Source organism: Ischnura elegans, chromosome 8, assembly GCF_921293095.1.
Source record: "Ischnura elegans chromosome 8, ioIscEleg1.1, whole genome shotgun sequence".
Taxonomy (NCBI): Eukaryota; Metazoa; Arthropoda; class Insecta; order Odonata; family Coenagrionidae; genus Ischnura; species Ischnura elegans.
Window position 1 is genome coordinate 97,940,633 of NC_060253.1, and position 144,179 is coordinate 98,084,811.

General features: G+C 37.4%; 3 protein-coding genes across 4 annotated transcripts; all 3 read left to right on the forward strand.

Moving 5' to 3' along the window:
• Positions 1-34,589: 34,589 nt before the first annotated feature.
• Positions 34,590-68,722, forward strand: LOC124163911 (serine/threonine-protein kinase dyf-5-like). Of its 2 annotated transcripts, XR_006865875.1 has the most exons (11): positions 34,590-34,992; positions 35,078-35,132; positions 35,206-35,327; positions 36,997-37,209; positions 42,098-42,269; positions 46,374-46,549; positions 50,995-51,192; positions 61,901-62,071; positions 64,036-64,368; positions 64,473-64,643; positions 68,639-68,722. XR_006865875.1 is itself a non-coding variant. In XM_046541018.1 (10 exons), exons 1-10 carry the CDS (start codon positions 34,892-34,894, stop codon positions 64,483-64,485), a joined length of 1,554 nt encoding a protein of 517 aa, XP_046396974.1. In that variant the 5' UTR covers positions 34,590-34,891; the 3' UTR covers positions 64,486-65,456. The 2 variants fall into 2 exon arrangements, 1 of the variants encoding a protein (XP_046396974.1); XM_046541018.1 differs by lacking the exon at positions 68,639-68,722 and having other exon boundaries at positions 64,473-65,456.
• An 11,046-nt stretch (positions 68,723-79,768) lies between these two features.
• LOC124163912 lies at positions 79,769-87,726 on the forward strand. The gene is made up of 6 exons (XM_046541020.1): positions 79,769-80,064; positions 80,152-80,413; positions 83,612-83,733; positions 84,142-84,471; positions 86,566-86,855; positions 86,962-87,726. Exons 1-6 carry the CDS (start codon positions 79,969-79,971, stop codon positions 87,047-87,049), a joined length of 1,188 nt encoding a protein of 395 aa, XP_046396976.1. The 5' UTR covers positions 79,769-79,968; the 3' UTR covers positions 87,050-87,726.
• A 6,580-nt stretch (positions 87,727-94,306) lies between these two features.
• On the forward strand, positions 94,307-122,347 carry LOC124164465 (zygotic gap protein knirps-like). The gene is made up of 3 exons (XM_046541792.1): positions 94,307-95,084; positions 119,129-119,206; positions 121,106-122,347. The coding sequence occupies exons 1-3, from the start codon at positions 94,632-94,634 to the stop codon at positions 122,345-122,347; spliced, it is 1,773 nt and encodes a 590-aa protein (XP_046397748.1). The 5' UTR covers positions 94,307-94,631.
• The last annotated feature ends 21,832 nt before the right edge of the window (positions 122,348-144,179 follow it).

A 144,179-nucleotide genomic window follows, 5' to 3' on the forward strand; every position in this document is an offset into this window, starting at 1 on the left:
ACATGAATGTATTAGTTTTTTACCGTGATTAAAATTCAAACCGTTCATTTCACGGGCCAAGAAAATTTATTTTACGTTTAAAAATTATAGAATTTCCTTCAAACGCCTTATTAGGATATCCTTTAGTCTGCGTATTTCTTTGTGTTATGATGATAATGAATACACATTTTGATAGCTTATGAGATTAATTGTTGACGAATTCACCTTGAGGAAATTCATCGATAGTAATCATATAAACAGCTGTAGTAATTTTTCACACTTTTTAATTTGCTCGGCCAGTTTCAATGTTTACACATCATTATCAAGAAATGTCTGAGTGAAGAGCAGTTAGCCTGGTATACATATTGGAGGTGTAGGTTGGATAAAATTTCGAAGAGGTAAAGGGGGAGGTTGAGGTGGGGTACTCATTTGCGTGACAAAGGTCTAGTCAGGGCCATCGGGCATTGTTTGTGAGGGGGGAGGAGGGACTGTCACTTTAAGAAAAGGTGAGTTCATCGTCGGCACCAGACCAGACTCCATTAACCATTCCATTCTTCGGACCATTAACCAGAATCTCTCCATACAACTTTAAATACACTCCTATATGAAAAATTTCTACAAAATCCAGTTTTTTACTTTCGCCAATTGCCTTGCTTATGATCCTTACTGCGATTTATAACATCTGGGCATTTAAATATACGACTTATGGGAAGTGCTGGTTCATGAGTCCTTTCGGTCCAGGCATAGTGGAAGGGATAGCTTCATAGAGATTTTTCTTTCACGAGATAATGCATTGTTTTTCTTAATTTTTATGAAAACCTTTGTTTTAATGAAACGATGACACGTGTTTAATTTTAGCTAAGTAACATAAAAGGAATTTTTTTACATCGTATTGAAAACAAATTACCCACGATATACGATTATGGAGGAAGCTCAGGGGAATGTTTACGTTTAGCCGCAAGTCAATAATGCGAAGAACATTATTATTTTACAGCTCATTACAGCTCTTTTGCGCTCTACAATAATAATGTATTCTTGTTGACGTCGTGCTCATGTCACGAGTTATTTCTATAACTTATTGCTCTTCTTGGTCACCGTCATCCGGATTGGAAAGCTAATTGTCGTCAGTTAACGTTTTTCAGAACTTATGTATGTGTATCGCTATAGTGATAACTTTTTCCTCTTTCAACATATAACTTAAAGCATGATAATGATTACCATCGTATCGTCAACAAATTTTCAAGTTCTATGCTGACTCACATACATTGTATGCTTACATCGAATTCCATCTACCTCAAATATTCTGTCTATCCTGATAGTAAAACAATCCTTTTCGTTTTGATGACATATTAATTTGTTGTTCTCATTAGCTTTTATGAATAATATTTTTATCCGTACATATTATAAATATTAATTTTGAATTATATAATTTAAACATAATTTTCCACTCTTTAATAATTATCTAATCATCAAATGCTAACATCCACATGTTCTCCATGATGTTAAATGAATGCCCACAATGAATCTCTCATTATTTGAATTGTTGCAGCTCAGGTCTCTAATCTGTGGGATTGAGTTGAAGATCAGCCACCTGAGGAAATAGTTTAAAAGAAAGTGAGAAAAAACTGCTACTTTAATCAGCTTTGGCTGAAGAGGACACATTTCTCCCGCTACACTTGAACCGGATACATATAGTATTTTTAGAGCATATTACTTTTTAAAAGCTTAAGCCATCACCATGGAAATATCAGAGGAAATATTGGAGAGAATACTAAGAAATGAGCGGTACCTCAATTATACACATTTGGCACCTTTTGATAAAATATTAAGGTACAATATTTATAGTTGGAATACAGACAAATGTAGAAAATATTCTACTCTGTGGAACGTGGTATTTTTCATGACGATAGCATAAGTTGTTCACATATTATGCGATAGGAAAAAAGACCAGTCGAGCTGAAGTGATATGTCCTCGTAATGGTGAGTGATATAGTCTTTAGAATCCCAGTTTGTATTCTTTACTAATTGTAATCCGTTTTAACCTTCATGATGGTGCGTCAACCATGGGAATAGCTGGAAAAGGTATCCAATTAATTCTTCTAACATCCTGACTATTAAGGAGGTTGGTGCGGGAAATGGAGTATTTTGTAAATCCTAACTATATACTTGCTGTGGAAAATCACGGTCCGCTCAGATATAGCTATATATCTGAGCGCACTTTGATTTTTCTCTCACTTAAAACCATATCATGGATTTTGTCGATCATTTCGGGGGTAGACACTTTCACAGGGAGCCCGGAACGATGTTTATATTTTGCATCTAAGGACACGTTTAAATTCATTTACCCAATAGTAAATAGTTTCAAACACAAGAGATGATGTGACATAAACTTTATAAAGCTTAGATTTGGTTTCTTACGGCGTTATTCTTTTTGAAAACTAGTGTTTCATCACTTTTATCCTTTTTTTATAAACAAATGAAAGATATTCACTGCAATCGGCAACAATAATGAAACTGGCATGAATACAGCTGAAACTTAAACAGCTGCCTAGCCAAGAGTGTTGCTAACTGAGAAATATTAATTTTAGGTCTTAAGAGTGCAATCTCTCGGAAATTCTAAGGACTTATTAAACGAGCCTCGTATGCTCTCATAAATAGTTTCTTTGGGCACCATCTTGTAGAATGTATGCGTCATTCGCGTTACGTTATCAAATTTCATGGGAAAGCTTATGCTCCAAAGGATTGGACTTCATTGCATCATCCGGGGAAAATTCTGTCGTCTAATTTCCCGTTTAGTGAATGCCATGAATGAACTTCATGACGTTGCTGGGGCGTTCAAATTTCCTTTCGTTACGTCAGGAAAAATGTTTACCCACGCTTTCAATCTTCCCGCTCGAGTTGCTAAGTTTCTCTCATTTTTTCACGCTCAGAGCAATGTATTAATAGCGATGACTTTTTTTACTCTCGGGCGTTTTAGCAAGCCTTTACGACTTCCGAAGAAGTCCGAATGTCGCATCTTCCTCGCCTTAATTACCTGCTAAGCCAACAAAATGAATTCCTCTTTTATCTATCCATGCGGATGACGGAGATGACGTCGAGCGATGGAGATTTAGTCTCGGTTGTTGACGTACGAGGTAGACAGCTTCTGCGGCCACCAGCATCAAAAGTTTGGCCAAATTCGATCTTGTCGCATTAACTTCATCCGGGAGATATCGCTGTCAGTCGAGGATTTCGGTCGCGGACTTTGAGATTTTCATCGTGAGAGTAGAGGAGCGGATTTGTTCTGCGTCCTCTGTACGAAGAGGACGTGCGTCACTGGCCTCACTTATATGTGTAAGCTAACCGGGATTAATTCGGTGGAACCTACGACATTGATGTCAAAAAAGATGAGTACCCCTCGCTTTTGCAAAATAATATATAAATAATGATACCGACCATTATTTCAGTACATAGTGCATTTAAAGACACAGTGTCCGGCGTGATACGGCGGAAATATTTTATATTCAGCTTATTAAAACAACTTGTCTGTTTCCACACTCTTTTATTTTCACCGACCATAGTTTCAGCAACTTTGGCCTTGATAATGGCACAAGTTGCCGAAACCATGGTCGGTGAAAATAAAAGAGTGTGGAAACAGACAAGTTGTTTTAATAAGCTGAACATAGTGCGCTTATTATGGCACTACACACAGTGGTGTTATAGCAAAGGTAACAGTGCCGGAAAGCACTTTTCTATACATTTTTTACAAGTGAAAAATTAATGTGCGTGTTTTTTAAATGCAAGTTACGTCTACATACTTTCAAATAAATTTTTGTTTTGGTTACGAATGGATATATTAGAAATTTCGAGGCCCCAAAATTGATTAAAGTGTTTCGGCATGATGCGGTGGAAATCTTTGATATTCAGCCTATTAAAACAACTTGTCTTCCGGCACTGGTAATGGGTCACGCAGACACAAATGACGCAGATGATAGATGACGCAGGTTACCGGGTAAAAGTGAGCGGCGTTATGGCATTGGCACTGAAACAGTGATCGATTGAGTGTTTTAAATATGTGAGTGGAACTGTTACCGATGTTTTTACTATCCGGTATAGGCTAGCTATACTGCTTTTTCATATTCAATGGAAAATATGAGCCTTTTTTATTTAATCCTTCTTTACCTTTCCGTCCGCTTTTTTCCCCAACCCAAGTTACTTATCTCCTTTACCTGATATTTATGCTCATGATTTGACTAGAAGGGTGAGCTACCACGCCGCTGACACCGAAACGTTGGTGCACCCGGCATTACTGACACCAAGTCTGCTGAAAGTAAGATCGTGAATCACGAAAAACATACTCAGTCCTAGGAAATATTCAATATTAAGTAGTAAGTGATCGATTCGTGCCGTAAAGACCATCAGCGGCGCGCGCCACTTACGACAAAATGCGCCTGGGTGCCACAACTTTCGAGTTTTTACCAAGGAATATAGAATACACGTACAAGCAGAGCTGGGAAAAATAAAGGTCGTGGAGTATTTAAAATACACAATACCGCTCCTAACTTATTTGAAATGCAAAACACAAAATACTTTTGGGATGGGTATTTGGAAAACAAACTACAAATAATGTAAAAAATATCTCTCAAAAAACAAAATATAATTGAATGGAAAATATGAGATCTTAATGAAATATAACCTACCGTTATGAATAGTTACATACACGAAGAAAACAATTCTAACGAAAACGGAGTAAGTAATCTCTGAAGCATAATACTACAGAAGTATTATCAGAGCTACTTCAAAAGTATTTTACAAATGTATTTTTTATTTTAGAATGGGAAAATACCATAAATCGGTATTTGAAATACAAGGTACACTCAATTCGTGTATTTAACATACCAAATACAAATTAAAAATGCATTTAAAATGCGTATTTTAAAATACTTGTATTCAAAATTATGCCCTGTCTATAAGAGAATGAAAAAGATAGAAAATGTAGGTATATGTAATACAAGGATATTTTGTACTCATAATTTTTACTGCCGCATGTATTTGGAGGAGGATCAGAGATCATTTGAACGGTTGAAGAAGCGAAGGGAACGACGGATTGGAGAAACTCATTCATTGCAGTCTGTTCCTTACGAATGTCGCAGAAGCGGCAGCGTCGAAGTGCCTTTTTATACGAACGGATATCTATACGCAAAAGCTTATGGCATATCACTTAGGTCATATCGGGATTCCGCCTAAGGAGTCCTTTTTTTTCTATTCCATTTTCCTCTTGACCCTTCTATACCGTCTGCTCCCAAAAATTGCTAGAGAAACTCTACGGTATAGCATTTTTGTTTGTCTTAAAAAGTAGATAAATACATATACTAATTTATTGCTGAAGTATTTTTTTGTTTTCACAGAGAAAAAGGAGCATCATTTATGTTAATTTTCCATATTGACACTTGCCTCTAGAGTGAGACATTTTTGAAGCTTAAATTATTTATATTCAGTATAAATGTTGCTTCTTGAAACGCTGACCTAATTTGCTCTAATAAGGGCAAGTTATATTTTTATATTACTCGCTATTGCATTTATCTTCAGATAAGTGCATCGTTATGCAACATTTTTATCAATATGATAATTTTTATTGTTAATTCATGACTTATTGTCTGATTTTGTCTGATGTTCTCTTTTGTAATTCATCTGATAGTCTCCACTAAATTTGCATTAGAAACTTTTAGTCAAAAATGCATGAAATAGCATTTAGCATAAAATTAAAGAATAAAACTGACTGATGTAATTATTCCAATGATTGATGCTTTATAATGAAATAATATTTATTTTGCGTTTTTTTTTAAACCAAATTTGCCTTTTCGGAGGAAAAATAGGCAATAATCAATGATTAATTCTCGTATTTTTCATAAGATAATATAGTTGTGTACCGGCGTGACGATAGGAGCTTAACTATTACCCATATATTGGAACCTAGAAGATTTCATCAGTTCTATTCGATGAGAAAACAAACAAATATTCCGAAATAGATATTTGTTCCCGTCGTGATTTTCTGCGTCATTTCTGAACACACCCTACTTTGTGTTTGAATTGGGATTCTAATTTTATTTCATTCCGTATCCCACGCGGTGCTATCTAATGTAATCTAATCAGGATAATGATATGAATGATCGCGGATCTTGAATCCCATACTTGCACTGGATAAACACACATGACGTTTTGTTCCGTGGAGTCAAGGGGTGGGGGAAGGAGGTGGGGTGAGATATCGGGAAGGCGGATGTAATAATTGGATTGGGAAATAATACGTTTCGCTATCTCTGTGCTGAATTTAGTGTGTACACAACAAAACTGATTCGCGGTTATTGAATGTACCTGCACATTTGGTATTCTTAATCCCGCAGGTACTATTGGGCGGCTCAACTGTGGCTATTGTGGGAAGCTTCGTGAAGAAAAATAATAAAAGTTGTGAGCCATTTCTAATTTCTGCGTAAATAATCTTTAAAAAATTCTAGCGTGTTTTAATTCTCCCCAGAAATATCAAGGTGTGGATCAGCTACTTTTAGGCATGCAAAATACTTTCTTAATGACTTCTCTTCCAAGACCACTTCATAAATTTGATAGGAAATTAGTGTCGCGATCAATACTTTCTTGAAATTGAAATATTAGCGTGCACCCCATGAAACTAAATAATTTACCGAAGCTGGTAGTACTTTTTGGTGGGTCTGTTTACTGTACCATTATCAGGACTAATATGATTTTGCACGCTTTCATCACTGTTTTGCTAGCTTTTCTGATATCATAGGTTCTATCTACGTTAATGAATTATAAAAAAGTAGAAGAGGTGATGTCATATTTATTTACTAGGTGTTGGCATAAAAACTGTGGAATGTATGAAAGTATCTTCCTCCTCTAACCAAGATGCAATGATAAGTCGAATTATAGAAATTATGAAAATTACAGAAGTAGATATATTAGACGACCTCTGGTAAAACCGAGTTGTTTATCAGCTTTTAAGTTAAAAAGCCTTACGACAATTCAGTCACTTATTGCCATGTTACTCTACTAAGTAACCAGAATTCTGGTTTAGAATACGATCGCATATGGGCGCCTTATTACAAAATTGGAAAGTCGTCACAAAAGTTAGCGGATGAGAAGACCAATTAGCCGAACGGTGGTTGGTAACGTATGACGTTGAAGATTGATGGATCAAAGCCATTGATCTGAGCGCGTCATACAATTGAAGCGTTCGAAGCACCTTAAAATTTAAGTCAACGCACACTGCAGTTCGCTCACGATAAGCCGAAACTGACGACAAATATGATTGTTGCTTGGTTGTGCGAATCAAAAGATTTCTCAGTGAACCTGAAAAGTGAGATAAGGTCAGTATACGTCATTTTCCATACCTCTCGATGACTCCATTAAACCAGGTTATGACTCGAAAAGGTCAACTGCTGGACCTATAAATATTCGAACCGTGATTTACGATGGAAAGATTGCTGCAGAACCTTCACGATGCAGCCGTCAGCCTACTGGCTTGCTTCCATCCACATGCTCATCCTGTTATCCTGGGCACATCCTAGATCGCCAGAAGCAAGCTCTGTAGTCGTCGAACGCTACCCACGGCTTCTTAGGGCCTTCAGACCTCAGGATAGTTTTCTCACGGAGCAGCTGAGGAATCTGGAGTATAACCCAGGTTACTCCCAGAGGGCCGGTCTCGCCAAGAGGCGTAACGAGGAGCTGACCACTGTGTTTACGTGCCCTAGTCCAGTAGAGTATCCACTGAGTGTTCACCAGGGTAACATGTTTCACATTAGGGACATCCTGGTGCTGTGTCCTTTCAAAGTTCAGCGGGACTGCGACTCCGATAGGATACCCAAGGTCATCAGGAACGTTCGCTGTCTGACAAAAGGTTGCAAGTGCCACTTAAAGGGAGACTACAACTGTGCTGAACTTTCCTCTATAGTAGAAGTGGAATATATAAATTCTGGAAACAAAAGGCTAGAGAATGTTACGGTTTCGGACGCTTGCGTTTGTGTGGCTCAAAAGACAATGCACATATATAATAAGCCCCAAATTTATTGATTAATGTGAGTCCCAATGGAAATATTCCAACGCAGTGAAATGAAATGGGAGAAATGTAATATCGTGTCCTTCAATTTACCCATCTTCTCTGCGAGTTCGTTGAAAAAAATCTCTTTTATTTTGAATGTATGAATTCTATCTGTCAATATGTTGCATTGTTTTCAGCTTGGTTTAAGCCCTAATATTTAGAATTATAATCAAAAGGATAAAAGTGAAGCATGTGTTGAAAAAATATCTATGCCTTTGTAATTTGTAAACTTGGCATAATCTTTTTCATGTAATGGAATATCATTTTATGTGGACGAATTTTACGAGATATAAATAAATGGAAAGATATTTATAATGTTTGTGGCTCTAATGAATTTATTGGCGCCTTATTCTTGTAGGCTTATGATTAATGCCTATCTTTTGCATTTACGAGGGCGGTTTTTTTCAATCCCCGCTTGCTCATCAAAAATACCATACAAGCGACAGGCGGGTACGGCGCAAGGTAGGACAATTGTGCATTCCCCACACCTCTCGCTCAAGGCATTTCTAACCGTAATTTGTTAGTTTAAGGTTAGTAGAAATCTCATTAACTACACTGCCTCAAATGATTCTCCCGCCAAGTGTTCACTGCGGAGTGACAGCCAGAAAACTTGCCGAATGGCTTCAGCATTGACATGTCTTGTCCTTTATGCCGCTAAAAGAGCATTTTCTTTAATTCACCGTGGCTAGAGTGTGAAACATTACGTCCATTTCCATCCAAAAGTAAAGAAGAGACATGCTGACTTCTGGAAGTGTTCTGATCCGTGACAACGCCCGTCATCTTAGCGCTTATGCAGCCCAACTACTCCTTGAGCAATTTCAATGGGACATTTTCGATCACCCGCTGTGCAATTCCGACCTAGGGCCGAGGACATTCATCTTTACGCTGGATTGAAGATGTGGCTAGGAGGGAAGCAATTTCGGTTTGTGGTAGTTTCGTGGGGCCAAGAAATAGTCAGGTATAGTGGAGCGAAGCAACACTCGAGAGAAACCCTTTTCTGAACCTTTTCTCGAGCTCCCAGAGATAAGCCGGGTCTTCGGGAGACGGTCGTCACAGCATGAGGTTACCCTTGCCGATATGACCAGTAGTAGTACATTTTTTACTTTACTAATGCCAATACTTAGAGGTAAACAAATACACTTCTCATACTCATTGCCGTTGAGCGATTAAATGCGTCTTTTGATCGAGGTTCTACGATGAGAAATGAGGATTTTACGAAAAGTGATCAAATTTACGCCGATTGCCTCCACTGAATTGGCAACGCCTAAATTTTGTGAGTGGAGGGGGGAACGCAAAAAGCTCCTTTCTATCCCCCACTCGAATTTTTAGCTTGTCCACGTGTTTCAGGAATTCTGGTGACAGAGCAAAGGCAAAGGAAAGGCAAAATTCATTGGAAGTCATAGGCGGCAACAAGCAATGATGAAGGTAAAGTAAAGCTTGTCCACATGCACGATCAATTCGTCAAACGCGGAGGCCATTTTGTCGAAAGGGCACCACGAGTGTGCTCAATATTTATCAATGAAATAATTTTTAATCAATCAGTTCGTCTTCTGTTCATGACCCATCGGAGGTTGAAAAAAATGGCCATCGTATTTTGTTGAATTAATAGCTTATAGAAGTTGTCATATTGATTTTGAAATTGTTATTGGATCGATTGATTTTTTTCGTGCAATAAGTGATTCTTTAGATATTTTCAAGGTGTATTTTTTTATATTTACGTTAATTGGTTGCTAATATAATTTCGCATCATTAGTAACTCCATTGATTTCATCTTCTGAATAATTAACTAGTCATGGTGAGCAGTCAGCATCCTGGTGCTGAAATTTTATCCTCTCAGATGATTCTGGGTAATGTTCATTAGCTAGATTATTTCTAGTGATGCAAGCTCTCAAATACAACCACGGAAGTGTGAAAATATCCGTTTCACTGAAGGTGAATATGCATTCATACTTTTTGAGAGATTTAGTGAGCAGGCAATTCTTAGAATCCATCTCACATTTTCCAGAAATTGATTAGCCCTCTTTAAACTTAAAGAAATTTTTTTGCGGTATTTCCTTAGTCATTGCTTCGCGGAAATTCAGATTTACATAATACGCAACTCGACGACCTAAAACTTTGGAGAATGCGGAGACCCTTGATTCGAAACCGAGATCTCAAATTCTTCAGAAATTAATCAGCCGTCTTTAAAATTAAAGAAAATGTTCTACGGTGTTTCCTTAGCCATTGCCTCGCGGTTAATTTAGATTTACATACCACAGAATTCAATGACCAAAAAGTTGGAGAATACGGAGAACCTTGGTTCGAAACTGAGGCAGGAAGTACGGTTTTTCTAATCGGAATTTTAATGCAATACCTATGATATCGTAAAGATGAATTGTTGGGTTGTCCATGCGTGTAGCAATCTTATTGTTAGTTTTAAATGCGGCGTCGAACACTGCCGTCCGGCTTCAAATATCCAGTTTTATCAGGTTATAGTTTGATATAAGATACCAAAAATTTTTTCGGGGATTCCTTGTCTTTTTATCTCCATAACTCGCTGGGGGACACTGGAGGATTAATTTTATGTGGACGAATTTTACGAGATATAAATAAATGAAAAGATATGTGCCCTTATAATGTGGAGGATCAGATTAATGTACGAGAATTTTTGTGAGAGGAATTTTCATAAAATTTCTTTCTTTTTTCTTCTCGTATGATATATTCTAAATCTAAGGTGAGGTAAAAGCTACATAGAAGTTAGAACCTAAATATTACCTATCCTATCCCTAAATAGAACCTATATAATATCCTATACCTAAATAGAACCTAAATAAATTAAAGACGGCGGATGTTTGGAGAAGAAAATGTTTTTCTCCAGAGTGAACAAAGAAATAATTAACGGATATATTCATTTTTCCCATCCGTAAAAAATGTGTACCATCCATACCTTTCTTTCCAGGATGGTTAATTTTTTACCATCTGTCTCGTTCTCGATTTAGATGAATATCATTTCGCATATCGGGACACATCCTTAGAGTTTAAAAGGGATTTACTTGTAGGTTTGGAAACTCTAAATTTATGGGATTAGGTGCATGCAAATCGTGAAAGTATTCGATCGTGAAATTAGGTGTAAGAGTGCTCAAAAATCAATAATGGGGCTTTGCAAGGTAATATTAGGAAACGTCAAACCACTTCTATTTATCTTTATATAAGCATTCTGATTTTATTTTTTTCATTAAAGTACTTACCAAATTGGAGGAAAAATTTTAAATATACTACTTCAGCATGTCTGCGAAGAATTTAAATATATTAGTTCCCACTAATGATAAACAAAAGGGAAATCAGAAAACAACTACATAACAATTCCCATGCGATGAAGTACATTTGAAAAACAAAGGGAAGTACTTCCACTAGTAAAATCGAAATTTATGGACCTATAAAGGGGTTTAGGTTTTGTGTAAAATGCGAGTTAAATCTAAAAACTAGTAATACATTGTGGGAAACAGAATATTATGCCATCTTCATTACCCTTTATAGTTACCCATGCTTTGGCTTGCGGGGTAGTGTCTAAAGTTTCAACAAATGGAACATGAAAAATGAAAATGTGACTATTGAAATAAATTGTAAATGATAAGGATTGCCTAATTTAAGATTTTGCCTCATAAACACATTGAAAATGAAATGATTGAAGAATAGAAAGACTAGGATTATGGATCTGGATTTGTTCTGCTGTGGTATATGTATGGTCATGTAAATAATTATAATACAGTTAGTGAAATTAGGATCAGTTTTAGCGCGAAAATTATTAGTCTGAACTTTCGGAAAAGAGTGCTAAGTAGAGAGTTGGAATAGGAAGGTCGAAATTTACATAAGATGAAGGCAACGACGAAAATTTGAAACTTGGTAGTAAGAAATGGAAATACAGGTATATTAATTTAGTTAGTAGGTTTTAGACAATCTCTGGTAAAGCACAAGGTTCCATTTCGTGATGAATAAAAAATTTGGGGTGGGAGAACTTAAAAAATTACTTTCCCGTCATCGTTTTCATTGCCGAATTCCTGTTTCTGCCTCACTTCCTTTAACAGCTCATATCTCGACTACTCATACTAATTGTTCAAGGAGTGACTTGTGCGTCAGCTTCTAATTGCATAAATAATTCGCGGCAAGAGAAAAGACTTCAACTGAAAATACTACGTACTCCGCAGTATAGGATCGTGACCGACCGCTGCAATCATTTCATCGTATTGGATTGGCCTTATTCGAAGGGTTTTCGGCCACCAATTCTCCTTGGCTGACGGCAAATGATTCTTGCATAGTTCTCGTCTTCTTCCTCTCCCAGTTACCGGTGAAAGTGGAGGCGGCTATGATCCAAGAAGTGGAGATACCATGCAACACGGCTTTACTTTTAGTGCAAGAGAATCGCCTGTGAATGGCACTCATTTCTTTCGGTACACGAGGTGTGTAAGGAAAATAAAGGGAATTTCAGTTTTTTTTTAATTAAAATTATTTATTCGTTTTCATTATTTTGTTTCCGCCTTCAAAATAGTTCCCATTAGTTATCATGTACCTGTTCCTGTGCTTCTACCAATCTTCGAAGCATTTCTCAAAATCAATCTTTGGAATAGCCTTTAGCTCTATGAGCGATTTCTTTCGATGTCACATATGCTTGTAAAACGACGCACAGTGGGCTGAAATCGAAAAAAGCTGGACAAAACCTCGAAAATGGTTTTTTTGAGTATGGAAGTTGAAACTTCGCACAGTTGTTGACAACACATTAGTGCATTTTTTGACGCAAAATATTTTTCATCGGCTAATTTTTTATATAAAATACATAGCCTCAAAGTTGAACAAATTTGGCGCAAATTGCCCGCTTTGAATTTTTTTCGAAATTCAGCATGTTTAAACTAATGCCACACCTTTAGTGGTAATTCAATAGAAACAAAAATTTATAAATTTGTTAAACGGTTTGTTATCATCGATTACCATCAACTTTCACGACTTAGTTGTTGTATTTGTGACCAATACGATACAAAATGGCGGACCCTGTTTTTCGTCGAATTTTTGTGTTTATGTAGGATTTTAAAAAAAGGATCACCGAGTTACCTCGAGATATTTACACCACATATACAACAAAGTATATAGATTATGATAATCGGAAGTACAGCTGCGACCACCTGCGACGCCGAAATTAAGATCGATTTTTCGAACGTGCGGCACCGCCCGGAGCTGGCTGCTGGCCACGGGAATTGCCGTACTCGACGGATGTTGGATAGTGAATCATTATAAGCAAATTTATTGTATAAAAGCTATGATATATTATTACTACATTTATTTTCCTTTTGTTGTAACCCGATTTCTTTACTGTCTTGTAATATTTATCGTCGATGCAGTACAAAATGGCGGACGCTAATTTCAGTAACATTTTTGCCCGTGTGTGGCTGTATAAAAAGGAGGACACCGAGTTGCTCTCAGATATTTACATCGTAATTGCATCAAGCCTTTTAGAGTCTTCATCCACGGAAATAATCTGCGACCGTTGGCAACAAACTAAATAAAATCGATGTTTTTACCATGACGCGCAGTCCGCGGCTGCTCCTTGGGCTCATGGATTGTCGTGACGCAGCGTACATTATAAAGCGCTATGAATGCAAAGCCTTTGCTGAGAATGTATTTAATGTTTTTATTAACTCAATAGGCTTTTAGGCTTCTTTCTCAGTCCTTCCGTTTTTGATAAAAGGTTATCAATGAATATTTAAATGAACCCTATGTACATGTAATAGCATTACTCCGAGTCGGTTGATGAACTGTCGCTATCACTTCGAGGCTGCAGGATTTCTGGGTCATCGTCATTTAGTAACAGTAAATTCCTCACTTCTATCGGCATTCTTCGGGATTTCTTTGTAATTAGGGGTGCGGCTTTGGATATTACTGAATCTGAGGTCAGGAGGATCCGACGAAATGAATCATCGTTGGTAGATATATTCTAGAGTGCTTCCTACTAAAGCTTTCTCGATATTTTCTGCTATCTTTATTGCGTGCTTCAATTGCTTCTTCACATAATTGCCCTAGAGGAAGAATCATCTCTGAAGCTATACCTGCTCCGTGTATTAGGACCTTATGAACAGTTTGGGGCACCATAGAACTCATATACAAATATTCCTCCGACCTAGGCTCTTGTTGCCAAACTTGCTTATACTGCGAATGCCCATAACTTCCGTCGAAACAATATTTACAAATCAGAGTGCACTTCAATTCACTTCTGGCATCAGGAACAGTTGCCACGCGAGCTAGAATCCGTGAGGCAGTGTGCGAGAGGAGAGTTTGTTGATTGACTTCGCACGATATTTCTATAATCTCTATGCCATCCGGGTACGCAGTATTTTTAGCAAACCTCACTATTTCATAGTTCAGGTATAATTTATGACCATGGCTTTCAGCTATTTTCCGAAGACACTTGTAGTGGTTTTTTGTTATGTGCATCGATATGATAACAGAAAGAGTCTCGTCTTCTGACACCATGGAGGAACCTGAGTTGGGTGTCTTCCATTTAGCTAGGACTCTCCTTGCTCTGCTTGGAATGATCGTTGTAATGTCCTTCACTAATTTGGAGGCCGCCTCATCTCCTTCCTCTCTTAATGTCATCGATGCTGCGAATGATAAAGTTGCCGCCGAGTGAGAAGATCTAAGACTTTCAATCTTCCTCCTCTTAGTTCTTTCGCTAACTTAGTCATTTTTTTCCGGGCGTCCACCAGATTATAATGGGATCAAAGTGAGTAAAAAATCGCCCTTAAATCCATTGATTTAATGCAACAACTCAGGTCACTTATTAATCGCATATACTTACCCGAAGAATTAGAAGCTCTGGTCAATTCTAGAACGTTTTCTGGTACATATATAGGTGCTTTCATCCTCTTATTATTTATCCTCAAAAATCTTTCATTGTTTCTACTGCAGGCTTCCCGTTTCCTTTGGTAGCGAATCAAAAAATATCGTGTAAGAAAGTCACTAAGGCCCTTCGTAATTACCTTGCGCGTGAAATTTTTTCGTCAGATATTAGGTACATTGAAAATTCATATCTCTATGCAAAGGATTTACATCCGGATTTGACAACCTTTTTATGAAGCAATAGACGAATTACCTCGATACCAGACATTTTTTAAATGCTCCAAATTTGTTGTTCAATTCAACACTGGTTCTATTTAAGGCGAACGAGTTTCCAATAACAAGTAACATACATGAAAATTAAAGAAAGGGTCAATTCTAGAGGCGTTAATGGTAAATAAAAAAAGGGAAATTGCTTATAGCACGAGGCAAATATAAAGAGCTACAAATGAAAATCACTTACCAGTTTGGATGATAGATGCCTGGTGAATGAGTGATTGACACCGCCAATGCAGTTAAAGCAGAAAACCGATGAGATTCCGCGGAGTTCTCAATATCTAAAGCGCGTGTATCCAAGTGCATCCAAAATCACCACAGCAAAACTAACCTCTTTCACTGTATATTCAAAACTAAATTCTTTCTGGAAACGGAATTACCGAAAAAAGGTAAAAGGGACCGCACACGAGCAACGTGGGGTCATAAAAAGACCCTTTTCGCGACTACCGCATGGGGTGGACGGGCAAATACCAACCAGCTGCAGGCTGGTCGCCTGGTTGTAAAATCTATTTCGTCTTTGAGGTTAGAAGCAGGCTAACAGAGCCGTTTAACCCATCCAAGGGGTAAAATGCACGAGCGGAATTGTCAGAGTTTTAAGTCAGCTAGTTTGCATTCGGGAATTTGCTAAATAGTCACTAGTCAATAAAAATGGATAGAGGAATGAATCCATTTACCTAAAGTGACAACAAACCAACTTGAAATGAAATGGTAATAATTATGTTGGAATAAAACATACCCACATCAAAGAATTCATAGCGCTTTATGATGTACGCTGCGTCACGACAATACATGAGCCCAAGGAGCAGCCGCGGACTGCGCGTCACGGTAAAAACATCGATTTTATTTAGTTTGTTGCCAACGGTCGCAGATTATTTCCGTGGATGAAGACTCTAAAAGGCTTGATGCAATTACGATGTAAATATCTGAGAGCAACTCGGTGTCCTCCTTTTTATACAGCCACACACGGGCAAAAATGTTACTGAAATTAGCGTCCGCCATTTTGTACTGCATCGACGATAAATATTACAAGACAGTAAAGAAATCGGGTTACAACAAAAGGAAAATAAATGTAGTAATAATATATCATAGCTTTTATACAATAAATTTGCTTATAATGATTCACTATCCAACATCCGTCGAGTACGGCAATTCCCGTGGCCAGCAGCCAGCTCCGGGCGGTGCCGCACGTTCGAAAAATCGATCTTAATTTCGGCGTCGCAGGTGGTCGCAGCTGTACTTCCGATTATCATAATCTATATACTTTGTTGTATATGTGGTGTAAATATCTCGAGGTAACTCGGTGATCCTTTTTTTAAAATCCTACATAAACACAAAAATTCGACGAAAAACAGGGTCCGCCATTTTGTATCGTATTGGTCACAAATACAACAACTAAGTCGTGAAAGTTGATGGTAATCGATGATAACAAACCGTTTAACAAATTTATAAATTTTTGTTTCTATTGAATTACCACTAAAGGTGTGGCATTAGTTTAAACATGCTGAATTTCGAAAAAAATTCAAAGCGGGCAATTTGCGCCAAATTTGTTCAACTTTGAGGCTATGTATTTTATATAAAAAATTAGCCGATGAAAAATATTTTGCGTCAAAAAATGCACTAATGTGTTGTCAACAACTGTGCGAAGTTTCAACTTCCATACTCAAAAAAACCATTTTCGAGGTTTTGTCCAGCTTTTTTCGATTTCAGCCCACTGTGCGACGGTCCATTAAGGTTCTCTTTATATTTGGCAAGAGGAAATGTCACTCAAAGCCATGTCTGGCGAATATGAAGGCTAGGGCATCGTTACACCATTGTTTTTGGCCAAACACTGAAGCAATGAAGTGAGAGCATAAAAACGCCGAGCTAATAAAAACACATCTAAACTTAGCGGCTACAACAGACATAGTAAACAATGAATACAGCTGAAAATAAAACATATTTCAGGGACACGTAAACCGACATAATAAAAAAAATTGGCTCTTGGAATCTCCAAACTCGCGAGAATTTTTTAAATTTAGTTGCCGTTATTTTCTGAACTCACCTCGTAATTTCCTGTGATGTCAAGCAAATGCTTTCACCGGCTATGCGGTAAAATACATATTAGAAACGGTTTAAATCTTCGGATTATAACGCTATCGAAAACATAATTCTGCGACGCCCTAATCTGACACGCTTGTATTTCTCGAAATCAGTAATAATAATTTTTCTGCAAAAGATTCGTGAGTGAAACTTCGTACAGGTATTGTTAAATGTGTATGTAAAAATTGTTTATTAGCTTTGATAGCAATAAAGTGAATTATGGCTTACCAAAGTCGGTGTATTCCTTGAAAACCCTCAAAAAAGATTTAAATATTCGTTAATACGGAGATAAATACTACGAAAATGCCATATCAAAATTCAAGTTGAGTCTTAAACAATGAAATTAGCAGGAAAAATTTGTTTTAATTAGTGCTCTCTGTCAGTTTCAGTTCTATTTAAATCCGTATTGTGGATCACGTCTACGTATAGTTTATACGCCATTCGTAAAAATTATAAATACCTCTATACGAACCCCTTCTCTTGACTAAAAACTGTTCCTCAAGAGGGAAACTTTGTTTCGAAAATAAAAATGACCATGTCGATTAAAAAGTTATGACACCCGTATCACGGTGGGTGGAGTGGGAGAGGTGTTAAACTGGCCTAATTACAGTTTGAAAGGGATGGGGAAGCCCTGAGAAGGCAGGTAAGTCGGAGAAATTTCCTTTACCGCGACGTGCCGTGCCCCTCGGCGGACGCCCACGACTTCTCCAGCTCTTCCGTAGCGCGTCTGGTAGTTCCCCTCACCTGGGGGAAGAGGATGAACACAAAAGCGTTTTATGATCTCCGCGCGGCCTTCCAATCAGAGCCCACCGCTGAGGTGTCCGCGGCTATGGAAGGGAGGGAATCCCTGCCCATCGCATCAGCTTCCCAAACGAGAGGAAAAGTGATAATATATTTGGGATGTGTGTATCGGAAGAAATTGCGATCGGCACGTGATACGGACGCATATAAGAGTGAGGGACACCTCAGGCTTTAACTGCAGACGGCACAGTCGAATCTAAACCCAGGAGCTCCGCAGAGCAACCGGAATTCATCCTCTCTGATGACCATCACTGTATCGCGTGGTGTTTTCGCTGAGATGTCGAACCAACGAAGCTGTTGCCTCGTGTCTCTCCCGGTCGCTGTCCTGATCCTGAGCGAGTTGCTGAGGTTGTCCATGGTGGACTCTGCCGGTCACCCCGGACGTCTTCAGCACCGGAGGATTGGCGGCTCCGAGGAACAGTCATCGGAAGGCTTTGACTGGGATGAGGCGGAACTAAGCGAGATTGATCTCAACCGGGGTCGCCACCCTGGAGTGCTGCATCAACGTAGGGTTCCGGAAGTGGATAGAGCCAACCACGTCAGTCCCGGAGGTTCAAGTCCCCGAGAGTTTCCCTTGAAGCCGTTGCCGGCCAAGCGGCGAAATTATTTCATGGAGCAGGGACATATGGGCTCCTGTCTGGCAGAGTACAAGTATGGGATCAAGGACAAAATCATTCCAATATGCTCCCAACGAGTCGACGAAGAAGACGTGGACCTGGAAAGGATTCCTTCGGTCATCAGACATGTCCGATGCAACCATGGAGGCTGCGCTTGCACTAGACTGGGCGATTATCGGTGCTTGGAATTGACGACTGAGATGGAGGTGAACTACAAGCCGGCCTCTGGGAGAATCTTCATTCCTTACAACGTGACGGTTTCGTATGCGTGCGCGTGTGTGATGATCGAATCTATGACGATTTACAGTAAACTTCCTTTAACTGTATGAGGGAATTCTAGTTGAAATAATTATTTATTGACTTGCGTGAATGATAGAAGTAATTTGAGTGAACTGTTTCACTTTGTTCACAAAAAAATATTCTTGGCATATCTCTCAGTGTAAAATGAATGTTGTTCATATTTATCGGTTCTTTCTTTTTTAATAATTTACATTTTATGCTGCTTGGTGGAGTCCCGGAAAACATTGTCCAATATGGTATTTAATGTTTATTGTTATTTTGATGCATTTAGTTATAACGAAGGTTAATCATATCTTCAGTTAGTGCGAGCAATCGTAGGCAAAGAATGTTCTGTGATTATTATTTTCGGTATTTTGTTTCTCCATACTTCTTGATTCAGCCTGAACTATATGTATTTCATCGTAATAATGATGAATGACTGCCGCATTTGTTACTTTCATCATATCACTACTGTCAAAGGAAGTGGAGGGTAAACTAAATACTTGAATTTTGTTAATTAGATCTTTATGTCAAGCTTAATTTATTGCAAATTTAACTTATATATGATAATCAGTAAATGTTCCAATTTATATATATTTTGTAATGATTTTCTTTTGCTATTATTTTCAGCTTTATGTTATTTATTGACGTATGTATCATGGAGTTGTTGACTTTTTTTAGAATGGAATTTTCCATCTGTAAAAATTATTTTTTAGCCTATTTTGCATGTGATTATACTTCTTTATTTATTTTTAAAGATGTTCTGATTGAAAACTTCTAGTCTTTTGTAATAAAACTATTATTTATAAAAAGTTTTTACTCTTTTTATGGCATTTTGGTGCATCTTGTTTTCTCTCCTAACCTTTAGTTATTGTTTAGAAATAACATATGTACATCAGGTTACAACCACTGCATATTTTTTTTGATATATCGTTCGTATTTTTTGTGTTTGAGCAGTAACTACCGGTATTTGAACTGTAATATAGTTTCTACGTTGCCGGTATTTCCATCAGCTTCATAAAATTGTACTGTTTTCATTCAGTATTGATTATCTATCAACTGTAACTTTTTCAACGAAATGGGTGTAAGTGGATTGACGTTGAAACTAACATAATTTAAGACCGATGACTTTATGTAGAAGGGAGCAAAACTAATGTATGAGAAACCACGTCATCATAAGTCTCCTGAAATCTGGTAAAACATATTGTGAATAGGACATTAAATTAATATATACGTATAGAAGATATCATTATAATTTGGATTTTTTTACTGCAACCAGTTTTAAAATTTGCGTTTCTAAAACGTACCTGCCTGTAACATTATATATTACTTACATAATGTTGATCTGTCACAAACCTCAGAATGTAACAAAACAGTGAGTAAAAAAATAAAAATTTTGGACATTAGACCAAGTATTCAATAATGAATGTGAACTTGAAACATTTTTCTGACTACTCGAAAATAAATGAAATTAAAGGATAAATTGTCATTTGTAATTTTACGAGTTCTATGTCTATATTTTTGGGATAGACTATTACCTATAATCAATAAATACTACCTTTAATGGCTAATAAAATATCCACATATTAGTTTTACGATGAGGGCATTCTAAGAAAAGGTAGTATAAACATGTTAACTTTTCTTTGGCTGCAATCGAATGATTGGTTCGCCATACCATACTCACTATACCTCATTTTCTGTCCCATGTATTTCAGCCCATAGTAGTACCAAATTATGTCCTGATAGGTAAAGGTTTTTATCGCTTCTATTGCGGGTTGCGGTTTCAAAATTAAATTTCATGATTTATGTTAGCCATAGATTTTGATAATCGTTCATTGTGTGATAGAAACATTCCATATTTTATTGCAATGATCCCGTGGTAAATACACGGTTGAACTTATATACATATATTCCATATCTCTCTCGTGCAATCGTCGTCCCCTTGACTAATAAGAATTTATAATGATAATATTTCCTGTCTATAAAGTAAGTTATCGATGGAATGAATAATTATAATTCCTCATTTATCAATTATAATTACAATTCCTCATTGCACTGTCAAAGTACTCATATTTCCTTATCTCAAGATTATTCCTTATAATTATTTGGATTTGAAATGGGCTGCGTCTTTCTTCTATTCTCCTTTGATTTTCCTAATTTGTGACTTCCTCTACCCATATCGTCGGTGAAACAAAGGTGTTTTGGTGTGTGTTAATTGATGTTAAATGTTTTTAATAATTTGTTAAAAAGTTACAATACTTACGACGGAATTTTTAAGGCTCAGAAAACTGGAAATCATCTTTATAAGATGAATATTCTTTCGCTTTCGTTTCTAGATATCTAAGACTCCGATTACTATTTAACAACGTACAGTACTTAAAACCATTTTTAAATGGCTATTATTTCTTCTTTTCTCTCCTCCCAAGTGTCCTCATGTAGATCCGAATGCTCCTCGTAAGCTTTCTACATTTTCATTACCCATATAATGACAATGACATCAGCTCACAGAATGACATAGCTTTGATGGGCAATCTCAAGATAAAAAATATTGAAAACATAAAAATTGGGGCTGGGAAGAAAAGCAATAAAATGGCTAAGCAAGAGATTAACTTAAACGATTGCCGATGGATACAGACAGGGGTGCCGACTTACTAAAAGTATTGGGGGGGGCCTAAGCCGGGGATCTTGCCCCGGGAAATTTTATAAGAAGTGAGTTTTGAGTTTTTTAAGCATTTTAGAAGAGAGCATTTTAGAGTCATATGATCAAAATTAGAACCCTGATTACTCGAATCTCGATATCTTGACACTCCGGGGAAAATCGACAAGCCTGACACATTTTTTCCTCACACCCATAACGAATTTTTGAGGGGGCTCGGACCCCCTCAGGCCCTACGGAGTCGGCGCCCCTGGATACCGAGAATTGAATAATGTGAATAAATTAGCTTTGCCCGTTACTGTAAAACAGCTTTTAATGCAACAGAAGAAGGAATATCAAAGATCGTTACGTATTCGTAATATATCAAGTGAAAAAACGATTTTTTGGAAGGAAAGGGCAACCCGGGATAATGATAGAGAGATATATGAATGTATTTTTTTACTTCTTTTATCGTAGTTAAAGGATGAAAGATAGCAATGCGTAATCTGCGTGACCCTCACTAAGAATGGGGAGGATACATGACATTTTTTTATCATGCTAAAAATGATAAAAAATATATTCCTCCCTCCTAATTGAATCCTCACGCCTTTTATTTTTTGTTTTTCATGTAGTTTTGGTAACTATTTTTGGTATCTGTCATGCTTTAGTATACCCGTAAGTTTTGGGAGCAAATAAAAAAAATGGTTTCTCAAAATGCATATTAGGCTTTATGTAAATTTTTAAGCGCAAACCCACAAATTCGCCAAAAAAAAGCCTGGCATTCTTCAGCATACCTGGAAAAATCGGCTGGCACTAAAAGGGTTAACCACTTTATTCTCTTATTTTTGTCCTTTGGGACGCAAGCAAAAGCTTTTGCGGCGTGGAAATAGAGGTATTCAAGAGATGGGGCACTAAACACGAATTATATAGTTTTCAAACGTTTTTCTATCTAAGATCCATGCTGCAATACACTTATTCACTTATTCCATTAAGCAAATGATGTGTAGGTGTGTAACGTACATCACAATCTGTAATAAACTTATTTTAATTTAACATTTCTAAATCTCCCCAAGCAATCCCCTTTATTTATTTCAACAACACCTTGGCAATCCAACATATTGAAAAGCTGCAATTTGACGTTAAAACAACAATTATTTTCGCCATCTTTGCCCATATACCGTGCCGTGACGTCCCACGCGCGTGCGCACCGATGATGTCGTGTTTTCAAGCAGCCGATGAAGATTAATTTTTAAAGACGCATTCCTTTAGTCCAAAAGACGCATAGTACTTATAAAAAATTGTGCATGTTCCCTATTATGGTTAAATCCTTATACTGTCCTTTCCTCTCCAGTCAACATCCTTTCGTTAACATAAGAGTAGTACTTACGATGATTACTCACATCATTTAATAAAATCCAGCAATAAGAAGTATCGTCCTTCATAATTGAAAAGTATGAATAATATTAGGTATTTCTAGCATTGGGGTCGTAAATTCAGCCGTATAGGTGCAAGCTAATTAAAAATTTCCGAGGTGAAACCAATTATTCATTTTTTTCAGGTATTATACGTTTTTTATTTTATTACAGTATCTCGCTGAAAACTCCCATTACTTCACCAACACTTTGAAAACATAAGGCGAAAGCATTGCAAAGTTAAAAAATATTTTATGAATAATTAATCTTTTTTCATTTCATTTAAGCGCATTAAAGGCATTTAGTAACTTAGGTTGGAGGATATTTTTAGGAAAATTGAAGGCGCCGTGTGTTTTAAATTGATGTCATTGTACGAGTTGTATTGTTCAGGTTTCAAGATTGTATTTGAGTGCTCACTTCTTAGGCTCAGATTCATATCCCGGTGGTGGTGGAGATTTTTCCGAGGTTGCTTAAGTGCAGTGCGGAGGCTTAAGTGCAGTGCACTCCGAACAAAAGAGGAAAATACAAAAGAAAAGAAAAAATTAAAAATATTGGAAATTAAAGCAAAACTCTGCAAAGTATAAAAAACTAAAAAATCGTTCAAAACTCAAGAACTACAAAAATAAAAGATAATTTCTTGAATAAACTATTTGTTGCCCATTCGGACTCTGCCCGACAGTCAGTTAGGGTTAGTTCATCACAGATTTAATGCTCAACGCACTCGTTCTCTGGTAGCCCATCTTCCATCTTCTCCTGCACATACTCTGGAAAAGTAACAATGGTTTCTTAACACTCATTTGAGTCATTTGTTCCCCTAGGTGTATTCCGTTGAACAATCGCTTCTGCCGAAGAGGTGGATAATTCTCACCGGCATGGATAGCTGGTACGCTACCACCTATATAAGCGAGGCGAATTGGAGATAAAATTCCAAAGATTCAAGCGTGAAGAAGATAAAATTCATGCAATTTTCCACGATTATTACTCATTATAAATCCCGTGACAAATTGGCATAAATAGGTTATGTGGGGTCTATAAACCCTATATGAAAGTGCGGGGTTGGAAGGAAATAGGTCAAAAGCATGGACTCACCCGGCAACATACGAAGGAACGATCATAAATTCAATATTCAATTCAAGTTCAGGAAGCAGAACAAAGAAAGTTTGAAAAAATCGTTACTGCATCGAGGAATTAAGGAGTGGAACGACCTGACTGAAGATATTTTTAAGATCTTCCCCGCAAATGCTAAAAGTTTTTGAGTAGGTGTTCATCAGGTGATTCTTGGATAATGCCATTGTGTTTTATTATTGAAAGTTAGAAAGAGGAATGTTTTGTTCAAACTTAATTTGTCACTTGTATGATATTCGAATAAACTTTTCATTCATTTATTTAAATCTCATGCTCCCTCCAGGCAATAGCCTACTTGAGGCAATATATATTAAATAAATTTATTTCAATATAGAATTGGAGATCGTCGTTGTCTTCGACATAAGTCACTCCGTCCATTGGGTGGTACGCTGCCGTGGCCTCCTTGGCTTGGGTTTTTCTCCACCCTTCCTGCCCGGCCCTTCCCTATGACGCAAAGACCTGAGCTGTCGGTCGTTTCCTCCAATATCCTTAATTTCTGCTCCGGCGTTAGTTAGTTTTGGTACTTCCTCGTCTTTCTCTCTTAGTTTTATCTTCTCTTATTAATGTAGAGTTCCTTTCCTCACAAAAATGCCACTCTTTCCGGGAAGCTACTTGAATGGCCTGAGGATTGCCAAACATTGCCCTACCCACCGTGGGTTTGCCATCCCAGCATTCGGCATCCCAGTTTAGTGTCGTTGCTTTGCTTCTAGGTGGGAGGAAACGCTGTCGAAAGTTTTTAATGGCTTACGTGGAAGGAAAGCGTTGGAGAGGTACTTTTGATTAGCACGTTTTAATCAGATGTTTACTCTTTGTCAGGGAAATCCTACCGCAAAGCACATTTATTTCCCCTTAAGCAGAATCCGATGACGACTTGTCTCAAATGTGTGACGTTCGCGCACGTGCTATTTTCCTCAGACTTTAACCACTTAAGCGTTGAGTGAACCTCTTTGCCATTTGAGTATGCTCTCTGGTGTTCCTTTTTTAGGATGATTCTTCATTCTCGGTCATCGGTTGGTATATTTTATAAACCTTTAAGAGAATTTTTTGCGCTACAGCATTTCCTAATTTAATTTATATTTTTGAATAAATTATTGATAGTTGAAAAAATTCGTAGGTATTTGTTTACCTCCATTCAAATATCTTTAACACATATGATTAAAATATTGTAAATTTGTTTCCTTCAGTTTATTTTAGAATGGTCATTTTTTTCCAAGTGCTTTCTGGTAGTAATATTTTCCCAATTATCATAAAAATTCATCCTTTAACGTTATTTGTGACCTCGCTTAAGGCATACATTGTTCCATGTTTCTGAAAAGGTATATACTTGAACGCTAGTTTTACTTAATAAAAACGACAACTTCCCGCGAGGTATATGGACGCAATGTAAAGAAATATACATAAAATAAAATGAATATAAATAAATTCCTTTGAATAAAAATAATCGCGGCTTGTAGCCATACCAGGAAAAAAATTACAACTTCATGTTAGAAGAGCGAATTCGGTTTTAAGCCAGTGCTGTTCTTTGCTTCTCCTTTGTCGCTGAAGAAGATTTGGATAATCTTGTTTGCGGTGAAATTTGGAATCGTAAATAGAAGAAGATCATAAAAGCTGCAGTGAGGATCAACATCCACAAAAATAGCCAGATAAGATTAGAAATGTCCAAATATAGAGAACTGTTATGCCTGTGAGAATTTTAGTCTTACTGAACGTGTTTTGACTTATTTGAACAGTTCGGGAATTATTTCGACTTTGGAAGGTTTATCGCCAGAACTTTCTTATCGACCTAAAAATGTTTTGCTCCTTTCTTTGATGCTGTAATTACCTTGAGGTTTTCCTTGAGTGTAAAGAAGAAAGTTTTTGGGGTCTCTCAGGGTACTTCCTGTTAATGAGAATACTTTAAAAACGCAACTTTTGAAATACAAGGAATTGAACTTAATGGGATTTCAGTTCATAAAAACGTCTTCCAAGACACCGAAGTTATTTTAATGGTCATGTCTTCCAGAACACACAAATTAGCATAGAATTTTCTTTTCGCATTCATAAATACGTTTCTAGAAATAGAAAAATACTTTTTTCGTAATTTTCTGTAGGGTATGCGCTATTTTGAGAAGTAAAAGTTCATAGAAACCTGATAAAAAGTTTTAATACGAATTGAAGTGAATATGCTTGAATGTTACAAAAAAATAAAATTTAACACAAATAAAGAAGGGTCTAACAACAAATTGATTCTATGAATATCGTTACGGTAGATAATAAATATCATTTGAAGAGCTCATCTAAGGCGCGTTTGCAAATGACATCCCGGTGAGTCTAGTGACTCATTACAACCAGCCAGTTTGCATTGAAAATGATTTTTTGGCGCATTTGAAAGAGTTGTCGGTGGTAATGTGGTCAAGGTGAAAAAGGATACGTAAATCTAATTAAGTAGTAATCTTAACTTGAAAATTGAACAACAATACATTTGTATAAGTTGAAGAAAAATTATTAGGCTGCAGTTTAAATATTTTTTATTAAATGATATTTGATTTTCATTATTATTTCAATTGTTCATTTTCAATTTCATTTTTTAATTTTTTAAATACCAAACTGGTATTTTTTATTGTAAGAATTGTTTTAGTGGAATTTACAAGGGCAGAATAAATATACATATGTATTATTATAGAAATTGCAATGATCACTAATTATTCACATGCCTAAGATTCGAAGGTTAAGCATAGGATAGACTCTCATAGGAGTTATTTGTTTAGGCAGTGTACATATAGTTGAGATACTTGGTTCGTAATACCAAATGTCTTTTAGGAGTGTGTTATCAGGTGCCACTCATCCTGGATTTGAAATCATTAAATAGATGTTCAACTCTGTATATTTACTCTTATCTCTTCTATCCTTCCTAGTATTCGCATCCCATCTTATTCCCTTTTTATAGTAAAATATGGTACTTTTTTCAAGATAATACCGACTCCCATTATTTTTCGGAGACAGTTTTAAGAAACACTTCACTTAATTAACTAGCGTTGGTGATATTCACCAAAAGATCACAAAAAAGGCTATTGGATACTCACCTCCCTCGATTTCAAAAGAAAAGCCGTCTGGTATGCACTTCAAGTTCAAAACAATTTTCCGCGTTACTCGGGCTTTGCTGTATCTTCATTTCAACTCACTCTGCATACCCAGAGTTTTAAGTATTTAGAGATATAATGTTAAATTTTGTTTTTTACTGCGCTTTTTATTTTTGTTAACTGGTGGTGGGACACCGCTTGAAGATATCTGTGAAGCCACTGCATCAGATTTGCAATGTGGTATAAGATTAATTTCGATCGATTGGCTACCAATACACTTAATTCCAAATCGTGTATTTCTGCGTCTTCATCACTGATCAACATTTCTTAGATTAATTTGACGTAGCTCTCAGCTGAATATTCCCATCAGCATCTTTTGACATCTACGTACTTCTTCAGATATATAGAGAATCCTTTATTTTTCAGTCCATCTTGTCTCAAGGTATGGCCTAGTATGCTGTTCTGTCTTCTTCTAAAAGTTTTCACGAGACAACTCTTCTCTCCTAGTCATCTTATGACTTCCCGATAATTATTTACTCGGTCGATCCATCAGATCCTTTTCACTTTCAGGTGGCATCACATTACGAAAGCTTCCACCCTTGATATTTCCACTGCTGTCATTGTCCATGACACACTTCCACTGAGAGGCATACTCTTATTGCAAATTCTGATAAATCGTTTCTTTAAGTATATCCTTAAATTTCCCTCTGTAAGTAGATGTTTCATTTTGACGAATGCTCTCTTCGCCTGAGCTATTCTACTAATAATTTCTTCCTTGCTTCCTCTATCGCTTGTCATTCTACATCCCTCGTAACATAATTTATTTATATCTTCCAGTTATTGTTTCCCTATTTTAATGTAATCTTCACTTCTCCTAGTCTGCTGTCTACTAACTGCGTGGACGTGAATTTATGAGAAAATGCGAACAGCGATACATGGAATGGGTACCTAGACTATCAAGCCAGGAAGTTCATTAATATCTCAAAGCTATAATTTCCACGTCCTGTTGAGGGTAAAAAAATGTATCTTCGTGCTTAAGGATTCATGGTTTGGAGACGCTTTCCGGGAATAAAAGAATTTAATTTTCCATTTATTTACATATAATTGGGATGCATTTCCTGAATTTCATCATCGTATTAACCATTACACTTAGTGGTGAACACATTCCTTTTTTATTAACTTTGAGACTTTGGGTTCGTTTCGAATGTGGTTGTGATTAAGTTTTAGTTCGAAATCTTACGGCAAATTATTATCTTGTGCCCCTTCAATCTCTGTGGATGACTCGCTATTGCTAAAAGTTGAATACTATCAAATTTTATAGTTTCCCGAAAGAAAGTGAAGAATTAAAAAAAGTGTTGAATTTTTTCTGATATTAACTCAACCTTAGCGTGCTGAAAATTTGCCATTTCATGTCGAGATTCCGTCACCGTTCATTGCTTGGTATTTTTATTGGGAAGATGGATGGAACGTCGATGGGAATGGAAAGGAATATTGATGGAATATTTATGGAAAAGATGGGAGATATGTGACCATAACGGTTGCATAAATCGTGGATGAGCCCGAAAACGGCCTCGGAATTCTCAGAAAAACGACAGCTTGATGTGTCTCCGCATCGATCCGCCAGTTGTGAGTCCTGAACAAAAGTTGGAGGACGCGTGGGAATAATCAGAATCTAGGACGATTTTCCAAAGCCTTTGTCCACTTGACTGTAATGCCGACTCACTAGTAGTGGCATACGTGATACCACTAATATGACCTCGAGAAAAAAATATTTCATTGCAGAGGATGTAATTTATCCCATTTGGAAAGAATGGAATCGTTGCTGTGTGTGCATTGTGAATATTGCGTCAAATGCTGCCTCCAACTGGTCCCCAATCTTCGCTTTCACGTCATAAGGATTATTCCAAAGTATCTGCATACAAGCCATGTTTGCTCCCGACAATTGTGTGGGCTAGTGCAGGAACAGATTCGTGATTTCATTTGCGAGCTGGATAATTGAGGTCTGCGAGTAGGCGGCGACAAAATCGACGAGCTGTATGGCTGTAATCCCTTCGTATATTACACTTTTCTGTGCTATTTTCGGCCGGCCTCCAAAAAAATAAAACTACACTCACATATAGTCGCTTGTCTCCTCTTCATTCTATTTCTTTTTTTTATCTCATACTGCTTGCTGATATTATCAGCTGTATTGCAATAATGCTGGTAATTTGTGGGCTATAGTAAGAAATGCCTCACTTGGTGTAGATATGGTAGAAAATATTTTTACAATAAATATTTATGAATTACTTGCGTTAACCATTCCGAAAATTAATATAATACACACATGTGAACCAGCCTGAGGTTTAACTCTCCTTGCAAATTCTGCCTTGCATTCACCTTTGATCTTCACTTATTTTTTATCACATAATTTTTACATATTTCCTTTGATTGGCATGTTTTTTATCAAAATTTGTGGCGCAATTGGAACAAGCAAATAATTATTTAAATGCCATAACGGATGATATCTGTGGAATATTTAGGTGGACGTAAATTTCCATTCCCTAAAATCTATTTTCTACCTATGACGTTAGCATTTACCTAAGCCATGGCGATAATTTTGCAGAAATTTTATGCTCAGTACTTCTCAGATTTTAGCCCTAGCAGTTTTATCAATCAATATTCACTCAAAATTTCCCCGTGCATATGTTTAATCATTTTTAAAATCGTTTTCTTAATGAAGTTGTTTCCTAAAATTGACTTTTCTGATAAAACTTTTACCTAGCGGTTATCTCTACTGTGTGTTTGGCTTCTTATAGATCTGAAATTTCAATGCAAGATACCTAATGATTTTATTATTTTACTCGTTGTTTATTCTACTACCACAACAAATCATTAAACATTGTTTTAACGTATACATTACGTTTCTACGGTCGAAAGAGTGAAGAAGAACACGCGAAAAAATATGAGAACGGCGAAACGGTCGTCTCCTTCATCTCGTCACGGGCAAAATATTTGACTGATGATTTTCAGTGCAATACGCGTATAATACGTGTATGATAATAAATACGTCATACATTAATAAAACTTCATATGGTTAAGTTCGTAATGGTATTTAAAATATTCTTTGATGTTTACTGGCAGTATTTCTCTCAAAAACTGTGCAGAGAAATGATTAAGCGAGCTAGGACCAGTGTTTTATTGGACCACAAAATTGTTTTTCCGCAGAGTGATTTCCGTGATTACGCCAAAAAGCAATCTCAATAGTACGAACGAAAAGAATATAAATAAAAACTAAATACATAAAGAAGCATTCAACAACTATGATTCCGATTGATGCTGAAAATTATACCAATAATTTAAAATCTAAAAAACTACATATTAATGCGTGGGAATTGATATGAAGAGGCGACAAACAAAATTCATTTCGGCATTCATTTTTTTATTCATAATTATTTATTATTATTACACGTATTTATTAACATACGACGTATTTGCGTCCAAATAGCTTTTTAAAATTAAATTTTACCCATTCTTTCATTTTTTAAATGGCCGAAAGGTAGATTTCAATTTCCGAGCTGTAGAAAAGTACATGAACATCGAAGTTACGTATGCTTTATGTAAAAAATCGTCGTTTTCGTAGAGGGCATTGCCGCGGGGCGATTTTCGTATTTTTTATTTATTTCAAGTAATAAGAACAATAAAAACATTTAATTCCATCAAAAGTTTAGAAATATTTTTTACATATAGCATACGTAACTGCGATATTTATGTTTTTACTACACCTTGGAAATTGAAATCTACCTTTTGGTCATTTAAAAAATCAAAGAATGGGTAAAATTTAATTTTATAAAGCTAATTGTAATGCAAAGACATTGTTCTCTGTAAAATTGCAAACATTTATAACATTTATGTGTAACCAAATTGCATATTTTACCTTGTTATATTGTAAAATGCACAAAATATTGCTATTTGGTCAATGAATATCTAGTGAGAAGAGTTTTTAAATATAATGAATTTTAATAGGCTACATGTGTGGATATTAACATTGATGCATCAGAATCTTGTTTGTATTGTTTATAATGATCGTTTTACCTATAAATAACTTCAATTATTAAAAAAGAATTTTATTCTCTATAATTTTTCCATTTCTTATAGCAAAACGAAAGTTTGGGATTCCATGTTGGCCTCCATTATCTGTTATCTCGTAGCCATCATTTGCGCTCTTGTACAATTTTACTCCGACGATAAATATTCACTCTAATGAACAAAGTGGTTGCATAATAACCAAAAGCTGAGGTCACCATAGAAACCCTAACTGAAATGTTATAATGGGAAATGGAGAAAAAAAATGGAAGAATACAACCTGATTCGCTCATGCGCGCTCTAACTGGTCATAAATCTCAGCACAATTCCTTTTCCTTACGTTTCCGTTTAACTAGCTTGAATATTTTGTAAAAAATGTGAAATTTTACTGTCAATATTTGTCAATATATTTTTCCGCCTGATTTCCATTTGAATATCAATGAAGTACTCTTAAGAGTTATTCGAGTAGAATTGAAGGTATGTAAGGAGGAAGAATAACAAAGAAAGACCTGGAATTCATTACGAAGGAATTGGTAGCGAGTCCTTTAGGATTTATTGGAGGGCAAGTACCTACGTAATTATGCGAAGATTGGTTTATATCTATAGATCATTTGAGAGTTGTGTCAAAGCAGTTTTGGAATATTATTTAGGTTGGAAAGTTTATTTCTATTAAAATTAAAATTAATTTCAAAAAAGTGAAGTATCAGGTTTTTAATAAACCTATTTATAAGTATTTTAACCAATAAATGTTTCCATTTCTTATTGCATAACAGAAGTCCAACTGACCGGTCTTTCTTGTATTGTACCGACCAACAAAAATCAAACATTTGTTGCGTGCTAACTTTTTACTAATTCTACGCGTAAAAATAATGGTTTCAAACTATTATTTCATTCGTTTATGAATCAGTGTTAATTAAATTCATATAATATGTTGAGTAGGAATCATTTTAATAAACAGATAAAATATCCACTGGGAAGAATCAATGAGGCGGAGATAATGGTAAAAGTGAGAGGATAATTAGAATAAAGGAGAGAGGAAGTATTGAACTTGAAATTGTTTTACAAAATGCTTCTTTTCAATTCATTTATACTAGGCGATATTGGATCCGGATCGTTGCTTGACCCCCGGTAAATGAAGAAAACGTTCAAAAACCGAGAGTCACTGCACTTCCTCTCTCTTTTTGGACGATTTTACTTTCTTTTTTTGATTTTCTCTCATAAGCCACCGTTGTAGATGACTCACGTGGTTAACTCAAATCTTTTACGGTGATTTACCATGGTGTACACCTGTCCACCGACAGTAGGTAAAATTCGATGGCGGCGTCCCTGATTATTTTTTTGCGGCGTGCGGGGGTGCTGCGGCTTTCCCACCATCTCTCCGGCGTAAATAGGGTAGTTTCCTTCATCAAAGAAAACGAAAGGCATTGATTGCGATTCGTTACCTACCATTAGTGTATTCATAATATAAAAATTATTTGGTTTTATAAATACCGGTTTAGACGAAAGGCAATGGTCAATTTTTATCCTCATTTGAAAAAGGCCAGATTGGCGCCAATGCGATGTCACTCCACGTGACGCCACAGGGACCTAGTTTCTATACGACTAGATAGGAGTTTTACATCGTCTGAGATTACCAATGCATGCATGAGGCACAGAGCTCAGGGAGGCACAGAGCTCAAACATCTCTTAATAATCACACATTAAAAATACTTAAGTTCGGAAGGTTTCCTTCGTTTGATAAGGTATTAATAATCCTGATTTAAGCCAAGCGCTACCAGCTAGCAGGGTACCTTGCAACCTGCTAACAACCTGCGTCGTATCAGCGCTCAAAGCCTCGCCCCAAGGTCACCTCACTTGCGGCAGCGGGAACCAGAACGACGTCACACGGAGTTTTCCCAGCATTCATACTTAGCCGTCGCGTTTTCGAGCGTTTGAAAATTTTCACTTTTCATTTTATCGCGAAAAATAGATATCGTCCTTTAAAAATCTAAATGCGTGAAATACGTACTACTGGAGTAGTAATCTTTCGATTTAGGCAATAAAAAAGTACTAGGAAACCACCCTATTAGTTGCTCAATACTAGAAATTTCGTTCCAATCGTTATGACTTATGAAAAAGGTCAAATAATGAATGTGCATCCTTGATTGACTATACAGGTTGGAGAAAAATTGTGTCGCGAAATTTCAATGCTGGATAGCTGATGCCAGATGGAACGAGGGCCCAGGACGGTCTCGCGGGGTTACTCTCCCGAGGGCCGGGACTGTAAGCCTTCGCTTTTCACCCGCACTCCTCGGAAGGGAAGGTAAAAAGATAGGGGGCGCCGCACTGTCGTCCCAAATCGAAAATGGCTGGCCAAAATTAATAACGTCGTAACCTTACCCAAATTAGGAATAAAACTGGGTGCTTCCATACGATTTTGATCGCCTGGATCTGATTTTGACATTATTTTTACGCTATCTCTTCACTTTAGTATTTTTTGAAAATTGAAGACGGGCGTTTTTTATGGAAATTTGCTCACGCTTGAGGCTCTGTATCTCAGTAACGGGTAAGATCTATGTCAAATGAAGTACATATCCACTAATTTCAATAAGTTTTAAGTATACCTGCGGAGTTTCAAGTTCATAACTAACAAAAGCCATTTTATAATTTTGTCCGGATTTTTCCGCTTTCCGCCCAATGTGAAATGTTTAGTGTTGCGATAAAAATTGCTCAGACCCAAGTTGTAGATCAGAAAAATTTCTACAAAATTGTCATGTGCTTTTTTCACTAATATTTACCATTTCTGAGAAAAAGCCATCAAAAGTTAGCTGGAGCTATCCATTAATGTTCGGAGAGGGCAAAAATATAGTCACGCATATTACGGAGAATCCAACTCCAGCTAAATTTCGAATGGCTTTTTCTCATAAATGGTAAATCTTAGAGAAAAAAGTATGTGACCAATTTGTAGAAAATTTCATGATCTACAATTTTGGTTTGAGTTATTTTAATCGTAAAACTAACCGTTTGGCCAAAAAACCTATTTTTTGACCTTAGACCTTGGATAAAATTTTGAGCACTCATGGGATAGATGGGGACTTAATATAAATCTGGTTTAATACGCCTCGTTCGTAATTATTAATATTAGTATTGGATCCTGTTTTAAGGATTAAGGAATGTATGATATGCTAAGGTTAATATTTTATTTGAAAGTAGCCGCCTTTCACTTCATGGCATTAGTTCTTAGAAAAGCCGCTAGAGTGCAGATACTTAGTTCTTCCAAAAGCCTGTAGAGGCGCTGCTTATGCTGTTTGGTTGCCATGGAAACAGTCGGTTTGAATTCATGACAATCAGCAACTTGAAATCGCTCCACTCTCGAAGGCTGCCCTCGGGACCTACTTTCCTAAGATCAATATCCTCAGTTTTACTCTAATGGTGATTCGGTTTTTATCCTCCATAACCTACATTGTATCAATCAGTTTTCGATGTCCAGAACTGACCATGATGAAGTTCCACGTGTATTTTATTCCTTTTGTATAGTGTTCATTATGTTTACGTTCGTCGTGAAAGAGTAACTTTTTGGAGTATCTATTATGTATTTCGTGTTGTTAGCTTTAGATTTTATTCAACTCTTGTAAATAATGAACCGTTATGTCACGCTTAGTCAGTTAGGGGATGGAACCTATGGTTCTGTAGTTTTGTGTAAAAAGGTTGATACGGGAGAAATGGTTGCAATTAAAAGGTATGTGTGACAGTGGCAGGGCTTAAATACTTTCCATTGAAGTACTGCGAATATTATTTAACATTCTTCCGTTGTTTTTCTCTAGAATGAAGAGGAAGTATTATTCATGGGAAGAGGCAATGAATTTAAGGGAAGTGAAAGTAAGTGATTTAAAGTTCTTCTGGTGTTTTTTTATAATGGAACTTGTTTACATATGAGTTTTTATTCTTCTAGTCCCTGAAAAAGTTAAGCCATGCAAATGTGGTGAAGTTGAAAGAAGTCATTCGGGAAAATGATACTTTATATTTTGTTTTTGAATACATGAAAGAGAATTTGTACCAGTTGATGAAAGAAAGGTATGTGTTTACAATATTATTAATTTATATTTTGCCCGTATGCATGATAAATCTGTTGGTTTTGGTTTGATAGCGTGAAATCATTTTTATATCTCTGCTGCTATTTTCTATATATTTGTCGATACTATGAATTTGTGATGCCAAAAATCTCCTAAATTTTGCTCATGAAATATTTCCTGAAGGATTCATGTCGCTGTGGGTATCTGTAAATGTGAGGGCTCTAAAATCTCCTGGTTGCATACTTTTTTGTGATAGAAAAGAAGGGTTTGATACATAGAAACACACAGAAAATAGACATCTAGTAGATATCTTCAGATAGATAAATAGTTATCTAATAGACATCTATCATAGATATCTAATAGATATATTATTGTCAAAATAGCAGCAGTTATAATAGATATCTACGGTAGATGTCTATTAGACATCTACTGTAGATGTCTATCAGATGTCTACTGTAGTTGTCTATTAGATATTTAATTATCTGTTTTATACTTATCTATATCTATAAAAAAATTTCTCATGCCTATGCTTGATGCAATTAACATTAGTGAAAAAATTGTCGCCCTATGATCAAAATGAAAACTACAAAAATATTACCATGGCATGGCATTGAACTTGTGTTCCCCATTCAATAGCCAAAGGCAAATAACCAACTGATCTTGTTGTAGAGATAGAGCTTTTTTGAAATTATATAATGATTGTTAAAAATACCACTCTGAAATTAATTACAGCCAAACTAAGGCCCATTCAATGGAATCATAATCTATTCATAGATGAAAATAGACAATATATAGATACAGTTGGCATAGTCGCCACGCATCGTTCTACGCGTTGCAAAATTTTTCATGTCCGCCATCACTCCAGTAAGGAACCAAAAAAATTGTCCCTAAATCAAATGTTATATTGCTTCCATAGCTCATGAATCGCGTTTTAAAACACATTTTCGGAGATGTATCCAAAATCGCCCCTTGTCACCTGCACATCTAATAGATGTCTAATAGACATCTATTAAATATACATCTATTCATAGATGAAAATAGACAATATATAGATATCTATAGATATCTATTTTCCGTGTGGGATATGGTAGGGACCCTGTTCTAACATTGATGCAGTAGTGAAGTACTACTTCTGGGAACTTACATTTGTTGGCTAGGGCAGCTTGGAAGACTTTCATTGAGACTGCATTACGGTTAAAGATGACTGAAACTGTTCCCTTGAAACTTATTTTGTACTCTCATAGTTTGAATCTTCAGTCTCACTCTGAGAAAGGTGATAGGGGTCACTAAAAATTTATCATGATATAGTTTTTTATGGTGATCTTTCCTTACAAGTGTGATCTAGCATGTATCCACGAGTATATCTACCCTCATCAAAGCTAGTTATCGATGGATGCAACTTATATGTATATTTTACTGTCTTTTTATTGCATTAATTTATCATATTGGCTTATATAATTTTTGTACTCATTGCTCCATTATTAAGACAAATTAACAAAAATATTAATTATATCTAAAAAATCATTCACAAATAACATGAATTAGCCAATAGATTGGTATATCAATTATCTTCTTAACATGTTTACAAGAGGGGTTTGGGTAATAGTATAATCTTCTTTTGATTTAATAGCCAGAAATAATACTCACTAACTCATTATTGCATTTTGCAGGAAAAAACCTTTTCCTGAGTCAGCTGTAAGAAATATTGTTTATCAGGTTTTGCAAGGGTTGTCATTCATGCACAGACATGGCTTCTTTCATCGAGATTTAAAACCAGAAAATCTGTTATGCTGTGGTCCAGAATTGGTGAAGATAGCAGACTTTGGTTTAGCCAGAGAAATACGATCCAGTCCGCCGTACACTGATTATGTGTCAACAAGATGGTAATAAGATAATTCATGTTGAGTGCCTTACTTTATTATATGACTCTTATATAATGTTATTTTTCAAGGTCTTGCTACATGCTACACATGTAAGAGGTAAAGATGAATATGCGGAGCCCTAATTCTGCATCATTGTGACTGTCACTTATTCCAGTATTTTATGGAACCTATTTTTCAATTTGCTTTAAGGAAGAATGGGGTTTGATTTTATGCTTCAGGCACATGTCTTGTCTTCATGCATGATATGCTTAGCTTGTAGCAAGTATGATGATGAAAGCATCATGCTCTAGATGGTTATGGATCCGTTTTTAATCTAATCCTGACTAAATCTATGGCTAATCTTCTATATTATTTCTGCTGTATAGATACCTTTTTCTCAACTTGTATACGCAACCAAACTCTACAAATGAAGTACCAAAATGCACCAGATTTATCAGAGAACATGCAATGGCATACCTTACTTCCCAAATATTGCTATTGTTACCTAAAATTGGTTTTTAAATAATTAAAAAAAAAACCGGTAAATATTCCTGACGTTAACGGCGCACAAACTGATACATTTGTTCATTTGCAACAATATCTCACATTCTTTAAATAACTTTTATCAAAATGCGGCTGATTCCACATTCAAGTCTCCTGTTGATACGTAAGTATGAGTAGTCATCATTAGAGCGCGGAAAAAAAGTCTCTTTAAAAGTCTGAGTTATTTCCATGAGAAAGTGGCTGAATTTAACTGAATTGATGGAGAAAAGAGGGTAGAGATGCGGATTCGTGGGTTTACGTTTTATTTTATGGACTTTTAAGACAGCAGATCACCATAATTTACAAAATATTTTTTTTGATTCTGAATAACACTTTCTTTGATGATCAGCAATTGTTCAAGAATACAGTTGACCCCTGTAATTTTTTTTAGCTGATCAATAACTATCTTTATTTTGAAATAGGGCAATTAAAGTCAAATTACAGGTTATGGATAAATAATTTAATTATTAATTGCATGATATAAAATAAAGGAAAAAAATGTATTTTCATTCACTTTGAGCTGCATTGCCAAAAGATTATTTAATGAAGTAGTGGCAGATAAGGTATTTTTCTATGTTTTCCATGGTAAATTTTGTGCGACATTCGGTCATAATAAGTTTATACGGCAAAAACGATCGCTCAACTTCACATGTTGTAATAGGAGCATATCGTAGTGTAGCCACTTCACTTAAGGTGAGTTTTTGTAAAACATTAGATGCCTGCCTCTTGACCTCTCTGTTGAGAATCTGAGCTATATCAGTCATTAACTTGAAGCCTTCGTTTGTATCCAAAACTTTGCACAATTTGCCATAAACACTTACGGCTTGTTCACCCTTTACACATTCAACTTCTTCACATCCATCATTGTCACACCGAATCACTGAGGCTCAGGATGGAAGATTTAAGATATTTGATTTTTTCTGCCAAAAACCCAAAGGATGCTGAAATACATATCATTTCCAGTTGAGTGTGCTATCTTCTAAGAGTTCTCGAGCGATTTGTATACATTCTGCATCGTCTTCAGGGTCAACATTCTGTATAACCTGAAGTAAAAGATTAAAATACAGTTTTCCTCTTTAATTTAGAACGTGCAGTTGCAGTTATTTTTAACTGAGCAAAATTGCAGGAATTCTATTTCATATAATGAAATTGATTCATCAGTCACAATCATAACTACAAACAATTACTTACATTCTTAATTTTCTCGAAGTGTTGTGCATTGAACATGCAAGCTTCCAGCCATGTTCCAAATTTCGTGAGGACTGGATCCGGAGGCAATGGCAGATTACAGCAAAATAATTTGTATATTTCCACGCGATGGTGCTTTCAAAAATACCTACGAAAATATTAAATATTATTTCTGCAGTAATATATAAGAAAATTTATTTTTAGTTTTATTAACGGCAAGTACCTACCTTCTTAATGGTAGAGATCCACTTATTTGCAGTGGGAAATCTTATGCGAATTTCTTCGCATACTCTGTGAAGAGCATGCACTGTCCTCCTTAAACATTTTTCCATAAACGATGTGAATAGAGGGTGTTTTGATTTGTGAGTGAGAATGTTCAATGCCACAAATAGCTCGCACAAGTCCAAAGCAAACTCATCGCCGGTGGCTGCAAACGATAGTTGGCTCTGTCGTAAACTCTGCAAGCTCACGGTCTCCTATAATTTCACTTGATAGATAGATGCGATGAGCTGTCAATGTGCTGTTTCACATGTGACTTTTTGTCCGATGATATCTTGAAAAATAATGAGAAAGATAAATTATTATGGGCATTACTTTTAAAGTTAATTATTCAGCAAAGCTCAAAATAGGTCTTCGTATTTTTATAAATAATTATAATTAAAAAAACACACAATGTACAGTTAAAGATTTATCTAACAATTATGACTTATTCGGGAATGCCAAAAAATTCTTAAGATAATAATTATAATTATTAAAGTCGTCAGATTCAAAAGTTGTATTGATACGGTTTTTCACAAGCATTACAGTAAATACTATTGCTCAGTACTTGCATAGTGAAGCATACGCAGTCAGCTTGGCTTCTGAAGATGCCTGTCCTTTCACCTAGTACATTTTCTTGGGCTGGGCTGCACAAATGAGCGGACAATGGTCTTGCGACGCTTGGGGACCTCAGCAAATGACTGAAATTTTATGCGGCTTAATCGAATATATAGAATTGTGTTCATACAATGTGTAAACATTCACCAGTCCTTGTTGAGCCTTCATTTTTCCTCTTCGACCGAGTGCCAAGAGTGCATTGTTTGCCTGTCTACAATGTAGGCTCATTTCGTAACCATCTACACTCAATGTGAGACATTCACTTAGTCGGAAATAGGGTAGTTTCTTTCATCAAGGAAAACGAAATGCATTATTACGGAGGCTTCCGCGGTTATTTATTTGGTGATGGTTTTCCGGGTTTACACCGCGTTGATACATGTTTTGCGGACGACAGTTTCGGGCGCGTTCCAGCTCCCGTCTTCGGGTCCAAATGAAATGACAGATCTGCAAATCATTTGGACCCGAAGACGGGAGCTGGAACGCGCCCGAAACTGTCGTCCGCAAAACATGTATCAACGCGGTGTAAACCCGGAAAACCATCACCAACGAAATGCATTGATTGCGATTCCTTACCCACCATTAGTGTATTCATAATATACAAATTATTCGGTTTTAGAAATCCCAGTTTAGACGAATGGCAATGGTGAATTTTAACCTCATTTGAAAAAGGCCAGATTAGCGCCAATGTGATTCCACTCAACGTGACGAAACAGGGACCTAGTTTCTATACGAGTAGATAGGAGTTTTACACTGTCTGAGATTACTAATGTATGCATGAGGCACAGAGCTCAGGGAAACATCTCTTAATAATCAAGCATTAAAAATACCTAAGCTCGGAAAGTTTCCTTTGTTTGATAGGGGAATAGTAATCCTTATTTAAGACAAGCGCTACCTGCTAGCACAGTACTCAGCTACCTGCTAGCTGCCTGCGTCATATCAGCGCTCAAGCCTCGCCCCAAGGTCACCTCACCGCAAGGGAACCAGAAATATGTCACAAGGACTTTTCCCATCATTCCTACTTAGCCGTCGCGTTTTCGCACGCTTGAAAATTTTCACCTTTCATTTAATCGCGAAAAATAGATATCGTCATTCTAAATTCTAAGAGCGTGAAAAGCGCACTCCAGGAGTATAATCTTTCGATTTAGGCAATAAAAAAATATGTAATAGGAAACCACCCTATTCTTGATAACCTTTCATATATTTGTATCATTTTTCACTAATCTCCTGCAAAAAAGCAGAGTGCAAGCATAGAGTGTAGCGCTGTCCCCTTGTCAGCAGACCACCCGGGTTCAAATAAGTTGGTTCATAATGTTCCTTTGTGAAGTCTTCGGACACCCCTAGCAAAAAAGGGTGAGGTGGCCCAAGGAAAGAAACAATATGCGAATTTAACATGTAATTGGATAATTACGTGGTGAGCTCTTCCCTCACATATCCAAACCACCTTCGAGTTGAAGCACTGCATGGGTTTACTTCATGAACGGTGGAGTAATCGAAAGAATTCTTTGCAGTTTCAGGAGCTATTAATAAAATTCCGCATTAGCAATTGTTAGTAGCTTGCATTTTACGGTAAATATCTGCTCCGTGTAGTATGTACCGCATTAAAAAAACAAGATTTGTCCGACACAAAGTTGAACAAATGTGGTCACAACAGCCAAATATTAACTTTGGCAGGTATTTTCAATAAAAAGTCCCAGAAAAGTCTCTTTTTAAAGAAAAAGTCCCGCCACAGCAAAAAAAGTCTCTAAGAAAGTCATTAAAAACGGTTTTATTTGATGAGATTGGTGAAGAATTGTATTTAAAACCACGAAAGTCCCACTTTTACAAAAAGTCAAAAGACTTTTTTTCCGCGCTCTAGTCATCATATGCGTTTAACAGAGGATAGTGTAATTACTTCCAATGTTGTGTTTAAAGAGGTCCTCTGACCTCAATTTGTACATGGACATTCCAATTAAATTTGTACATAAGACCCTGCCTTTTTTTCTACATTTTAATATTAGAAACGTGCCTATCCCTCTGTAGACCTGCATTGCAAAGAGCGGGGGAAGCCCGCTGGGAGCGGGCGCAGCACGCTCGTCAATGGTTATTTTCATTTGTCTATAGACACTGATGTTTGCATTGACGAATGAAAAAAAAGGAAATATGTATGAATGTAATTTGCTCTCAGCCTCAAAAATGTTTTCTTTTTCTGTTGGAAAAATCTTATAATTAATAATGAGGGAACAATAATTATGCACCTATTTTATTTGCCTACAGTTCAAAGCTTTGAATAATTAGCTTACTTAACTTTCTTGTGCTTACTTAGGTATCGAGCGCCTGAGGTTCTGCTGCACTCCACTACTTATGGAAGCCCAATAGATCTTTGGGCAGTTGGCTGTATTTTGGCTGAGCTGTATACATTTCGGGCCTTATTTCCTGGTAGTAGTGAAATTGATCAGCTTTTTAAAGTTACATCCATTCTTGGGACACCAGATAAGGTATTTATTTTTTGGACCATGATAACTTATTCTTATAGCCTGTAGCGAATCCAGGATATTTTTTTTCCAGGGGTGGGGGGAGGAACAAGGGTCTGACAGGCAAACAATCTTCTCATACTTGAGATTAAAAATAAGATACAACAATTGCTAAACAAAATATTCTCTTTCTTTTAATATGAAATTGAACGATTGAGGCTACAAAAATACACAAAAAACAAACAAAAAGTCTAAAAGTTTATAAGTCAGCTTGATAATGTTAACCCATCTCTCATTGAGTTACCAAATCTTGCCAAAATCTTTTGCAAACTTTCTAAATTTTTTGTTCATGAAAAGAAAATTACCTATCTTGTAAAGTGCTTAAGCACAGAAACATCTCAAATTTTGTTTTTACCTGTTTTGGAGAATCTTTTTTTCTTTAAATAATTTAATGAATTGCATGTAAATATTTAACTATTAGGTGTAAAAATAATGCTCCATTGATAAATTTTTAAAACATAAGTTGTGTGTTGGGTTTTTTAAAGGTAAGGCAGTCAATATCTTTCCTACAGCCCCTTTAACAAAATAGCTCAACACCGAGCCAACCTTCTTACTAATACTTTCCTAAATACAGTAGATTCCGTTTAATGGGTCCACCGGTTACTTGGGGCAGCCGCTTGATTGGGGCAGATCTTGAAGAGCAGAACCCAACAGAGGAATATTCCAGAGTATTCTCCGCTTAATTTGGACAGCATGCCGCTTTATTGGGCCATGAGTCGGCGACATAAACTACATACTCGCGACGAAATTAAAATTTTTTGTTTTCAGAATACTATTTGTTTATATTTTCCTCCTTCGATTTACTCTTATTTTTCGAAAATGTTCCTTTTACTGCCCTATTTTGAAAGCTCTTGTTATTATTATAATACCCGCAAGAGGATAGGACTTATCTTTAATTGGACTTAGAAAAAAGACATTCATTCGGCGTCGCCCGAGGCTGTGAGAAATATTTTTAACTTACTTGATATAATTCTTAAAAATGATAATAAATTAACTAAACACGCTGATTTATTAATCAAATGAAGAGTTCAATATACTTATGTTGCATTATAAACATTCTTTAGTCTTCTTTCTACCATTTCAAAGTTTTTTATGCCCATATACGAGGGAGTTCGCCTAATTGGGGCAGCCGCTTAATTGGGGCAAAGTGCACAAGTCCTGATATGTCCCAATTAACCGTAATCTACTGTACTATTTTCATTACATGATGCTCTCTATGTTTGGCCTCTTGTGCTGACTAGGTATTTCCTTATTATTTGTCTTTCGTTGGTCACTTAGCTTCAGAAAAGATGGAGCTCCTTCAAATCCTCAAGTTTATTGTTTCGTAGATTTTGGTTGGTCTTTGCCGCATATCTTGTACTGCAGGTCATAAAATTCATTTTCTTTGCATGATTTGTAGTTCATATTTAGTGGAATCACTGTATTACTCTGAATATAGACCCCCCCCCCTAATTTTGAGGCCTCAGTCTCGAGAAAATTTTTTGAAAATACACTTGAATATATTCCCCCCTTTACTTTTATCACGGACATTTTTGGAAAAAAAGGGGGGGACTACATTCAGATAAATACGGTACATACTTAAAATTAAAAAGAAATTTGTGCTTTCACATGATTCTGTTCACAAAGCACAAAGTTCTTTTTAATTTTAATAATGAATCGCTTTCACCAAGTTACGCCTCAAACAATCAATTTTACGGTACATACCTTCAAGTCTCTTTGCTCTGCTATGACAATTTTGGACAGTGGATTTTCTTATCTGGTGCTATCTCTGTGATTTTATTGATAGATTTCTCAATGAACACATTGAAATTTACGTTAAACAGACAGCACCCTTGTCTCCCTCCTCACCTCATTCTTGCTTCTTTGCAGCCAGGTCCAGATTTAATCTTGGTTTTTTGTTTTCACATGTGTAAATTGCATTGATTTCCAATCAACATTATCAAATAGCAGCAATATTGCTACCCTAGTGCCCTTATATTACTCAAATCCATAATTGTCTTCATAAAGAAATTCCTGTTCACATGTCATGCCTCTCATCTTTTAGGGGATAGGAATGTTGATGTCTGTCTTGAATTCCCTTGGCTTGTTTCTTGTTGTTTAAATGCCACAGATAGTCTTGTGGAACCGACTCAATGTCTCATATTCTACATTTTTCAATAATTTCCAAGAATATCATCAATTCCAAATGCTTTATTCATCCGTGAGTCCTTCTTTGCAGCTTCAAATGTGTATCTTAAAATGGAAGCTCTCATATCATCCAATCCAAATTAATATCCTCTTCAGTTACTATTTTTGGTTATTATTTCTGTTGATTTTGGTTTGGTTAAGAATATTTCCATTGCGTAACTCTTCCTGGTATTCCTTCCTTCTGTTCAATTTGTCTTCATTTTCAATCAGGAGATCTCCATTCTTGATATTGAGGGTTCCCACTCAACCATGAAAACCTTAAAACCGTGGATAAGCCATGAATTTCATATATGGTGAAAAAACCTGAAAAAAGCCATGAATTTCATCATTAAACAAATCAAAAGAAAAATCAAAATGTCCATCATATTTCAACGTCAGTCACATGCAGACACTGTCCACGAATTTATCTGCACACCTATATTTGAAGTGCAATTATTGGTCAGTGTGCCATGATGACACATTGACCTTAAGCCTATACCAAAGAAGAATGGTAACCAAGGTATTCATTAACCCTGGCAAAAATTCAGATGCTTCTTAATTTCCCTGGCACCCTGGTCCCTCCATTTTCCCACTCACAAGCTTAAGCCAGGGCTGAATTTTGCTATCGATAGGTGACGTCATGAGAGGTAAACACTTTTATTGCTGCGTTTGCGTTCACGGTTCCTGTCGCGTTTGTTAAAGTTTTAGTTAACGTGCAGCCGATGTTCATTATGCGATCAATACTTCTGCCTAAAATGGTTAATCAAAAAATCGTGAATTTGACGTGTTAATAGCCTGGAAAATAGCATGAATTTTGTATTTTAGTTTGAGTGGGAACCGTGATTTCATTGCCTCTTGCAAAGGTCCTATGGGCAGCTTTCATCTTTCCACATGAGAGGTTTTCGTCCACATCATCGGAAAAATTCTTCATCCATATTTTTTAGATTTGCTCGCTTTTTGACAGGCTATACCATTCCTCATTATCTTTTAGTTATGTTTGCCTTCTTTGGATTTTGGATTTGTTTACTCTGCTTTTACTCTATTAGTTGTGAGACTTCATCTGTGATCCTTTGATTTTTCTAGGCAACTTTTATTCTCTCAAAAACTTCTGTTGTAGCCTCCTGTGGTTTTCTTTTGGTTTATTCTCTACTGCTTCTTGAAATGCTCACTTATTTTTATTCGCCTCAATTTTTCTACTTGCCTCAGGTTCTTCAGTTTTCTTCACTTGAATTATAAGTTAGATTTCATCAACACTCAGTTAATGTCACCATGGTGCTTCACCAAAATATAGTCAATTTGAATAAAATTATCTGTAAATAATTGGCTAATTTTATACTCATTGCATAATTACATCCCTTTCATTCAATCACAATTGGTCACAATCCACGTAACATACTGATAAATGGTATAAAAGCTGTTTATTTTATAATGATGATGTACCTGCATTGACCAAGATATCAATTTAAAATATTCACATGTTATCATTAAAAACAAAATAAATCTGAGAAAATTTTGATGCAATTTGGTTTCATGTGCAGTCGCTGATGATTCAATTGAATTGAGGTGGAAACTAGAGAGCACATTATTTCATGTCTGTTTCTTGTGGTTAGCGCACATCTGTCTCGGTAGCCTTTACATGTATGGATGAACTGTAGCTTGGTGGGGCCAGGCTCTACCACTTGCAGATAATCTGCACTCATAAGATGGATTCCATTTACACCAATCAACTTGTAAATTTCCATTGAACTGAATTTCAGAGAAGACCATCCAGATTAAGAGATTGCAAATGGGTCTTGCCTTAAACATAATAACACTATGCATATTTTTCTAATGTGTATTTGTGGTCAAAATTAACCACAGTTGCAGAATTTAACAACTCGATATATGTTTATTTCATTTCAGCGGGACTGGCCAGAAGGTCATTATTTGGCTAGTGCAATGAAGTTTAAATTTCCTCAGTTTCCTAGCATCCCTCTCCACTCAGTCATAAAAAATGCTAGTTCAGAAGCTATAAATCTGATGAATGATATGCTGAACTGGAATCCTACTCGAAGGCCTTTGGCCCAGCAATCACTCAGGTAAAAACATACTAACTACATTCTATGCTGCCTCAAGTATTTTTATCTTCATCACAATTAATACTTATTATGTAATTCATGTACTCAGATCTATAATTTTTCTTCCTTGCACAATTCTTTCTTGAATGTTTGATATTTCCATGCTTTATTTCATATTTGGATCTAAAAATTGTGTTGGAGGATGCTCAGAGCAACCACCAACAATCTGTTGAAATACATGCATGTGCTTGGAAAGAAGGGCATTCAATCAACAGTACAGTTACCAGAATTGATATTTTTGGAGACTAATTGCAATTAATTTAATCCATGATTTGAAAGAAAGTAGAAAATCATGTTTGAGCTGGATATACAAAATATTACATGGTATTGTTCTTCGTTGTTATTTGTTCTGGAAAATTCATCGGATACACTGTGAGGGATTTTGGGGAATAGCTAATTAGGCTATTCATTGAGTCTTAAGCATTTTAACATCAGACAATTTTTCCTTACAAAAGCTTTTTATTTCTTTTCAAGTACAATTTCTTTCCTCATCTCCTTCCTTCAAGATCTTTTCTTCATGGCTTCTCTCACAACAATCCCCCTCTCATTCCACAGCAACCCCTTGGCAGCCTTCCATCCCTCTTCATTACACATAAATGTAAAAATCAACATAAAACCCAAATAAATAACAGTATTAATTAAACATAAAAATAAATACAAAAAATTACAGCATATGTTAAATAAAGTCAAAATAAATGGAGGTACCACGTTGTACATGTATTAACAAATTTACCTAAAATTGCAAATAAAAGTACAAAGTAGTTTAGAATAGGATCTTGTATTCATTGATGATAATAATGATTTCTGTAATGCTAATGGGCTCCCCTATTACTAGCATTTTAATATATAAATGAACACACATTCAAAACGACCCATGCTTTGGATACTCAGGCTGGATTCAAACCCGGGACCTTTGTTAGCAGATTAAAACTTTTTAAAACCATGTCACATGGTAAGAATCTGCTAAGCTAAGAATCGTAAGAATGGATCTTGGGTGGTTCCACGTTCTCTGGGTTCTTTTACCAACATCTCCTCTCTGTTGCTGGAGGCCATCTCAGGTCTCCATTCCACCTTGAAGAGTAGAAAGGTTAGCTGAAGAACCAAGAGAATGCAGAATCACCCAAGATCCCATTAACCTTACCCACAACCTTTGGTTTGGTGGGCAAGGCCCCACTGCTGCTGAGTGGCATTGATTGGAATACCCTGATCATTAAAGCTATAAACTTTTTTTTTAGCCATAGCCTAGCCTTTCTGACTGATCTGATTCCTTGGAGCTGGTGTTTGAGTCAAACTTTTGGAGTCAGGTTTTGATTGCATAATGAAGGAGATCATAGCAGTTATGATCAAAAGCCCTTTAAAACTGGAATCATGATGAGGAAAATGCTTTCCCTGTTAAGGGCACCATTCTAGCTATTTTGACTTCTCTGTGCAGGGGCTCTTGTGGGGGTTCTCTTGAGGCATTGAATCCCACATATAAGCTCATTGCCAGTCTCAGGATCCAAAGTAAAGGAATGACACTCCCATCCTGTAGTCTTGACCCTTCAATGGATGAGCAGCCTTTTTCACATCATGATTAGGTGGTGTTTTTCCTATTTATTGTAAGATTTTTTTACATAAAAATTGGGGTATATTCCAATACTTTCAGTTTAAATATGATGTCCTCATATTTTGTTGGGCTATCAAGTTTTTAAAACTAAATTTTAGTGTCAGTGATATGTAACTACTACCTTGTGAATTATTTTCCTCTATTAAGATGCGAAACCGTATTTCACATCCTTCATTTTTGTCTGGGTTTGGACATGCATTGTTGAACTAGTAATTATTAGTTTCTAATTTTGGCCTAATGTGTTTTTTGTTATTCTTAATCTTTATTAAATTTATGAGTTCACATGATGCAATCCTGTTCAAAGTTTATTTATTGCCTGGTGAATTATAAAAATATGGATATTTACGTAATCCTGTGTCACACTCCAGCCATACAAAAGATGACTCGTTGATGCAAGTGTTAGTGTCAATATTGGTGGACATGAATTTAATTAAATTAATTTTCCTAAAGCAACCAACCCAGGTGGCATGCTAAACCTGCTGCACACTTGCATCAACTTTATTATGGCATCATTGCAAGTTTGCAATATGTTTGACATAACAAGCCTGGAAACTTGAATTAAATCTCCTAGTTACACGTTTACAAACTTGCTGTAAACTTGTTGTGTCATACCCTCTACATACTTGTCATGTCATACCTGCCGAATTATATCATGCACGACTTATACTTGCCATATTGCTGGAAACATGTATCATCATGTGCAGAAAAATACCATTTCACACCTACCATTTCTGTAGTGACATTTGCTTAAGGAAAAAACGCTTAAATTGTGTCCTACTTTAATATTGACCGTGAATAACCTCAAATTATGATAGCCAAAATTGAAAAATTCTCCACCCAATTATATCTTAGTCGTTCCTCTTCATTTCACGTGCACAGAAGTTGGCAGAAGTGGTTAATTTGATAAATAATTAATATTTTAGGAGAATAAAATAAATATTTACCATCCTTCATGATCTGCATTGATGAGAAACTCTCCTCTGTTTCTCCTCCACTGTTTAACCTTCTCTCACCTTCTTTGTTTGCTATAGTTGACTCTTCTTGTTGATAAATATCGCTGTGACCTACAAAGTAAATGATAGAGGCAAGTGTTTATATATGTAAATACTAAATAAGATGCTCCAAAAGACATAACAAGTTATACTTATCCGTTTTATACTGACCTGGATTTTGCTGCGATGGTTTGCGAAATGGAAAGGACTGCAGGGACCAAACATAGCCTCCCAACCAGTAAGCCTTTGCACTCACTCACTCACACACACACGCCAAGCTGAAACTGCCGAGAGAATAAGCTCAAGAAGAGCGGTCAAGATGTATAATAGGAAAGTGAGAAGCGTACACTTACAGTTTTACACCGACCCGGGTTTGCTGCAATGGTTTGCGAAGATGGAAAAGGACTGCTGGGGCCATACACAGCCTCTCCACCAGCCAGCCTTTGCACTCACTCATTTACTCACAATCACACGTAGACAGCAAAACATACAGGCTAACAAGCTCAAGAAGAGTGGGTCAAAATGTATAACAGGCAAGTGAGATGTGAATAGTGCTATTTCGGTATCCAAGAGGACCTTTACAGTGCGGAAAAGAGATCTTCATGACAACACATATCTTAAGTGATAGCTTTCCTATTACTGCTCTTGACCACTCTTCTTGAGCTTATTCTCCCAGCAGTTTCAGCTCGGCGTGTGTGTGCGAGTGCAAAGGCTTACTGGTTGGGAGGCTATGTTTGGTCCCTGCAGTTCTTTCCATTTTGCAAGCCATTGCAGCAAATTCCATGCCAGTGTGAAACGGAGAAGTGTAACTTGTTATGGCTTTTGGAGCATCTTATTTAGCATTTACCTGTCAAGGCCGTAGAGCTAATCACTGCATATTGAGTTTTTATACTTTTCTGTGTATATCCATATAAAGCATGCTGTTTGCTGCAGGCATGATATGACAAGTCTCCGGCAGGTGTGATATGTCATGTTTTCTGCCTGTGAGATGTACAAGCTAGTATGTATTCACATAACTAGCAATCTTTATTCAATTAAATTAAATTTTATTTATGTGGAAAATTGCAAGTCAGTGTTTCATTATCTTTATTCAAGCTTGCAAATAGCTTTCAAGCTAGAATTAGTTTGTCATAGCAAGTTTGATACAAACTTACCATTACAAGTGTTGTCATGACAGCCCTATGACAGGTTTGTCGCAAGTTTACATGCAATCAGGGAAAATTTCAGCACTAAGGTTGAGGAAGGTACTCGAATTTCAATTAAAAGTTACAGAAGCTCAGCAGAAAGCAAATAGGTCTGTTTAGTTTTAAAAATTTTCAACGATGTGTCATATATTTGTTCATAAAAAAACTGCCAATACTATCTGTTAAATGCAGGTTAATTGTGCTGGAGTCATAAAATGAGGCAGAGGGTTGAGCCTAACACCCGAAGAGGGGCTAATCCCATTTTGAGTCTCACGGGGTAGCAGCGTACCCTAACTCACTATTTGAGTAGCTGTCACTTCCCGTCAGTTACAGCTAACATCTTTCTTTCGCAAAAGAGAAACAGCATTAGCTATAGCCAACATTTGGTGTGAAAAGGTTTAATTTGTAATTTGTGGTCAAGGTTAGAATTGCTTTTTCAGTGGTTCTGTTAAATATGCTGGCAATATTGGCATTGGAATTGGTTCTATATCCATTATTGAGAAGGTTGACCACTGGAATTAAGAGAGAATACTTTTTATCTTTTGAGTGGTTGAATGTGTTTGCTAGAAGTTAAGTATAAACTCTAAGCTTGAGAAATTGAATGAAAATAACATATTTTTTCAGGTATCCCTACTTCATGGTGAGCCAAAAGCTAGGCCAAATTCAACCTCATGAGTCAAAGAGTTTATCGCATCTTAACACCGGTTCCAAAGTAAACCCGCTGCTTCCAAAAAGTGTTGTTCCACAGCCTCTAGCCTTGCATACTGTGCCATCTCATATCACCCGCAAGAGGTTTCAAGAAGAAGGAGACTACATGTTTGAGTAAGACAGTTCTTTTCTGACTCAGTATTTTTCTGATATTTTTGTGTGTGGCAGTATCACTTTGAAGCTGGGGTTTCTGTCTATGCTAGTTGCCTTAATGCCCGGTGTTTTTTGTTGTGAACTAAGGCAAATTGAGTGGTGAATTCACATGGGTGTAGGCAGAGAATTTGGCTTGGTTGAGCCAAGGGAACACCGCAGGAACACCCACCTTCTGGGGTTCCCCAGCTTCAAGAGGGAGTGTTCCTCTTCATAAAATTTTTTAAATTTAGTCTTCTCAGAACTTATATTAAGCCTAATATCCAAGAACATTTTTGTATAATACTAAAGGTGTTGAACATAAAGGGGTTACCAGCATTGTGTGAAGCATGGCTGCCGCAGCTTCAATTTGTCAAATTTTTCTGGGAAGGGTGAGGTCGTTGGCATTTATATGTACAGTATACTCTTGATTATATGAAGTCAGTGGACTGGAAAATTGGCACTTCACAATATTGAATTTCGTAATTTCAAAACTTTTTAATAAGTTGCTTTTGTTTCTACCACACTTTTTGTTTCTTTAATGGCCTTTTTTTAAACATTTTTGGTGGTTATTTATGATAGAATTCTTAGAAAATTCTTTTTGTCATTGATTTTTATTGATCTTATAGATCATTAAATAATCTCCCACCACAAACTTCCCATTATTTATAGCTAAATGCCAGCGATCTTAATGCCAAAGATATTGCGGTCCATTTTAGAAAGTGACATATTGTAAATTTTGTAATTAGAATTTGATCTTAGAAATTTGTGGTCAGTAGCAAAAAGCAACTATTATCTATGCATAAGATAGATACGGTTAAACTCTCGACTATGTAAAGTAGGATATTATGAAATTTTCAATAATATGTATGTAGTGAAATTGTGGTCCCGGCGAAAAGTCTATGGTAAATTCTTGGGGCTATTCAAAAATATGAAAAGTTTTGAAATTATGAACATTGGGGTCAGTCCCCAGGATAAAATGGAATTTTTTTAATTCGAAAAATGGCAAAAATTTTGTCAACACAACTAGTTATTGCAGCGAAAGCAGCAAAAAAATCAATGGTCTGAAAAAGCAGTGGTGCATCAAAGTGTGAAATAGTAAATAATAGTAAAACTTTCGAGGGAAAGGGTTGCCTAAAAACTTATGATGGGAATCTAGGGGAAGTAGGAGTTCAGTAAAAATATCGTGGCTAACACAATGCCCCTATTTATGTGCCTACACATAAACATTGACACAAACAATACTTCGTATTTTAATATGTGAGGAAGGTTGCTTAGGGTATTTCTTACACTACTACTCAAACACTATGTAATTGAATCATACCGAGTAAATATTTTAAGTCCATAAAATTGCACATTTTTCAACATTCTTGTGGATTAATAAGCGACCTCGTGACAACACTTTTCAATTCAACAGTTGGAAGTATGAGGAAAGAAGAGCTTTAAGTCACTCAATGATAGAAGAAATGTTTTTCATTATAAAGATTCATTTTAGAGACAATGTTACATTTCAAAGGGGGGAAAGGTTGAGGAAAATACTGTGGTTGTCAATGACGAGAAGTGGGTAGAGGTAGTAAAGATATCACTGATGATATCATAGTTTATACGTGAGCCCGTGTTGAGGGTGAAACGGCTCCTCTATTGCCAATTTGAATTTGATGATTCTGTACATTAAGATGTGGGAGGGGGTGGGAGTGGGTGACGGTTGAGGGAAAAGGAGAAGGGGAAAGGGAAACCACTAATGTGTGAGGGTATGGGGTTGATGGAAGAGGTTGAGGAGCGGGGAATGGAAAGTATACCAGTGATTTTTACACACCTGTGATTTTTCCTTGGAAATCCTGCATTGTGAAAGTAAAGGCCCTAGGCTGGATGCTCTGGAGCAAGTGGAAATTTTAAAATGTGTAAGATCCAATTATGATATTGTTAATGACCTTCTGTATATTTCCCATTCCCTGCTCCTCAACCTCTCCCTCTTCCATCAACCCCATACCTTCACACATTAGTGGTTTCCCCTTCTCCTTTTCCCTCAACCTTCACCCACTCCCACCTCCGCCTATGCTCACAAACATGGAAAATGTTGTACTCCGTTAACACACTCAATGCTGAGAAAATTTATCATAACACACTGCCACGTGGAAAAAATATTTTGCAATAATATCAGATATTATGTCTTCCTTAATCGTATACAATCATACATAGTTCAAAATTATTAAAATTTGCACTATTAATAAAGAAAATATTAAATATTATAATAAAATTATAATAAATATATTATAATAAAAAGGCAAAAAATCTGCTGCAAGCAAACGACTTGTATCCAGTCATAGGAGAAGACACACTGAGATGCTGGGCACAATTGCAGGGTCTAGTAGAAGATGCAGAGGCAGATGGCGGGCCGAGAAACCTAATGGGACCGATGCCTTGTATTCAAGGCATCCGCGTCCTAGGCTAGCGCGGGATGCCTTGAATTCGAGGCATCCGCATTGAGTGTGTTAATGTCCTATTGTATTCTTCCCTCTCTCCCCTACCTCTCACTCCTTGCCCGCCTTTCACTGCAGTTAGTCAGCTTGGGTGCATCGACCCTACCTACCTCCCCATCCTCTCACATCCCCTTGGCTTTTACAACCAGGGAAAAACCTAACCCCTCCCCCTCCTCCCTCCCAACCACACCCTACCTCTTGATTGCCCCCCCCAACTACCTCTGGTTTATATGGTCAGGTATATAAGACGACCTTCCATTGTACTCCTCGCCTGAGGATGACGCAGTGCTTTGAAACTGCGGTCGTGATTAAATAAATATATATGTGGAAAAACAAAGTTCAATTTTCATTCATCATGAGTAAATTCCATAAAGTGACGCCTCAAACCATCAACTAAAAATTAAAATTACATTAGCCACATCCAATGCTAATTTTTATGGATAGAGAGCTTGTTAGCAGCAGAGAAAGCCAGAATGGAGGCATTTGAAATGTGGTATTACGGAAGAATGATGAAGATATAATGAATCAATCGAGTAGGTAATGAGGGTGTTTTTAGGGGAGTGGGAGAAAAAATAATTCCTCTAAAAACCTTAAGTAGAAGAAAGAACAACTTAGTTGGCCACATTATGAGGCATGATGAGGATTAAAACTATCATAGAAGATCAGGTGGAAAGGAAGAAGTGTAAGGAATGGCCCCGAATGAATTACATAGGACAGTTTGTAAAGGATGTATAAGAGAAGAAATGCATTGCTATAAAAAGGCTAGCTGATGGGAGAGCTGCATCAAACCAATCTTAGGTTTTTTGACTAACGATGATGGTGATGAAAGAGCTTTAAACTTAATTCAACTAACAAAGGATTTAAATGACAAGAGTTATATTTTTAAGCGACAAGTTATATATTTAGGAGTATTACAAAAAAGCACATTTTGAGGCAAATTGCCTTTACACAGTAACTGAAGTTTTAATGAACCTTGATTTACAAATAATTACTTGCTGATTTTTGATCCAGCATTCCTAATGTTCACATTTGTTTTAAGTCTTAAAAAATAAAGTAATTGAACTTTGATTAACATACTTATTGTTATTTCATATGTTCTGCTTAGCAACAACCATATTAACCCCAACAGTGATGGCAAGTACTATGTACTGTTTCACTAAAATATTCTAAGTTTTTATATATTTCTTTCTTCTCTGGATGAAAACAGAACCTGCACATTAAAAGTTGAGATCCCATAAGTGATCCCATTCATTGAAAAACTGCAGTTTAACTCAATGGCAAGTTCAATTGGTTCTGAAAAAATTATTGTAGAGATAGCCAAGAAAAATTTTACATAGTTTCATTCCTACATTGACGGTTAAAAATGCCAAGTTTAATTGAAATCTGAGTTGGTGGGTGTCACGCCTGGATGAACTGACATGGAATGACCTCTATATGTCTTCTTCCTTGTATACTCTCATCTCAGTGCTACACACCTCTTCCAATGTGGTCCCTTCCGGGATTATTTGTATGCCGAGCTTGGAAAGTCCTTTGATCAAATCTCTTTGGTATTCCATATGTGTAACTGTTTTTAACTGCTCTCGTGTATGTGGGTGCACTGAACGTTACATTCTTTGGCCACTGAACATTACATAGTTGTTTGGCCGCTGACGTGTGGGGTGGCCTATACTGTTTGGTGTACAAATCGGAAACGCTGCTTCAGAATCCCACAAGACAGGCACTTAACTGGGCTATAGCTCCACCTCCCCCAAATTTTTACACGTGTGGTGACTGGCAGAAATTCCGTTAAGTGTCTTAAAACATTAGACCTAGCCTCCCCCCAAACCAAATTTATGGCTATGTAACTGCCACAAGATATACATGTAAGCAGTGTAGGAAAATATAAGCGCATAAACCGCATTTCTTGGTGGAGTGAAAAGTTTCCCGCAACGCCTAGTGAGACAGTTTTCCGAGGAACCTGTGAATGAGGAAAATGGCGGTTTTCTGCGAGTTAAATGAGATTGTAAATTTCCGAGAAATAATATTCCTCACGTAATTTGATGATTATAAAGGTTGAAGTTGATGCCGATGAAAATTAGTTTGCATATTTCCGAGAAAAGAAACAATATCCCTTTTGTGAATTAGTGAATTAAAAGGGAAAGGGTGCATGTTGGACATGAAGTAAGGCCAATGGGGAAGGAGCATCTTTGAGCTTCAATATGAGGTATAAAGCATGGCAGTAAATGTAGTGGGAGCAGCACCCGAGCATTAGGAACCGGAAACAGAAACCTACTTCCCTAGTTAGCGAACAAATTAAATCTCAAGGAAAGTAATTGTAATTGTAACTGTAATTTCCTTGATTACTTTTTATGAAATAACTGCAATTGAGCCAGGTTAATTTTTCTCAGTACTTTTACCAACTCTGGAGATAAGCAGTTCCATGAAGGCCACCCTGCATTACATCATAATTGAGTTGAACGTTAGGTAGGTGACCTCCTCCGCGCAGCCTGCAGCCTGAAGGGCCTCTCTTTGAATGAGTCTTGCAGACTAGTTGAAAATTGTTTATGAAGTTAATGCCAAGTAGTTTTTCTAAAATATTCATGTTCTCTGCATTTATAAGATTTGCTGTGACTACTAATATTAAATTCTATAGTTAACATTCTCAAGCGGTTATTATTTACAGTAACGTATTCGAAGTTGGGTTATCTCCGATCGGAGGATTGGAAAGGTATGGAAGGGCGAAATATTGATGTTCTTGTCGGATTTTAAAAATGTGCTATTTTCCCTCAATTTACAGGTGGTGTTATCAAGATTACTTTCACGGCTTATATTCCTTCGCGATTTATGCATGCAGAACTTTTTAAAATGATTTTTATCTTTTTTAATTATGAGTTTAATCATAAATTGTATGAATTTGATCGTTATTTTCTCATTACTTGACTCTTAACTCAACAATGCATCATTTCCACTGACGCCAATGCATGCTCCCAAGGCCGTAGCCAGAAAATATTTTCGGGGGGGTTTTAAGGAATAGTAGGCAAAGGTAATATTATTTTTATAAGATAAATAAAATAGCATATACAGTTAAATATATGTGTACATTAATTATAAACCCTTAAAGGAAAATATAAACATATTATTAAAAATTAAATTTAGCCTTTACTTTTTTTGTGCAGCGAACAAATTAATTTACTCCTCGGTGTCAATGTCAATTCTGCGGTGGATTGACATCAAAGCCAAACCACCTTAACCCTCTCTAACCCAGAGCTGATTCTGGGAGAAATCGAATTTCAAGATTTTTCATTTTGAAAACTTCAAAATTTGACTCTCGATTATAATTATCATTGCAGCTTAATATTTCGTCATTAAAATTTACACTACAAAATAATGGGTAGTTTACATATTTCCTAAATAGAGTTGAAAATTTAAACATTTTTGATGTTGCTTGGAAGCAACATTGGGTTATTTATTTTATTTATTTATTTATGTCACACCAAAAACAGCACTAAGGCCTTTACATTGGGCTTATAAACAAAATAAATTACATATATAAATATAATAATGAACATGTAAAAAAATGATATCATAAATAACAATCATTTTCAGCTTATACAACAGATACAAAAGGTCAGTGTCAGAAAGATAGACTTTTCACTTGGCTATTAAAATTAGAGCGGGAGGCGAAGATGTCAAGGGAGGAAGAAGTATTGGAGACTGAATTGAAAATAGAAGGTAGGCGGGAAAAGAGGGATCGTTGAGATATTGCCAGACGGAAGTTGGGCTGGTGTAGAAGTTCAGTATTGCAGGTTTTGCGAGCAGGAATGCGTAGTGAAAAGAAGGACCCATTTAAATGGGGTAAAGAAATTTGATGTCTATCGTCAATCTGCGGTGGTTGGGGTGTAATAATCCAAGTGAATGAAGTATTTCGGCACGTGAAGAGAATCTGAGGTGAGGTATGCGATGTCGAACTATTGCTGAGAAGAAATTGAGTGGACGGTTGATTAATTTTAGTGTGGTGGGAGAAGCAGTTGACCAAATGGGGGAGCAATATTCAAGAATGGGTTGCACACATCCAATGAAGACTGATTTCAAGGCACTCGGTTCGGATATACGCTCAGACGATATAGGGTCCCAACCACTGCCATAGCCTTGTTAACAACGGTTTTTATATGTTCGTAAAAGGTTAACTTTTGGTCAAAAGTGACGCCTAAATCGGAGTGGGATAAGACAGAGGGAATGGGTTGATTATTTAGAGTATAAGTGGAGGTGATAGTGCTCTTCTTCAGCGAGAAAGACATCACAGTAGATTTTCCAGGATTCACACACAACTGCCATTTATTGCACCATTTCTCTAGCGATTGAAGAGCAGTTTGTAAAACCAGGGCATCAGCCGCGGTGTTAACCCTTTTAAAATATTTTACAATCGTCGGCATAGAGGAGAACACCACAACTAGAGGGAAGAATGTCATCAACAATGTCGTCAACGTAAAGAGCAAACAGAAGTGGGCCTAATACACTGCCTTGAGGCACGCCAGAAGAAACGGGTAAGTAATTCGATGAAAAACCTTGTATTAGAACTCTTTGGCTACGGGAACTCAGGAAATTAGAGATTAAACATAAGAGTGTGCCATGGATATTAAAACGCGACTGGAGTTTGTGGATGAGGAGGGTATGATTAATAGAATCAAAAGCTTTAGAAAAGTCAATGACCGGCCGTATACCACCTGTGTACCTTTACATCTGTATCACCTATAAATGTACAAGCTTGAACTATTTTCAACAAATAGAGATAAATTTTAACAAAAATCGAGGGTTATCATATAAATGCATGTATCGTGGGCAAAGTACGCCATGCACGCGGCCGTGTAAAATTACCAGGCGCGCCCGCTCGATAGTTAACAAATCAAATTACAAGTATCTACGTACCTTCAAATGTACCAATAAAGATTTGTGATCCTTATATCAAACTATTTTTCTCCGAAACAGCTTGTTTTATTTAACATAAAGCTCTAAAAATACAATGCAAAATTAAATACCTACTGATTCATATATTTAACGGGTTGATATTGATATACTACACTTCGCAAGTTTCACGTAGTATGGACCCTTACAAAAATCATAAGTCACTCACCTCTACTAATTCGCACACTTCACTGTAACTACACACACTGTACCTACAACTTCGCTCAGATAATTATTGACTTAAGTCGCATTGGATCAGTGGCGCAGCGAGGGGAAGTTTTGGGGGATAAACCCCCCCAGAGACCTACAGAAATTTTTATGTTAAATCTATTTTACGTAATTGGATTAATATTGCTTTTAGAACATTGTGAGGATTAATAAAATATCCTTCATAAGGCCGTAAAAATCAACATTTTGAACCATTTATCTTAATTTTTTTCCGGTGGAAGGCCTCCGCACCTTCCGCTTACCCTGGTGGATATGCAATACTTCCAAGCCCCCCCAGTATTAGTTGCGCGTAAAACCCCACTTGCCTTGATTTTACTGGCTGCGCCCCTGCATTGGATCACTACAAGACGGAACTGCCACTCCGTGCTTGACAGCGCGCTTATATATTTAGTAGACCCGGCACCACGAAACATCGAGAAAAATCTCTAAGTCTATCGACTACTCCTTAATTCAATTCCAACACCCCGAAGTTTGTGACTGCGTAGGCCGTGACCCCGAAGTTTCGTTGCTTGCGTAGTTGGCGTAGCACGTGCTATCTAGTGACATTTACAATCAGTAGTGAGCAGTGATATTACGTACTATCACCACTCACTACTAGATGTCACTGCGCTGCTATATGAGATTGTTGTGTGAGCACCGAGCGAGCATAAAGTAGATAATATCTATCTAATTTTTTTTTAAATTTCGGAGGGGTGATCAATCCCCCTTGATTCCCCCTGGCTACGGCCTTGCATGCTCCATAAAAATAATATATTTCCTGTGTTGCGGTGTTGCCTACATCCAGGCAGCTGATCTATTCACTGGAAATATAGTCTAGAATGTGTCTCGTAGGAAGCATTCCAGATTATTGATATTCTATTGTAGTTTGTGGATAACAACTAAAATGTCATTATCAGTGCCAATTGACCAGTCTCAAAGGTGATTAAAATAAGTGGATATGTGGTCTGACAAGTCAACTTTAAATGCACTATAGCGTGCTGCTGGTTACTTTTGTTGATAGGTCCTTGCAAATTCATCATTTCCACCATCTCATCTGGGTGCTTCCTTGAGAGCATCAGAATATTTATGGTGATCTTCTCATTCAGTAATTTCCATGCGTACTTCGTTTGCTGCCATGCACGCTATTCTCATTTACTAATTGTTGATGGTAACATCTTTCAGCATTTGTCTGTGATTTGTTCTTCTTGGTGATCACCAACAAAATGAGCTATTAATAGCTGAACATTGAAAAGATTACTCAGTCTTGTCTATGGTGCAGATTAATTCTAATGAAGTTTGTCTTTGATCTGGTACATTTCTTCTGTGGGCATTTTCATGAGACTGATAAAGACCACACATCTTAAATATTTCTTTGTATTCATTGCTGCGGTAGGAGTCTTCTAGTGAAATCTTGTTTCAATGTGTTTATTTGCATAGCTATTCATAGGCTTGTAGATGTGATGAATTTTTTTTTCTTCTGCCTTAGTAATTACTCGTAATGAGTAGGCTCTCAGTTGGGAATTTTTTCAGTTATAGCTGGGTTGACTTGAAAATGTCAAAGGAATTGCCAAGCTGTGAATTTTTGCCTTTCATATTAGAATGCTGAAATATATCTTCTTTTTCCTCATTTCTCTCAGTCTCTAGAGGGTACCAATGCTCATAAGTCTGGAACATTTATCATGGGAGCATCTCACGGCTGAAACTTCATTCTTTTCGAATTGCACGATAAAAGAATTGATGGCTCCAAAGCTGATTCTAAATCCAATGCATGTCTTAATTCTTCTGAGTCTGTAGGTGAAAAATTACGGCCTAATGCTTCATTTCCAAACTTATTACATTCCACTTCATTGCATTACCTTTTCTATCATGTGTAAGGCCTCTCACATTGTACCCATTAAATGCTGTTTAGTCACAATTAATAAATGAATAAATGAAAATTACGACTTACAATCATGATCCAAAATTGGAAACTTCATAGAAGGCAATGAATTTGTCTGATAGATGTGAGAAATAAATAAAGTGTAACCATGACCTTTGGATTTAAACCTGAGCTGGTCCCCTGAAGGTTGTAGGCTCCTGGGAAATCACTGACCTTGACTCCCTCTTGCTAAGGCTCTTTACTTATTGAAACTACAAAAGAAAAATCTCCCCATGTCCACGAGAATTATGCATGTCACATGTGCTATCTTCCCCATTATTGATTAGTGTATGCTAGTCCATAATGACTTACCTAGTGTATTTGAAATGTGTCTGCATCGGTTAATTAACTCCTGTGTTAGATTTATATTTGATTTACGTAGAGATGAACATTTGTCCAAATTCTACTCTGATTTGAATTGGTTACCTCTTCTCAGCTGAAGGGATTATATCCTGGGATCTTTTCTGTTCTCCTTATTCCAAAAACAGACTCCTGTATACCTGTACGAATTATTCATCCCCCGCAAAAAAAGTTACTGAAATTTCCACCCGCCGTGTTTCTGACCTTCAAATTCCTCAAGCCTGCTCCAATATATATTTCAAATCTTTTCATCCAGCTGCGTCTAGATTCTGGAACTCTCTTCCGCCAAATGTAAAGACGTCACAATCACTTCTGTAGTTTAAAGGAAGGTTGTACTCCTATTTGAAGTCTGGGGTTTAATTCAGTCTCCTCAACTCATTAGAGTTATCATCTTAAAGCTGTGATGTTATCAAAACTGTCTACATAAATGTGTATATGTATGTGTGTTCATTACTGTCTAAGTTAAAACTTATATTTTTGTGTTATTAGTATTGAATATTTTACATTTTTTGTATAAATATCTGCTACTTGTTAGCCTAACAATAATCTCCATAATGCCTTATTTTTGTCGAAATGCCTTTTATTAAGAGCTGAACATTTCCTGTATTTTCCATTTTTTGCTCTCATAGATTTTATCTAGAGCATAATAAAAATATTCTATTCTCTTTACCTTGGGGTAAGCCTGTGCATTAGCTTAACTTAAAAAAACACTCTGGAAAAGTTTACTTTAATTAGTTTGTTAGTGCTGATCTGATTGCCTTTAGTCTCATTGTGCTTTATTTTTCAGCTTCACTCACCAGCAACCTGACTTCAGAAGTATTTTACCTTCAAAAGAAAAACTGCAGTGGGAACCTATTTTGGCACCAGCAGCATTCCCTTCCCAGACAAAGTTGAACACAAAACAGCAATGTTTGAATATGGCAAGATATGTAGCTGGTCAAAGCAATAATGTTGCCAGGTTTGTTAATTTTCATGCTAATGTACTTGTGACTTTTGTTAGCTATTATATAATATGACTTTACTCTTAATGGTAAAATCATTGAGTTATGGGAGAGGTTGATTTGAATTTAGGGCCAAAAGCCTGAATGACCTTCTACTTGAACTTGTACAGCCCAGAGTATAGTACTGGCGACTATCCATGGGTATGAACAAGGTCAAGTGTCATGCGATTAAGATTTAGCGTGATGGAAATCCTACATCATCAGTTGAATCCTAGTTGGTATGTATGCTTGTTATTATTATAGGTGTGACCTATTTTCCTTCTTGTTCCCTGTGGGACCTAATAGCAGTCAATCAATCAAGGTAGTTCTTTACAACATTTACAAATTAATTGGTCAATAATTTTTATCAACGTTTCCATTCCATTATGTGAAAGTGGAAGTAGTGGCGGCAGATGGTTTAGACCATTCTCGGTTTGGTCCTGGAAATTCTGTACTCACTAGCTTCTTCTATTGTGTGCAAAGTCAATTATCAAGTGATTCAGGCTTAAATTTCACTCACTGATTTAATCCAAAGGTTGGTTTGGATAGGTGAGTATAGAGCTCACCCCAAATTAACACATTCAGTACCGTTTCGGTCACGATGACTGAAGAATGAGCCTTTCTTTTGGCCGCTCATAGCGCACCGTCAGCCACAGCTACTTCGGCGACGCGTATATGATGTGATGCGGTCTGTGGAGCCGAATGCACATGAAAACTCAAATGGAAAGGATCCAAGTATTAAAAGGAAAGAAAAACATGTTGGCACAATGGGCGAATTTATCGAAAAGTCAATGACACGGAATCTGTTAAGCTGCTAGTGCGTGAACTTCACATATCAGGGTGGGAGGGCCAGTTCCTTTCCATGGATCACTTCGCACCTCAAGGATTTGGCTTGGGGTTGACCGAGGGCTTCATCTGGGTTTGGGGTGCTGGTTTGCTGGCACTCAAAGAATATGGTAACCTAGGGGGTATGGTGCTTGGTTCCTGAACAAGTTTCACAATTTTATATTTTGAGGTTGTTTTTACATTGAGTTGGTTCATGTTGTGAATGAAATTTGTGAGTGATTTTCAACAGGTTCACTGCAGCCTGTGACCCCCAGTGAGTCACACCTGACTTCTCTGCATGGCAGAAAATTTACTGTTTTTCTTCATTTTTGTGGCTTTCGCTATTTTGGGGAAATAAGGAGTTATAGACATAAAACTTGGTGTGCCTACACTATACAATTTAACCTATGTGGCGTAACTGGAAGTTAAGTGGGACCAACTGGCGCATGGCCAAACGGCCTTCAGGACAAAACTCCTTTAACAAGGAGCTGAGTGTAGGGAATGTCATTTTGTTGGTAAAAATCTTTCTGAAGTCCATATCCTAAGCCAGTGTGCACAATGCATAATACAGACTATTCCAGTGTGTATCATGGGGTTCTTGAATTTTTTTTTAACCTATCACAACAGTCTTACTGCCAGTGGTGGATCTATGGGAGGGAGAGGATGAAGGGGGCTATAGCCCTTCCATTGGGTGGAAACACACACTTGATAAAATCTAAATTTTTGGAGGTTGCCACTTTGTACAAAAGTATTTAGTTATATTTTCTGATATATTTACCTACTTCAATGAATTGAAATATAAATTATGTATCTCTAAACTTAAGGCCTTTTTTTACATGCTTTTGGTATGTTAAAATCGAGTGCCTAAGGGGGGCTATTGCCCCTCTGATATCCAATTTATACTAGATAGAATGTTAATTTTCTTTGGACCTGTACTACTGCTGGGAGGTTACTCCCCACTTAGCCCCCCCTCTTGTCCCTCTCCTGCATCCACCACTGCTTACTGTTAACAGTTTTTTTCATTTTAGTTGATTTAAAGTTTTATTGTATTCATTGATAGTATGTAGTAATATTTTAATAAGCTTAGTAATACATAGTCATAATTTTATATTTACAGACAGAAGAAAGAGATGGAGTATAACGAGAGGAGAGCATCATATTTGAGTCCACAATGGTTGATGAATTTGGATATTGGACGACCTGATCCTGAGGGGGGTGCTTTTGTTCCACCTTCCCAAAAGAGCCCTGGCTTACCCAAGCAATCAGGCCCAAACAAAGGGAGTAAGGTTGTGATATACCAAGAGCATGAACAGAGTAAATTGTCAGAGAAAAGTGCCAATCAAGGCCTTTCTGAGAATAACATAATTCCACGAAGATTAAGTGTTGTACCAGGGAGTCTTAGCATGAACAGTGGTCGAGGAATCCCTGGCAGAATTGATTGGGCTGCAAAGTAAGTATTTTGGGTTGATACAAATTTATAATTTCTCACATTAATACTAATTTTATCATTGAGTATTTGGATACAGTTGTGAAAGAAGTGTTTTTATATTACAGGTACCTCAAATGAAAATCATGATGTTGCAACAGTTTTTGGCTAATGTAAATGTGTGAAATCGGGTGTTTTATGATCGATGACTATGTCATTTCATAATCCTTACTGGTTCTTCTTCAAGTGTTTGGAAGTACTCCTACTGAATAATTCCTTTGATGAATTATGCAGGAAAGGTACTATATGTGTCATCATTTCACCAAATGCTCAAATCAAAATTGTCTCCCTCTTTGTCTTGATGCAAAGTTAGACAGACAGGCACCATCTATTTGCTATGTTAATCAAAATTTTTATTATCTTCCAAAGATAGACTAACACTTATTTGGTGGCGGTACATCTGTAATACTGGTAAACAGGAATTTAGCTTGACAAAGTTGGACATGCTGTAGGCATTATGTCTTTACTTATATTTGTATATTTTGAATTATGAATACTGATTTTATGTATATGCATATAGTAATAATTTGTACATATGTAAATATAACCAATTTTCTACAAATTTGAAATGACTAACCTTGGTATTGCATTGTTGATTAATTTGATTTCTCATAGATTATGATGTGGTGCAAGGAGACCAATGGCAAGTTCTTTTTTGCCAGATCTTTACTTTCACCCATCAGTAGTAACGTTAAGTTATGCTGGAATTCAGTGTTTGTGGCTTAACTCCTCAATTCGGGTGGACACTTTGTACCTTCCACTCACAGGCTTTATTTATGCCAACCATGGTTTTGTCATGCTTTGCCATTATCAGAGTATTCAAGATAGGGTAACTTGAATGTGGCATCTTATGCCAAAACCTTGGTTTAAAAAATTGAAGCCTATGCGTGGAATGAGCGTAACAATGTTTTCTTTCCAATTCTAAGTTCTGTCAACTATTCATACACAGGAAAGGACTCTTTTTGTGATGGTACTTTTGACATTATTTTCGAAAAATGTTACTTTGGTATGTATGAATATTAGCAAGGATATACATAATTATGAAAATATAATGAGGTGTTTCATTTATCTAAATTTCTTTGAAGGCCCAATTAAATTATGTTCTAGCCATTTGCATGCATCATTGAAGGTCTTTGAGGAATTTTGGAATACATATAACCTGATGTTACGGGCTGGAAGGCTAACTGATGCCATCACATTTACACTGATGAACTGCTGGTTTTATTTTTTCATACACAAAGCTGGAAACAAATTTTGGGCATAGATAATTGTGAGCAGAAGTACAATGACCATAAAGTATTTTTTGTGGCATTTTAGTTAGTGTTGAAGGTACTGTGAAATCTCTGTTTGTGGACACCTCTGACTTAAGGACAATCCCCAGCTGAGGGATATGCATTTATGCAAGGATAGAACCTATAATATTTATGTACTCTCCTACTTGTGACACAGATGCTCTTTAGGTGCAATTTTACTCTTGTATGCACACTATCCTTATGGGTTTTCAGACCTACCTCTAAAAAATTTAGTTTAAAAAAATTAATTCCTATAATAATTGATTCCCATTCAAATATTATAGTGTGTACGCTATTTGCATGATAATATCAAGCGTAAAAATAAGGTTATCTTTAGGCTACCTCCAACTTACGAACACCTCTCAATTACAAGTACATTTTTGAGGTCCATTAGTCCGTGGCGCAGTGAGAGGGGATTTTGGGGGATAAAACTCCCTCAGAGCTCAGAGAAATTTTTTAGTTTAATCCATCTTACTTAATTGGATTGATATTACTAATAGCATAGTATAAGGATTAATAAAATATCCCTCAGAAAGCCGTAAAACTCACCATTTTGAACTATTTATCTTAAAATTCTGCAATTTATTAATATTGCACCTACCACTTATACTGGTGGGTATTCCATACCCCTACACACCCTGGTATTAGTTGCATCGGTTGCACCTAAACCCCCCCAGCCTTATTTCCTTGCTGCACCCCTTCCATTAGTGTCCGTAAATGAGAGGGAATTCACTGTGTGCTTTTTTTCCATTTGCCAAAATGTGATGAAAATTTCCATGAATGAAGAACCTTGTGGTGAAAATGGCCTGATATCCGTGTAGGGAGATATATTCAGTACTTGGGAAAGGAGACACCAGAAAAACCAATTTAAAGGTACTCAGCCACTAGGGTGTTTAAAAAGTATTAAAAATCAGTCCTAGATTGAACTATTGTCACTCACAATCATCACAGTCCATTTGTATTCAACCATTCAAGATTTTTATGCAGAGATGCTGATGAATGGAAACCTATGGCTGAAGTTAGCAACAATTTGGTGCTATTATTTGATAAAATAAATATTTAGTCATATCACTTTCATATTATATACCAACAGAATCATCTATACAAATATGTACTTTGAAATTTCTTTGGCATTAATATTTTCTACTTATTATGAAAAAAATGCATAAAAATATTTAAAAAAACTTTGTAAAAAACCCTTAATTAGTGGTAAATGCTATGATATGTGGTAAATGTATGGATGCTGACATCATAGAGTAAATTGTGGCTCACATTTAGATGTGAGCTATGAGAACACATCCTGAAGGTGAAAAACAAGTTTTTTTGTTAAGTATTGGATTTGTTAGGAAACATCACTTTACGGTAAGCAGGAGACACTTTTTTGCATTTAATGCTCAGAAATACCTCAAAATCATTTGTTAATTTTGATTTTTTCATCTCCTATTTTAACATCCATTAACATTTTTAAAAATAGCTAAGTTTCTTCTTACAATTTAGTGGAGATGGAATATTTGACATGAGAACGTATAATTTCTATCTTCATGCTATTTGTAACGAAAGCAACTTCTTTCCATTTCTTATAAATTATTGTAGTTGTCTTTATAGCAAAATTGGTGAAGCAATTGTAGATTCTAAATAAACTCAGTTTTTAGTTGAAATAATTTTATAAAATATACCCCAGCAGCAATCAATATCCCAGCAACATTCAGACACAATTATCAGCGTTAAAATATGACATCCGTGCAATATCCATGTTGTTCCAATGAACATTGTATGGATATCTATCAAATATCCCGAGGACCCGGCAAGCAACATTGCAGTCCATGTCCAACAGTGGACATGGAGGTCCATACAAAAACGTTTCTTAGATATCTTCACAACATCTAATGAGTATAATCAGATAATGTGCATGATTATTACGGTTTTTGGTAATCCCTAGACGTACAAACTAATCATTTGTGCTCATCAATTCTGTATGGAACATATGATACGTATGGATACTAAGTGGAATAACTATTTTTTAACCTTTATTGTCCGTGCGGTCCCAAAAGGGACCACCTAATGTTTTCGTTTATGGTCTTGCAGTCCCTTTAGGGAACACTGAGACACACTTCGTTTAAAATCGGCTTGTAATGAGTTTCGTCGCTGAGTAAATATTTTTTTAGGCTCACGGAATGACACTCGCTAAGATCAGAAAATAGGTTACACTTGCCATTTGACTTTAAGCTGTCCTTTAAAGGTTAATATCAGGGATATTACAACTTTGATATTATTAACATTATTATTTTTACCTCTCTTCCTGGATGATACAAATAGGATATGTATGTAGCATTGTCGAAATACCCATCATGTAATAACAACATGTTTTGGAAATATTAACCTTATTTAGAAATCCAATGGTTATCGTCTGCTGCTTGGGTACTGACAAATGAGCTTCTAAGAGTAATAATGACGAAAGTAATGGAGTCGTGGCTTGAATTGATTATGACATTAGATTCAAAAGGTATTCGTGAAGATGCATCTTCTGGTGTCTCTTTATTGCTTTAGTGTAATGGAAGTTCATTGCGATTATGTGACCACTTGAAGCTGAAATTCGATACTTTTCTGCTTATTCAAGATTTATTCATGATCAAGGAGTTTGGTTATAGTTTGACCTTTTTTCTTAAACTAAATACATATATCATTTATCCTTATGATTTCTCATTTATTTAACTTTATGTAGGTAATTCCTGGTACTAAATTTTTTTCGCTTGTACATACTTATTTTGGGCTTTACATGCTTAGAATAAGTACCCCAAAGATAACCTTAGGGTTGTATTAATGTGTTACTTTTTTATGATGCATAAATTTCATATAATTAGTCAGCAAAATTGTGATGATATCTATAAACTAAATTGCATAAATTAAATCATATTTTTCCTGATACATCAATAACTTTTCAGATTGCTTGAGGAAGACCTAGAACAAGGGTTGGCGATGGCAGCAAGCGAAATTTTCCACTAGAATTTCAGGCACAGAGGAAGATGAAAGTTACATTTCGCGTGAGCCCTCATTTTTTCCTTCTTTATATTTTTTCATTGTTTTCTCTTTTTTAATACTTGATTTCTTTCATTTTTCATTAGCGACTAGTATTCGTTGACATAACCGAAAAATAACTGGTTTTAAAAGGTGTCTTCGACGCAAAGTTCAGGAACTCTTCGGACACTAAAGTTCCTCCGTTTTAAATATTTCAAAACGTATGGAGAATAAATCACCAAGCTCCAGTACCTGCCCGTTATGGCAAAAAATAGTGATAAATGTAGCATTCAAGGTTATATTGACAAAGTTGAAAGTTCATCTAAAGAATTTAATGGTTTGCAATGAGTGAGAGTGATCAACATATATTGAGCGTATGCAACCCACGTGTCACCCAAAGTATCTGCCTGGGGTGGCACGCACTCACTCTTGGGGCCTTATCTCGGGAACCACTGGTAAAAATTGGAAAATATTTTAGGTGCAGCATATAAAATGTCCAATGTATCGTTAGTTACCATATACAGTCAGTTGAAAAATACCAGCGCCTTCTTATCGCCATTCATATCCCAATAACAGCCAAAGATTCCAAAATGTCTCAACTTTGAGTGTGATGCGGCACGTCTTCCCTTTATTCAATTGCAATAATATTTAACAGAATATGCTTTTACACCAGTTGGTATAAAATGAGGGGGCATCTCGAAAGAAATTCGAAAAATCGAAAAATAAGGACCATCTTATTCAGCATAGATATCAGGGTTCCAGCAGGGCTATTCTACTAAACGGGGCCATACGTATGGCCGGCCGTAAGTTTCTTATGGTCTGACCCGAAATTACGGCCTAAACCGATTCCACTCTCGAGGGGCCATATCGTATGGCCCGGCCAAAAGTCTTAACGCCCTTTCTGCAGGCGAGTATGAGAATTATAATTGGTACTATAAGTTTGGTTCACTTTTTTATATACTAGTCATTTTTTTGAGAAGGAAGTTTGTTCCAACGTGAATAAAAAATTAATTATATGTTCCTTAACCGAAATGTACTCTTATTTAAGGATAAATTTGGATTTTCTTTAAACACTAATCTAGCGGCAGACGCTGAAGATCTTTAAAACAAGTGAAGAACGCAAATCACGGGCGAGAAGAAGCAGAAGAAATTTGTACCGTGCAGTATTATAATATTCGTGAATTGTGCATGTTATGGATAGAGTTAGAACATGACATCCTATTGTAGTTCTAACCCCCTTCCTCTCCTTCCAATGGTGTAACTATTGTCTCGTGGCTGCAATCATTTGCCCCCAAAAGCCTTATAAATCCTGCCAATGTACGAAATCTAAAGATGAAATTGAAACTTTAAGTTTCATTAATTTTATTTTCAGAGGCTTATGTTTCGGTAGCTGTATAAAGTTAAAACATCAATATGAGACTATCATTCTTTCCTTGATTTGTGGACGACATTTGTCCTTTACGCATCGACCTACTGAAGATTGCCTTACTGCCAAAAAAAATTTCTTGCCCTATGTTTCTTAGATATCCTCCCTCATGAACCGTTATGCTACGAGAATCTTAAAATATAAAACATTTAATAGCGGATATTTCAAACTACCTACAGCTTTTCGAAACAAGTAAGGAATCTGCTAGAAAATGGAGCACAGAAAGCAAATAAAAGCCGGGTCCGGGAAGAGCAGAGCATCCGTTAAAAGTATTCCTAACTTTTTAACTACAAGCGAACTTTTAGCTCATCCGCTATATCTACTTAAAAATTAAGTAACAACTTTTGACGCACGGAAATAGTTAATGAAAATATCGTCATCGTATGCGAACGGATTACCTACACGTATCCCGTATCCTCCTTATGAAATCGACGTCTTTTTTAAATATATCTAGCCAATGCCCGTCGAATCCGTATGTGCTCACCCACAATATTCATATATTTCTTGAAACAATCGCTATGTAATCGATGACACTTCGTAAGTTTCTTTTATAACACCTTAGGCGAGCAATGTTATTTCGTATGGCCCGAGTTATGACCGCCTCTTAGGCAGGCCATATTATTACGGCCTTTAGGCCATAGCTACCGCCCGACTTATGGCCTTTCGCTCAGAGTAGAATCGCTCGAAGCCATACGTATGTCTCGAGGCCGTAGTTATGTTCGATTTCGACTTATGGCCCGGCCATACGATTAGTGGAATAACCCTGCAGGCTCCCTCAGGTAGGGTCCCAGCGTCCCCAGAAGAATCGTAGCTTCCCTGAAAAATTCGGGGGGGGATGGGACCCCCCTAGTTGTTTGTAAAAGATCAGTTTATGTTAATTAAGGATGTCTGCGACATCGGAGTAGCTGAGGGGCAACGGTGGCCCATAAGCCTCGTAGCCCCTCCAGAAAAATCCGGAGGGGCGGGCCTCCCTAAGTTTTTGTTGAAAATTCTGTTATTTTCAAGCACGGCTGTATCTGCAGGGGTCCTGGCCCCTCTAAAGGATCGTAGTCCCCCATAAAATTTCGGGGTTAGGGGAGTCGGCTCCCCCTAACTTTTTGTTTTAGATTTAGTTATATTCAAGTACAGCCGTAGTTATGGGGCCCTGGCCCCCCGGAAAGCTCATAGTACTACTATAAAATTTTTGGGGGGGGGGGCGTGAGCCCCTTAGCTTTCATTTAGTTATTTTAAAGCATGTCTGCAACGTAGGAGTAGCCACTGGATCGCTGTGTACCCTGCCCTGCATAAGACTCGTAGCCCCCCAAAAAATCTGGAGGGAACGCCCTAATTTTTTCCCGCCCTCCAGATATTCTAGTGGTAATCTTTAGCACATAACTATAACTTAAGGTTTTCGAGGGGCTCGGTCCCCCTTACGAAACTCTTGAAGTGACAGTACCCCTAAGACTCCTGTAAATCGAAATCGAACGGCATAATCCTTTCTAAGTGAGCAGTCTCAGCGCCAAACCTGAAATACCGTTATGAAATATGAATAATAAATGGGCCATTTGTTTCCTAAAAAAAGTACAGGCAGTACCTACGTTCGACAACCTCTTGAAACCCACCGACAGAACTTCGTCCTGCTTCTAGCATACCATTCAACCGAAAATCTGGTCGAGAGCATGAAATACCTAAATTCTCTGACAAAGGGCAGTGATGCGGTTATTTTGCCTAGGTTTTAAATAATTACGGAGGCTTCCGCGGTGAGTTGATTGGTGATGGTTTTCCGGGTTTACACCGCGTTGATTCATGTTTTTGCGGACGACAGTTTCGGGCGCGTTCCAGCTCCCGTCTTTGGACCCGGAAAACCATCTGTAAACCCGGAAAACCATCACCTAGGTTTTAAATAATCTAGAACTCGCGACGAGAAAAACCAAAATCATCATAAAGTATGAGCGATGTAAAGGTCCACTACTCTCCGATTACTACGAATACGCGACCGGGTTGGAAGAGGGTCGGACGCCGCTGCCGACGAATACGTATTTGATGCCCTTGTCGACTGTTGCGGCAGTTGACTGTTATTTACAAAGGCTGCTGAAACTCCCAGGCCAAGGCATTTAACGATCGACCAGCTTTACTAAGGATTATTTCGTGAGTTTGATGATAGCGCTTCCTGTTGGCAGATTTCTAAATCTACTGGCCTCGGCAGCTCCGTAGCCTAAACTACTCGACATGAATTTTCGAGTACTCGCATATCCCTAAGTAAAACTTTCAAAAACATTATGCATTCAGCAATGCCTCGCTCATGAAGATCAGCACTATGATTCAGTGCAATGAATTTTCATTTAAATTAGTTGGGAGGTTAAATAGGTGCATGTCACTTCTCAACCGATAGTGATAATTTCGTAATGTATGTCGTCTTAAACTTGCACAAAATAAGTGGAACTCTTTGGATGCTTCAGTGGAAAAATCATATATACATAACCAGGAGCTAAAAAAATATGCTCTTCTTTCCTTGGGCAGTATGTAGTGCACAAAAATTAATTTAAAAACCCATGTTTTTGTTTTGAAATAAAAACGAGAAAATACCACCCTGTCCTGGCCCAAGGTCAGAGGTTTAAATTTTACCGATAAAAAGCTACATTTTCTAAATCCAAAACGTGGTGCTTATTTCCTCTAAATTTGGCACTGGAATGATGTAAATTCATCGTCATAAACTTGATTTTTAGTTGTAGTGGTGTACGGATTAAACGGATTAAACGATGCTACCAATTCATCTTACTTTCGCTTCTCTTGACTGACTTCTCTTCTTCTGTTGGAAGTGTATTTGGATCATTTAAATTTTTGGATTATTTGATCAGCGGAAAAGGCTTTATTTTACAATTTTATTTACTGTTTTTATCGCAAACTGGATCCTTATGCCAACTTTTAATGCAGATTTTTTGCACTTTTTTATAAAATTTGTCAAGTTGTTATTTAACACAACCTAGGAGCCCTACTAATAATACAGTGTAATTCTGCAGTGCAAAGCTTCCTTGAAAAAAACTCCTTAGCTATTCCAAGAACCTGAAGACCAGTGCATATCATGCCAATGAGGTAAGAGCATTTGAATGACCTTTAGAGTTATTTTCATATGAGGTCTACGGCTCAGCCCCATCTTGACCAGTAAGACCTGTGTGAGTTTTTTTCTGGAATCATAATGTCCCGCCTCCCTTGGGTTAGACCTTTCTTCCTGTGAGATTGGCCCTCCCTTCTCTACCAGGTCCTTGCGCTACCCTGCACCACGCAATGTGCAGTGTTGTACCCAGCAATAGGGTGGTTTCCTATTATTTTTTTATTGCCTAAATCGAAAGATTATTACTCCTGGAGTACGTATTTCACGCTTTTAGATTTTTAAATGACGATATCTATTTTTCGCGATTAAATGAAAAGTGAAAATTTTCATGCGCGCGAAAACGCGACGGGTAAGTATGAATGCCGGGAAAACTCCCGTGTGACGTCGTTCTGGTTCCCGATGCCGCAAGTGAGGTAACCTTGGGGCGAGGCTCTGAGCGCTGATACTACGCAGGATGCTAGCAGGTAGCAGAGTACCATGCTAGCAGGTAGCAGAGTACCATGCTAGCAGGTAGCAGAGTACCATGCTAGCTGGTAGCGCTTGGCTTAAATAAGGATTATTAATACCTTATCAAACGAGGAAAACTTTCCGACCTTAGCCAGTTTTAATAGGTGATTATTAAGGCATGTTTCCCTGAGCTCTGTGCCTCATGTATGCATTGGTAACCTCAGACGATGTAAAACTCCTATCTTCTCGTACAGAAGCTAGGTCCCTGTGACGTCACGTAGAGTGGCATCGCATGGGCGCCAATCTGGCCTTTTTCAAACGAGGATATAATTGACCCTTGCCATTCCTCTAAAACGGTATTTCTAAAACCAAATCATTTGTACATAATGAATACACTAATGGTGGGTAACGAATCGCAATCAATGCCTTTCGTTTTCTTTGATGAAGGAAACTACCCTATTTAAAGCTAGTGTCGGAGAAGACTGCCGTCGGGGGAAAAACAGTTAGTACGAGTAATCTTGGATTTTTTTTCAATCGTCTTTGCCTTGAATACTACTCACTCATGAGTGTGCTTTGAAGTACCTGAAGCTTACCAAATCTAAACCCCAGAGTATAATCAAATTTCAATAATGTTCGTTCACAAGGCCACACATGTTCTTGTCATACATATATTCTCTAAATTTTTTACCTTTCTTAATATTATTCTCAGTTTTCAGCTATGCGGGAAAAGGACTTCATTAAACCTCTACTCAAGGTCAGTAAACCCGAAAATTTCTCTGATTATCGACCTCAATCCCTCTGAATTTCGACATCAATTCTCTGTGGCTTATCAAAAACACCGGAGAAAATTGTTCATACTCAAGTTGCTGAACACCTCAAATTGCCCGATAAAATTGATTCTTATGATTGGGCTTCCCCAAAGGCTTCAGTACCCGGACTCCTTGCTCAAGTGACGCAGGACATTCGCCTCACCACCCACAGCAAATTGATCACAGTAATGGTCTTATTTGATTTCAGCATGGATTTCGAATATGTGAGTCGCTCTCTGCTCCTGCGCAAACTGAAATCCCTAAAGTTCTCTAGTTCCGCCCTTAGCTGGTTCCATGTTTACTTGTCGGGTAGAACTCAAGCAGTTAAGGGCCAGGGTAGTAAGCTATCTTCTTGGCTCCCGGTTTCATGCGGTGTCACTCAAGGATCCGTCTTCGGATCACTCTTGTTTAATCCGAATACTCTCGATTTTGATTAAGAGCATCAATGACGGTAAATATACGCTGTACGCAGACGACTTACAAATCTGTCCTCATTCTACCGTAGGAGCTCCTGGGAGCTCTAGAGCTCCCATGCAAAAAAATTGTAATAGAATTTAAATGATGGCTTGTTATAAAAAAGCACCCAGAGTAATATTTCACTTCTAAAAAAAGTTAATGGCTCTGCTAATTTTGCCATGACGTAACTGTATTGTATGTCTTGATATGGTGTTGCATCAGCTAATTGACTCCTGCCTAAGATTCATTGTTAGCTCACGTAGAGATGGATTTTTGTCTAAGTTCTTCATTGTTTTGAATTGGTTACCTCTGCTTGATTAATGCTGGAATAATTTCTCTTCTACGTATTCCAAATCCAAATCCAGACTCCCGCATACCTGTGCGAACTATTGTTCCCACGCAAGAGAGTTACCGCGATGTCCCCCCTTCAAATTTCACAAGCCCGCACTAAATATACTTCAACTCTTTTCACTCAACCGTGAAAACCTTAAAACCGTGAATGAGCCGTGACTTTTGTCTGCCGTGAAAAAACCTGTAAATAGCCGTGAATTTCGTCATAAAACCTTAGAAATCTCTCAAACTTGAATGTAGAACCACGATGGACAGATTAAAAGATAAATCGATGTTTCGATCATGTTTCAAGGTCGAGTTACGTGCAGATACTGTCCACGCATTTTTTTGCACACGTGTATTCGAAGCGCAATTATTAATTGGTCCGTGTTCCATGACAGCACATTGACCTTAAGCCTGCGATTGGAAGACATTAACCCTGGCAAAAAATCAGACACTACCCTAGTAGAAAAAAGTGTGTTCATTCAGTGTTCTTTTTATGTTCATTTAATGTTCAAATTGTGTTCCTTCTATGTTCACCGAATGTTCACTTTATGTTCTTTTTATGTGTTTTGTGACAGAAAGAACATAAAAAGAACACAAAATGAACACTCGTCTGTGAACATAAAAAGAACACAAAATGAACACTCGTCTGTGAACATAAAAAGAACATAATTTGAACACAAAATGAACAATTTTTTGAACATCAAAAGAACACAAAATGAACATAAAAAGAACATTTTGTTGAACAACAAAGAAAAAGCTTTCACGAAAGTCCCATCATCACCATGATCACTTTCACATCTTTGCGAATTAGATGTCAGTGTTTGGATATGTTTCAAATTATTTTATTTCCAGCTTTATTTATTAGAAACTAACTTAATAGTAGAAGCCAAATGCTCAGGCCTTATCCCTGTTTAGTATGCAATAAAGTACATATTGAGAGTGTTTTCAGGTGTTCCTTGATTGCATTCTCGGATCGTTCAATGTCCATTTTTTGATGATATGCCTTCATTTTGGGATAATTTTCCCGGAAATTCATTATTTTAAATTTCTAGAAATATTATGGAAAACTGCTAAAAAATACAGTTTTGTGGATTTCAAGATGGCGAAATTCAAACTCATTTTTGGTAGACAAAGTCTCCAAAATCATCTGTATTACTTGTTTTATGTAAAGCTACTTGTCATGACACATGAACTGCAGTTATCCACAATCACCTCCAAGGAATGAGAATTTTTATACTGGTTTATTTTAAAGAACAACAAAGAAAAATGTTCATTTTGTGTTCAACATAGTGAACATAAAATGAACATATAAAAAAATGTTCAATTTGTGTTCACCATGGTGAACATAAAATGAACACAAAGTGAACATAAAATGAACACATAAAAAAATGTTCATATTGTGTTCACCATGGTGAACATAAAATGAACTCAAAGGGAACACAAAATGAACATAAAGAAAAATGTTCATTTTGTGTTCAACATAGTGAACATAAAATGAACATATAAAAAAATGTTCAATTTGTGTTCACCATGGTGAACATAAAATGAACACAAAGTGAACATAAAATGAACGCATAAAAAAATGTTCATATTGTGTTCACCATGGTGAACATAAAATGAACTCAAAGGGAACACAAAATGAACATAAAGAAAAATGTTCATTTTGTGTTCACTGAGATGAACATAAAAAGAACATAAATTGAACATCAAAAGAACACACCAAGAAATTGGTGAACATAAAAGAACACCAAAAGAACATCAAAAGAACACTTGAACACTGAATGAACATATAAAGAACACCAAAAGAACATATTTTTTTCTACTAGGGTATGTACTTCACTTCCCTGCCACCCTGCTCTCTCCATTTTCCCACACACACCCTTTAGCAGGACATGAATTTTGCTAACTATAGGTGACGTCATTAGAGATAGCACTTTCATTTCTGCGTTTGCATTCAAGGCATCTGTTGCGTTTGTTACATTTTTAGTTAACGTGTGGCCGATGATTGATACGTGATCGAAATTTCTGCCTAAAATGCCTCATCTACAAACTGTGAATTTGACGACATTTAGACCGTGAAAACCTGGAAAAAACCGTGAATTTTGTAATGTAGTTAGAGTTGGAACCCTGTTTCAACTTACCGCTTCTAGATTCCGGGGTTCCCTACCACTAAGTGTCATATCATCGCAATCCCTTCAATCCTTTGAAGAAAGGTTGTACTGTTAATTGAATACCCGCATTTAAGTTTATTTACCATTCATTTTGTTCTCATCAACATTTTATATTCATATATGTGTTAGTTACGATTTCTTAAAACTTATGCTATTGTATTGTTGATATTGAATATTTTTTGTGTCCTAGTCAAAGCATTTTTTCTTGTGAAGCCTCGCTATGATTTCATTAAAGCCTAAAAAAATTATTTTTTGCAGCGCTGATGTGGACTATTTTGTTGAAATGATATTTGTTTTCAGAGTGGAACATGATATATAATTTCCTTTATTTGCTCCTACAGGCTATCCTAAAGTATTATAAATATTCGTTTATTCACATCAGGTCAGTTATAGCATATATACCCTGTAAATGCATTTCAATGTGTAATTAATTATCTAGTAATATAATAAAAGGGAAAGTAAGGTGGCCTGTTAAGTTCCAATTATTTTCCAGCTTACTTTTGATTATTCCGTTCTTATTTAACTTCCTTTCTCCTCTCCACAACAAGCGCGGGAGTCATTGCGCTCAAAACACCCCGCAATGTTTTGGGGGTTTGAAACTTTTAATTAACCCTCCCCATCCCCGCTCGTTACGACTTTTCATCCAAATGAACCCCCCCGAAATGTATTCTCACCTCTTAGCGTAACCCCAACCCTCCAAAAATGTTTATGGCTACCAACTTTATTATAAGTATTAGAACTCATTCATATATAGCTTATACCTTACCAGTTTTACCTTAAAAGTAAAAATATATCCGCTTCTAAAATAGTTCGTCTTTGCCCGTGACGTCATTTTTTTCCATCATTATTATGGCTTCAAATATCTGGTCCCAATTTTTTCTCTGGTTAACCTCTGGGAAAAATGCCGTCCAAAAATTGTCCTATCAGCGCTCCGTTATCGTGAAGCCCTTTCATTAATCATCAATGTCCGTACCAAAAGTAGAGTTCGAACGCTTATTAAAACCATTTCTTTTGAGCTATTTTCACTTTTTTCATACTATTAGTTTTCTTGCCTTATTGCGCATTCATTAATATGGTTGAAAATTTTTTATCCTTCTTAATAAATATAGATATTAGTGCATAAAATAAAAAAAATACAGGTTTTTTAAAAGCCTTTCCAAGTAATCCTCAACTTATTGAAACCTAAACCTTGGCCAGCGTAAAGTGCGCATTATTAACTTTACCAAATTTATATACCGCATGGCTTAAGGCTCTTTTGTCATCAATCCTAAGTTTCATGCGTCTCCCGCATACAACAATTATTATTGCATTTTTTATGAAACAGTACATATATTTGGTGAATAATTTCTGAGCAACGGTTGGCCGTAAGAGGTGAATTTTGACACTGTTGTAATTGCCTAGTCTTCCGTATCTTTTTACATACGTCATCAATTGTTCACAATTATGCGTTAACTTAATAGCGATATTTATTGGAACGCTGTCAGATTGGACTCTTCGGACCGCTCTACCAACCCGGCCCGAATCAGCCAGTTCGATCTCAGCTCCATTGGTAAGCGTAAGTGTATGCTTGGTTGCGATAACTGATGTTGAACCATAGGCTGGTGAAATGAGGTTTAGTCAGGCTGCATGTACTTGAAAGTTTCAGTGGCGTAAACATGGGCGTAACTATAGGAAACGATGAAGGTTATAGATTCCCCATCCCCCCAAAGCCTCAAAAGCACAAAAAAATATTTAAAACTAATATTTAGTTTTGACATATAATAACTGCATATGTTTAAAGTTAAATTTTAAATGCCAAAATGATTGAAATTGTATTTCCTGGCATGTCATTTTTTTTTATTTCTCGGACCCCCCTGCCTGGCGGGGTCGCCCCTCGAGGGCCCAAAGCATATTCCCAGTTACGCCACTGGTAGGTATCATGGCATAAAATATCACTTAGCCGGAAAAAAATTATATAAATAAATTAAATGAAACCATATTATTTCAAGAACAAATTTTAATGCATCAGTTACGTAATTGAATTTTAATGATATCACCTCTTATTTTGCCTACCAATTATCTCACTGATCATGCAACTGAATACCATAACAATTATTATTATTGATGCCATTTTATAATTATTCCCGTAAGCGAATGGAACCTAGTCTAAAATGAGCCGTACTTGTATGATTTATTTTTTCGTGCTGCGTCGTTGGTAACAACAGTAGACGTGGAGCGAAAGCTGTTGAGTCATGTTTGCCATGATTTGCATTGCCATAGCTGCATTCCGACCTTAATTTTATTTAATTGACTATTATTGTGGACGCTAGGTTACAATAAACTTTCGTCTCTTGTAATGTTATTTACATTGTTACTGCTGTGAGGTTTAATTAGGTTAATTTGATCAATTCTGCGACGAGAGAAGTTAATTGGGCACTGCTCCCAATGCCAAGGAAATTATTCATCGTTTGCAACAATAGCTATTTCGAAAGCTCTGTGTAATATTGTGTACCTCTACTAATTGAGAGAGTGGTATGGTGACATGTCAGCATTAAGAGAAAAGGTTGCAAATAATCCGGGCAACGTCATTGTACAGCCTTTCTTTTGCTGTACTATTATCGAGAGCATGCAAAAAGATGTAAGTTTGATTTCATCGCGCCTGGGAAAACATTATTTAAAGTTCCTATTCGCCTTAATTGCGTTCAATTCTTTGTTTCTATTCCAGATCGTGATGCTCCAAAGAGAGCTGATTAGACTTAGTCCGTTGGAGGAGCAGTACAAGGAATCACTGAAGGAATTTTTGCAGCTAACTCAGTTGGTTGATTCTAAACTATACGCTTTGTGGACTGCGGCTTCTTCATTGGAGGCAACGAAAAGTGCGAAGGTAAAAGAATTCGTGCAAAGCATTTCTTCAATGTGGAAATCGGGTGATGAAGAAGTGCGGAAGACTTTAAAAAATACGCACCTTGTGAGCCAAAGTTATCCAGGTACTTAACTTTTTTATTGCATAGACTTTATATTTGATCTGCCGAAAGATTCAGTTTAAAAAGTGTAAGGAGTTTTCTTTGAAAAGGTGAAGAATAATTTTGAGATAGTGATTTTTTAATGTGTGAGTGAGATTTTTAATGATTGTTTTATTAGAGTGCTTAAAATTGTGATGTAGGCGTATGCTAAACAGTGTACAAGTGGTAACAGTGTATCCTTTTATCGAATTGCCAATTTTCGTCGGATATTGCCAATTTGGATTCGTAACTTATTTCACGTTCCAGACAATACTAATAAAACCTGCGTTATGGTTGATCTCGGTCGATGTCTATTTAGTTAAAAAGTTTCGCTAGCTGCGATTTATATGCACTCCTGTAATTCGCTGAGGTATCAGTCTTATTTTGAAATTTCCAAATGCCGTTTTAAATGGAGAATTTATATATTCATTCTAATCTAGGCGCTGGATCGCAGCGAAAATGAATGGCGCTTAATAGCAAATTTAGGGAGCGAATGTTCAAATGCATAGGTGCCTGACTTCTGGAACGTCTAATCCGACTTTTACCGGGGCCCGTTGGACTGCATGATATTTTTTCCTCACCAGAGCATGCTTTTCGGAGAAACGATCGACGTATGAGGTGCCGTGATGTGGTTTTTCTAGAAGAAAATTTCTCAATTCCTGCAATAGGGAAAGTATTCATAATCAGTGAGTAAGTTGTTCACTCCCACTCGTGGTGTCATTTTTTCTGACGTTCCTATTACCAGTTGAAAATTTCGCCGCGCTGAAAGTACTAGGATAGGATTATTGGATAGACTCTTTCAACATTTGGATGCATCCCAAAAATTTTTTTCTTTATTTTTTCTGATCCAAAATTTTTGTTCTTATACTTTTATTTATTTTATTCATTGTAATACAAATTTAATTTTCGTATAAATTCCCTGTCCACCGCAAAGTTACTTCCGGTGCCGGAGATTTTCTGCTACGACTATAGGTTTTTACCGTTTGGTATTCATTTGCAAATATAGCGATTCTAAGGAATTCTGGCGCAAAAAATACGATTAAATGCAGAACAATCCTCAGGGGCATAACGGGCGTAGAAAATATATTTGCCACAACGAAATTCATTATGATCGCAATGTTCTCCAAAGAAACCCCTGAATAGTATGTATTTTTGCTGCATTTTAAGGCTTGTGCGGCATACATTATTATGACTTCCAATGCGTGGAGGAAGGCTTGGTTATTCCCTGACAAAATAAGCAATATTGTGTGATTTTAGCGGCGTATCTCCCTTGGGCAACTTCTGATTTCTAGCTAATCTATTGCTGGGTCGATGAACTAGACACATTCCTTCCTATTTAAATGAGTTATTTATTTCAGCCGTAATTTACTGTAAATGTATAGAAGTTGAAGACATAGAAATGAATTTTTCAGTTTCGTGTTTAAATTTTGAAAAATCGAAATAAGTGAGACATTGTCATATTTTGCTAACTAAAGCTTAAAAGTTCTCCTTTGTGAACTTAAATATTTCAAGAATTACAAATTTCTGGTTCAAATAAGATTATAATCTTCAGAGATTTTTTATGCCCAATCCAATACTAGTAGCTTAAGAAGAGAGAATTTTTTTCTTTGGTTTCATTATTTTTCGAAAAAAAAATTTGGTGGTAATAATAAGTGATCATTTCAGGGGTGCCAACTTGGGGGATTTTATTTCTCTGAGAGCCCCACTAAAATAAAAAAGAGAAAAGAATGGGACTTCATGAAAATGTATTTTAGGTGGGGTAATAAAATATGATCAATAAACTAAAGTATTTTTTAAAAGTATAATTTATAATGGAGCATAAGTTTTTACTTTTCTTCTACTAACAATATCCATGCCTAACTGCCATAAAAAACATGGCACATATGAGGTAATAGAAAATATATCTAATCTGGGTGCAAAATGGTTGGAAGAGCAATTGAGTAGTCCTTAAAAAAAGTGATGATGTATCCATCACTAAAATATGGTACACTGTCACTGTTAAAACGTTGCATGGAACTAAGAGAATCGACAGGGAATTCACACAATGTGCAGCACAAGATAGGAAAGAGCACTTGAGCCAGCAGGAATTGCAGGTTATGCATCAGAAGGATTAATGTGTTTGAAAATTCAACTTGATGATTCAAACTAATGCCATGTGGTTGCATTTAAGTCCCCCAAAAATAGCCAGTGATCTAGAGTTGACATTCTATTTAGGCTTCACCTCAAGTGTGTCAACTTTACTCTTTGTTACATGATTAATGGCTATGACCTTGGGTAGCTTATTTTGGCTTTTCTCATAGAATCTCAATGTTTGTATTTAGTGTTTATGCACCATACACTGAGCATTTTTACTCACCTATACTCGAAAGGATGTTAGAGAAAGGTTACTTTAAAATAACAGTGTTGAATTATGTCCCATCAATTTTCTTGGCCCATTGACTTTTAGTAACTTAATGTTGAACTATATTATGATGCTGAAAATTTCTCTCCTTATTTCAACTTTTCTTTGGCCTAAAAATATTATCGTAGTTGATCACTCTCCCATTTGAAGTGGAGGACATTGCTAATATTATGTGTCCTGCTACAGTTTTCCCCACACCTTATCCGGTAGTGTCCGCAAATATCTACAGGGAAGAATGACGCCGCGGTAGCTTAACTGGCTAAAGCACTCGACCGGAAATCGGGGGATCCGGGTTCGAATCCCGGTCAAGGCGAATGATTTTTTCTCTGTGGATCTTTCGCACGATTGTGCATTGCGGGTGACTCCCGTATAAGTTATCACCGTGGCTAGTCCTGGTATACTTTAAAAACTCATCTCTCTCAAGTTATGGATGTTTGCTGAGCTTAAACGTAGTCTTTGCATCTCCAGTGAGTGTGTTCGTGTAATTCAAAATAAAATGCCAAAGTTAGGAAGCTTGTTCTCATTTGCTAAATAAATTTACATAGATCCATTCTCAGAAATAGATATCTCTTTTTCTGTTATAATATTTCTACCTACTTTGTAAGTTAACATAGCTTTGAGGGGACTCCAGGTTACACATGCTTTAGCATGTTTGAATTTTACATTATTGGTCAAGATGATGGATTAAATGAATTAAACATAGCTTCTCTTTCAGATACATGAACTATTTGATGAGGAGGATTTGGGAATTTTTATTATTATGAGCTTGATTTTCATTTCAGATATACCATTAGATGAATTCATCCAAGCCACGCATAAGCATTACGCTGTTTTGAGGAGGCACCTTGATTCTGTTCCTCGTCATGCTCGCTGTAATCATATTGCTTATTCAAAAAATAGTGAGGTATTTTTATTTACATGTAATTCATTTAATGTAATAACAATAATAGTGCCTCGCATTAGTCTACAACCTCCGCTCTTCTGACTACATTTCTCTCAGTAACTTTCTTGAACTGAGTATGTATTGTGAATGCGGCATCATAAATGTGATAATCCAACATTAAGCAGATCATCCTTTATTAATGTATGAAGTTTAGTCTGTTACAAATGGTAAATTTATCTTTATACAACTTTGGAATTTGATTATGCCCAACTTCTTTGTCCATGATCTATTCATTTATAATCATAGGAGAATGTAAACTATGGGAGACTTAAAGAGAAATGTTTGTATATTTCACAAAATATTGATAATGATCTGATTTTCCCTTGTATTTAAATTTACAGCATCTTTAAATTTTTAATTTTATCACAGATGATTCACTTACTAAACCACTTGAGCCAGATGGATTACATTCTGCAGTATTATATTGCTCTATGCCGAGTCAATCCTTTCCTGCGAAGCCTTGGTCAAGCCATTGATCAGTATATTATCCAAGAGGGCTACCTTGCCACATTGTATGGGCCGACTTTTGCTGAAAAGGTACAACCTGGTGCTAGCACATGGAAAAACCCTGCATCTGGACCAAGTAATCTTTCAAAGGCTAAGTCTGAACTATCAGCGTTTCATTCATTGACAAAACTACTGACTGGAGAACTACTGGGACATCAGCCACTGGATCCCCTAACTGGACTTGAACCATTGGTAAGTAAATATGTAGGTGATTCAATTAGATTTATTACTATTTTTTTGCACCCAATAAAACATTCCTACCATGAAATACGTTGATCAATACATTCACAGGAATGCCAACTTACCAAACATATTGGGGTGGCCCTAACCGGGGATCTTGCACTGGGAAATTGTACAAGTAGTGAGTTTTAAGTTTTTTAAGCATTTTACCATAGTCATATGATCAACATTAGAGCCCTGATAACTCGAATCTCGATATCTGGGCACTCCGGGGAGAGTCGAGAAGCCTGAAAAAATGTTTTCCTCACACCCATAACGAATTTTTGAGGGGGCTCGGGCCCCCTCAGGCCCCATGGAGTCGGTGTCACTGTACATTCAGTGTGGATCATAGCAACTCTTGTCTGTTCTACCCCCACAAATGGATTGCATCAATTGAGATCTGGCTGATAATTTACTTCTAAATATGTTTTGTATGTAGGTATTTACTTGCTGTTCACTGTGATTCATATTATGATGCATTAATGTATTTTTTTTATTAATAAGGCTTTTGGTCTTTTAATTCTCTGTCTAGGGATTCTGCAGACATGTACTTTTTTCTTAAGTTTCACATTTTGATGTATGTTTTATGATATGAATTTAATTGTGCTCTGTCCCTACAAAGTATTGCTATTGAAATTAGAGCAATTCATGAAATAATGGTTAGTTGTATAATTTTCTAAGGGAATTGGAAATTTTAAAAAAATATCCCTCAGTAGCTGACCACCTGGTGTTGCTTGGCAAGGGTGGTACCCAGATAAGTGGGAAGCTTGTTAATTGAAATTCATGGTCAAATAGCAGAATTTCTATATTTTCTTTTTGAGCCTATCAAGAGGTGTGCCTACTGGGCAGGATGCCCAACCACAGAAGTTGTATGACGTGATCTAACAAACAAAATTGTTGCAAAGGACGTGTCGGACACAACCGAAAGTAGCACCATAGCAAGAATTAGATGTATCTATGTATTAACGTTGGTTGAAATCTGTGCAGCCTATAAAAGTGCATCATGGGCAAACAAACAGACATCCTTTTTTATATGTATAGATTTTATGCATTGTTATTTTGACTTTGTTGAATACATACCTATTTGGTGCAAAAAATCCACACAGGAAAAATCATTCGCCTTGACCGGGATTCGAACCCGGATCCCTCAATTTCCACCCAAGTGCTTTAGCCAGTAAGCTACTGAGGCATCAATCTCCCCTGTAGAAATTTGTGGACTATACCGGACAAGATGGTATGGACTCCTGAGCATATTATGTGACTAGCAGTCGAAGTCGTGCACACGGCGCTACAGTCGGAGAGCAAAGCCCGAACTTTGAACACGAAGAGGGGTTTGCTCTAGACTTATTTAAGTATACCAGGACTAGCCACGTGTGCATTGCGGGTGACTCCGTAAAAGTTATCAGCAGGGTGTCAGCAAAATATGTGACATGTGATGAGCTCTGTGCAGGCTACTCTGTCAATTCACTACAGTGAACTTCGAGGAATTGTGATTATTATCGTCTCGGTCAGAAGCAATGCTCAAGCGTAGCTTCTGACTGGGACCACCTTCTATTGGCTCACCTTGGTCCTCACTATTAACTTTGAGGATTCTCTTCTCTGTTTATTGACCCTGTATATTGATTCATCTGGATCCTGTACATGGCTTAGACCACTAGCTGTTCCCTTCTTCCATTGTGTATAGTCTATTTTGGACTCAATTTTTTCCAGAAATGGATTAACAAGTTTCTTCCTTTTTGTATAACAGCGGGAGCATAATAACTTGAGTACCTAACGAGACTTTTTACAAAATTTGTAGTGCAAGTAAACTGGATTTAGGCTTCTAGTGAACTTTGTTTTTAAAAAATCCAATCTCTATTTCAGTTCTTTGCATGGATCTTTGTCATCTTTTTTGTCCATTCTGAGGTTATTTTGAGACTCCTTGGTGATCTATTTTGATGGTGTGAGGTTGTAGGCCCACATCCAATACCATTTTTGATGCAATGTTCTCATAGTGTTTGTTTAAATAGTACTTTTATTTTGAATATTGTAAGCCTATAATTTGTTTCTCACTCTTTTCTAATATAGGTAAGGGATTCCAAATTGGAAGTGTATTTAGTTCCATCAACTACTGTGAATAGTAGTGATAAATCTACAATTTGGAAAAACTTATTTGAAGCTTATCAACCTGTCATGAGCAACAGTGCTGCGATTAAGAGGGTTCCAGATAGTGTTGAAAATAGTGTTCCATTGAATTTCACAAAAGAAGCCCTTTCAGGAAAGGAGAATATTGGAACAAAAGAGAGAGTGATTCATACCATTAAGCTACCATATAAAGGGCCTATTTTGAGCTTCAGGAATAAGAAACACAAATTGAGGTTTGTGACTGTTTCATGTAGAATAAATTAAGTTACTATTTTATTTTTGTGTTAGCTTATATTTTTAAAATTATTAATGATGATAAAAATTGTTATTTCTCTTCAGGAATGTTATGGGCTCATCAGTGGATACTGACCTGCAGCCAATCAAAATCCCTCGCATTGAAGGTGCATTACTTCCTCCCTTACCATAGTAGTAGTGTCTGGAAGAATACCCTAGCATCAAGAAAGTTATAAGTTCTTGTTAAGTGGTCATCAGGTTTCAATGAATTGTAAAAGGTTAGCTATCATCCAATATTTTAATGTGCGCAAGATGGATGGAATGAAGGCTTGCTGAAATAGTAGTTTGCTAATGAGGATATAGAATCCATTAATTCAAATCGATTTTGGATCAAGAAATTAACTGGTGGACAAAAAGTGGGAGTAAATGTCTTGGGTATTGAATTGTACCATTGAAAAGTGAGAGCACAAGTCTTGAAAAATGTCTTGGCAAGATATACAAGTGCTGGAGAGACTTTGCTGGTAGAGTGAGCATGAATATTATTAATTGGTTATGGTGCTTCTAATTTCAAGTAATGCAAACTGTTTGGTATACTTCACATTTTTGTTTTACACTGGTACTTATGTTTTTCTTCGACATCTTTCTGTTTCTGCAAAGCTTTAACAGATCTAACATATGTTTAGTCTTAACATTATTATTTATTGCAGTCATATTATTAATTAACCCAGCTTTGAATGTTGAGTACATTAGTAGTTATTTGGTTCTTTGTACTAACATAATGCTTATCATCTCAAGCAGAAACTAACTCTTTAATCATTGTACTAAACTCTGTAAATATAAATTACTAAGAGATAAATAAAATATATTTTAGTGACTTAGTGTCTTTAAACATTTTCAACTTGAATTTTTATGCCGTTTGATTACACTTTGAATTGTAACAAGCATGCGCATATAAATCCTCACTAGCAACTTTGGTTTTTGGCTGATATAATGAATTTGCTGAGTTTAATTTGATCACTATTTTTCATTCTTCAGATTTTCAAAATTTACAATGTGTTTGTGTACAAAGACAAAATTTTCAAAATTTACAATGTGTTAGTGACTGATCATTTGTCTTTTACTTATATTCAAATTCAATTTTTAATTGGGATCAAAAAGCACATCAATATGAAGGATGACAGAAAGCTTACAGAAATAGGTAGCTTGCTAATCTATATATATAAAAGAAAGTCGAAAATCGTGTTAGTTAGAACACTTATAACTCGAGAACGGCTGCACCGATTTTAGTGACATTAGCTTCTTTGGATTCGTCTCAGCCCCGGATAACATATAGGACATTAAAAAATAGGAAAAGTTCACAAAAAAAATTCAACTTTATCTTATTGTTAGAGATATGTTTTTAGGAGTTGATTGTTAAGACGGCCAAAATAACAAGATTTTTTTTCGTTTTTACTAATGTATTGACTGATCTTTTTAGCAATATTAAAAAAATTTAAATGTTCAAACATGTTAAAAATATTAAAGTAATATTAAAATAGTATTAAAATAATTGAATTAGAGGTAAGCTCAGCTCAAATTGAGTTGTCAACAAACACATAACTACCGTGTGTGTAAACAAATCTCCAAGCAATTGTTGATTATAAGTAATGTACGTGTACTCTGCATGAATTCAAATCTTTTAACTTTGTAATAAACGAAGACGAAGTTAGCAACTCTCTATCTGAATATTTAAAGTCCTTGGACGCACCTGGCTTACCACGGCACGATTTACAGCTAAAGGTAGGCTCTGTGTTCATGATCTTTCGAAACCTAAACCAACCAAAACTATCCAACGGAACGTGTTTGGTTATTAAAAGAACTGATAATGAAAGTGATTCACGCCACTATACAGTTGAAACGGAAACTATCAGTTATAATGATATTATCTGTATATCATTTAATATATAATAAATCATATATGATTAAAACGGTGCAGCCGCTCTTTATTTATAAATGGTGCAACTAAAATATAAGTTTATTGAATGTTAGGCGGTACGAAGTTCGCCGGGTCAGCTAGGAATATCTTCACCATCCGCTGTATATCTTCCTTCGCTTCAAGCGCGCAGCTAGGAATTAAGGATAGGCTAATACTGGCGGGTCTGTAGGGTATAGAAAACTCACCAAGGTAAGCGAGAGGTGTGGGGGCCCTCCCGAGACATTCTTTAAGATAAAAGGATCAAAATGGTAGGTTTTGCGGCTGTGTGAACAGGTAAATATTTTTTGACTCATCCGTCCCCCTAATATTAATAACCTAATGTTTTATAAAAAGATTCTCTGAGATTTTGGGGGAGTTTTAACCCCCCAAAACCCCCCTCGCTGCGTCCCTGCTTCGCTTCGCTATTTTTATTTAGCTTCATTCGCTTTATCTTGCGCCTGATAACAAAACAAAAACTGTTGTTTATCAGAAGGCGCTTGACGCAAGACATTAAACCCGATTGTGTAGGGCACACCAAGGTGCGTTTACGCATGCAGCACGTTTACGCAGTGCATTTTTTCCAAACAGAGATACTATAACTGGCGCGCCTAAAGTCATTTGATATGAATGCTGCTTCATAGGGGCTTTTCTTACAGTATTTTGAGCATCAATCAAGCGTCGGTCAAGCGTAGCGTTAACCTGCCCCGTGAACGAGCCAAGTTTACGCTACGGACTTAGACCTTAAAACATTTTTTTACGGTTAATAACACAAATAGCCAACAACTGAATGCGTATAATTTTTATTTCATCAATATTTTCTCATTTAATATATAATAAATCAGATATGATTAAAACGATACAGGCGCTCTTTATTTATAAATGGTGCAACTAAAATATAAGTTCATTGAATGTTAGGCGGTACGAAGTTCACTGGGTCAGCTAGTAAGGATATAGAATCCATGAATACAACTCGATTTTGAATTAATAAATTAACATGTGGACGATTAAAAAGTGAAAGTCAATTGTATTGGGTATTAAATTATAATGTTGAAAAGTGAGAGTGGAAGTATCAAAAAAAGCCTTGGTAAAGTATAAAAGTGCGAGAGAAATGTTGTGTTGTCCAAGCTGGGGCTATGTAGAGTTTTTTCTAGGCAGATTAGCAATTCATATAACCTCATTGCCACTAACATTTAATTACCTTCAGCATCAACTAATGCATAAAATCTATAGCAGCTAATATTTGTACTCATTAAAGGCAGGGTTTGCAGCAGCAGATCCTCCTTGCCTACAGTAAATAATTATTCTTTAAGTTGCCCTGATTTCAAGGGTCCTTTGTCTCTACATTTTTCTTCAAGTGCTAGTTGGTTCACCACCTGTGGTTGAGACCTTGTGGATATGCTCTTATCTGTTGGAGATCTTTGGCGTACTAAATTTCAAGTCCAGTTTTTTTGCACTGTAGTGAGCCATACCATACCATTCACTTATCTTTTTAATCCTGCCTACCAAAACATTTATACCTTATTTTTTCACAGTAGCATATTTTCAATGGTAGCCAGATGTCTAGGAAAGGGATTTTATTTGTTTTGTCGTAATTAAATTTCGATATTAGTGGTGTTGGACAACAGTACTTATGGCACGAAAATTATAATTTTTCGATTATCGTATTTTAATTGTACTGCTAGTTTTCGTCTTTCGATACTGGTCAACAGAAAAATATTTAGAAATATCTCCAGTTCGCGCAAAGAGTATTATATAAAATTACCGCGTAAGAATATTTTCATTTGCGCTTAAATTGTGCAGTTAGCCTTTTATGACCTTTTAACCTTCGACAGGGGCCGCTAAATCGTAAGTCTTCCATTTCAGTGCGGGATATATTGAGAGGAAGCTAGAACCTCGCTTCTGCCTGAAGGGGCAGTAGGTGGAAAACCCATGTGGTCCCCTCCCAGTTTTTTTCGCGAGGTCCTCCAGAGAAGGATCTGGCAACTAGGTGACGAATTATAGGCTCCTGCAATAATTGGGTCAGAATTTCGGTCACAAAACAAAAACACTACAAAACAAGTACATCATAAAGTTTTTTTCGTTCTAATAGTATCGATGTGAAGCACTTAGGAAAGCCTATTTTATTTGCCTAGTTCTGGGGAGACTCCCAGAGCGCATAGAAGATAATTTGAAGAAGGGCTCTTCGATAAAGAAATGCGACTCCTGCAGAGGGAAATTAGTCACCTGAAACACAAACCTCTATGGCTTTAATTGTAATTTCGGGCTTTGCTCTCCGGCTGTGGCGCAGTGCTCACGACTTGGACTGCTAATTGCATAATATGCTCAGCAGTCCAGACCATCTTGTCGGGATAGGGGTCAACTTATTGTCCCGTCCGGGATAGTCTACAAATTTCACAGAGGGGAATGACGCCTCGGTAGCTTAACTGGCTAAAGCAATCGACCGGAAATCGGGGGATCAGGGCTCCCGGTCAAGGCAAATGATTTTTTTCTCAGTGGAGTTTTCGCACAATTTGTACATTGCAGGTGACTCTGTAAAGTTATCACCGTGGGTAGTCCAGGTATATTAAAATTATTGAGAGAGGGAGGGACAATAAGTTGACCCCTAACCTCCCTCATTACTCACCTCCCCAGTAAAACTCTCTTCCCCCAACCTTACTGCCCTTCTCTCTGTGCTAAACGGTATAAATAAAGCCGCTTATAAAGAGGCTCTTTTTTCTTTTTCATCGATAATGGCATACAATGTCGAAACCGGGCGAGTCAGCATTAAAAATTGTGTGAAAATATACAACTGTCTTTCATTCTCTTCCCATGGAGATTAGGAATTTACATTAAGGTTCGGTGGATACTCTGAAATACGTCGGTGAGGGTGCCTGCACAGTTCGTCATTGCGTTGACGCAACTAGGCGGTAACGGCAATGTTTGCCCTGCGTAGCAACAATAAATGGAGCATATTTTTGTCTAAAGAAACTGTTTTAATGCCATTAATGTACTTCCTCAGTATAAATTCGATGTCTATCCCACTTGTCTCTGTTTGGTACACGTTAACCTTTTATTCATTCTCTCGTCGCTCAGTAAACATTTTTCAACCGCTTATTCTAAAATCATCTAGTCTTATATGAGATATTTTAAATTTTCATAACCAGATGTGATACTTGAGTCTATTTTGGTGATCTTTTCTGGTCTGTGATCCGTGGATTGTCATTTTTCGCCAAAATATCTTCACATGCTGTCGCCATATTTCAATTCTAATGCTCTTTTTCAATTCTAATGCTAAACATCGGAATTTTAGCCATTAATGTCGTCTTAGCTTGGGCTGTACGACGCTTTATGTCTACTGTGCTTCCTCAATCCGAGGTGCTGGTACTCCCGAGCTAGGTGAATAATTCCCTTGCTCCAAAATATTTCCTTGGAGGTGGGATGTTGACCACTGCTTTCTCTCTCCCTTATACCATTGTATTCGATTTCTTTTTCTTTAATTTTATGTTGTGTTCCGGGAGCACTACTACTGCGACTTCGTTCATTATTTCTTAATTCTGGGCCCTACACTGCTTCCTTATCCAAACCAACCTTCATATTAAGCGAGCGAGTGAATGGTACTTCTTCCTTCCTTCGTTCGAAATGTGGCCTCCTTATCATGGTATAGGCGATTTATAATTCTAATTATTCTGTCATTTTAGTCCAAGCCAATTTTTTTGCTTTATACTGAACATCTTATTGCAGTCTATGCTATCAAATTCCTTCGCTAAGTCCACGAAGGCTATAAAAAGTATTTTTATTTTCACGTGAATCAATGTCTCCGCCAGTAGTTTAGGAACTTTGCTTCCTAAATTCATCCATTCTTCCTAAATATGAACTGATTTTCTGAGATGTTTGCTTCGAGTTTACCTTCGATGTGCCATTGGTGTGAGGATTTCGGAGACCTGTGTCGCAAAATTTGGTTTTATTCATTTTTTTTCAAATTTGGTTTTATTCAAGACGCAAAATTTGGTTTTATTCATATTTCTCATCTCGTGTTCTCTTTGGGATTTTCACCATTTTGCTCTTCTTGATATCTCCTGTTGGCTTCCCAGTGTTTCTCCCACTCTCGGATTATTCCATAAAATGCATCTTGCACTCATCCACTCACCAATTTGATTACCTCTCCGCTAATTTAATCTTCTCGATTATTTGTTTCCCTGGGCCAAGGTAGTTGCACTCAAATTAGGTCTGGTCATCTGTGAACCCTTCATAAAGGGAATCTGACCTTCATATAGCTCTTCAATGTACTGTTAGCATCTATTGCCGATTTATCTATCCTCTGCTTGCAGTTTCTTATCCCGATGTTCTTTTTTTGCATCTAATCATCTCTTCTCCAAAGTGTATGCCGTTTCTGATATACTCTTTCTCATGCTGTCGTTGTTTTCGGAGTAGTTTTTGAGCCTTATCTCGTCGGCCTTGTTCTATTCTTCGATTACTTGATTCCTTAGCTTTTTATAGAGCATTTCTACGTTTAATTTCCTGCAATATCATTCTGTCTTTTTTCTTCTAAGAAGGCTTTCTTATAATATGCTCTTTCATCCATGATTTCTTGTTTTTAACTGGACGCTTTTCTAGTTGTTGTTCTGCTACTTCTGTGATGGTCCTCGCGAGATTATGCCACCTCTCTACCACTCTTTGGATATTATCCGTTGCTATTCCAGCTGGTCGTGGAAAAGCGAATTCTCTTTTGCCTTCCTCCTCAACCAGTGGCCTTAGTTTTGCTTAGTTTAGTAATGCTCAATAACGAAGGGCGAGAAGACTCGAGGCGTTTCAGATGTGACTGTGAAGGAGAATGGAGAAGGTGAAGTAGACGGATAGGAATGACTAAATGGCGGTGGAGGAACATTTTAGGCTATATTTGGAGGAGATAGACAATTTGGGAAGAGAGAATAATAAGCGTGGAGGGGAACCTAAAAGCCACCTTATTATATTCGGAATATCAAGGAACAGGAGAATATAATTTATGGATAATAAATGGAAGGCAATAGATGTTAATGAAAACTGAGGGTGGAAATTCAACTTGGGAGCGGGGCAAATCTGGGTGATTCGCTAAATGCTCCTTAAATTTTTTTTTCGGCAGAATACCTCAATAATATACTTAACTATCCTTATCCTCATTTAGATTTCTTATTCGCTCAGTAAAATGTTTACATCGCTGTTTTATCAATATTTTTTGATATGCGATATTTTGTTTTATTATGCCCTGCCACACTTCTTTGTTGGACACTCGATGCTGTGCTTATAATGTCGTAAACGCGTCGATACGTAATCCCTATCGATTCGGATTCCCGGGCCGAGAGTCGTGACAATGCGGTCGTTGAAGTCACCGGCTCACTGCCGCCACCGGAGTCCATTTCAAAGCGGCCGCCACTTCTTGGGAGATGGACGCGTGATCCTGTAACGTGCGTCCTCCACCGGCCTCCGGAGGAACTCCTCGCGTGGTGAGGAGGATGGGGGAGGAGGGTGGGAAGGCAGATGCGAGTGGGGCCCCTCTCTCTGCCTCTCTCTCTCTTTCTTTCTCTCCTCCTCGTATCCCTTCCCGGATCGCCTCAATCGCTGGACCACTCTCGCGCCTTCCGCTCATTATCCGTCCTTCACACCCCGAGAGCCTATCGGCCGGGGAAACCCTCCGCGCTATGACACGTGCGTGACGGTCCCTCGAGTGTGCTAGAGGGGAGAGGCCCTCGACGTCTTCCCTCCGAGGAACTTGCCCGCCGTGCTTCTCCGTGACGACGCGACCGTGCCATGTGACCGCATCCCCGCCGAACTGCTGCACCGCACCCAGCCTGCGCCCGCCTCCTGGATGGACTTCGGGGCGCGGCAGCGGCGGTGCGCGGGAGTGGATGGCGAGGCGGTGGGCGGTGGTGCCGTGGAAGCCGCCTCCTCGCCCGCGCAGCAGCCGCTCAACTGCGGCCCACCGTCAGCGGCGGCGGCGGCGCCGTGCCGCTCCCCCGGCTCCTCTCCCGCGGGTGGGTCCTCCTCGCCATCGCCCCCGCCCCACCCTCGCCTGCCTCCGCCCGCCACCTCGCTGCGGCTCTCGCCCCTCCTCGTGAGGCCTTCGTGGTCCGCCCCGCCGCCCCCGATCGAGCGCGGCTGGGGCGACGCGACCGCCGTGCTGGACGGCCGGGGGATGCCTGGGGCGGAGGACTCGTCTGCCGGCAGATGCGGCTGGATCTCTTGGGGCGGCGGCGGAGCGGAGAGCGGCGGCAGTTGGAGGCCGGCGTCCGTGGTCCCGGCTCAGCCTTCGTCGGACGTGGTGAGGAGACGGGGAGGAGGAGTAGGAAGGGAGTGTGGGCGGACGGGAGGTGGACCTCGTTGTTTACCTCCGTGTCGGCAGTCCCCATCCAAAGATCGTTTTAGCTTGTCCTCTGGTCAATTTCTCGGCGTGATACCCGTCGCCGTAGGTCTCGGATTTTCGCTCCTCACATTTCTGTGCTACGCGAGGAACATTAGGAGCGGGGTGGTCTCTTGCGTGAGGAGGATAGGTTGTGGGTCGACTTGTATTGCGCAGTAGTCATGGGAATCTACGCAGTTTTTCCTATTGTGACGAGCTAACAGAGAGAACCGTGCTTTATGGATTCCAGGTGGATAACGCGTATTAGAACAATAGAATGGTGCCTATCTCTCCATAGCGAGTCCGTCTGAAATTTACACTCAATTTAAACTCATTTGTCTCAACCGCAGTGCTTGAAGTGTCCCTTAGTTCATCATGCTTTCACAATAATCTTAATGGGGCGGCGCGTTCTTGCTTGTGTTTTAATGGTAAATTATTCAATGAGGTCATGTCTCTCTGATTTGATCAGTTCAATAATGGCGGAGCTCATTTTTTTGGGATTTCAGGTGACGCCTTCAAGTGAGAAAACTTCACTTGTCATCCGAAGACGCCTGATAAAATGCCGATGAAATACACACGGAGGAAATCCTGAAAAATATGCTACGACTCTTCTGTTGCCCCGCAGAAACCATCATTTTTGATACCAATAATCTTTTTGATGTCATATATTTATTATTAATTTGAAAATATTATTAGAGGGAAGACCTAGGGCTGATTTACATTGTTAACACCACCGTGACTTATCAAGGGGATTTATGAAAACGTCAGATTCGTGAGACAATGGGGTTGTAATTCCTTATAAATAATTGAGATTGCTCACCTTGCGCAAGGATGCCTTATCTGCTACTTATAATGGATAAACGTAAATTTCAGTATAGTTCCAACTGTACATATTTTGTCTCGATACTTATCCATTCAACCACGATTTGATTCTTGTTTTTCTAAAGGCCGCAGTATTGAATTACCCTAGAAATGTTTTTGGTATGGGATTTCTCGTTTTAACGGAAGCAATGGCATTTCCCGCTTTGAGAACTTTATGTGCTCCAATGTCCAAAAGGAGATCTGCATTCTATCACCTCGCCATGATTAAAAAAGTAGAACTTATTGTTTTTAAAGTATCCTTCATGTATATATTTAGATAGATTCTATCAAATCATGAGTAAATACGACCCTAGAATACCTATATTAAAGTGACTAAATAGTTTTAAATAGGTGTAGTGGCGGCCGGCTCTTATTGGCTGAATTGATGGAAAAATTTTAAATTCCTAAATTGATGAAGTAATCCTAAGTTGGGTGGTTTCATAAGGGTAATACAGGGATGCGATTTTGAAGCCTCAAGGTGATTATGATGAAATAGTGCTCTGATTTTGATTTTCATGCCCCGATTGAATGGAAATAGTGTCTACTTTGCCCATCGTTTTCCTGCTGCCACATTATTGTCCGTTAAATTATTACAAAATAAGAGAATTTACAAAAGTCTGCGAAATATTCAAGTATACCGGGACTAGCCACGGTGATAACTATTTACGGAGTCACCCGCAATGCACAAATAGTGCGAAAAATCCACAGAGGAAAAATCATTCGCCTTGACCGGGATTCGAACCCGGATTCCTCGATTTCCGGCCGAGTGCTTTAGCCAGTTAAGCTACCGAGACGTCATTCTCCCCTGTGGAAATTTGTGGACTATACCGGACATCCATACGGAAAAAACAGGGGAGAATGACGCCTCGGTAGCTTAACTGGCTAAAGCACTCGGCCGGAAACGAGGGATCCGGGTTCGAATCCCGGTCAAGGCGAATGATTTTTCCTCTGTGGATTTTTCGCACAAGTCTGCGAAAGTTAAAAATATGGTTTAGCTAATTAGCTGAGCAATAACTAGTAATCATGATACTCAAATTTCTTCCTAATGCGAGGAATTTCTCGCTTATTTCCTTTTGTATCCTTAAAAAAATTACTAGCTGTGTTGTAACTACGAAACAGTTCTAAATTGAAGCTATATCACTGATATTAATTTAACTCTTCACTCCTTAGAAAAGAAATACATTTCTGTAATATTTGCCTCTATTCTCCGTCAGTTCTGTGTGGTTATACATTTTTGGTTCATGATTAGAATTCCCTCAAATGTCATATGAAAATATAATGGATATTAAAAATACACCATTGAGTTTTGAGCAAAATGTCGTACTTCGATGATACGTAGCAATATAATTAGATTGACGTTGATGGAAACGTGATTATAGAAATATCGATATTAATATTTGCGATTGATCTAATTCTATTGAAATAATTAAAGTAAAAAATGAAGGTTTTTTTTTTCACGCCCTCAAGTTTTTTCACTGGGCATTTTCTGGAAGCTGAACAGTTTATTTGTATTTGTGTTTACAAAGGATTGATGCATGAGTTCCTTATTACGATATTTTCAGTATGTTTTCAATTTCGAAGACGGATTCAAGAAAATCTAAGTGGAGATGAGAGTTTGCGGATCGCCCGTATAGCTTTGTTGTAATCGTGAATATTTTGAAAATGCACGGTGCATATTTTTTAATTTTCATTAATACATTTTTTCTATATTTTCGTGTGAAAAATAGTCCTGATACTGAAAGCTATACTGTATCAAGTTCTGAAGATTTTAAATATCATCCATAGACAATGTCGGATCTATTGGGATTGGGGGGGGGGGGGGAAGGGGCTAAACGGGCTATAGCCCCCCATAGGTTCGAAGCACTAGATAAAATCGAAATTTTTAGAGACTGCCACGTTGTACAAAAGTATTTAGTTATATTAACTACTGCTTAGCTACATTAACTAATTTAAATACAAATTGCCTCTAAATTTAGGGTCTATTTTACAGGCTTTTGGTATGTTACATTCCAGTGTTAGTTAACTACCACAGGAATTACTCTTGGGTACTCAATTTAGACTAGATAGAATCGTAATATCAGCTCCCCCCTAGTCCCTTTCCTGGATCCGCCACTGTCCATAGATAAGGAGGACCAGTCATACTCCATCTAATTGGAGGTTTTTAAAGTCATTGAAAAGTCGAGGTCTCAATCAAAATCAAGATTCAAAAGTATCGTGTGACTTTAGATTAATTTTGATTGTTTATTAAATATCAGTTTTATTTATTTAGCATGTTTTATGAATTTTTAAATTTGTTTTTGGTCGTAAATTAGCATATTTTTAATTGTTCTCTCCGTCTCAAATGAACGCACAGTAATTTTATGCGTGACTTAGTCTAAATAATAGCATTTCGGTACGGTTGTTACTTCCTACCGAAAGAAGTAGGATACGATAGCTTAAGAGGCATTTGGCTTAATGTACTAATTTGTACAAATTAATCACAATTAACAGAAGGAATAGGGATACATAAAACTAAATGGATAAGGACTACGGTGATGTAGAAAATGATATATAATGAAAATCATGGGGTAAATATGTGGCCTGAAAAAAATGTAAACAAAGGTTCTTTGAATCGATGTACGTATTTAGTTACTACAAAGGCTATGTACGATCATGAAGAAATTGTCTTGTCGGAAAATTTATAAGAACTGTTCGGGATATTTACGGTTGCATCAAATTTTGGCTTCATAAACTCATGTGCATGGTTTTATAAGGGAAATTGCGTTGATTTATAAAGTTTTAAACTGTTGTGATGACAACAAAGTGATCGTGGTGGCCGATAGTTTGAGGAATTTCGTTCCTGAAGGAGTGTGAGCTGGATAAGTAAAAAATTTGCTAGGTGTTTATATTTTTTTGTGGGTATAACACGGTAGTAGTGAACGATGGGAAATGTATCCGAAACGGCGCTCATCGGATAATGCTCCTGTGCGCAGTCTTATAGCGTTCCTCGACAAGAAGTTTCGCCATAGGAATTGATATAGGCCCCCATATGTGATAAATTTCACCTTATAAGCCACTCTCCAGCATCGTCTCTACGAGTGCATCCCCTTCGCGTGTGAAAGATATTCTTCTCATACGGATCTCATCTTCATCGTGCTTAGAAAGTGCACACAAATTTAACTGGCCGTCCTTAATTTTCATTTACCTACCCATCCTTTCACTAAGATCACCTTTCCCGCTCCACAATCAGTCAATTAAGCGGGGGAGCTGTCCGGGCAACCGGCTTTTTCTGAAACACAGTACACCGCAGCGAACGTCACTATCTTTCACACTGAATCACTTCTCTCGGAAATTTTCAATCATTGTCTCGCCCGCTTCATATGCTACCCTTCCTTTCACTTCTAGCTCCATTTTAAGACACTCCGATGAGGCAGTCCCATTATTCAGACTTCAAAGGAGCGGAATGAACAATGCTGCCTTTTCAGTCTCGTGTTTTTATTTTCTCCGAGCAGAGTTGCGCTTTCTTCATCGATTTCGTTGCTCACGTGATCTGATTTTTATGTGTTCAAAATAAGCATCCCTAAAAAGAATTTTGGTTAAAATATCTGTAAAATTTATTGGTTTGAGCAGTAAATTAGGTAAAAATATATATTTAGATAAAATAGAAAATATATATGATAAAATTTTCAATCGGAATATTCATTATCTATTGCCTGATGGTTGTTGGCTTTTTTTCCGTTCCTTGAATGGTATCGTGAAGCATCTAAATCAACCGACATCGGAATTATATTTACTCACTGTCCGCTTTTTGTTTTTTATTATTTTATATGATGCAATTATTTTCTTTAGAAAAAATAGTGTGAGACAAAAATCAACTAGCTCTTCAACCTTTTCTATCCCGCGAATGATTTTTCATCTGCTCTTACAATCTTCCTTCCATCGAGTCTGATATCTTGGAACTCGTTTCTCTACCTCTTTCTTGCTTTCCATTTATATTCTCTGGAATGAGTCTTGTATGAAAGCATTTTCTTCAGAACATACACCGCAGTTATATGTATTACCTTCTCAAGGCAACGGCCAAACTGATTTCAATACTTTTGTTGGCATTGACTTCGTTTGCTTGCACCTTTGCAAATTCCCTGGTATCCACAGATTTTTGGTGAATACTCTAGAACATTAGCATAACTGTTTTACAAAAGATACCCATAATTAAAGAGCGAATATCATGCTGCTTGACATCCTTAAGGTAATTAATTGCACTCGCAAAAAATCACTAAAAATGTCAATAGCTTAATATAATAAATAATTAATGTTTATAGGCGAAATTGATACAACTGTTGGTTAGATTCAGGGACGAGCTGAATGCCAGCCCTGAATCTCCAAGAATACGATACTTTTTCCTTGCCGCGCAAATCAATGCTGTAATAATGTAGGTATCAGGACGTACCGGTACTTACTTAACAGAGGGAAATTTACTCTGGGTGTTGCGATTGATGCTAAGTCTCCATTATACCTTATATATTCCACCTTGGCTCTTAAGAGGGAAAAAATTGCCGAAAATCATTCATGAATATACATTCAACTACATGTAAATGAATATTATTACCAGCTATTAAGTTTTAGCCTGGCCAACGTAAAACAATGGGAATATTTTCTTAATCTTGCCAGGTTATGACTTGATGTTGGGAACGCTGACATTTTCAGTGACATGTGAATTCTTATTCATGTCATATAAATTTGTAAAATAGAATTCCTAGTGCTATAGCTACCATGTTTGTTCAGTTTTTCTCACTTTTTCGTACAATTTTTTTTAAATTTCTTGTTTCCGAATAAGTATCTACCGATGCAGAACTTCAAAACAAGATTTTCATGGTTGTAAGATTTATAATAAGAAGGTTGTAAGAAATAATTAATGGGAAAACTTGAAATATAGTTTACGATGGCAAAACATATAGGTATCCTCCATATTATATATTCACATTACATATCTATATTAGATGAAGTATTGTGATGAATATTTCATTTAATAAATTATGGACTGGGTGAATTACAGCTTTCGTCTTAATATTTTTATTTAAAATTTACATCGATCTGTACGAATGTTAAAAATGCCCTTTCTGTGTTGGGGAAATTATTTTACGAAATAAGATGAATTGACTTGGCGAGCCAAGCTGAGTAAAATTAATTCAGTAACTGTTGGGTTCACCGGAGGACTCAAAAACATTTTTATCTAAGACCGATGGTGATTTTTATCTGGTTCATTCAATTAAAACTATACCTACTGTGGAAGTTACAGCTGTATTTTATCCAAGAAGTTAGGAGAGCATGTAAGATCTGCTCAAGTAAATTGAATTTACATTTTGATCAGTTGCATGAGGATATTCAATTCGGATTTGATGACTCTTTAATTACGTTAAAAAATACCTACTTGCTACCAAATTCTTAGAATTAAAATTAAAAAACCGAGATCCTACTAAGTTTTTGCATTTATTCTTAGCGTTTAAAGTCAGTTCATTTTTGGCTCCAATATCTTGGAGATGCTTAATTCAGCTCATTGTTTCTTTGGTAGTCCTTCTAATGTACTTAAAATAATTTGCATGATTAAGAAATTGATCGAAGAATTATTTTTAATCGATCATCCCTTTATGCTGTTGCAAGAAACTAACCTCTGCCTTCTAGCGATTTGAATTCATCAACATTTTCATTCACATGTATTACCTCTGAGATAATATATGACTCAACCCTTTGCCTTCCTATGTTATTATCTAATTAGTTATATTATTTAATCGGTTAAATTTTTATATTTTGAAGAAACATTCCAGCTAGAAGACGGTTAAGCCAATTTTGCATCGATAGCCGTGGCTGCGAATATTTCCCTGAAAATTTCAGATCCGATTGTAATTTCGTGAAAACGTATAATGCGATAAGTATTCAAATTCTGAATGGCAGCCTCCTTGATTGTTAACTTGATTCGTTATCCTTCAAAATTCTGCTAATTTGGCTAAGTCTGGTTAAATGATTTGATTTCCTTAAAATAGCAATACTTACAATTTAGACAAGGGCCTTGACATAGAAAGTTTTTCGTATGGAAAAACAACAATGAGATTGAATATTCGCTCCCTCGCATCTATTTAAAATAAGTTAAAATGTATTAATAGAATTTTTCGCACATTGTCTTCGTTTCAAATGAATTAGTTTTACTGAACAAAACGACGTATAAAATAGTCAGAAGTTACCTCAGTTTGATAGTTCGATTTTCCGGTCACCTTAATTTTTTTCGATTTATAGCTTTTGCTAAGTACATTGGGTGAAGAAGTTCCAATTTATCTTTTAAATTCATTATGTGCCTTACCTAACCATCTTTGGCCTTAGGGCATTTTCTTAAAATAATACCCTCATCTTTAGAGTTCGGCTCATACTAGGCTCGAAGGCCAAACGTATTGCATATAATGTCATATTTACTAATTATTTACGTGATGGTGCGAGCCTCTATATTCTCGCTCTTGTAGTTTCCGTATTGTTATAATTGTTAATTGTATCGTGGTATTTTAACCGCAGGAAAAATACGTTGGAACCTAATGAGCGCCTTTGATAATGTGTTCCATTGAGAAACAATGGCGTAATACCTAGAGGTTTTGGTAGTTGATACTGAAAAATTCTTCTATTAGGAATTATTTTAAAAATATCATCAGCCTTTTTGATTATTTTCTTTCATCAGAAATTCCACCAAGGTATTTAAATGTGTGAAGAGATATCCTCCTAGTGAAATTTATCTTGTTATAACCCTCTTTACCGGTGATTCATCCAGTACTTGCTTCTGTTATTCATTCTGGCTCGAACGGTTTGTCATGTAAGTTGGTTGTCTGCTGCTGCTACCCACAGTATTTCAAAAGCCTTCGGGATCCCCGTCTTTTCTTTTGAGGCATGGCTCCAGAATGATACCACACAGGCTAATTCTTCACTCGATCCTCCTTACACCGTTTTTCCCTGTGTTTATGCTCTCATAGCTTCCACCGAAGCTATTCATCTGAAAGAGGAATGCGTGCTAGGCTATTTTAATTCCTGCTCATATATCTTTCCAATTTATTTCGTCCTCCCACGGAGCAAGTTCTTAATATATCATTTTGAGGCGCGAGTAGCAACATTGACGTCCGAAGAAAAGAATACGCGTTTGCTCAAGCGCATAGCCTAAAGCATGCAACGTGTTTCTGTGTCCGCAATGTCAGGGGCATTGCTTCTGAAAAAATGAGAATTAGTGGGAATGGAGTCAATGAGATTTATGTATTATGATTTTAAGTTTTTCTTCGTATGAGTTTGATAGCTGAATACAGGGTGACTATAATGGAAAGCCTTTGGCCTGTTATTCTGTGGTAAATGCTGACATCTCCCCGAAAGTGAAATTTTCTATCGAGAGATGGAAAAATTTACTCCAAACGGTAGCGTTTAGTAAAACATAATGGCTTATTGAAACAGCCATCCCTATTTGGCGACGAAGAGCTATTACTAATTATTATTTCTATTACTACTTCTATTGCTTGACTCCCTCTTGATTATTCTCCCTAGGCATTAGAAATAGAACTATTATCGTCTTTGCAGTCGATGCGATTATGAAAACTTGAGACTTTTCCACGATTTCAATTTTCAGGCACGGCGCATTTCAAGGCGGTTAGCGTCACAATGACGAACATGACCAATAAAAACCGTTATTTGTGATATTTTTTGCTATTTATAGACAATGTTATTCTTTTTTCATGCAGATATCTACGGATTGATGGATGCTCTTTGTAGCCCAGAGCACCATCTTCGTCAATTATGCCTTGGAAAGGGAAATCCGCTGAGAAATATTCTCGAAACGCATAGGTTGAATGATACAAGGAGATAGTTATGAGCTCTTGCTGACGTATTTTCATCACCTCTTGATCAGAATCCACAAAAGAATAAAAATTCTTGGATGTTAACAGTTCAATGTCACACGCTATCTGGAATGTTCTTATCTGACTGTGCAAATCAGTGGTTACAACCTTGTTTAGACAAAGCATAGAGATATGATGAGATGAGGGTGTGATGCTTTTTTTTACTGATGGCTGGAGATGATGTTGCCAGAAAATCTAGTTAGCTACTAATATGTAAAAGTTAAGTGTAAGGAGAAGCGATGGAGATATCTAAGGCTACTGCCGTGCCGTGCAACTTAGGATAAAAATGCTAACATTCCAATGTGACAGGCTATCTGAAATGTTCTTGTCTACCTTTGATTGCCTACGGCATATGGCGGGGCATTAGTTGCCGTTGTCCGGATGCCGCCGCGAGCTAATACTGGAACCTGGTAGAATTATTAATGGAAAAGAAGTTGTTGTGGATAATGGTGTTTTATCATCGGAGTACATCGTCTTAAAATATATCTCGTGTTCTATACACTGATTTGAAATGACAATTCCCCATCCTATGTTTGTGAATGAGTGAATGAGTAGTTGAAAGATAGCCACTCCATGCTAGTGGAGTGATGAACAAGGGATATTTTCCCATGTATTTCTCAAAAGTTTTCCGATATATTTTATTCAGTTTTCAGTTATATTTTCTCAATAAGAAATTCCACACTTACTTCGCCCTTCAACCCGATGGTTGGTTTAGGTAAGTGAAGGCATGGATCAGGCGAAGCTTAAAGGTTATCTGAGAGACAGAGCATACCCAAATTTATTTCAATTTAAAACTTTTTATATGTATTGCTATCTAAAAATATTATGTTTCTGAGAAAGTAGAGGTTAACGAAATTTTACCGCAATTTCTACGCAGCGAATTTTGTTTTATTGCTCTGGATACCTTCGAGTCTGATTGCATAGTGCTCCGAGTAAATATAAAACATTCTTCTGCGCATGCGGCAAATGGCAAATCCGTTATCACTTAATGCATCTGATTGCTTGAGTACGACGACAGCGTTCGTCTCCTTGTTGTTCATATTGGTTGGGCGTTGTATTTGCTGGGCTTGCTTGCTCGAGAAGAATAAGTATCAGGGTTTAAATAAAATCATTAACTAACTTTTTTGACCTACCTCAATAATATGCGACGGACGATATCATTCGTTTCCATGTTGTTTATTTCGGTTGGACATAAAATTTCCGGTAAATGTATTGCTCAAGGAGAAAGATCAGGATTTTAATAAAATCAGTTACCTATTTAATTCACTAGCTTTTTCCACTTCCCGTAATCATAATGAACTTGTGGTTTCAATGTTGACCGCTGCTTTTCGTTACCGCAGAGCCATCTTGAGCGCTATTGTATGTATTTATACTCGAGGTAGAGCGTAGGATCCAACATGACCGGAAGGCGAATGCACGAACGCCCATCTGCCGCCTTGCGCCTATTTCCCACTCAGCGTGATTCTCGAGCGCCGAAGGGCTGGTTTTCTTAGTTTTTTTTTTGGAGGCTTCCGTGTCTCGGCTTATGCCCCGTTTACGCTACGCACGTAGCGACCACGGTCCGTACGATCGTAACCCCAAAACGTCGTATAAACGCGCAGAGTTACCATCGCAGGTCTTAGTACCTAACGCTGCCAACTTATGATGGCTAGCGCTAGTGCGCCGAGAAAAAAGTATGGAAATAAAGATAGATGCATGTGCAGTTCAATTTCATTTGATCTTGAAATGATCATGGATATTTCATAAATAAGTCTATTACATCGAAGATTTTTGGCAACGATTGAAGAAAGTATTGAGCAGGTAATGAAAAGACATAAGGGAAAAGTTTTTTCTGATGTTATATTCAGCGAATGATAGCGGATGTACTACACAAAATCAGTTTATTTATTTACGGGTTAACCGATTAACCATATTCTTACATTAAATTTCACAGATGATGGAAAGTAACAAACATACGTATAGTATAAACCAATTAAAATCGTTATATACTGGATTGCACGATCAACTTTGCCTCAAATAACTATGACATTTAGATAAGGACATGGAGAAATCAATACTTGTACCTTGTTTATTTATCGATGCCTATCCTAGTTTATTTATAAGAACCAAATGTACTCTTCTTAATGCGTGAATGTTGTTACATTTTTGACACATTGATGAATCCTAGGAGGCTTCACAGACAGTTCGGTTTAGTTTTAGTTTTACCTCATCATTCTGGATAGCGGAGAGTTAAAGGCATATTTGTTTCATAGTGATTATCAACAAGCGGGTGAGGATTTCCAGAACTATGAAATTAATTAATGAAAGGAGATAGGAACAATCTACATAGGAATTAATAATTTTGTGAAGGAATAGGGCATAGCTGGAAGACCGCCTCACGTGTAAGGGCTTTAAATTTACAAAGGGGCTTAAGATATGAAGCATTGTAATCAGACTGTGAGATGCGAAATTTGGATTGAATAAACTTGAGTTATTTATTTGAGACACATTCAAGCTGGGTTGAGTCTGTACGATAATACTGTGACTATTTAACAATAGAGTATTCAAATTTGGACCGTAACAGAGCAATATACAGTCCTGAAAATATGAATGTTAGTGTTAAATTTTTAACAGGTTCTTTTGGTGAATCCTAGCTTATTTCAGGCATCACATGCAGTTCGGTCTTGTTTTAGTTTAACCTCATGGAAACGTTAATATCCTTTCCACACTTAATTTCCTGGATATCAATACCTTCACTCATCACGTCGTCCGCTGTTAACTGACAAAATTACACAACGAAGGGAGCACTGAGTTACTATGGTAACTTTAAGTGTGTAAATGCGCGAGTAGTTGCGACCGTGGTCGCAACGTGCGTGGTGTAAACGGGGAATTATGAGTCATAGGGAACGAGTAGTGACGGGGACTTTTACTCAAGATAATTCAAGGCCCAAATCAGTTACCCATTAGAAATGTTTTCTAAAGCCTTGATCAACCACTGTCTAATATTCTCCGCCCCGTCTCGTTACCTCTGACTCATAAGCCGAGATTCGGAATGTATATAATTCAAGGATAGATCTCGGGTTTCCCACCGGGTGTAAATTTGAGTCACATGTCTCAAAGTTTCGTTGACTAAGTCCGCCATCGTCTTCAGGGGTTAAAAAAAAATTACACGTCACCGTGAACAGTTGCAAGTAATTAATTCAATATGGAAAAATTACACTCGATCACGCTTATATATTTGATTTTACTTGTTTTAGTAGTGACTCAAGCATATATTTAAAATGATTATGGCAGTACGCTAGCGGTTGAGGTAGGTTTACATGAAGCGTTTGACGAATCACTCAGAACTGTCCCTCCCCGATCCCTCAAATTCGCAATAAGCCATATTTCTCTTTAAATATCATCATCACCCACTCGCTCACTGATTGAACCCGAATGTTGGTTAGGGTAGATGAAGATAGAGCTCATCCCAGACGTATCCACAGGAGTGCGATACCAAAAAATTCTTGATGAGGGGCGTTTTTCTTTCCCTGGGCCACCTCAGAATTTGAGAATTATAGTTCGGGGGTGTCCGAAAGGCTTCACTCAGAGTTTGAACTCAAGACCCTTTGATCAGCTGCCAAGTGTTCCAGGCTATCACGCTTCCCAAATTTATCCATAAACTTAGTGTTCTCCACCCCCCACTTACCATCAATGGGCGTTTCCCTGATGTGGAGTTTTTCAAATAAGGACGAAAGTCGATATCCTTAGGTTTTCCCACGTTTGTTCACATTTTTTCACTCTTGGTAAATGCAAATTTGTTCACTTTGCATATTTTTAGTTTTAAAGCACACTTCTATGCCTATTATCATAACTTGACTGAATTTATTTCATGAGTAACTTGACAATGTATTAAACTGCAAATATTTAATGCATGACGAGGGTTAGATGGTAGATGGGAATTTCTAGTCGAATTATTGTTGTTATCAGCACTCCCTCTAACACAGTTTTCAGCATCCCCTCACATCGTTCAGTACTGGTTTTATTCAAACTTTCTAACAATCTCTTCTGAAAGGTTTCTTTCCTCTTCCACTACATCTAGCATTCCCTCGTTTATTTTTCTTTCTCTTATCATTCTCCTCCATACTCAAATCTTGAATACCCTCAGTGTTTTCTCATCCCTCTCCCTCAGAATACGCGTTTCCCCGCCGCTAAGCGCTCTGTATGAGACTATTCATTAAAATCCCATTCTTTTCTGATTTGTCATAAACCGTTCTTATTTTTAAAAAGTCCTCACATCACACGTCCACACTCTCACGTGTACGGATTATTTTTAAGGGAGCTTTCCACTTAAATACTAACATTTTCTTCTAGCTTCGAGACTGGTAGAGCTCATCTCACAAGTCACAGTGACTTAGACTCATCCAAGTTAGCGGTATTGATTCCTTCCCCTGGGCAACCTCGTCCTGTTGATGCGTGTATGTATCATAAATATTTTTGCTTTAAAGTGTAGGTTGCTTTATATTTGCAAGTTTATTGCAGTTTTCTTAATATTCGCGTAATGGTGAGTTTATACGAAGAAATTTATTTCGAGAATAATTTCTTTGATGTACCACTTGTCAGTTTTAGTCTTACTAGATGCTACTAGATGCTCCATTAAGGTTCGCGGTAATTTTATTTGTTCCTTTCCGTGATACAGTGATGTAATGTGAATTTGTCTTCCATAAGGATGAAGGAATAAAAATAAATTCTAGGGATTCCTATCGCTGAAGTTGTAAGATTTTGCATCAGGTCTAAATAACTTGCATAAGTACATACTTTAGTTATGAAATTATTTTGCTTTTCGATTCTGGTTGATTGTCATGTGTTGAGTGGTCATTTTCTGAACACGCGTTCAATCAACGAATGAAATTTAGGGTCGCTGAAGAAAAGAAAGTGGACGGTATTCATGCTTCAGAGATTTAGGTCCATAAACGAACCATTGTGAGTGGAAGCTGAAGTCATTAATAGCTATTACCTCGCCAGACTACGGATGGTATTCTGAGGTAGAGAATGGTATACTTCTATGACTTAATTAATAAATGTAATCACTTCATTCTTAAATATTACCCAGATTTGCCCACTGAATATTTTTCATCGTTTTTACCAGTACCTTGGTGAGCGGATCTACCTTTGAGTCAATCGCATATAAAAATTGACGTGAAAAATTAAGAACTCTGGAAAAATTTCTGCTCAAAATGTTTAAATATGCTTACCATGGGTTTTCTCAGCACCTGGAGCCGTTACATAACCTATTAAGTATCTTGTATGCCCAGTGGGTACTTTTAGGTAAATCTACACTTATAGATATTCAGTTAATGTTTTTCCATAGAATCTGTAAGCGTATAGTGTTTTTTAAAGAGCATACATTATTTTCTACCTGAACGTTTTCTCCTCATTTTTGAAAAGTTAAAATTTTTACCAGTAGCCTTCCGATGAAAATATGTTTATAAGACATCGAAAATCTTCTCTTAGCAGTGATTTTTCTACTTTTAAATTATTTTCTACCTGAACGTTTTCTCCTCATTTTCGAGAAGTTAAAAAATTTACCAGTAGCCTTCTGATGAAAATATGTTTCTAAGACAATCTTCTCTTAGCAGTGATTTTTCTACTTTGAAAGCTTTTTCTAAGCTATAAATATTCTCCTTCACAATAATCTTTGATGTGTGCAATTATTAAGTAGCTAAGGTTGAATTAAGCTGAATTTATGCTAAAGAAGCCCTAAATTTTCATAAACTCTTTTGGCTGTTATTGATGAACACCAAAGAAACCACGTGGACCGACATTATAATACTGTAGTGCAATATAGCTATCCACTTCTATTGGTACCTCTACCTCAGTGCTTATGCTTGATTAAATTTATAAAATCATCTTGACCGGTTTTTTCTGTACAGCAGATGATTTTAGACTGGAGAATACCACTTTTAGTCTCTATACAAGACTAATATGAATGAAATAATTTTTCCTTGATGCCCTCTGAAAATCCGTGAGAATTATTCCCAGTATAACAATCCTATGCGAGGGATGCGAAGTGGGATGTGTAAACTTAGTAAACGGTCTAATGGTGGCCCAATGAGTAGAATCGGTGATCCTGTGCATGATAATTGTCACCACCCATCGTTGGCATGGGACTTTTGAGCCAATGCAAACTTTTACTTGTCTATACTTTTTTAACACCTTTGACACTTGTAAAATGCCCCGCTGGAATGGATTTAATTTCATTATGATGGTGTAAAAGATTTGCTTCAAGCAAATCGGGTGAATTACATGGAACAGATTTTCCTTAGGGTTGATCTCGATTTCAATTTGGGATAATACTTGGTAGGAGTAATTTCACACTATTTGATTTCGTAAAGCACGTGCTTAAGCTAGCCCTTGTATAATCTTTTTTGTTTTTGAAGAATCGTTACCATGACTTGATAATTCTGATAGTTGTGGAAAAGATTGGGGTGTACACATCGCTGAGACTTATATGAAAGATATTACAAAATACTTTCACGATTCATTTTTAATATTAGGCTTCCAATGCGTTTTTAATTAATTTTAAAGCTTTAAATACAATTTTTTCTCGTCTACCGGCCCAAGCAGTTCTGAGGTGGTTTTTTCCTTACAGTATGCATGCAGGAAAATCTGAAAAGCAGCAATGCGTTCTCCAAAACCGTAGCCTTATCAAGTGTTTCCGAAAGTTGTATTGAAAAAAATGTAATAATTTGTCTTTCAGGCATGTCGTATGTCATGCCTGAATTTCTGAAAGTTGGTGTTGAGCACGAGGAAATTATGGTTTCTTCATTCATAATTGGAGTTACAACATTCATTTATTCGAAGTTAATCTCACACATGGCTCTTTTTTCCTACATATATTCTGGTAAACGCTGGTCATTCAGCAATGTAACGTTAAGTTTTTATCTAGATCTATCGTTCGAAATCTCTATGAACTTTTCAAGGCCAATATTAACTCTCGGAACCATTTGTCAGGCAGGATTATGATTTTAAATGTGATTTTCAACATGAGTTATAATTATAGGATCGTGCTGAAACCGTAGGGAAGCGTGGTAGCCCAATGGGTAGAGCGCTTGACTGCTTATCTAAGGGCCCCAGTTTTAAATTTCGGCTGAAGCCTTGAACAAAATACTCAAAGTGCGAGGTGGCCCCAGGAAAAAAATTGGCGCCATTATGCGTGAAAATCACTCGCCTTAGGCTAACTTTGGAGTGAGTTCTACCTCCGCCAATCCAAACCAAGTTTTGGGTTGATCCACTGAGTGAGTGACTGCCGAAACCGTTCGTTGAAAAACATGATTGCCAAAATGAATTAGGATCGCAAGGCTTTTTGGATACTCAGAATTCGTTCTCCACGGGGAAAGTTAGATACGATAATCTCTTTGTTGATAAGTCAGAAAGCATTTTTTGCCTTATTCTGCCTCTCTATTTTCGTAATTTTAATTCAAATAGTCTATATATTCACTATTTTCAGTAGGATATATTTTTCTACTTGATTTTATCTTTTAAAGACGTAAGAATTTAGGAGTTGTCGCTTTCACAGTTTTGCCTGAAACATTGATATTACTTCCCATAGGAGAAGGAATACGCGAGTGTAAAATGGCAAACTTCAATGTTTTACTCATACTTTTTTTTATATAGATAGCAAAATGAACTATGTCAGTGTAGGCGCAGCAATGACACTTTTTCCTACATCTCATTGCCTGTCAGAGATAAAAACGCTTTCATATCTACCACATTCTCAATTTATAGCTCAATGTTTTGCTAGATTTCAATATTTTTTGTGTAAAATATTGCGAGGAAGAGACATAACTTTGTATTTATATTTCATATCACTTTTTTCAACCTTGGTTTTACATTCATACACATTTTTATACCTTGGTGAAGATGTGCTGTGAATAATCATTTCCTAAAAATTCAATAATGAAATGTAAAAAAGTGACTCTTCTAAAATTGCTGAAAGGCTCCTAGAGGGATTATGAATTCTCATTATTACATTTTAAAAACCCTGTTTTCTTTTTATTTTCTTCGTTTTATAGAGTCTTTTTGGTGGCTATAGAACTTTATTGTTCGGAAGAAAGTACATTTTGTTCATTCTTTTATCCATCAAATCTAGACCCCAGATGTTTTTCGGACTTCTAATTACCTTACATTTTTTGATTATCTGATCGGAGTGAGTACTCGATATTTGACAGAACACGCTGAATTTGTATGTGTAGTTGTACTAAACTGACCCGCAGACATGGGTGATAACGGCAGAGTACAATTTGAGTGTTCGGTAGTCGTTAATCCGCTTGTAACATGTTTCCTAGATCCAGCTGAAACTGGTAATCACGATTGTAGTCTCAGCTCACCTTGCTGAAGAATATCTATAATATCTATATTATAAGGCTGTAGGACAGTCGGCTTAAAATGTCAAATGAATTTGTCAGATTTTTACCCCTACGAAGATATGTTTAGTTTCTTCTTCACCTACCATTGACTCATCATTAAAATTTCGTGTATCAAAGAATATTTGTGAAAGTTTACTTTTTCCGTATTAAGAAGGTGAACTTAATTTGTAGGACTCTGTGAGGTGGAAATGCCATTTTTGTTTAGTATTCGATTGTAATTAGTCATTAAGTAAATAGGGCGTAAGAACGTGGTCGGATGTATTGAAAGTTTTGTATTTGTTGAGTTGGGAGCAGTTTCTAGTGGCTGACTTGTTAGTTGATGAACATACTGGGCATAAGTCGGAGATGTATGACATTGGCACCAAAGGTTGCCAAACACTTTCAATAGCACCCGCACTGGTATCATTTGTTGCGTGCAATATACTCTTATGGCGTCTTTGTGAAGAGTTTGCCTTTTATTGAGATAAAATGCTATTGATTTTCAAATTTATTTCTTAGATAGCAATGAACGATGGAAAATATTCGATATCTTTTGGGATTTTTGAAATTGAATTCGCCTTATTTATACTGATACAAATTGATGCTACCTCGAAAAACTGAATTTGATTACTAGTGATGGGAATTTAATATCGATTTTATCGAAAATATTTCTTAAATTGGTTGCACATTTGAGACCCGAAGTTTTTGCATGTACTTAATTTACCTGTTGTGATGGGGAAAAATTAGCTAGAGCAAAAGTTGGAGTGGAAGAGTAAATGCAATAAAGACGGCAATAGCGTATGCTGGCAAATTAATTTAAAACAAATAAATTGACAGCGGAGGGAACTAACACCATTTAGACAGGCGATAAGCCAAAACTTTGCGTTCACGGTGTACGTCTTTTGCGGGATAGGTATCACTTATCAGTCTTTCAGATGCTGGAAATACAAGAAAATCATTGGAACGTGGACCACTTTATCATTTACGTCGCAATAATGAAAAATTTTAAGATGTAAAGAAGTTTTATGTTTGAAAATAATTGAATGATATCCGTCACATTCACTGCGGCTGTGAAATTGCATGAATGTAAGCAGTAGTGTAAACAGGATTTTGAAATGGGGGGGGGGGGGTTGCCGGAGATTTCGGGGTGTATAGAAAATACCCCAAGGCGAAGGGAGATCCTCTCCCACAATATTTAGGGATTTTTGATGTTGAAAACGTGATTTTTAGGACTCGAAAACGGTAATATTTTAGGAGAATTTATTGAAAAAAGTATATAAATTGGACGAAGTAAAAGCTCAAATTCAACGCTCCCGTTGATGTAAGCATTAATGAGATAAATATATTCTATTTGGCAAAATTCCTCGATTACATGGAGCTCGCACCCTGTTACTCCTTTTGAAAAATAATCAGGATAATGATCGAATAAGTTTAGAGAATGATCGTTATCTCGAAATTTTTATGCATTAATTTAAGGGAAAATTCATCTATTATCAATACAAAGGAGCATGATTAATACATCAGCTGAAATGCAATTTTATGAAAGCCGAAAAAAATTTCCAGTGGTGTTCATAGAAGCAGTCGGTCGGTTAAATCTGCTGCAGGAGACGTCTCTTGAATTGGTCTGGCCATTAGATGCGCAATTTACGGCGGTGGCGTCAGGTGAAAGATACCATTTTAACGTTAACGAAAGCAACCATTAATCACGATGGGATTGTCTGCTATCTCCCAGTCACCATTGGGACATTTGAGAGAGGTCTCCGAGTTCTGCAGGCCTTGGCTTCTGTGCCGTTTTCGTCTCCGGTGAGAATGAATGACATACCGGATTTGAAAGTCACGATGAGATTCTTTCAACTCGTTCGATAGGCTCCTCGGTGTCAGTCTTACGCTCATCTGCTTGCACCGCTTGAAGCCAATCGTCCGCTGACGCGAAGATGGACGCATGGCTTGAATTGCGTTTTCCTACTTTTCCGAAGTGAAAAAGCTACTGCGAAATTTATGGACTGAAAAATGATATAATAATTTCATGGATGCACCTAATCAAATTATTGAACACTCATGTAGCTAAATGAGTCGGAACTAATGTTTCAAAATATTTCAAATTTAGGACGTTTTTCCACATTACAGTTTGTAGCAATAAATCTACTATGCCAACTAAATTTATTTAAAAGAGCAAATATTGGGTCTAACATCAGTGACATTGTTTTCATTCTCTATAGATTGTGCTGAAATGAACATTCCTAACTTTGGCGTGCACAATATTATATAAATTAGAAATTGATGTATCATTACTCATGCAGCTTGGTGCAGCTTGGCATACCACTGATTGATGCAAATAGAATGCATTGTTGGTATTTAAGGTATGTCTTCTCAAATGAACTTTTTTATCGGGGTATGCTTCAAAGAACCATTTTATTGTGTCAAGAATGTCCGTAGTTCCTCAACATTCATTAATGCTTCCTTTAACTTCTCCGAGCTAGCTTGATTTCGTAGAAAATTCTTAAGGTAGCTATTAAATGATTTTATTTATCTTAAGGAGTATCATGAAATTCAACAACGGAAGCCTGTTTGTCAATAGGGTGGTTTCCTATTATTTTTTTATTGCCTAAATCGAAAGATTATTACTCCTGGAGTACGTATTTCACGCTTTTAGATTTTTAAGTGACGATATCTATTTTTCGCGATTAAATGAAAAGTGAAAATTTTCAAGCGCGCGAAAACGCGACGGCTAAGTATGAATGCCGGGAAAACCCCGTGTGACGTCGTTCTGGTTCCCGCTGCCGCAAGTGAAGTGACCTTGGGGTGAGGCTTTGAGCGCTGATACGACGAAGGTTGCTAGCAGGTAGCAGAGTACCCTGCTAGCTGGTTGCGCTTGGCTTAAATCAGGATTATTAATACCTTATCAAACGAAGGAAACTTTCCGAACTTAGGTATTTTTAATGTGTGATTATTAAGAGATGTTTCCCTGAGCTCAGTGCCGCATGCATGCATTGGTAATCTCAAACGATGTATAACTCCCGTCTACTCGTATAGAAACTAGGTCCCTGTGACGTCACGTGGAGTGGCATCGCATGGGCGCCAATCTGGCCTTTTTCAAATGAGGATAAAAATGGACTATTGCCATTCGTCTAAACCGGTATTTATAAAACGAAATAATTTGTATATTATGAATACACTAATGGTGGGTAACGAATCGCAATCAATGCCTTTCGTTTTCTTTGATGAAGGAAACTACCCTATTAAGTATTACTTGGACATTGCGGCCAAATTAATACGTTTATACTTCTTCCTATTTTAAAAGATTTATTTTCATAAGATACATAAATCATGTGATCAAGAGTACAGGAATAAACGTTATTATGAAAAGTTTAACGGATAGGAGTTTTGAGTGTATTTTAGACCATTAGCGATAAATATAGATTTTGCTTGCTAATTTATGTCCCTTTCTTAAAATAGTATTTTTAGTAGGGATAATATGCTTGGTAATTTTTGTTTATTTGAAATATGACTGTACAAATAGTTTTTTAAATTGTATCGTTTTAATATGCCTTTGTCTTGTCTATGGCTCAAATTTCCTTCGTAAATACGTAGGGTTCCTAAGTAATCAATATTTTAGGAACTCTTTTTGTACTTGTTAATTCAGCAGCCGATTATTCATTATAGATCTTATTTTTTGGAATTCTATTTGTCCCCATATTGTCCGTCGAGATTTCTTTAAAAGGGTAGCTATGGTTTCAATTTTTTTCAAATAAACTATTTTGATAACGATTTTCGAGTTTAAAAGTATTTTAGCGAAGTTGAGCTGATGATGAGCGGGAACAGTAAAGACTGTAACTTGCTTGATGCTGAATTTTGTTGCCAAGTTGTTGTATGAATCCCCATTTATTTTCTCATTTATGAAAACCCCCTTACCGTATGCTTTTACTGAAAGGAAATCAAATTCCTGTGGATTAAGGAACGATTATGCGGGAAAATTTTCAAAGAACCACAATGAAACTCTTCCTCTTTGATTTCGTCACGAACACACGCATTGTATGGAATTGCAGATTTCTTACCGTAAACGAGCAAAAAAATTCACGATATTCGTCGAATAAATTTCCATTTCACTCATTTCTACCTTCTTCGGAGATTTATATCCTGAACTGTCGAAGAGATATGTATATTCGGAGACCTTGTCAGTGATGAAAAGCGGATTCATTTGCCACCTTCTTCGAAGCGGATTGTCAACATGTGACTGCGGAGTCACTTACTGAGCACCTGAGGGAAGAACAATATACAAGTGATCTTTCTTAAGTAAGTGACTAGAAGGATTTCTACCGAGTGGCGTTCGAATAATGGTACAATGTATTCAGGATCCGTGTTTACTACCGAGGAGTGAGAAACGGACCTTCATCTCTTACTCCTCGCTTTTGCTCCCGTGATTGCTTTTCTTATTCAACTTTAATGCTCGGAAATTGGAAATACATGCATTAATTCTCTTACCAGAAAATAATTTGCCATTTTTATCAATTGTAATGCGGATTTTGTATTTTATTTTCTTCACGATTACAAGAATTTTTTAGGGGATGTATCGCCTCCAATACTCTACGACAAATACGCTAGTTTTTAAGTGACAGGGTAGTGTTTTATGACTTCAAAATTTTAGTGGTAGAATTTGTGTACTACAAGATTGATGGATGCAAGTAAACGCTCAATCGCTCTGCATATGACGGATTCACGCGATTTTCATGAAGAGAAGTATTCATTTCTACGTTATACATGTATTATGTATGGAAATATTGGCTTACATAAGTGGAACGATTGAAAATTGAGCATATGAATGATTCATATGAAAGATGTGCATGTTAAGGTATTGCCGTCATCAAAAATTTTATTGCTTATTATAGGAAATACTTGTGCATCCAGGAAAAGAGTCACTGCTTCTCTGTTGCGTAACATGAATGAATGCAACTCTTGAATGAAAACGCGATATTCCAATGATTATGTAATGCAGTCAAGAATGCTAAAAGATACATTTGTATTTTTTCCTATTCGATAAGGAAATAACTGGGAAGTCTTTATTTTAATTATGGAACAATATTTTTGAAATAACCATATTGAAAAATCGATTCATCTGCATTCATCGATTGCATTGATTAAGTCTAATTGATTTTAGACGATTGAGAGTGTAAATGTATTATATTTCAATGTTTTTATGTGCTGAAACTCATGATTATCTTTTAGTGACCTGGGCTGATGTACTTTTGGGTCTCAAGCAAGGGGTCTCCTGGAAAAAAACCAAAACTATTTCATTAAATGGATTTAAAGCAATGACAGTTTCTAACAATGGCTAAACTAGACGCTCGTGTAAGAATAAGTACAAGTCCAGGTTTGTCTGGGAGTGGACAACTCTTCAAAGCTATGAGAGCTTTTTGACAGAATACAAAGGTATTCCAATTTCACGGATTCCACTCAAACTTTTTAGCCAGTACCTTGAATACCATGACTTATGTATCATATGCTAGTTTGCATTCAATTTCCAATATCAATTTCCCTACGAAACTATTAGGAAAGGAGTATTAACATCTGAGATGCCTTTGTTTTAATTTATATCACCAAATATATATCGTTTCGGAATAGAAAAATTTGATGATAGAAGAGAGGTGCTCATATCAGCACTTGTGTTATTTTCCATTACCCTTAGATTTCAGAAGCTAAGGAATCTATACAAGAAGAAGGCCTCAGCTGGTTCGCAATTTCCTTCTTTGCTTTCATTTAAGTACAGAATATTTGAAAATATTCACAGAGTTGATGAGTATGATTCAATATTCCTCTAAAACTGCAATGATTTTTTTATAACGAATAGTGTGAGGTGACAATAAAATACATGCATTACCATATTACCAAACTTCTACTGGAAGAAATAATCACGAGATAAAAATTTGCATATTGAAACTTGTATTTTGATGTACCAATGACAACTTGATAATAAGATTTCACAAAAGAATCAGATAGTCTCGATTTGATGGTGGATATTTTGTGGAATTTCAAGAGGGTAGGAGTTCGAAACACTGTCTTCTCATTTCGTAAACAAATTCATTTGACTTTAGTCTCATCAAATTATTATGTTCATTTTGAATCTAGGTAAAGGGTGGAGAAAAATTTTGTAGTGAAATTTTAACCCTGGATAGCTGATATCAGGAGGAACCAAAATTATTAATGATGCTTCTGTCGAAAGCGCACCATTTTTGCCAGATGCTCTAGACAATTCGTGACTTCGAATGATTCGCCTGCCGGAGATAGCGATGAAGCCAAGGCATCCGACAACAGAGTGAACTCCCAGCCAATCGGAGTGCTTGGCTTCAAGTTTCTTTTGCTTAAAAATGGTGCATTTTCGGCCTAAACATCAATAGTAATTTTGGTTTTTATTGGCATCAGCTATCCATTTCTTGACATCATTTTTCTCCTACCCGTTAATTTTCTTGTTTTATATCTTTCTTTCGCCAAGCGAATGCAGGTAGCCTGTTCCTCTTCCTGCATGAAAATATTTACACAGACAGCCGTTTTTTTCTCGATCTACTTTTTAACGCAAAAAAATTCGTTTCATCCATAGAGAATACACTAATTAAATTGGATTCCACCCTCTCATCTTCTTCAGATGTTTAGCAAAGGCTGTCAATTTTTATATTTCCTATTTTGAGGAAAGAATCTTCATTGTAGTTTTTGCCATTACCTTATGTCTTATAAAAAGGAATGCCATTAGAGGCCGAAAAAATAATTGTCCATTTTATATTTTTACTTTTTTTTAAATAAGAATAGAGTGTTTGGAGCTATTGACTATAATTAGTTCAATTGTTTTTTCTCACAGATGAACCAGCTCTGCCGAGTATGTGGCGAGCCTGCAGCTGGGTTCCACTTCGGAGCGTTCACTTGCGAAGGTTGTAAGGTATGTACCGATTCATGTAACCTTTGATAATTTTAATGAAACACACTATATACATAGTATGGAAAGTTGCCAGGCTGTTTCATGAATATGCTATATGACTTTCTCCAGATAAGCCTGAAAACATTTTCTACAAAACAACCACTCTTTACATTTATTTCGTTTAAGTTTAGTTATATATCTAAAACCTGTAGCATATAATCTTAGTTTGAAGTACTGCAACACGTATTTCTAAGGTTACAACGTAACCGAAATAGTTTTGAATTTTTTTCTCGGGATTGACATTTAGAATATGTTTGAAATGAGTGCAAGTTTGTGACTAAAGAACACTCATTGAAATAAAGATGGCTAGTTAAATCTTTAATACCCGTACAGATATTCTGGCCTTGTATGTGATATTTTACGATAAGAAAAAGTACTGAAATTCAGGGAAATATTCAGCATTGCTATTGAATGCTTGGTAATCTACTGTTTTGAATTTGGTATAACTTTGGAGCTATTAGAATGCGACTTTTGTGTTGGCCTCATGATAGTATTATTAATTACACTCTTAAGGATTAAATAAATAGAAAATTGTCTAATTTTAGACATCTATTTTAATAAATAAATAAATAAATGCTCGGATTGCCTCTATCAAACTAATATAATCCATATTTTTTTGCCATAAAGGTATTAGGATTGGAAAACGTTACTACTCAAATTGTCTTAGGTGTATGCCATTGATAGTATTCACCTATCTATATCATTTCATCATGTCAATTATTGTTATCGAAATTATTTCTCACTCCATCCATTCGATTGTTTATTACTGAGTAATTAATGTATTGATACTATTGATCGTTAGATTCAGTGCCGTAATCACAGTTGAAAACTTTTGAAATGTATTTTCCTCAACCATTGTTCGGTACTGGACAAAAAGATGTGAATTTTATTTTACTCGAGCATCGTTCGGTACTGGAGAAAAAGAATCGACTTGAAAATTTAATGCAAACGTAATGGAGGTGATTATGTCCGATCAACCATTAATCCATACTTCAAACTTTGTATAACGGCATCCCTTAGACATTACCGTGAAGTGGAAAAAAATACTGTACCTGCATATAATAACGGTATCGTAAACCTAAGCGGCTTCTTGTTTTACACAGCCGGGAGTGAAAATCAGGACTATCTACTTACTACTAGGGGTTGACTTTGCAATGATGTTAACTATCGGTAGTATAAAATGAAGTGGGGAAGCTAATAATAATTACATTATCTTATTCTTATTGGCTAATAATTGACAGTAGATTGAGGTCTAAATCAGTACCGTTACGACTATCCTCGTGAAAGAAATTTGCATAAGACTAACTACGGATGTATATCGTCAACTTTGGATTTCAGTGAATCCACCTCTTTAAAGAATATTTGCATTACTTCTAAAATTTATGAAGCGTTTCCATAAATCCATGGTAATTTCGCTTTATATAATCTTATTCCCTGCTTTAAATATCTACTCACAGGTTCGGAAAGAATAATTTACACATCAAAACTTTGCTATGCCATGATTATGATAACATTTTCGGCAAAGTACTATGCTTCTCATTGCCTTTGAAGGTACACAGATCGAATTATCTGCCCCATATCGCGTCTGTGATTTCATGATCTGGTATTTTTTAAATACTTATTTTCTCGCGGCGTGAGCCAGATCAAAATTTTGAATATATTTTAATGATACTTACTCAGTTGATATAATTTACCTTTAAGATTATGCCCAAAATATTTTTTGAAAATTCGTGCGGATGAGAAGACCGACAAGATATCATTTTACTTGGTGAAAATAGAAGAACTTCAGTTTCTCCGATTTGTGTTAAGGTGTTTAAATCCGTTGTTCTTATATTCTAATGACGATTCATCCTCCCCCAGTCATTCTTCGGCCGAACGTACAACAACTTGGGTTCCATTTCGGAGTGCAAGAATGGAGGTGGCTGTATCATCAACAAGAAGAACCGAACCTCCTGCAAGGCGTGCAGACTCCGCAAGTGCCTCGTGGTGGGCATGTCCAAGAGCGGCTCGCGCTACGGCAGGAGGTCCAACTGGTTCAAGATCCACTGCCTCCTGCAGGAGCAACAGCAGCAGCAACAGCACCACGCCCACCACCACGGACACCACAACAGGCCCCCAATCTCTTTCCCCAATTCCTCCGAATCGGACGACCCCAGCTCGGAGGAGCTCAAGAAGACCCCCGGGCACCCTGACGGGGTCTCGCGGGGCATAGATCCCCCGCCCACCCGGGAGGGCGGCCCGCCGTCGGACGGGGGCCCCAACCCGTACCACCTCCCCCCGGTCGGGGCCCATCACCACCACCATCACCACCCCATGTCCTCCTCGCGGCAGAGGGCGCTGGGTTTCCCTCCTGGTGACCCCACCAAGCCCCCCGACGGGCACCACCATCATCCCAGGGGGGGCGGGCCCTCTTGCGACCCTCCCGCCCACGTCCACCACAAGGCCCTCCTGGACCGCATGCCCTGCATGGACCCTTACTGGGCCGCGGCCTTCGGGAAAGACCCTCCCGGAGGACACCAGCACCCAGCCGGGCCACCCTTCCACGCCCAGCTGTTCCCGATGGGTGCTATGTTCCCGCACCCCGCTGCCCCGCCTCACCCGCCGCACCCCCCCGCCCCGCTCCCCCCCTTCCTCCCCGGCGCGCACGCCGCGGCCGCCTCCAAGGGCTTCTTCCTCTTCCCCTACGTGGCGGCCGCGGCGGCGGCGGCTGCTGCGGCCGCTGCTGCCGCCGCCAACGAGCGCGAGCGGCCGCCCGAGGGAGGAGACGGGAGCCCGTCGAGCGCCTCGGCGAGCGAGTGCTCGGGTTCGCCCGGGGCGGCGGGCGCGAGGCGGTCCTCCTCTCCCGGCTGGGCGGAGGAGCAGGACGGACCCATGGACCTCTCGATGAAGTGCGCGGTGGGGGCCAAGGGGGAAGGGGGGAAGGAGGGGGAGGGGAACGGGGAGGCAGGTGAGAGTGGGGGCGAGGAGTCGGATGGCAAGGGACCCTCGGGATCCAACGGGTGCGGCGAAAAGGGCGAGGGTGCGGGCGAAGACGAGGGAGATGCCGAAGGCGAGGGAGTCAAGCAAACGACGACCCCTCTCGACCTCACCACTAAGACGTGATCGCGTGTGTCTCTGTGACCCTTTGGTCGTTTTTTTGTTTTGTGCCGCATTCATCGGCAAATGGTGCTCAAATCATTCCAAGTGACGCTCATCAATGGCGCTCAGTTGCATGCAACAGTTCAATCAATGGCACTCAGTTACATAGCAGTGGTGAATATTTTGAAGGGGGGGCCAGGAGGACTGGCTTCCAATGATAAGGCCGCATGGTTGCGGTGATTGGCGCTTGGATACCTAAAATACATGATTAAGCCCGCAAAGCATGCTTCACCTCGCATACATCTTGCCCCTCCAACGTTTTAATCCCCATTCGCCACTGAATGCTACCCAGGGTGTGTATTGTTCCCCGAGGTTGTGCTCAAAGTCTTCCCTTCGTTGCTCACATGAAGATGGTACCTTGTGGCTAGCCTTGTGATTCACAACCATCGGCTGCGGTGATATGGTAATGCAATGGCGTCGAGTTCTCTTGGTTTCTCAGGATCCGATCGCTGACTTCGATGATGCCTCCTTTCACTTGGCCGGCGACGGCAGATGCCCCCGCGGATATCACATCACGTCCGTGTCGCGCTAATCTGATCTCTGCAAAGCTTGAAATGCATCAAAATCTGCAATGAATACTGGCCTCCTGTGAGTGGCATTGTAGAGTTGAGCTCCTTTTCTGCCGTAGAATGTTTAGTTTACACCAATCATATTTTTTTAAATTTTCCATGCTTAAATCGCTCATATCCCATTTTGTTTATCGGCCTTAAATTTGAGTCCAACTCATGGATGAAACTTGCTTCCGATAACTTAGAATCAATCGCTTGGGTACTGGTACGTAGATAATATTTCAAAATTTTCCCGTACGCTATTTGATCGAAGTTTATAGCAATATTCAGGAGTTTCAGCTAATTCACTCACTGGCATTAGTCACAATTATGGTATATGAATATTCCTCTGTTACGAAAACAATAATGCTGTTAGGTACTATTTTATGAATTTTTGAGTATTTAAATTCAGGAAAATCCAATGATTGTAATATTTTCGTAAAATATGTGTTCTTCTGTGAGGGCTATCACTTTTTTATGGAAATCTGTGGTCCACAAATTGCTGACATTTTGGAATTTATATGGTTAAATTTAAATGAATCATGGCTACGATAAGGTGTTTTTTAGGTGCGAACATTAAATTATTTATCACTTTTCGTTAGATTATGTTTGGTTATGCTTAAAAGAGAAAGTTTCAAAGGAGATTAGGTTTAATTTAGAATACTTTTCATCATATGTGGGGCTATGTTTTCTTTAGGACTTGTGGCGACATCAATACTATTTTATGAGGCCAGTTTTCTCATTAATGCCATCACCCTAACCGTGGGCTAAAAAATGGTCAACAATCAAAAACCATCGACCTCGTATCAGTGGTTGACGTTTTAGTTATCAGACTATAAAGATTTCATTTAAAAGGCTGTCATAGTCAAATACTGAGGAGCAACCGGGAACATACAATACGTCAGTTGTCGCCTCCACTCTTCGCCGTGAGATAATGGAGCCTTTGACTCTAATAAGTATTCGAAGTAAGGCTAAAGGGAATGTAAAGAGTTCTAAATGTTATGGGCTTATACGGATATAGAAAAAACCTATTATGAGGCTTCACTGCTACTTTCGACGAATGTAAGATTGTGGCGTATGTCGTGTATTTATTTCAAAGTAATCAGAATGAGTCATGTGTACGCTGAGAAAGTATTTTTACTAATTTATTTATTGCTTCTTAATCATTGACGTTCGTCATATTTTTGTGTATATTATATTTGTAATAATGCTAAGTGTTGAAATAAATTTTGTCAGAAACTTGTTTGTCCTTCCCTTGAAATTTTTTTTGCGAGGTTATGGAATCGAGTTATTTTCCCGTTAAGATTTATGAGAAGTCGATATGAATGTGGACGACCTTATTTCAACATCGGAAAATCGTTCATCATTAGTTTATCTTCTTTCTCGGGGACAAACAGGTATCAATGACTCATGGCTGGTCCTTGGTCGATTTCATATTGTCATGCTTCCCTCTTGGCTGTCTAAAATTCAAGGCAAAAATGAAAAATAAACATTGAATATCAAGGAAACATCAGCTGGAGAAAAAGAAACAAATCATCTTGAAAGATGGGAAGACTGTCTATTCAATTATTTTTAATTATTTCAAATTATCACTTTCAAGTCACAAAAGGCATTATGCTTGTACTTAATACCTTTTCGGTATGCCTAAGTTATTATTCATCCTTTTTTAGAGGTCATTTCAGTCGTTGTTTTGTATGAACAAGGTAGCGACTCATTCCTTTGTGACCAGTGTGACACCTAAAAACATTCTATGCATCACCTATGGGTCAAGGCTATCGAGATTGAAGTAAACACCTCTCATCTTGGGCAGTGCTACGGTTACCCTCTCTTTTCTTATTTCAGTGCCACAACTTTTAATTTCAGTGGGACTGGAAATTTAACGAGCTTAAAAAGGATGAAAATTTCGAGATATCGAGGACAAATGGTCGCCTTAGTGTACGTGAAGGAGACGGACAGAACTTCCTCCTTGAGGAAAGTGCTGCCAGTGATGATCTCACGACTCGTGTCGACGCCTGCGGCGGCCGCACCGATGTTTGCCGCCACTTGTGCGGTTCTGGCGGTCGGGCAAACAGAGAGGGAAGTGATCGACATGCATTATGATGTGGAGTTAACCTTCCAGCAACGTTGACCGAAATCCATGTTGTTTTACAACAATTAGGGACTGCTGAGGATTTGAGATGAGTCATCAAGACGACGTCTGCCTGTCCGTTATTTCAAGCGTATCTCTCGACGTCACATAATTAGGTTAATTTTTTTCAATGGGAAATCAACTCAAAGAAATAAATCGCTCGTCATTCAATTTTATTTTTTATTTCACGTTAAATAAAATGGTACGCATACAGCAAGACTGCTAATTTGAAGTGCACTGATAAAAATAAAAGTTAAAAAAAAATAGCCAATTAAAATTTCAAATCAAACATTACTAGATACTATTTGAGGGCAAAAAACGCCTTGAAAATATGAATTTGCTTTGGCCGTGAGTTTTGATTATGGAGCTTTTTAAAAAACTATATCTTAAAATGTGCTGTTCAAGTGAGTTTTGCCAATTTATAGGCATAAAGAAGCGATAGGTAAATACAATCCAAGTTCATTGTGCATTTCAATAATTAACGAGGACAGTTTGGCGTATGTTTTTTTTATTTCTTCCAATGTGGACATTTTCACCAAGACAAGTCTCCATGTACGACGATGGAGACAACTCACTTTCTTTTACTTGATATGCTTCTGTTAACGATGGTCTTCAAAGTGCTGGCGGGAATGAAAAAAAATCATCTTCCATTGTCTTATAAAGTAATCGACGTTGTGTGTGAGGAGAAGAAACTGATAGGGGAGAATCGGATGGTATAATTTAGGGTGCGGATGGGATGAGTGCTTACCGGCGAGGGATGCTGAAAACCGCGCCAGTGGGAAGGTGTTTGGATCAGGGAGGAAGGGCGTTTAGACAGGGTGAATAACTAAGACCATTTGCGCATGAAGGAAGGGCTCGGAGGGAATTCTTGAGTGCTAATCGGCGTTAGACTTACATGTTTGGGGTCGTTTGTGGCTTGACTGCACCGCCAGAAGGCGAGAGCCTCAGAAAAATGTACTACCGGTTCAAACAAATCCGCTAAATAACTCCCGTATACTAATGCCCACTAGTTCCTGATATTCTCTCCTCATAGTCCCCTTCAGTGCTTTTACATTCCATTTCCTGACCTTCCTAACTTTCATAAGTGTTTTGAATTTTACATTGCATTTCATGAGAACTTGACTGTGGTCTGAATCCACATCCGCTGCAGGGAAGCTGCGCGAGTTTTTCACACTATCCGTAAACCATATTCATAAACCAAACTCACTAATTGAAATTTAGCCGTTCTTTTGGCCTTATGTGGAACTTGGGAGGTAAATTTAGGGCGGGGATGATTATTGGACGGGGTAATCTGAGCTAAGGTCAATGCGAACCAACGTTTACCATTGGATAACATGTGATGAGACTTCTGTGATTTGCTTGAAAACTATTTGTCAAGCATTTTGTGGGAAGATTTTCGGATGAGAAAGAATAAGAGAAGTGCTATTTTGCACTCTTCCGGTCACACCCTACATGTGAAGCGAGGATATGGGATCCATCTCAGGAAGACTTAATTCGTGAACTTAATGAAATAGAAAAGAAAGCTTCGCGATTCGCCATAAAATGCAACGGGAATACAAAAAAAAACGTTATACAGATTTTACACTAAATAGGCAGCGAGACTCGGAGGCTGCTCGCTAGCAATTGAGAATAGAATACTTTCAGAGTGACTCCGAGAATATCATATTAGAACACCCCTATATCTCCAAGTCAAACAGAAGCGATTAATTAAGAGATATATTTTGCCGAACGGATAGATATGGAAGTTCATTTTAACCCGAAAAATTAAGGACTTCAAGAAATGCTAGGCGTAATTTCTTATAACAGTAACTTTTACAATCCACTATGGTAAAAAAAACTATTTTCATCATCAGGTGCTATACTTCAAGTGCTTGAAATTGTCATTTGAAATATAGTACCCGATGATGATGCTCCAGCATTGAAATCCGGATTGTGCAAGTTTATTTATTTGAACATGGTGAATTTAAAAATATATATTAGCATAAAGTTGATGCGTAGTTTTCCGCGGCGTTGTCTAGATGATGTCTCCATACTTCTGGGTTTCACCGCGTGGATTTTCTTTGCGACGAATTCCTTTTCTTTTTTTGTCGCAAAGAAAATCCACGCGGTGAAACCCAGGAGCATGGAGACATCATACATTAGCATATATATTGCATTTTAAAAGTTACTATAAATGGAATTCCACAAAGTGAGCACCATTACCATTTCATTTCGGGCGTAATTTCATTGGACCATTTCCTGATTTTTTTGTCAACGATTGGTGTTCTATCACCACCCGCTGCACACCTATTGAAGCGGGGTAGTATGTAGATGTGTACAGCACTTGACTGAGACGAGTGGAAGTAAGATCAGGGGGTTGTCGAGAGCAGGTCTCTCATTGGAACGACCGCTATGTCGGTCGCGGCGAGGAGTGGCGGGCCCGACTCCGCCATTGTCAAACAAGGCATCTCGAGAACCTCTCGGCAGAGCGAGGAATTGGAGAGTAAAGCACATACAAACAAGAGCCGAACCACGCACGAAAGCGACGTCCTGTTTTTTGAAATGGAATACTACCATTCCATCCCGGAACCCTCTTGAAAGGGGTACACTTCGCCATTGGGATTCGTGCGCGAATGCAGACATGAAGAGTTCAACTGGTCGCCAGACCTCAAATATTACTACGGAAAGGCTTTTTTTTTTCACTCGAGCCTTATTCGGTGGACTGTTAGTGAAATTGAAATTAGTATGGCTTCAAGCGAAAATGATTTTGGGAGAGCTGGAATTGGACGAGATTTTTCGAAGAAAATATACCGAATGCAAGTGGAAATTGCAGCCATTAACTAATCGTCGGCTAACAATGAGAATAAATTAAAAGTTCACTCACTAAGGGCCGGTTTAATAATGTCTGAATTCGAACTTGGCGTCAAGCTAAGCGTCGATCAGGTCCCATAGTTCGGATATAATCGATGGTGAAGTCAAATCTGCACTTTAAAGTGGTAGCCAGCTTAACAAGGACTTCCATGGGCCAAAGGCACCAAATGGAAGGAGAAGTAATAACCATTTACCGATCGTTGGAAGAATATAAGAGATAAAAATTTGCTTAATTAATGATTCAAACCGAAGTTTGTTTTAAGTAGGTAAGGATGAAGCTCATCTCTAAGGTACAGGCGTATGATACCATGCATTTCGGAATGGCGACCAGTTCTTTTCCCTTGGCTACTTCGAACTATGAGGATTTTTCTTTCTTGTGTCCGAAGGCTTCATCCGGGTCTTGAACCTAAGACTCTTTGATCAGAAGCCAAGCGCTATACCCCTTGGGCCACCACAACCCCACTCATAAATTAAAAAAATAATATATCAAAGGGATGAAATGAATTGCAGCCAGTAACGAATGGTCAGAACATTTTGGAAATCAGTTTAATTTTATTATTTCCCGGATTTGATCACCAAAACTGTACAACTTCATATATAGAGCTGTTTTCATTTAGCCACAATTAGTTCATTTGCGTATGCTCTTATCATTTGGACGCTAATAATAGTTGCTCTTATTTGATTTAGAATTCTTACGAGCATATAAAATAGTGATGTACTCTTTTCAGTATAATGGGTACTCAGAAATACGCTATTCAGAATTAATGACGATCAATACAGCTAAAACGTTTAATAAAGGTCAACGATATAAAAGTTCAGTTTTTTTATTTCACCCATTATTTAACATCTCATAAAATGAACGCTATGACTTTAATGATTTTAAACGGCATGATTCTAAAGGCATGGAGGTCAAGGGTGCTGATAATAATAATTTTGAGTCGTATATGAAATACTATGATGCACTCTTCCCCAAAAATTTTCAAATAAACCTCTAAGAAAGTTAAACCAGAATATATATTTTCCTTGAGATTTCAGGCTTACATTTGTTAACTGGATGACAAACAATAAATAAATAAATAAATAAATAAATAAACTTTATTGGCTCTAGGAATCCTTTCCTTTGGAGCCTAAATTAATACATAATCATAAACACTCAGGCTGAGAAGGTTAACATAAAAAAAAGAAGAAATCATGAAACACTTAACCAACCAACTCAAACAACCACCTGTATACAGATTTCCAAAGACATGAAACAAAATCAAAAACCATACAAAAAACATACAAACCCAAAAATTGCAAGTTGCAGACGCTTATATAAATTCAGGTATCATAAAAATAAAAAGAAAACAAAGACTTTTTGAAATTATTGAATGTTGAGATATTTTTTAACTCTTGAGGAATCGAATTCCATACATGACATGAATTAATATAAAATAAATTTTGGTACATGGTTGTTTTATGAATAGGTACAATTAATTTATTTTTATTTCTTGTAAATCTTGTTTTTTCATAAAGTTATCTATGTAAGGCTGGAAAATGTAACAAGGAGTTTCAGTTTTTAAAAGTTTATACATAAATAGACCCATTTGAAATTTTCTTCTTTTTTCAATTTTTAACATTTTTAATTCCTTATAATATGGAGTGACATGCTCATAATATCCAATGTTACACACATAACGCAAGATACAATTTTGTATTTGTACAATCTTGTAAACAATCTGAAATTAGAATTATTTTTTTTTCAAAGGATAAGTCGAAGAAAAAATATCAGGTTCCTTACATCGAGTGCTGAGAAGGCATTTCATGAATGAGTGCTTCATCCTTAGGAAGAGAGGCCAAGCACTCTAACTGATCGAGCCTGCATCACATGAGCAGATGCCATCAAGACATTTTCGCCTTTTTTTACAAACTCGAGCAGAGTGGACAGTATCCCCGCACTAGCAATCAACGCAATGATCAGCAAACAGCACTGCAACCACCCATGAAGAAATATTTCGAGTAAGAATGCATATAAGATGCCTTGTCCTTAATTAAATTAAAAATAGATTTATTCCTATATCCATTGACTGAACAGTCATAATTCTGAAAAGTGTAGTATCCGTTTAAAGATTTCGCATAATGAGTCATTGGGCCAATCCGTTGGCATTATGCCGAGTTTATGAAGGATTTTCATGTTTTAAAGGTATAAGAAAAAAGGGAGATATTCCTGAATCATTTGTTACCAATGATTGCTTTCCAGATTCAGCTTGAAAATAATTGTGCAAAAAATGTTCAAAGGAAAATCATTCGTCTTACGTGGGATTCGAACTGAGTTCCTCCGGTATCTGGCCGAGTGCTTCAGCCAGTGCAGCCATCGAGTCATCATTCCCTTTTGAGGAAACTTATGCGTGTGAATTCGTAAAGTTATCTCCGTAAATAGTCCCGGTACAGTCAAATAAAAAATTGAAAACTTTTGTCATGAAGATAATGGAGCGTTAAATTTTCTGCAGCTCTAATTACTTGCAGCTCAAAATTCCTACAGCTTATTACCATCGCATGAATTAGTACGTACCCAGGGCATTAGGTTTATAAGAATAAAATGTTTGTAATCGCAGCAAGCAGATATGCAGTTTAAGGTAATTTATTAATCATATCTAATTTAATTTGACTTTGTTATCAATTGCTCGTAATCTTACTAAGTTCATAACATATAATAAAATTATTATATGCATCCAATTGGTGGCCCAAATTTATTTTTTTTAAGTTATGAAACGTAAGTATGATTAAGATTTGAAGGCCCAAGCGAAAATAAAAGTATGGAAATAAATGTTTACGTATACTTGCCGTGCACAGTAGCCCTATTGCTGTTAGGTAATACCAGCTATTCTATAAGTACCATATATCCCCCTGTCAGAGATGGAGACGGATTGCTAGCGGTGAATGGATGCGTCACTGTTACTTAGGTAAGGGGGAACAAAGGAAGAGCGTAAATAAGGTATTGTGTCATGAGAAGAAATTAAACGTTCCATCTGTTAAAAACTAAAAAGACAAGTGTGTAATGAATACCTTTGGATCTTACCAATGGAAAGTATTCCTGAGTTAGCCAACGTGCGCTGCGTAAGTATCATATCATTAAAACTTTGCGAAGAATGAAAATCTCGAAAGATGGTGATGCATATAATTCATACCCCTGTTTCTAAAATCTGTAGATGTTATTGTATCCAAGTCTCAAGAAGAAATGATCGCAATGGGAGTTCACATTCGTACTTGAATGTTACGAAGAAGATGAATTGATATTGGATCATGATCTGTGTATGTTTGGCTGTCTCTGCTGGAATGTAAGTAACTGAACGTTTAAAGATACATAAATATCGGTCTTCGTTTGCAGATTTTCGCGACGTTAAATGGATGAAGTCACCTTTTTTTGGGCTCCATTGTTGACAAAAATTCACTACAATTTCGCCAGATCAGCTGCTGACGAACTCAGGTAGAGGGAAAGAAGGCTTTTGTTTCCTCGGACAGCCCAGAAAATCCTCGAATTTTCACGGGATTATGCATTTTGCGTGAACTGTAGAGTGGAGACTTACCACTTACCCATGTTCCCAGTTGAAATTTTTAAACTGACATGGATCTTTGCCAACATACGTGTACGGAGCTCGAAAACGTCGACTTCATCCTTCACATAGACATCTAGAATTGGTTATCAAATAGTAAATTAGAGTAGGTCACGGAATAGGGCGATTAAAGCCTTCACTCGTTTGTTGACATCCTATTTGTTAGCTCGTGAAAAAACGGTATGACATGTGATATCGGAAGTACACATTCGAACAAATAAAGACGACGTACGTTCGACATAGATGAGCTAGAAGCGGTGCGAGAATCCCTTCAATACCAATGAATTGCTTCTGAAGATCCGTGAAGTCTGAAGTTTGAATATTATTAGAAAAGCTCAAAGTTTAAAATTTAGTCGGCTTCTCAAAGTTTGTCCTTGATGTATTCTCAAGGATATTGATTTGCCTGTGGTGAATATCATTGTGGCTAGCATATTTTCAGTGTATTATCAGATTTTGACCAGAGATATTCTTACGAAATCTTTATTTCAGCTAAGGTAAGTCAGGATGCTGGTTGTCACTTACATTGCACTGTTTCACTCTTAGCATACTGTGATGAGTTGTGGTAAGGTGTGTAGCATTTCATCATTTCAAGGAGTATTTCATTTACTAAATTATCCGGCATTATGTTCGGCGGCCTTTCTCCACATTAGTAACTTACGAAAAAGCTATTTATTAGATTGAAGTCTGCTTGAAGTTAGGAAGTTATTACCGATAAACACCTCTATAATATTCTTCTTTCAGCATCCAGCTGAGAGCAGTTTACGATGAAGCGTTAATAAGCGTTTTTTAATAGGTTTTTTAATAATAATCTTATCGTTATGCTTGTTTTTTTAGCCCCGAAGATGGTCCAGTAAGTAAGGTGGAACTTGGCGTTTAGGAAGTAAGATGATTAGATGATGAAGTACATACAGTAAGATTTCACATGATAATTTATTTCAAAGTATGTTCTCGTAGAAAAATGGTGTCTTTAATTGTTTAGATTGGCAGTATTTAAAGTCAGTCTTCAAGTTTTTAAAATTCTTACCGCAGTCATCCTCTCTTCTTCCTGTATCCTGACGGTCTAACTTAGTTTGATACCAGTGCAATCTCGCTGCAACTATGTATTGGAAATATAAGCGATAAAAGCACAACAATTTGAAATATATTAGGGATGAGTCGATTCCAAATGTCGATTATCGATTCCATCGATTCTCGGGCACGGAACCGGAATCGAGAATCGATCGCATGAGGTCGATTCTCGATTCCATGTATTTCAGGAAGATAAATATTTTGAAAGTAGACTAGAAACTTGGAGCATAAAGGATACCACACACCTGAGCCATTGTGCACTTTACATTATTAAATTTATGTCTGAAGCAGTTTAAGTGTTTATTATTTTGTTAAAGCTGAGGATATTACTATAATTATATTTAGCGATTTATAACAAAATATATACTATTTGGGCAACTTAATTGTCCTTTTTAATGTATTTCTTTCAATTCTTAAATTTTAATGACAGACATACCACCGACAAAACAATATCCCATCTCTTAGTATGGATAAGAATCGGTCGAATAGGAATCGAGAATCGGGAATCGATTCGGAAGAGTCAGAATTAGAATCGGAAAAAAGTGGAATCGACTCATCCAAAAATATTTTATGCATGATAAAAATGATCTTTTCTCGATTCCTAGAATGAAAGCGACGGAGTCTTTTGATATTTTAGCGAAGACCACAGCCAGAAAATATTTCGTTAAGGGGGGTTATAGAAGGTGACGAAAGGAGAATGGATGTTTTTTTTCAAACTAGGCACACCTTTCCTGTATCGCCGTAAATTTCGGAGTATTTTGAACCCTTAGCTCTCCTGGCTCCAGATTGAATCGCTGTGTGAGGATTAGGGAATCGCGAAAGATAATAATCATCAACCTTTTCCTTCGACTTCATTTGCTTTCAAACTGGAGGAATAGGCTTTCCAGGCGTTGCATTTCATCATTTTACGCAATGTCTGAGTACTCTCTAATCCTGTGCCCTGGATCACGTCATATCCGAGGAATATCCCCGTGTGTGAATAAAGGTACGTAACGCGTCAATTTTTTGTCGCGAAAAATGGGCGTGTCCCTCAACGTTGGAGAAGAGAGAGGGGTGCAGGGCTAAATACGGACCAAGATTATTATGTTCCCTCCCCTCTCCCCCGTAATAACAGTGCGCTCTAATTGCATGCCCATCACGCCCCTCCGGTCGGCCCGCCGAGCACGCCCCGCGGACAATTCGCCATCTCCCGGCGGCGAAGGGAATCAAAGGCCGGGCGCTGGCAGGGCGGAGTCGCCCGGCACTGTGTTGTCCCTTTACATAATCCACCCCTCCTCCTGAGTGTCGGGGAGAATTCGCACGCTCGCCATCTCCGCACGCCCCTCGCAACTGGGTCGAACCTTTTTCCAATTTTCTTTCTCCGCACTTTCACTGTCGCGAGAACGAGCCAGATCAAGTCTGAGGGGTCATGTTAACTTTTTCATCGATATGCTATCCTACGCCTCACCAACCACTCGTCGTAATTGATTCGTATCGGTCTCTTATCCGTGTCATCGCAGGGTGGAGCCTGGATCACTTCAGCGAGTTAATATATTTATAAATTTCTGGCTGAGGTAATATATAAAAAAATTTATGCTGCGCCTGTAACTTAAAGTTTTTGAAAGTAGGAAAGTTGGATCTTATTATAAGTTCAGGAAACTATGAAATTATCAGATTTTCAAGTTAACCGAAATGAGATTATTGAGTATATAATTCAAGAGTACCACCATCAACTTCTAAAAATAATGACATGCCACTCATTTTCTGCTTCACTCTCTGGAATTCATTGATTTTTTTCTTTAGCAATAAATTTTCATGTTCTCAATTGCAACCTCAAAATATTCCACATCAACTTCTCCCGATGTACTAAATATGGAATTCCTACAAAATATATTTGCAATCTTAATTTTAAGCTAAGGGCCAACCGGTAGCCCAGCTGTAAAGAGGACACGATATTTCTGATTAATTTTTTCGACGAATGCCCTTCTCATATAGTAGATATTTGCTCAATTTTTATTGTTTTTTCTTCGAATTAGATGCAAATACCAATATTTAGAGTTTGATTTCAGTTTTTTTTCAATCGTTTTACGAGTTTCATTTTGATTCAATTTAATTAATGGACGATGTGGTTTTGCAATTGAATATCCTTCGTACAGATAGCACTAATGGAAATTGGAGGCACTAAATAGTTTCTAATTCACTGAATTTAAATTTATTAAAGATAACGCGGCCGTTCAACTCGACAGCGTATATTTAAACTTAATTATGCAGGATTTATAATTTTTAAATTAATAAAAATTAATAATTTTATACCACCTAATTGGAAATGTTTTAAAAAAGCTGAAAAATACTCTGTATTCCTTTTAAAACAATGGAAATATAAAAAATGACCGAATGCATTTTTACGGTTGAAAAGCAAAATCCTCAAGCTACGGGTGACAGTATTATCGGAATATCAGCGTCTAGACTTATACTCTTCTTAGAACTATGGAGTGAGGCTTGCTCAGTCTGCATCTTCTTACGCCGAGATTGCATGCACGTACCTTTTTTCTCTCCCCTCCCCCCTGAGAACACCCCCGTATGCACAGACATACGGACGGGAAAAAAAATTTCGCGCCGCGGAGACCTCGCGAGGGAATGTTTTGCGCTCTCGCATACTTACACAGAGAGATCCAATCAGGAGACGACGGCGGGGGGAAGGACACAGGGGTCCCGAGGTGATCTCCAGTGGAACCCCCTCTCCCTCACCCCCCCCTTCAATGCCACAAGTGGGCAGTGGTGGGAGACGCATCGCCCTGACTAATTTGGATTTATTCCTTCTCCTTCTCCGACCAACAATCAGTTTGCGAGATTAAAGTCCCGAGGCGCGGGTCGCGCTCCCCTCCCTTCGTTTGTCCACGCGATGAGACATTAATCCTCGGGGTCGGCCACCCGCCGCGCCGATGCTGCGCGCCGGGCATTTTAATTAGCGGACGCTCCAGCGGACGGCGCTCTGTCCGTCCGCTCCGTGGAATCCGACGGACAGGGTCAGCGGGAAACAGTGACGGCTATAGCACCGTGCGATATTCCAATTTCAGTATCGCATTGCGATGTTAATTTCGTATCGCAGAAGAGACTTGTGGCATAATATCATCAATCATCATCGGATATTCCCCTGCCGAGGGAATGCCCGCGGACATCGCTGTCTGTTATTTCTTCAGCCGCCAGGGGTCTTGCCCAAAGTCATTCCCCTTGAACTGTTCACTTTTCAAGATAATATTCCTTTAAAATGCTTCTTTTCCCGATGATTTTCTTGAACTCGCAATGGTTCTATCCTGAAATAAAATCTTGTAAGCTAAATACGACATATTTTCCGACGCCAAAAAATTATGAAGTTTTATGCGTACCTCCTCTGTTACGCAAAAATAAAATACATAAAGGTTACCTTCATAATATTACTAAAAATGAAAAAAATAAAAAATGATGAAATGAATTTAACTATATGGCATTGTTTACTTATTGAAGAGAACTCATGATATTCTATTTACTTGGGGTTTTAACCTTGATCATATCATGACATATCAAGAGTCAATACCGTTTGGGTGTATACGAGTTGTGAGGACTATTAATAAGTCATTAATACTCCCATCATCATAGAAAAAGTCTATGGAAAATAAAATTCTGGGGACTGTATATTTTTTTCGTTCTAGCTGTGGTCCATAGTTTAAGCAGTCTCCAAAAGTTGAAAAGAAACCGAGGATCAGTGGAGTAACGAAATTGATTCGTTTAAATATTCATCGTGATTCATGTGGTATGGCATAATTGTTATATTTTTTGTCAAAGCGTTTTTTATACTCTAGTTCTAAATAAATTTTTCTCCATAAAATCATAGATTTCAAAGGTAGGGTAAAAAACTGGAATTTGAAATGAATGCGAAGCGAAATTTCGTACAAAGAACATGTTTCTATGCTTTAATAAAAATGTCACTTTGTTTCTCCCCGATTCCATAGTTGAGTGGTTCCCAAAAATCAACCGATCAAATTTGCGAGATAATATCACGAAAAACTAAGTGATTTAAGTATGAAAATGGTTCTTTTTTGTTAAAAGTTACTTCGCTACTCCCATTCAGGGAAATTTTGAAAGCAATTGATTTTTATGGGCTATAAACTTTATTCTTTCCTTTTCTACTTGTATCATTTTGCGCTTTGTTTTTATCGAAAAATAAGTGCGCATTTGGCGAGATAGTAGAAATTTTCCCCATGGGCTAATGACCATTTTGTACGAAGAGCTGGGCTTATGGATAGAATGAAGAATTTCTTAATGTGAAACCTATGTGAAAAAAGCATTCTGCCGAACTCTGAAAGGTGGACTCTGAGGAAGGGCCTCGAGAAAGGACAGCATGCTTTTGAGACGCGGCTTTGGAGAAGGAGGAATATGAAGTAGACGGAGAGAAAGAATAACGATGAAGTACAGGACATGGTGGGTGGGGAGAGTAAATTTCATTTGGAGATACGAGGAGTTAAAGGTTTAGGAAGATCGCGAACAAAACGGGAATTGAATGCTAAAAACCGCATAAGAGGGAAGAATATTCGACGATAGAGGGAGGGGAGGAAAGGAATAATACTGATTGAGGGGAAGAAATGGAGTGGGATATAGCGTGAATTGAAGAGGGAATCCCAAATCGGTATTGAAGACCGGACGGAGTAATTCGCAAAATGCTCCATGTAAACCCACTTATTAAAAGTGGTCATACGTCCTGGTTTGGACGGGAGAGTCCCGGTTAAAACCACTTTTGAGGGAGTCCCGTGTTTTCGAAAATTCTCTACACTTTCCCGGTCACGTGCAAAACCTATGGGAATTATGTTTTTATAAAAACGGTTTATAACAGGAAGCGTAATACAATACGACAATAAAAAATTAGAGTTTAGTTTGTGAAGGAAGGGAAAAAATAAAAGTAACAATGAAAAATAATCTTAGTTGTGATTTTACGAACCTCAATGCAGTAACGCTATAGGTTTTCGGACTTCACAGGGACATCCCTCCTCCCCAGTACTAAAATATCTGTCTAGGCCAAAGCATTGATGGCGATCTTGGGTAGAATGCCTTATGAAAATATGAAATAAGTAACAATCAATTTGTATCTACAAACTGTTTGAGAAGTATAGTTTTAAGAAAATGAATTTGACTTAAATGCTCGACGGAATCCTCCCATACGGGTTACAAACGCTTTTGCCATGTTCTCAATTAGAGTTACATAATTAATTTTTTATCTTCATACCTTGACCTCGTTAATTAATGGTAAAATAATTCTTGGAGCATAGGTCAAATGTATATGATGCAAAAAATTGTTAGCCAACGTTTCAGTTTATTCAAAACTATCATCAGGGCTTAGCTTTACACATATTTATTGAACTTTTTTGCATCATATACATTTGACCTATACTCCAAGAATTATTTTACCATTAATTAGAGTTACTTGATCAATAGCGATGCACCCGAAGTACCGGCCACCGCAGTGGTCGATGCATCGCAGCGGCGGCCGTGGACAGCGACCATATGACACGGGTCACGTCCACCTGCGAGCGTCCGTCCACCTGGGTCGCGGGCAGGTGAGGAGGACCCCGGTTGAGCGATCTGCGCTGTCCGCCGCGCCTCACGAGGTCATCCTCCCAAGGGTCCCAAGGCGGCGCTGCGCTTGCGCATCAATCTCGACCAGCAGCGAAAAGACCACGCTGCTGGCGTAGGCGGCCAATCTTATTTTTCAATGCAACCTCGGCGTGAAAACCATCCCACGAAGAAGACCACCTCTCCGGATTCATTTCGTTTCGGGACTACTGGCAAAAGATAAACTGGTATCGCGCCATCATGGCCGTTTGCGGGGTATAAAAATTCCCCATGAGATCATGCATTCTCTAAGCTACCTTTATTTGGAAATTGAAATTGGCATAGTTCATTCTTAGTAAGCAAAGCCAAACATTGGTATGAATATGATTTTGTTTTTTCTCTTCCTATGATAATGGTGAAATCTTCTTGGGGTTTCCACCGGGTGAGTTTTTTGTACGCCGGGGTTTCGGTGGTTGGCTCTGCCATCGTTTTCAGGGCAATGGCAGATAAATGCTTTGAGGACGATAGCAGAGTCAGCCATCGAAACGTCGGCCTATAAGCAACTCACCCGGTGGAAAACCCGAGAAGATTCCACCTATCATTGGTATACTGCAGCCCTCTATTTTTCTTTCCCAAGCTACTTCTTCCAGTTTTCCTCTTGGTGTGGGTGCTTGCTTATCTGGCCCTAGTGATTGTCTTATGGTATTCTCCCAGGGACGCTACACTGAATTTATCTCGAAATAACTGAGCCTAATGACAGAGTCTCTCCACCAGGTCCTCCTCTGGCGTATTCACGGTTCCCTTAATTCAACTATTCTCTGGTAAGCCTCACCCCATCTCACCCCATCCGTCCATTTGTCCTTTATTAGCCGCCGCCAGCACCAATTTTCGAAGCCTTCTAGTCTTTTTTTGTCAAATTAGCAATGGTCTAAGTTTCTAATCCATATTGGTACTGTAGGCTCTCTCGAATATTCTCGACTCCAAGTATGCGAATCGCATAAAGGGAAATAATACTTGGAAAATGGCATATATGTGTTGACACTATGGCATTTTGTACATTTTCTCGGTAATAACAGCATTGCATTTTTAGACCCACTAGATGATACATTTATGGAAACACTCGGTTATTAATGAACGGATATACCCCATGCCTAGGTAGTTGCTTGTATGTACTTTTGCATTGCGTGAATCATTGAGAACTCGGTTTAGCTTGTTCTTTTAGGCCGATCGCTAGACCCGTGATTGTTCTTAAATCAGTATCCTGAGCGAAGAGAATTGCAAATGAAGTTTTATGCCTAGAAATGACTGATTGAAATAAAGTAGCAGTTTGAATTGATTTTGGCTGATTTATATTCAATCACAGATTATTTAACCCTTTAACCAGTGACGTGCAATTCTTGTTACACTACCAGTGACGTGCGGTCTGGGAGACCGCAATAAATCAAAAATTCGTAAAATATTGCTACGCCATTTTTATTGTTTTGTTTAATTTTTCTTTGAATGCTTAACTATTTCAAAACTTATATTAAAATTTTTACACTCCCAATACGAATCAATTTGTCATAAAAAATTGTCATTTGAAGCAGGATCAAAACACTGATGCCAAAAACACTTGAGTTATAATTATTATATTTATGTATCAATATTTCGCCAGATTCAAAAAAGGCCTTAAATGTTAAAGTTGGAAGGCTAAGTAGTAAGTAGCCATGAAATTTATCCTGCTTATTCCTTTTCTTGATGCATTCTTAGTAAGTGACGTGCGGTCTCACGGACAGCTAATCGAATTCAATTGCAAATTTACAGAAATTAATAAAAGGAACGTTAAATTTTAAGAGTGGGATGTCCTTGTTATGCAAAAATATGAAGCTAACGAGAATTATAGATATTTTGAAATCTTAATTTTGAAAATATTCATAATTTTAGAAACGCAGCGGTCTCTCAGACCGCACGTCACCGGTTAAGGGTTAATCGCATTTTATAATTTGAAATACTTTTGCTCTCGAAAAATTTACAATTATCATCCACAAAAGTCTCTGAAGTGGTGATGTTTTAATGATACTTGCTGATCATCTCATTTTTTTGTATTTCGCATTTTTATTTCCGGAATTTCTGTGCGACCTCATATTTTCTTCTCGTGCCGTTAATACGTCTTGATACCTAAACTCCATCATATAATTCTGATGGTAAACTATGTTTCATCATGGTCGTTGGGCATAAGTTTTTATTAAATAATGCGCCGCTAATACGTCGGGTAGTTTAAACTTGATTAAATGCTGTATCGCAATTTTAGGACGAGTACCATCGTACGACCATCTATGGTTGGGTAGGCTGTATGAGGCCACATTAACGTTGAGAGAATTGATGTTAGGGGAAAAGAGGGCTTTTTCAGAAAAACATACATTTATATTTTTTAGAGTTAAATTATTTTATTTATAAAATTTATAATGGGCAATAATGACTACAAGATCAAGTATCAAGTACTAAAATTTACTATCAGTAATCAATCTACTACTAAACTGCAGTATGAAGAAGTTAAATATCTAGGTACCATTTTGACCGGAAACTACTAAAGTGAAACAGAAAAAGAACAGACTACAAGCGGGAAATAGAGGCCTCTATGTACTAAATAAAATACTAAGCTCAAGAAGCGTTTCCCGTGAACTTAAAATAAGATTATGCAAAACATCAGACCCGTTCTTTTGCCAGTCATGGAGTTCACGGAACATAAACCTGAATCGATTAGCGATTTTTGAAAGAAGAGTGCTAGGGAAGGTTTTTTGTTCTAGTCCTCGATTTAGAAACAGGAGAATAGAGGAGAAGACACAATAAAAAATTATATTATCTGTATCAAGAACCGAAAATTGGGAGTGCTAAGAAGTAGGAGATCGACATGGGCTGGACATGTGGTTAGAATGACTGGGGAAAGATTTCCTAAGATGGCTGTGGATATGACAATATATGGAAGGAGACCAGTGGGGTGATCTCGCAAGAGATGGATAGATGGAGAAAGAGAAGACTTGCATCAGATAGAAATCTGGCCGGACTGGCGAAAATAGCAGAGGACATAGTTTGTATCATCGTGCGGCCCTCTGTGCCGGATCGCGTAAAGTAACTAAAGTAAAATTTAAATCAGTGAACAAATAGGTTTTTTTTCTGCAAATTACATTAGCACAAAAAACTTGAATCCCTGCTCTAATTGTACGTGAAATAAAATGTGGAGATTTTTCCATGGTAATCCTCCAATTCCCTCTCTTTATCTCTCATTTGGGTCCATATTGTCCTCGTGAGCATCGGCGATGGCGAGGATATCTCCTTGTTGCTCGCCGCAAATATCCCATCTGCCATCCTCCCCGCCCACTTTTCTTTGGACCGCCCTCCCCCCCCCCCCCTCCATCCCCACCGAACCAGTGACGTCCCACCGATTTCCTCATCGGAAAGGACCGAAGAGGTGCGATATGTGATCGTCAATTCCATATATCGTTTCCGCTCGCCCCACACCATATTTTCTCTCTCTCTCTCTCTACTAATGGAAATCTAAAAAGAGGAAATGGGAGGGACGAGAGGTAGGGGAAGAATCGAGAAAAGAATGATACCGATGGAAACAATGGGGTAGCGACTCTTCGAATGAGCTGTGAGGACCGCATAGATCACAATTTTTCCCCTTTCTCTAAGATTCCTCATGCTTTTGATCGTCTCCTTAGCGAATATGTGTCGTGAGAGAAATTGCGTTATTTACGACAAATGGAACTGTCATAAATCGAATTATCTTTTCGTTACCCTTCGATTTTTTTGTCGATTTCGTTATATTTTGGTGATTATTCAGTATAAGTAGGGCTTCTCGTGATCTCGAGACAGACATTCAAACTAAATACATTTTTCAAAAACGTTGTTTACTTCTTGTGAAATTATAACTTTGATATTAATAGAATATTAAGAAACGTAGGTATGTTATCGTACGGATTTCAAAAGGAATTCTGTTGTAGAATGTTTTAAAGTTACGTCAGTGGTAATTTTATTATTTCCGGCTTTTTGAGTTACTCATTTATAGAAGAAAAATAATCTATGGGCTCAATTGTTTTCTCACTAATATATGAGTCATTTGCTTGAGAATTGTGATTTTAGTCTATTGTTTTCTCACTAGTATTGTGTGATTTGAATGTAACATTTAATTTTAGAAATGCCTGCTTTAATTTTCTTCTTTTTTACATTTCCACAGGTAAAATGAAGGTAGTAATTCAAATACAAATCTACTTGATAAATAAAAAGTAAGTGACCAAGACATGCGAAAGATACCCCTGTCTCATTCATGTGTATTTTTTCAAAAGAATATTGCTCTCACATGTTATTAATAATTACGATTTATCTTGAACTGGGAAGAAGTGAAGCGTGACCACTATCTCTCTCTCAAGCAAGAGAGAAGCTAGTCTGAATACCGCACGAAACCCATCCTTGAGTGAATGAATTTTTTAAATTATGCCGATTTAAACCTTATGATAGGATGCAAGTGTATCTAGAAATGCTTGGACGCAATTTATATTGTGTATCATTCATTCCAATCTCTCATAATACTGAAATACAGTAGTTTTGTTACTTAATGCTAAAATAATTAATTCTTCTTATGGATGAACTTTAGTGATTCTAACCGATATTTTACTCAAAATTATAGAGAATTACTTGAATTGGTGAAGTGAGAATGTGCAACGTATTAGAACAGCGGATAAATGGAATACATTTATAATGATAAGCACTTGCAGTTTATTTATTTTTTAATCAGTAGCAGGAAAATTGAGATATCAACGAGAAATAGACCGGGTGATAATTTGCGTTTCAAATCCAGTGAAGGATGATAGGGAATCGAATGGAAAAGAAAAAAATATATAGAGGGACTTTAAATAAATGAGGGAAGTAGCGAAGGTCAATGTAAACCAACCCGGATCATAAAAAAATAAATATTTGCCGTAATATATTGCCAATATGCCTTGGGCGTATCTTTTCGTAGTTTCACCGGTCATGACATCACATTCTGAGATTTCTTCGCGGGTTGAATGCACGCGGGCGAAATGCAAAAAGATACGGAAGTGACATCCTTTCGAAGTTTTCACATTTATAATCGGGGATGCCCGCGGAGAAAAAATCCGTCGAACATTATTTTCAAGAGCTCTCGGAAGATGACATACGGAAAATTGTCTTTCTGACGCTTCGCGGTGTACGCCAAGGAAAAAGACACACACGCACACAAGGTTCTGGAATTTGATTGCCGCCCGCGACTGATGGAATAGCTCCGGGGAGGCATTGAGGGATATCGTTCCTCTAAAAAACTCATGCAGGCTCCCATGACCTCTCTGCTCATGTATATTCTCTCCGGGTGAAATCTCACTGCTAGTCCCACCCCGGAGTAGACTCTCATCCTCATATCGGCAGGTTATACCCCCAAGTATTTTTTTTCCCGTCGGGCTAGTTATATTTCCTCGTTGTCACGGGGAGCTGTCCACAGTAACGTCGAACCGCCTCCCACTGCCGGTTCGGTGATTAAATGTTCGAAGTCCTGTGAAAGCTATTCTCGTATTCACGCGCGGCGCGCATCAAAAAATTCCAACGGGCGTCTGAAAGTGATACCCGCCCACCTGCCGATTGGTCGTCGCCATCGAGTTTCTGCCAATGGGCCGTGGGTGAGCGAGAAGATATGGCACCACTATTTCTCCTGCCCCGAGGGCAGAATTTATTGCAATTATTTTCATGTTCGTTCCTTTACGAGTTTCAATTTTGAGTGACCGAAACTTAAAATTTTGAATGAGGATAGAGGCACCGTTACTTCTTCGTCATCCGAGAAATTTATGGTAAAAATATGCAGCATAGACATGACATTATAAAATGTACTAAATTTTGAAAGTCGCTGTTTTGGTTTCATTTTATCGTAACTGCTCCATTCATAGTACTAGCTTCCATTAGAAATGTTTCATCTCAGATAAATCTCGTTTTTCATCTCAGCACATGAAGTGCTCCCAGACAGATTTTTCCTGAAAAACTTAGCTTTTACGTAAGTGTTC

Coding starts and splice junctions, on each gene's coding strand:
- LOC124163912 (XM_046541020.1), top strand. CDS start 79,969: ATGTCAGCATTAAGAGAAAAGGTTGCAAATAATCCGGGCAACGTCATT. Junction 80,414..83,611: donor TGTGAGCCAAAGTTATCCAG/GTACTTAACTTT, acceptor TTTTCATTTCAG/ATATACCATTAGATGAATTC. Junction 83,734..84,141: donor CTTATTCAAAAAATAGTGAG/GTATTTTTATTT, acceptor ATTTTATCACAG/ATGATTCACTTACTAAACCA.
- LOC124163911 (XM_046541018.1), top strand. CDS start 34,892: ATGAACCGTTATGTCACGCTTAGTCAGTTAGGGGATGGAACCTATGGT. Junction 34,993..35,077: donor GAAATGGTTGCAATTAAAAG/GTATGTGTGACA, acceptor GTTTTTCTCTAG/AATGAAGAGGAAGTATTATT. Junction 62,072..64,035: donor CAAAGCAATAATGTTGCCAG/GTTTGTTAATTT, acceptor TTATATTTACAG/ACAGAAGAAAGAGATGGAGT.
- LOC124164465 (XM_046541792.1), top strand. CDS start 94,632: ATGGACTTCGGGGCGCGGCAGCGGCGGTGCGCGGGAGTGGATGGCGAG. Junction 95,085..119,128: donor CTCAGCCTTCGTCGGACGTG/GTGAGGAGACGG, acceptor TTTTTCTCACAG/ATGAACCAGCTCTGCCGAGT. Junction 119,207..121,105: donor TCACTTGCGAAGGTTGTAAG/GTATGTACCGAT, acceptor ATCCTCCCCCAG/TCATTCTTCGGCCGAACGTA.